Genomic DNA, 144,179 nt, shown 5'->3' on the forward strand with positions numbered 1-144,179 from the left:
TTTCTATAATTTTTAAAGACTACCAGTCTAGCATTTTGTAGAATGTTCATCATTCTGGCTTTGCGTGATGTTTCCCATGATTACATGTGTAGAGGGGAGGTGCCCTTTCCATCCCATTAGATCAGAGAGTAGATGATATCAACATTCCTTATACCAGCAACCTTCACCTTTACCACTTGGCTAAGGTTGTGTCTGGCAAGTGTTTCCTTTCCATGCTCTGTTTTGTAGAAGTAAGTCACCCAGCCCACCCTATGTGCCGGGAGCCGGTCCATCCTTGCTGTTTCAAGGGACCTGGCATATATGGGGTCTAGCACCAGCGGGTCCAGGGGTCCCCAAAGGTGTGGACGGAGTCGGCGAAGAAGGAAGGACACGGAGACAGCGTTCAGTTGATCAGCAGCCTAGCCAGGATCTCTAGCCCGGATCTCCAGCCAAGTTCTGGTCTGGATCTCCAGAGAGGTTCTGCTTAGGATCTCCAGCGAGGTTCTGTAGCCATGTTCCCTCGCTAGGTTCTCCAGCCAGGTTCTGTCCAGGCTCTCCAGTCAGGTTCAGTGTCCAGGTTCCAGTCAGGTTCTCCTGCCAATCTCTGTAGTCAGGTTCAGTCCAGGATCCCTTGCCATGTTCTCCCACTAGGCTCTGTCTCTAGGCTCCGAGGCCAGTCCCTGTCCAGGATCCTCCGGCATGCTCTCTCCAGTGAAGTTCTTCTGTCTCTAGAGAACGTTCTGTGTAGGTTCTGTGCCTAGGCTCTGTCTCTCTTGGTCCTGTCTTCCAAGCCCTGTGTTCTCAGTTCTGTGTCTGAAGTTCTGTCTTCTGAATTCTGTCTCATGAGTTCTGTCTTGTTGATTCTGTTCTAAGTTCTGAGTGTTTCTGTCTTGTTACAACTGTATTTATACCAGTTGATTCAATCCTATCAATCTCTATTACAAAGGTTAGGGCGTTTCTTATCTCCATTCCAGGGAGAAAAGATTATGTAGTTTAAGCATGATTGTTCGTAGTTAAAGGGATTAATTACCCGCCTGGCACTTAGTTGAGGGGTTTTATTCCCTCCCTAACTTCAGGGGAAAATCCCTACCTGGGGATTCAATCTTTCTCAGAGAGGTGACTTTGGTTAAAACACAGCGCCAAGAAGGTGAGCAAACATATTAAGAACCGTATGCCATATATGCCAGGTCCCTTGAAACAGCAAGGATGGACCGGCTCCCGGCAAATTCCCCCTTTTTTATTTTTTAAAAGCAAGCATTAAAAAGAAAAACCTGAAACGCTCTCTTGTATCCATTTTAAGAGTAGGATTGGCACTTTCTGCTATTACCTGAGTCCTGATCTATCACCCCAGGGAGAGCTTGCCAATCCTGCACTTTCCCGGGGTGGAAAGGCTGCAGTGGGGTTAAGGATAAGGCTCCTTGGGCCTACCTTCTCCCATGCCTCTACATTTACCTTTCCGGCACCTTTCCTTCCTCAGAAAAGCATGGACGTATTTCTTGTATAAAATGTTCTGTCTGACTGGGAGTAACCTTAATTCCTCTGCTAATAAGCATATATGTTAAAAGATCAATACGGAGTCTTTTTTCTTTAGACTCAGTATGGCACATCTTCTTAATCTAAAGATCAATACAGAGTCTTCTTTCTTTGGACTCAGTATGGCACATCTTCTCAATCTAAGAATCAATACAGAGTCTTCTTTCTTTGGACTCAGTATGGCACATCTTCTCAATCTAAGTTCTGTACTATCCACCTTCTTACCCTACTTATCCTCTATAGGGGGGTCTGTAGCACCCTGGTGGAGTCCTATCCGTCCCGAGTGTGGGGTTCTCAATGGGGGGGGCTTACCTAAGGGAATCCTGTTCCAGGGGTTCCCAAAGGTGTGGACGGAGTCGGCGAAGACTATCCACCCTCTTCCTACGGTGGAGTCTGATCCGTCCCGAGTGTGGGGGTTCTCAATGGGGGAGGGGGGCTTACCTAGGGGAATCCTGTTCCAGGGGTTCCCAAAGGTGTGGACGGAGTCGGCGAAGAAGGAATGTCACGGAGACAGCGTTCAGTTGATCAGCAGCCTAGCCAGGATCTCCAGCCCGGATCTCCAGAGAGGTTCTGCTTCGGATCTCCAGAGAGGTTCTGTAGCCATGTTCCCTCGCTAGGTTCTCCAGCCAGGTTCTGTTCAGGCTCTCCAGTCAGGTTCAGTGTCCAGGTTCCAGTCAGGTTCTCCTGCCAATCTCTGTAGTCAGGTTCAGTCCAGGATCCCTTGCCATGTTCTCCCGCTAGGCTCTGTCTCTAGGCTCCGAGGCCAGTCCCTGTCCAGGATCCTCCGGCATGCTCTCTCCAGTGAAGTTCTTCTGTCTCTAGAGAACGTTCTGTGTAGGTTCTGTGCCTAGGCTCTGTCTCTCTTGGTCCTGTCTTCCAAGCCCTGTGTTCTCAGTTCTGTGTCTGAAGTTCTGTCTTCTGAATTCTGTCTCATGAGTTCTGTCTTGTTGATTCTGTTCTAAGTTCTGAGTGTTTCTGTCTTGTTACAACTGTATTTATACCAGTTGATTCAATCCTATCAATCTCTATTACAAAGGTTAGGGCGTTTCTTATCTCCATTCCAGGGAGAAAAGATTATGTAGTTTAAGCATGATTGTTCGTAGTTAAAGGGATTAATTACCCGCCTGGCACTTAGTTGAGGGGTTTTATTCCCTCCCTAACTTCAGGGGAAAATCCCTACCTGGGGATTCAATCTTTCTCAGAGAGGTGACTTTGGTTAAAACACAGCGCCAAGAAGGTGAGCAAACATATTAAGAACCGTATGCCATATATGCCAGGTCCCTTGAAACAGCAAGGATGGACCGGCTCCCGGCACCTATGCTCGAGGGGACCTGAATTAAGCTCCAAGTCCTAGAGAGGGATTATTTATTTATTTTTGGAGAGGGGATTAAATTTTTTTTTATATATTTTGTTTCTATATGATATAAAAGAGCATACTTAGAAAAACTTAAAATAAATTTATTGTCTTTCTTAAAAAATATAAGGTGACTTGCTTTATTAATTTTCCCAAATGGCCTGTGTTGGAGTTCCTGATCATCTGGCATTCATGCACCAGTGTCTTTAAGTTAACCAAACTTGAGGTGAGGTGGGTGTCTCTCTGATTCATTTCCCTTATGACCTTGATATCAGCACTCATCCTGGGGAAAGAGGATATATCTTAGGTTTTTATCAGAGATTTAGAAGCCAACAGTTCGAGCACTAGCCGGTTTGACTCAGTGGATAGAGCCTCCGCCTGCGGACTGAAGGGTCCCGGGTTTGATTCTGGTCAAGGACACATACCTTGGTTGCAGGCTCGATCCTGGTACACATGTGGGAGGCAACCAAGATCATTGTATGCATGTGAGAGGCAACCAACCGATTGATGTTTCTCTCTGTGTGTTTCTCCCCTTCCCTTCCACTCTTTCTAAAAAACATCAATGGAAAAATATCCTCAGGTGAGGATGAGCAACAACAAAAAAAAGCCAACAGTTTGAGTTGTTTTAGCTGTCTGCTCAGGGAGAGATATTTTTCACATCCATTTTTATTCTCAACTAGAGCAGTGGTTCTCTAAGTTCACGTAGGCATCACCAGGAGACCTTCCATAAAAACAGCCCCTGTATAATCTTTATCACTTCCTCCACAATAATTCCAATTGCTGTCTTTTTTCATTCTTTCTATTCCTCAGGTTATCCTGTCCAACTGCTGCTATTGCAAATGCCTCAGGACCTCACATCCCATTCTTGATAGGAGGGTAATTCTAAGCAATCCTGTGGTCCGTTTGATGTCCTACCCTAATCCCTACAGTGACCTTTTACTGTCCTCCTCTTCCAAGTCTTACAGTAGGTCTCTCAGCACTAGCATCTCTTACTTATACCAGACTTTCCTATCTACCCAGAAACTCCTGCCCACCCTTTAAATTCATCTTTTGTAAGAACTTTGACTGTTGGCAAATGCTTTGAGGATTTTAAATATCTTCAAAAATTTAATCACTGCAACAATGTCTCAGGCAAATATGGTAAAATTATAATAATTTACAGTTTAATCTATTTTTAAAGGCAGGATATGCTCTTAAATTTACAACTTGATAGAATAATCCATTGTTTGCTTTCTTACTCTGTTGCAAAACAGTCGGATTTTGCCACTTGGTCTTTGCTCTTTAATACATGAATAGTTTCTCCCAGTCTCTAGATTCGCCAAAATATATGATCTTTCTATGAAAGACCCAGAATATCATTTTTCTTTCATCTAAAATTGTTGGAGAATTATTGGGCCTAGCACAGGATTAACACCTCTGGTGAAGGTCATGCATAAAAATTAAAATACCATTTTTCACCGAGCTGTGTTATACATTGCTTCTGAAGCTGCAGAGAAGTACTTATTATTTCTCTTCAAAAACATTGTAAATTTTGTTAATGCCAGCATCCTGCTATGCATGCCAATGCACGATTTGGTATTTTTACACTCTGAATTCTTCCCTTTCCTAGAATAAAGGGCAAATGGGTCAAGCCTTGACCTATATATTATGACGCCATCTAAGTATCCTTTCTTTAGAAATGGGTCTGTGTATATGTAAGCACTAACACGTAATATATTTCTGTTCTCACTGCTTTTGCAAAAGCTACTGATTCAGAAATGAAGCTGGGGCCATCCAAATACATTTCAATTAGACTAAATCATGGACCAGTGACAATCTGCTCTGTACCCAAGGGCACTGTCTCAGTTACTTATTTTAACCTGAATTCACAATGTTTACTCATAGTAAGAGCCTAACATTTGAGTTAAGGGAATGAGGCACACTCTGAGTTTCACATCATGGGGCAAGGGCTGGCTACAGTGACTTCTCCGCATCTCTGGCCAAAGGAAGGGAAGGGGCTCAATGAGACCACGGAAAAAGCCTGTATTGTGAGCCTTGAGCTGTATGTCAGAGGAGACTGATACTGACTCATGCATGAGAATCTAAAGGATGATCATTGTAGCTACTCAGAAAGGACGTGGGATTCGGCGTCACTTGGAGCCTTTGTCCAGGATAAGCATACATGAGTGCTCCCCCGGATACAATGTGTTCACAGGATGATGAAATGATGCTCATAGTCATTGTTCTCCAAAAAGACCACCTAGAATGAAAGGAAGAATTCAGAAGAAAGCAGCTTGGAGTAGACTATGTCTGGCCTAGTGCTCAAGGGTCAGGTATGAGAAAACAACTAGACAGATGGAGACCCCAGTGACTAGGGGAGCTTAAAGTTACAAATTCATATCAACCAAGGAGTCTCAAAGTGTTCTTTAAAGTGCCTAACTAGAACATGTTCCAGCCCCAGAGAATCCATGGCCAGACCACTTAGTGCTGGAAAATTCACAAATGTTTCACCCCCTACATCCATTTATTTTCCTCCACTGGTCCTACTCCACCCATATTCAAACCAAAGAAGCTCTTCGAATGGGAAGGAGTGGTAGACAAATGAAGCAGAAGCTCTCTGACCTTTGTACCTCAGGAGGGTAGTCTTCAGAAAGCCTACGCTAGAGAAGGAGTGAAGCCATAAATTAAAAATCTGTAGGCATTGGGGATGTCTGTAATAGTGTCAACAATAAAAATAATTAAAATAAATAAACAAACAAATAAGAATGTAAAAAATAATAAAAAGCTGTAGATATTTGATCCTTATTCTAGACTAAACATAGTAGTTACTGAACTGATACTGCCCTTTTATGGAATAATGGTCATCAAAATGGTGATTAATGCCCAGCCAGCAAGGCTCAGTGGTTGAGCACTGGTCTATGAACCAGGAGGTCATGGCTTGATTCCTCCTCAGGGCACATGCCAGGGTTGCAAGCTCCATCCCCAGTGTGGGGTGTGCAGGAGGCAGCTGATCAATGATTTCCTGTCATCATTGATATGTCTATCTCTCTGTCCCTCTCCCTTCCTCTCTGGAATCAATAAAAATATATATTTAAAAAATTTATCATTAAAAATAACGAAAAATTACCCTAGGTTTTATCTAAGGTGTTGCGACCATTTCTGCTTCTTCCACAAAAGAATAGTAATCATCATTTGAAACACCCTCTTCTGGGGTAAAGTAATTCATCAACACTAATAAAAGAGAAAAATGGTAATTGGCGTACGAGCTACCCTTTTCATTGGCTAATCAGAGCTATATGCAAATTAACTGCCAACTAAGATTGGCAGTTAACTGACAACTAAGATTGGCGGTTAATTTGCATATGTAGGCACAATGCAGGGAGGCGAAAGGGAAAGCAGGAAGTAGCCCCCTGCCACTGACAGTGATCAGAAACCTAGGGGGGAGCTAAGAGCTGGGGGGCAGGGCAAAGGCGGCCCTGGGGCCGCCTTTGCCCTGCCCCCCAGCCATGATTGGAGAATCAGGTGCCTTTTCCGCCCTGGCCAGTGATCGCAGGAAGTAGGGGTGGAGCCAGCAATAGGAGCTGGACACGGTCGAAGCTGGCAGTTCCGGGAGCTAGGGGCCCCTTGCCTGGGCCTAAAGCGGATCCCATGATCGCGGGGCCGCTGCAGCTGCGGGTCCCCGCTGCCCGGGCCGGACGCCTCAGCCAGAGGCGTCAGGCCTGGGCAAGGGGCCGATCCTGCGATTGGAGGGTGATGGGGGTCAACGCCTGAGGGCTCCCAGTATGTGAGAGGGGGCAGGCTGGGCTGAGGGACACTCCCACCCGCCCCACACCCAGTGCACGAATTTCGTGCACCGGGCCCCTAGTAAGTAAATGTTTGTCATGGTTGGGGCCTGCTCTGAACGGCCTTTCCACACTGCACTGTGGCAATGGCCTTCAAGGAACAGCTGTCACATTTAGCAAATAAAACAAAGGACTCGAGGTTAAATTTGAAATGCAGGAAAGTAAACACTTACTTTCACTCTAAGTGGATCCCAAGTACAGCATAGGATATACTTATACTAAAAAAAAAATTTTTCCATATGTTTATCTGAAACCCAAATTTAACTGGAGTCTTTTACTTTTATCTGACAACCTTAATAGGGCCTCTTGCACTGACTAAAGAAAGGCAAGAAACAGATTCCTGATGTTTTGAAAGTTGTGAGTGGTCAGGGTTCTATGAAGTGTTCAGGAAGAAAAAGAGAGACATGGAAGGAAAAAGAGGAAAGGGGGGAAATTATAAGAAACTAGAGGCCCGGTGCATGAAATTCATGCACTGGAGGAAGGGATCCCTCAGCCCAGCCTGTGCCCTCTTGCAGTCCGGGACCCCTCGGTCCTTACCACTTGACTCAGTGCTGCTTAGTGCTGCCGCAGAGGCGAAGAGGCTCCCGCCACCACCGCTGTGCTCGCCAGCCGTGAGCCCGGTTTCCGGCTGAGTGGTGCTACCCCTGTGGGAGCGCACTGACCACCAGGGGGCAGCTCCTGCATTGAGTGTCTGCCCCATGGTGGTCAGTGTGCATCATAGCAACCGGTCATTCTGGTTGTTCCACCCTAATGGTCGCTTAGGGTTTCATTATATAGATGGTTAATGCAGATAGCACATTCCCAAGATGCAGAAGGTACATGTAGCATTATATAAAACTTAACATTTCTTTAAGATAAAGAAGAGTAGTCAATGACAGTGGGGGCCTAGGACGATAAGGAAACATTGTCCTACATTTTCTAAAATATTTCATTCTGCCTACCGTCATCATGGAAACAAAGGTTTCCTCAGACCTTTGACAGATGGGCCCTGTCAGGATTTGGTTTTTCACTGTCTCCCAGTGCCATGCTTACTCTTTTCGTTTCTCAAACGGTGAATTTTGTGAGACTAAAGTTCAGCTTGTAATTTACTATAAGCTCCGTTTTATGTTTTATTTTTTTTTGCAGAATTCTATATATACCATTCTCCAAGATTACTTTAGTTAAATTTTGACTCTTATATGCATCTCTTTTAAACTTATCCTTACTGAACTTTACAAAATCATAGGCATACTGCCATTTTGTAAATTATGTTTCTATGAAATAAGTAAAGCTACTTGAAAACAAACTTGCAATCAAAATTGAAATTTAATACTTAAATCATGTGTTACTTTGATTTCCATGCAGACACATATTTCTTTACCACTGAACCTGTAAATCAACATTATGGAGACATCCATCCAAGTACAAGAATAACTGAATATGTATAAACCAAATCATGTTTGTAAATATGTAGAGTGAGGTAGTGAACACCTTTAACACCAGTTAGAAATCTGCCACTGATTACACATCAGGCAGAAAACAAGGATCATATTTTTAGTAAATAGCTTCAGAATCTTGACAATATCAGTGGTCCAAGGAGAGTATCCATTCCACACGGAGAGGCGAGATAGAGTCTTGGATTACAGATACAGAGATACGCATGCAAAATATAAATGCACACACAGTCATATTTAAAATCTGTTGCAACTTTGGAACCACTATCACTGACACTTGAAAGGCTCTAAAAAATCAGTGTTACATAATTGTACTTTGAGAATATCATCTAAGAATATTGTTCTCTTATTCTTACTTATTACAAGTAAAAAATGAATGGGGTTATCAGGTTAAATGTATTTTTAGTATACCTTTCAATGGCAAATAATAGCTTAGTATAATGTTCATTCCAGAGTAGCATTATCTTGGCACAGCTGAATCTACGTTCACAGGATTTTTTATGGCTAACGGGCTAAAGGTAGTCAAACCCAAGTATTCCCCTCCTGACTCATGCTAGGGCTCCTTTCTACCAACCAGAGTCACTTGTTCTTCTGTCAGTTCCATGATTCCTTTCACAGGGACCTGGAAACCTCTAAGTCAGTGGGATGGCTCTACCTCAGAAGACAGAATCACTCCATTTCCCAAATAAACATCAAGGAAGCTTTTTATTTCGTTTTAAACTATTTTGTTAGAAAACAAAAATCTTCTACAATGAAGAATATCATGATGAAATGAAGAATGTTCTCTTCTCAAAATCAAAGAGCACTTTATAGGTTTGCTTGCATACAGAGTATGGTATGGAGGGACATACCCCAAGGAAGCATGCAAAGAGAGGCATGGAAGAGTTTTAACTGTTTCTTAATTTATCTTTAGGTGTTGTACTTGTTACACTCAGCATATTTTAAATTTAACTAAAAATATGCGGGTAGCTCAGTTGGTTAGAGCATCTCCCTGATACGCCAAAGTTGCGGGTTTAATTCCTAGTCAGGGCACATACAAGAATCAACTAATCTATAATAATAAAAGCACAATATGCTAATTAGACTGGCCATCCTTCTGGACTACCTTCTGGACAAAGTCAGGGCTGCAAGGGAAGCCCTAGTCCCGGGCGCCTGCTGGCAGCCAGAGGGAAGCATGGGTCCCGGATGCCAGAGAGAAGCCAGTGTTGGCAGCCAGGGGAAGGAAGGCCTACTCTTGCATGAATTTCGTGCATTGGGCCTCTAGTGAATACACAAATAAGTAGAACAACAAATCTCTCTTTCTCTCTTCCTCTCTCTCTCTAAAAAGAAAATCAGGGAGAACTAAGTTAGTGGTGTAAGCAAACACCTGTACTCACTGCCTCCCACAACCACATCAAAATTACAACAAAAATACAGAGCAACCGTCATCCAGAACTGCTGGAAAGCTGGCTGAATGGAAGTCTTATAACTAGAGAAGAAGAAAGCACGCTGAGACTCACAGGAGGTCCTGAGGCATGGAGCGGGCTGGTTAGGCACTCATGTGTGCCGCTTTTTTTAATCAGGAGGGAGATCATCTCTTCAGAAGCCACCTGAAGGAGCAAGGGATCCCAGCCCCACTCTAGACCCCCAGCCCAGGGCCCAGAGCTTCGAAAAGAAGTCCCTACGGCAGTTAGAACTACGGGCTGTAAAAACCAGTGCATATTGGGTCTCAGTGACATACAGGCTGCTAGAGACCCAGCTGTTCTTCTTAAAAGCTGTTCCTCTTACCCTAACCATTTTGGCTCAGTGGATAGAGCGTCAGCCTGTGGACTCAAGGGTCCCAGGTTCGATTCTGGTCAAGGGCATGTACCTTGGTTGAGGGCACATCCCCAGTGGGAAGTGTGCAGGAGGTAGCTGGTCGATGTTTCTCTCTCATCGATGTTTCTCTCTCTTCCTCTCCCTTCCTCTCTGTAAGAAATCAATAAAATATATTTTTTTAAAAAAAAGATGTTCCTCTTAAAAGGCTGAACTTACAAGCTCCAGCACCAGAGAGAGGCTCTTGGGAAAACAGACACATACGAGGAGAAACTGGATTGTCTGGAATTGGGACAGTAACTCAAGGGCAGCTTTCTCCCAGGTGAAGGTGCTCACAGACACCATTGTTCCTATGCTGGGACCTTCCCGGTGGCAGGGCTGACTAGCAGCCATTTCTGTTTGCTCTGCCCTGGTGATTCCCTAAGTCTCTGCACTGGTGATTCCCTAAGACTCCCCCCCATCCAATTTACACCCCCGTCCCAAACTGTGTGCAGCAGCTTTGGCATATGAATGGCCTGACCTTGCTCAGACTAAAACCTGTCCACCAAGCTGCAACTGTGCTAGGGAGCCCCAAACCTATCAATAAAAGACCCAAGACCCACCACCAGCACCAGCCTGCCTTGCTTCACAGCTGGGCCTTGTCTGGGCACTTCCAAACCCAATACAAAGAGGAGGAACCTGCAGTTCTCTCTGTAGCTCTTGCTGGGTGGCCTTAGGCAGTGGCTGACTTTACACCTCCCTGGAGACCCAAGAGCCAATGTATCCAGCGGTCAGTGTCAGACAATACCAGATTACAACTCTACACATCCATAAGTGACACACTCAAGGGGCAGACTCAGGGAGTACCACAGCCCCACTGAAGCAAGTCCTGCTCCAAAAGGGTGTCTCCTGCACAGCAGCACTCTCACTGTAGTCTCAGCTGGTCCTCACAGCCAATTTGCCTGGAGGTCAATTGCTCCCAGTGACACCAACAGCCATCAAGGCTCAACTACAACAAGACTGTGCACACAGCTCACAAAGGGGGGTGCTCCTAGAGCACCCAGCTCAGGTGACTGTGGAGTCTGTGCCACTGGGCCCTATAAGACATCTACTACACAAAGCCACTCTATCAACTCAAGGAGACTTAGCAGCTCTACCCAATACATAAAAACAAACACAGGGAAGCAGACAAAATACAGGGACAAAGACACATGTCACAAATGAAAAAAAAAATTGAAGAAAGCAAACTACTGGGTATAGAATACAAAACCACAGTTATAGGGTTACTCAAAAATCTAGAAACCTCCAAGGGACTTAGTGAGACTTTCAAGAATCTTAGTGGGAATGCCAAAAAATAAAATGGTAAAGGAACAGTCAGAAATTAAGCATACACTGACTGAAATAAAGAATACTATACAGGGATTCAACAGCAGACTAGAATATCCTGAGAATCAAATCAATGATTTGAAATATGAAGAAGCAGTAAACACCCAACCAGAAGAGCAAAAAGAAAAAATAATTCAAAAAGTTTAAGATAGTATAAGGAGCCTCTGGGACAACTTCAAGTATAACAACGTCTGAATTATGGGGGTGCCAGAAGAAGAAAGAGAGCAAGATATTGAAAACCTATTTGAAGAAATAATAACAGAAAACTTCCCCTACCTGGAGAAAGAAATAGACTTACAAGTCTAGAAAGCACAGAGAACCCCAAATAAGAGGAACCAAAAGAGGACCACACCAAGACACATCATATTTAAAATGCCAAGGGCTAAAGACAGAAAGAGAATCTTAAGAGCAGCAAGAGAAAAGCAGTTAGTTACCTACAAAGGAGTGCCCATATGACTGTCTTCTGACTTCTCAACAGAAACTGCAGGCCAGAAGGGAGTGGCAAGAAATATTCAAAGTGATGAATAACAAGAACCTACAACAAAGATTACTCTACCCAGCAAAGCTTTCATTTAGAATTGAAGATCAGATAAAGAGCTTCATAGACAAGAAAAAGCTAAAGGAGTTCATTACCACCAAACCAATATTATGTGACATGTTGAAGGGTATTCCTTAAGATGAGGAAGAAAAAGAAAAGGATAAAAAATATGAACAACAAAATGGCAACAAATACATATCTATCAACAATTGAATCTAAAAATTAAACAAATAAGAAATCGAATTAACAGAATAAACTAGCAAGTAAAATAGAATCAGAGGCATAGAAATGGAACAGACTGACAATTCTCAGAGAGAAAGGGAAGTGGGAAGGTGGGAAGAGATTAAACAAAGATCTTACATATATTCATTACCTATGGACACAGACAATAGGGTGGCAAATGCCTGGGGTGGGACAGGACCTGGTGGAGGGGAACAATAGGGGAGAAAAAAGGGACATCTGTAATAATCTCAACAATAAAGATTTTTTAAAATAATAATAATAATTTTAAAAAGTAAAAAAAGAATATCAAAATCAATAAATAAAATAGAAAGAAAAAAACAATATATGGAAATAAACACATGGCAAAATAAAATAGGCAGGTAATTTTCACCAGTTTGTAAATTCTCTTTGATAAGAAAACTTGAAAAGAGTTGTGGAACCCTGGCTAATGTGGTTCAGTTGGTTGAGCATTATGCCATGCACTGAAAGGTCCCAGTTTGATTCCAAGTCAGGGCATATACCCAGGTTGCAGATTCGACCCCCAGTCAGGGTGCTAACACCAATTGATGTTTCTCTCTCTCCCTCTCCCTTCCTCTCTTCCTAAAATATTAATAAAAACATGTTTTTTAAAGAAAGAAAAGAGTTGTGAAAAATAAATTTCAACAAAATAACAGGTAGGACTTCTGGGGTGCCTTGCAAGGGTAGCAAGTTTGAGATGCATGTCTAGGTATTACGTCATTATATTGATTATATTTCTAAATCCTGAAAATGACTTATTAAATTCAAATTTACCCTTTATAAAGTAATAATTTGATAAAAGGAGAATAAAACCACATTCTCCTTAGCAAGGGAATTAGCTTAGGTTTGGTCTGTGATACAGAAACCTAGCTGAAAGAGTAGAGTACTAGGTCTGAGAACTCTATTTCTTTAGGACAGGGAATGTTCATCAGAAAGAAAATATACCAACAGAAGATGGCATAGGCAAATAAATTCAGGTCAAAGGTGATATGCTAGTGAGTGAGGGGGCTCATTCTGAGCATGACATGACACTCATTGTCACTGCCCCCATGAAGTTCCACCTGACCAGGGAGGTAAAGGGGCTAGTGTAGACAAATAAGGAAAAACTAAATGAGCTAGGACACAGAGAATGCAAGACTTCAGAAGCACATTTTCTGAAGTTTTTCCAGCAACCAGAGACAGAATTCTCTGTCCAGGCATCAAAGCAAACCACTTTCCACTGGTACAGAAGCCAGAGATGATAACTGCTCAGGAGTCCACCCAAATTATAATTGTAAAGTAGACAGCCTTCTATGCAGTGTGGTCTGAAAGATATTGAACAAATATATACTGCTACAATCCCCACCTCCAACTGAGGCATGACCAAGAAAAGTTGATAAGGCACTGCCTACAACCCAGCAATTCTGCTCAAAAGCATAATCTCTAGCACATCTCCACATCTCCTTGGAAATGTTCACTAGAAGATATTCATAAGAATGTTAATAGTTGCAATATTTGCACCAGAAAACATTGGAAACAATAATATATATATAAATACTAGAGGCCTGGTGCACGAAAATGCGTGCACTTGGTGGGGGTGCGGGGGGGCTCCCTCAGCCCAGCCTGCACCCTCTCACAGTCTGGGAACCCTCAGGGTATGTCCGACTGATGGCTTAGGCCCACTCCTAAGCCATCAGTCGGACATCCTTAGCACTGCCACAGAAGCAGGAGAGGGTCCCACCACCACCACTGTTCTCACCAGACATTAGCCCAGCTTGTGGCTGAGTGGCACTTCCCCTGTAGGAGTGCACTGAGCACCAGGGGGCCACTCCTGCGTTGAGCATCTGCTCCCTAGTGGTCATTGCGCATCATAGTGAACAGTTGTTCCACCATTCAGTCAATTTGCATATTACTCTTTTATTATATAGAATCCTATATAATAAAAAGATAATATGCAAATTGGCCCTAACTATGGAACAACCGGGAACTGACCACAGGGGGAGCTCTGCTCAGCAACAGGCCAGGCTAATGGCTGTGAACACAGCAGTGGTGGTGGGAGCCTCTCCCACCTCCTCAGCAATGCTAAGGATGTCCGACTGTGGCTTAGGTCTGCTCCCTATGGAGAGTAGGCCTAAGCCATCAGTCAGACATTCCCCCAAGAACTTCTGGGCTGCCAGAGGGATGTTTGACTGCCAACTTAGGCCCGATCCCCTGGGGAGCAGGCCCAAACCGGTAGGTGGACGTCCCCGGAGAGGTCCCGGACTGCAAGAGGGCACAGGACAGGCTGAGGGACCCCCTGAGTGCATGAATTCCGTACACCCGGCCTCTAGAATACATATATATATATAAAATTTTATAATAAAAAATTGTATAATATTAAACATGAATTGAAAATAAGACAAAATAAAGTTTCTCCTAGAATATTATTAGGAAGGACAAGCAAGGGACAGATCTAAAGGTCCAGATGAAGGCATATTTATGTGATTTTTCCCTGGGCCAAGAAGAAAACCATGGGATAGACTATGAGTGCATTGTATCCAAAACTCTCCTTGCTGTGACTTCCATAGCCTCCATTTATCCTTCTTTGACCACATCTCATAGCATCTTGCTTCTCACACTGATCTTCTTTTGGTTCCTCCAAAAATTCCCAGTTGATTACTTTAGGATATGTGCACTCTCAGTTCCTTCCTCTCACCAGAAATTCTCTTTCCTCAATTTTTCTAAAGTTTATCTTTATTAGCTTGAGTGTCACCTATTCAGAGAAGTCTTCTCTAAAAACCAAAATAAAAATAAGTAATCAGCCATCCTATTATCCTGTTTGATTTTCTTTGAGTTTGGTTTTATGTATTTATCACACACACACACACACACACACACACACACACACACACACACACACATACACACACTCTGCTGGAATTTAAGCTCTAAAGATATATGGACACCATCCCTTTCTCTGCTCCTGAATATCACCTGGCACAGAGAATGGTATGGAGAGATATATACCCCTTTATATATATACTAGAGGCCCGGTGCACAAAAATTTGTGCAATCAGAGGGTCCCTCAGCCCAGCCTGTGCCCTCTCTCAGTCTGGGACCCCTCGGGGGATTACCACCTGCTGGCTTAGGCCCACTCCCCGGGCGATTGGGCCTAAGCTGGCAGTCAGACATCCCTCTGGGAGCTCAGGAGCCCTCAGGGGATGTCCACTTGCCAGTGGGGAGCAGGCCTAAGCTGCAGTCAGACATCCTTAGTGCTGCTAAGGAGACGGGAGAGGCTCCCACCACCACTGCTGTACTGGCAGCCTTCAGCCTGGCTTGTGGCTGAGCAGAGCTCCCCCTGTGGGAGAGCACTGACCACCAGGGGACAGCTCCTGCATTGAGCATCTGCCCCCTGGTGTTCAGTGTGTGTCATAGTGACCAGTCATTCCCAGTTGTTCTGCTGTTAGGGTCAATTTGCATATTGCCCTTTTATTTTATAGGATACCCTGTTATATAGATAAAGGAAGCATGAAGAGAGAGGCATGGAAGATTTTTAACTACTTTTTAATTTATCTTTTGGTGTTTTGCTTGTTACACTCAGCATATTTTAATTTAATTAATTAAGAAAAATATACTTCTAGCTCAGTTTGGTTAGAGCATTCACAAAAATAATTTTTGAATATTTTTAAGTAAATTCACTCGAGGTGGGAATGAGGAATCTGCATTTTCAAAATTTCTCCCCAAGTGATTCTAACAATCAGGGCATTTAGAAAAGAGTGACTAAACATATTTTATGTTTTATTGCCTGACTCTCTGATTTATAGAAACGATTCTCTGTTGGAATTCACAGTGGCCCTTCAGGTAAATGAAATCCCCTTAAATTGCCAGTACTCCCTGGCATTCTTTTAATTCCGGCAACAGAGATCATTGTAGTTAGTGTAAGGAGGCAGGTCTCAAGACCACATATCATTTCTATTGTTACATGTGAAATAAATATTTATTGGGGATGGAACAAAAATAGTCATCTTTTCACTCATGTATTTACTTCCTTCTTATACTTCAATAAAGTTCTGACTTGAATTGAAATAAGGTTATTTCTATCTGCTGCATACTTTCAAGTTCATTTTAATTACCTAGACTTCTGGGAATGTATTATTTTCATTTCACCTTATATATTTGAAAAATGAAGATCTATCTGTATATAATGCAATAAAATATATCAGTGTACTATGCTCCATAATATTATATTATAATTTTCAGCATGTTTATTCTCATCAAGTTTGAAATATCACATATATCATCTATCACTACACTGCAGTCTTGTTTGCAGTCAAAGCATTTGTATGGCTTTCCTGGCTTTTGTTTACTTGTGAATGCTTCTTGTATTATCAAACTGTTTTATATATAAGTAAACAGGCAAAACACAAAATTAGAAAACTGCCACTCTCTTTGAGGCTAGAACCTTGAGAAGGTTAAAAGATTAGGATGTTTAGTTTTCTTGGTAATCTGTTAATAATATTCAGGGCAATGTAAACATCAGTAATAGATATGATTTATATAATACCTATAACTGCTATGAGATAGTCATAAAGCAATATTTGTTTAATAACTTAAGCTTAACAATTCTCTAAGATAGGTATTGCTATTTTCCCCGTTTTACAAATAAGTACACTGATATACAAATGGATTGAGTAATTTGTCCTGGGTCACAAGTCCAGGAATAAAAGAGTTGGATTCAAATCCAAGTGTTATATATCCAGAGTCTAGTCTTACAACCACTGGGCTATTTATAGCTAATTATTACCTATAACATGGGTCATTCACAAATATTTTTCAAATTGCAGTAATCAAATAAAAATATGTGGTTTTAAATAAAGATATTGTTCTTAAATATAAACAAACACTTAAAGAACAATTATCTTTATCTTTACACACATACACATTTCACATTTTCTAATTGTTTCTCTAATTATTAAGTGCAACCTATGTTTATTTATCAGAGCCTCTGTTAGATAAACATGATTGTTGTCACAGCAGGGTTTAATATTCAAAAAGGGTTACATCTTGTCCTAGTTGGTTTGGCTCAGTGAATAGAGCATTGGCCCACGGACTGAAGGGTCCCAGGTTTAATTCTGGTCAAGGGCATGTACCTCAGTTGCAGACTCAATCCCCAGCCCCAGGTTGGGGTGCATGTGGGAGGCAACCAATTGATGTGTCTTTCTCACATCTATGTTTCTCTCTCTTGTCTCTCTCCCTTCCTTCCACTCTCTCTAAAAATAAATAGAAAAATATACTTGGAAAAATATCCTTGGTTAAGGAGTAATAGAAAAAAAAAGGGGGGGCGCTACATCTTGAAAGGTACAATGCAGGGAGAGGAAGTTTAAGAACACTTAAGGGATTTGCTTTCTGCTTGTGTGATTAGAAAACTGCCATCACCTGTGACGTATGACTCATATCTGAGCACTCCAGTACTTAATCTCTTTCAAAAGTAATCTTTTTAGCAAAACTGAACTAAAGTATACAACTATTTGAAACATGGTATTTTTTTTTCCATTTCAATTCATTAGATCTCTGGCCTTGGACGTGGGGATAATGGTGGTTATTTTTAAGAAGGAGATAAGAGAATAATGTAGAAAAACAAGTGTTCTGCAAGGAAATTGTCTTCGTTTTAGTGGCAAGAAATAAAAGAGAGTGGTATAGTGCTGGGGAAGCAACCTGTTCGCAGTACTTTACCTTTGAGAACTGACCACTCTTTCCTCACTATAATCTTGCCTCTACTGCATATTACTCACATCATCTCTGCATTGCACACCATCTGTAGGTTGTAACTAGAAAAATTTTATTCTTGCAGATTATTTCTTCAATCCTCAATTCAGTAGAAATAGGAAAAATGACTAGTAAATGGAGAAACCTGTTGTTTTTACAATGACCCAACCCTTCTACTTCTGATCTTCGGCACTTGTAGCCATCCAAGAGAAGTGATTGCACAGTGACATTTGCTTCTCTTGTCTGAACCCTCCCACAGAAATGTGTTATGTGAGGTCAGGAATCATGTTTAATGCATTTTTGTTTCATTTTAAATGTCCATCAGAATGTTTTGTATCTTAGAAGTACAAAATAAGTGAATAAAGTCAGTATGAAAAGAATGAATAAAAATTGTTTTAAATTCCACTCTATAACATTGTGATTTTAAAAGCACAAAACTTTCTGATGCATTTCTCTAGCTTTCCTTTTTTTGTGTGAAAGTTTATCTTTCTGTGAGATTTCTACCTTTGGCAGAATCTTTATTCCCTATTTCAATTATCTCTTAAACTCAGAATCACCATATTTTTACTATTAACAAAATTTACTCAAAATTATCAAATATATTTATCCCTTCCTGTGTTGTAAAAAACCAATAAAGGATAAGAAATAAAAAATTAATAAAAATTTAAAAGGAAAGGCAAACAAGGCACCATAGCACTTCAAACAAAACTGCATTTAAATCCTGTACAGCAGCCCAGCCAGCGTGGCTCAGTGGCTGAGCATCGACCTATGAACCAAGAGGTCATGGTTTGATTCCTGCTCAGGGCACGTGCCTGGGTTGCAAACTTGATCCCCAGTGTGAAGCATGCAGGAGGCAGCCAATCAATGATTATCTCTTATCATTGATGTTTCTCTCTCCTTCCTTTTCTGAAATCAATAAAAAAATTTTTTAAATGTTTAAATAAATGAATAAATAAATCCTGTACAGCTACTTATAAAATGAGTGATTTGGGGCATATTAATTAATCTTTCTAACTCTCGGTTTCCAATTAAAAAAAACAAAAGAAAAAATATATTTCAGCCAGAACCGGTTTGGCTCAGTGGATAGAGCGTCGGCCTGCGGACTGAAAGGTCCCAGGTTCGATTCCGGTCAAGGGCATGTACCTGGGTTGCGGACACATCCCTGGTAGGGGATGTGCAGGAGGCAGCTGATCGATGTTTCTCTCTCATCGATGTTTCTAACTGTCTATCTCTCTCCCTTCCTCTCTGTAAAAAATCAATAAAATATAAAAAAAAATATATATATATATATATATATATATTTCATAGGATCATTTTAAAGGTTAACTAAAACATCATATATGATCAGTATGATGCTTGCTCCATTGCAAGTATTCATTTATTGGTGTTCATTACCATTATTAGTTTTTATTATTATGTTATTAACTAGAGGCCCGGTGCACAAAATTCATGCACGGGGCGGGGGGAGGTTTCCTTCAGCCTAGACTGCATCCTCTCCAATCCAGGACCCCTAGGGGGATGTCTAGCAGTTAGTCATCCCTCTCACAATCCGGGATTGCTGGCTCCTAACTGCTCACCTGCCTGCCTGCCTGCTCGCCCATAACTGCCCCCCTCCCGTTGGCCTGGTTGCTCCCAACTGCCGCCCCCTGCTAGCCTGGTCGCCCACACAGCCTGCTGTTCAGTCGTTTGGTTGTCCCTCACTAACCCCCTGCTAGCCTGATCACCCACGCAGCCTGCTGTTTAGTCATTTGGTCGTCCCTCACTAACTCCCCTGCTGGCCTGGTCACCCACACAGCCAGTTGTTTGGTCATTACTGTTACTGTGATGGCATCCTGGACAATTTGCATATTCCTCTATTATTAGTATAGATTGTAACAAAAATTATCAATACCTATTGGTAATAAAATAAATTGATCAATATATGGCATGATATTGATAACATAATTATCAATAATAATAGAATTATCAAGAGCAACATCAAATCTATAATATAACTGAGAGGCAAAGCCAAAAGTTGGGGGAACCCATCTTGAAATGTAGGTATCTGACCACCTCTGAGTGGTGGGAAAGAAGACTTTTGCTGGCTGGCCATTCAATATGAAGCAACAGGAAGTGACTGTGTTTCCTCTAAACAGATTACAATGTAAATATTATAAAAATCTGGCTTAGATAACATTTACAGAAAGAAACTGAATATATACAAAATGTAATTGTTAATTTTAAAAAATCTTGATCTTTAATGTAGAATTTTTATTTAAGAGCTTCAGTTTGGGGGAAAGACCACATAGATTGCATGCGGAGTTCATTGCTACTGTTACATGGCAACTGACAATCTAAGGAGCAGCCTGTGAGAACATGTTCTAAAGTGGGCAATGTTTCTCATAAAAGCGTTATTTTCAAAAAAACAACCTATGAGGATTATTTATTACCACCAGTTTTTCTGAAGAATAAAGCATTAAGTTGTCACCTCAGGTTTTGTTTGTTTCGGATAGCTCTGGGGATCTGAAGCAAAAATATTGTTCTGATGTAAAGACTGGGCCCCATGAAGCCTGAGGCTTTTTCGCCACTTGTGCTAATTTTTGAGTTTCCTGTGAAAATACAGTATGTGCCACAAATGTCAAAAACAAAGATTATAATTTCAACTGTGAGCCAGTGTGGTGAAAAGTAAACAAAAATTGCTGAGTCAGTGAAAACTTAGCTTGTTGCAATGTTTCTTACTTTCCTCTGCCCTGGTTCACACTTTCGCATCTGTTTCTATCCTTTTATTTATCAGTGGCTTGATGTCACAACATTACCTTGCAAGAAATAAGAGATCATTCACTTTACCAGACTCCTGTGTCCCCTCTACCTTCCCTATCCTTCAATCTTCTAAAGATCTAATCAGAATGAATTCAATTAAATGACCTCGTGAGTATTTTTTATAATTATAATAATTTTATTTTCATGGATCTGTAGTTAAAATACCACTGGGAGTACAACTTTGTGGCAATACCTTGAGATTAGATTGATATGCAAGGACTAGAGGCAAAGTGAAAGAGCTGTCTTTTTCAAATGACAGATTGCAGATGCTTCCAAAAGATGCTTATTTCCAAGAGGCAGCCTTCTATGTGCAAAATCATTATCAGCCCTGAATTCAATTTACTTCAGGTTGAAATACAAGGACAGTTTGGTATTCTCATAAGCATCTGGCTTAGAAACTGACAAACTTTTATTTGAAGAGATTTCTTTTTCTTGAAAGCAATAGAAAGTTTCTAAAGAAATACAATGATGCAGCAGGTATTTGGGGCAATATTCTATGCAAGCAGAATTATTGTTATAAATTTTAATACATTACGATAAAGTAAGTATTGAGACTCAGAAGGAAAGTAAATGACACTTTGCAAAACATAAAATGTATAAAGCAGGTTGTGGAAATTATGGTAATTGCAGAAAAAATGTCTGAATTCCCATGACTAGTTGTAGCTGGTCTCAGGCTGAGCCTCAGTGCTAAAACATGTAGATAATTGATTACTGAATTTACTGCACATAAGATCATAGCTCACCTACATGCTGCCCAGGTCTCTTATATCAGTATATATTCTATCTGCATAGAGGAATTTTCATAAATAAAGGCAATAACCACAGGCTAAGGATTTGAAGCTTGACTAAGAGATAAGATGTGTGAAGGTCAGAAGAAGTTTCAGATCAATAAAGAAAAAAACTATAAAGAGGAGAAAATTTTAAAGTTGACAATGAAAAGAGGAGTAAAATAAATGTTTCTTTCCTAAAAGTAAAAGGATTTTGCATTTAATCCCTGCTTTTCTCCGAGAAGGAAAGCTAACTCCACAGAGCTCTGGCTGTTGATAATTACAGAGTAACTTTCTGATGTCTGCAAAGTGGTAAAGAGATCAAAGTTCATCAAAAGCATTAGCAAAAGCAATTTCTTGCTGTGTCAAGATTCAGAAGCTCTCGCCTTCTTCTCTTTCTCTCAGCAAGTCTCAGCAAGGAAATGAGTTCCCAGGACCAACAAACACATGGTGGCACTTGGCAGAAAGAGGAAAAATGAGAGGAGACCACTAGCTTTCTATCAGCAATCATGTTAATATTAAACTTTTTTTTAACCAAACCTGCTAATTTAATACTTTTCCGGTAAAGTTTACAAGAAATGTTCATGAGAACAGACACTAATTTGTTTAGGGTAAAACCATTTTCTCAGCTATAAAATTCACTAAATAGCCTGGCCAGCATGGCTCACTGATTGAGTGTCAACCTATAAACCAGGAGGTCACAGTTCTATTCCTGGTCAGGACACATACCCGGGTTGCAGGCTTGATCCCCAATAGGGGATGTCCAGGAGGCAGCTGATCAATGGTTCTCTCTCATCATTGATGTTTCTCTCTCTCTCTCTCTCTCTCTCTCTCTCTCTCTCTCTCTCTCTCTCTCTCTCCCCCCCTCTCCCTTCCTCTTTGAAATCAATAAAAATATATTTTTTAAAATACACTAAAGAAATGAAGATATTTATAAAATTTTACCCAGGGTATCTTGAGTCAGCAAGAGGGACTATGAGGTAATATGTATAAATCATTTTAATTTGTCTTATAAATATTTTTATATCAAGCAAGAGAAGTTTTTTTCCAAAAGGTTTTGGAAAACTTTTTTTCAAATTAGTATACTATGGTGCTTAGTCCACAAGGTGTTCTGCCCCCAAATTGGTTCTGTGACAGAATTACTATGATTTGGATAAAAAGCAATCATTCATTGTGACGAATAGAGAGGCTGTGTTTGTGTATATATGTGTAAAATTGTGGCAAATGAAAAATCTGTTGAGAAAAGATGAGGCTACCCTGTATATCACATTAATGATGATGGAATTCATCCCATAAATAGTTAGGAGCCAGTAAAGGAGTCGAATCAGTCATTTTCATGCTCTAGATGTGTGTTAGGACAATTGTCCTGGCAACATGTTTGACGGCTACTAGCCTTATAGCAACTGAGCTCAGTTACTAACTTATGAGAACAGAAGTAAACAGATAGATTGACAGGTATTTAAAGAAGGTAAAGGGGAGATATTGCTGAACATCGTGTCTAATTCTCAGTAAAGCACAGTCAAGGTCATCTGGACTGTGAAGCAGGTCTGGGGCAGAATTCTAGCTAGCTGAGGCTTTTTCAAGAGGTTATTGAGTTTATGTTATGTTTAAGCTCTGCTCATTGATTTGAAATGATAAAAAAGACTGAAAATGAATTTTCTTTAGTTGATAATTTTTGAGAATAGAAAAATCTGCTTATATAAAAAATTATCAGGCATACTTTTCTTGAGCTCATGTTAAACTTTAGTCAGACATATTCTTAAGTTTTTCATGCCAAATCTTTTCCTCATCTTCATTGCTGTATGATAATATCTCTGTGCAATTATTGATTAGCTATATTCTTGTTTAAAAGTTCACTTGATTGAACTCAGTGAACAGTTTATATTTATTTCACCTAAAATAGTGTTTACTCAACACTTCATCTTACTTCTCTTTATAGTCTTGGTTTATTTATGCACCAAAGTGATTAGTTACCTTAATAGTAAGAAAATCAAATCTTAATTATCCACTATGAGAAGAGCAATAACAGGGTCATTGACACTCAAAAATAATCATATCATTTTGAATATACTTCCTCCAATATGAATTGTTTCCTGACTGAACTGCTGAGAAATAGACATGTGTAAATTTTACTCTCCGTGTCCCCCAATTTAATATGAACAAGTCACCTACAATGTAAGATAACTGTAGAAGCCATGTGTCTGATAATCAGTCCAAGACTAGGAAAGAATATACAATGCCTTTGAAATTGTTTGGGTTGCAACATCTTGATTCGCCCTATTTACAGTGAGAAATTATCCATTACAGTGAGAACTGCAGGAGAAGAGTAGTGAAATGATGTAAATTGATCTTCACTTAACCTATCCAAGGAGCAAGCTGCTTTGATTTGAAATATTCATTGAATGTATGTGCAATAACTATGGCTAGCTCAAATGTATTCCAGGGGATACAACTACTTATTGTGTTCATGGAGTTCTGCCAATCTACTCTGCGTGAAAGTAGGTCATAATTAAAATGTAATCACTCGGTTTCACTGGAATTTCTGCTTAAGCCGAAGAGTCAGAATTAAGCAAAATCATGTTAAGAGGTACTTCTGTAACAGCAGGAGCGATTTGTCTTCCTTTTGAACTAGGCTGTTAGTTTCCTCTTCAGTATTGCTTTCTCCATGACTGTTTTTCTTATTAACCAAAAAGAAGATACACGAAGATGAATGGACTCACAGGGTTGCATGACTTATTTTAGGCATGGGTGTTACTTATGCCCATTTTCAGGCACTTTTTATATAGGTTTTCCCTTGTAAAAGTTAATCAATATCTCTTTAACCGAATTAGCATTAATTGTGAAATTATTTATCTACTGAGAGTAGGGGAGTAATGCATTTACATTTCTTGGGAATTAGTCTGAGAAAAACCAAAACAATATTTAAAATTAAAGTTCCTTGACTAAGTCAGCTCTTGAAAACATCTAAATGACATACAAAAGACTTTAAGTTAGATTCTATAAATATAGAAGCAAAAAATACATATACAAGAGTAACTTTTTTACACCACTCTCCCAATCAAGATTAACTTGTAACCCAAGTAATAGCTGTGCAGAGCATCCTGAATCTGTGAAAAACATCGTGAAGTCTCCTATCTTAATTTCAGGAAATTTATTCACTAAGAGAATATGATTCTTTTTATTGTGTAAGCAAAGTCCTGTCTACATTACTAGTCAACAACCAAGACGGAGGGGCTGGGATTAAATTTTCCCTCCCCCCATGAATGGTTTTCAGGCAGCACAAGACTGACTCCCTGAGAGAAGAAAAACAATGTGAGCCGTAAAATGGCACCACCTTCTAGCTAGTGACGAAGGCCATGTCCAGGCCGAAGCTGGAGTGGCTGAAATGCAAGAGAGCCCAAGAGTGTATCTCCATTAAAAAGCCGGAAACTAAGAATATATGGTTCAGTGCTAAGTTAGCTTGTTTCTCCATTAATAACAGCTCCTCTGGGAGCCTTTACTAAGGCTGTCAGAATTAGTGATAAAGAGCAGTTTGCCAGCCTCTGGGCGCTCACTAGTTGCAACATAAGGCTCACAGTTACAATCCACTTTCACACACATCAGACCTTCACAAGAGGGACAGGCAGCCCTAGCTGATTTGGTTCAGTGCATAGAGCGTCGGCCTGTGAATTGAAGGGTCCCCAGTTTGATTCCAGTCAAGGGCATGTGCCCAGGTTTCAGGCTCGATCTCCAGTAGGGGACATGCAGGAGACAATCAATCAATCATTCTCTCTCATCATCGATGCTTCCATCGCTCTCTCCCTCTGCCTTCCTCTCTGAAATCAATAAACATATATTTTTTAAAAAAACAAAAAAACAAAAAACAAAAAAAACAAGAGGAACTGGGTTAAAGGAAGACTATACCCTATTCCTAGGGGCAATGAGGATTGTTCGACCCCATCTCTTGACTGAAATGAAATGAAGTGCCACCATTGAGGCAACAGAAATGTCAGTGTACTCTTTCTATGTCTGGCAGTTACTGAATTTAGTGAATCAGCTGAAGTTCTGTGGGCACACAAGAGTCAGGTAAGTGACCCTGAAATCTACACTCTCCCTTCAGTTCTCTGCTGTTTGAAATAGTAGCCAGAGGAACTACCCTCTTCAAATTCACTATTACTACTGAGCAGCATGGGTAATATAGGCTCTAAAATCCTGTCTTTCTGTCACATTTGGGGTGGGTATATCAGATTCCAATCTTGTAGTGGCCTGAGGATGGTCCTTTTGATTTGGATAAATTAATGTATTTTCTGGAGCTCGCAGGCCTCATACTAAGTAAATAAATTACTGGTATTTATGAGATGGATATAATTCTAAGATAAAAAATCAAAGTGATTTGGATAGTCAGAAGAAAGGATTGAAAAAAATAGAAGAAAAGACATGAAAATTCATTCTCTTTGCCTTTCATAGAACCCTCCTCCTCCTTTCTCCATTGTCCCTGCTCCCTCTCTCCCCCTGTATCTCTTTAATCCTCCTTGCCTCACACTGATTTTGGTGAAGGCGAGGTAATGATCTTTTAAACAGGTGATTCCTTCCATTAATGGGTTTCTCTGTAAAGAAGAATAAGAGCACAATGCCTTTAGCTGGTAATGAAATTACCTGTTCTGTGTGAGGACACAGGCTTATGTGCCCTATGGCCCTGCCCTGAGTCCACTTGACATCTTAGCCCAATTCCACCTGCAAGAGTCCCTTACCAGCCACACACCGTGTAGCCAGGGGAGCAGACATGATAGAGAGACCTGATCAGAGACCTGCCTAGATGAGCATTAGATAAAAGATTGTGTCCTCCTGTAAAGGCAACACTAATCACTTGGATAAAGCCAAACAAACCACTGTTAAGCTGATGAATGAAGAGAAACCAAAGTACCTAGTCATTTACATTTTTCTTATCTCAGTGTGAGGAAAACCAGCCCTTCCTATTTGGATCACATTTGAGAAGCTACCTAGGACTCCCGATCTTCCACACACCATTTTTGCCCAATGATATTACTCATGTAATGGCTTCTTCTCCCTGTGCTCCAGAAACTTTGCAGAGGTACCCCAAAGCATGTGTTCATGCATGGAGAGGTACACTGGGTGCTGTATGCAAGTTCTGCAAATGGCAGATTTTGCTCCTGTAAAGGAGTAAGCATGACAGGGTATAAGTCACCACATCAAGAACTATGGCAGCCAAGGTCAGCTGACTATCCCCCACCATACACAAGTAGAGAAAACCCATCTTCATTTTTTATAATATAGTAAAATGAACTAGCATGCATCAAATACTCTAGCCTTAAATTTGACACAAAAATGTTTTAACTCATTTGATTGGAAGGATGATGTAGAAAAAAATATAATTAACAAACAGAAATCTGACATTTATAGATAGAAACTGTAAAAAATAGATCTAATGTAATTTGATTAACTTTGGAATGTAAGTTTTCTGCAGGACAAGTATACCATAGATTTAGATGACTATTATAATAGTATAAACACTGATTTATGTACATGCAAAAAAATCCCCTTAGAGTAGGTTTGTCCTCAAAACTTAAAAAAAATTAGAGACACTTATTTTAAACACTGGAAGTTTATTTTTCACCTTTCAATGAATGCCTCTTAATAAAACTTTGACACTAGATGATGGACATAGGTATCTTTTATTTTATATTTGGGAAAAATTATTGGAGATGATAGAATAATTACTAGAGGGCTTAAATTATCACATTAATAGGATTGCTACTTATCTGATTGGCTGAAACATAGGAGAAATTTATTACATCTTGCAAGGAATTTTCTTAGCTAAGTATTTAGATCATCAGGCTCTAGCGTTAAGCTACTCTTTAGACTTAGATTGGGTAATACTGTATACCTCATTAGAAAATATGCAAAATATTCATATCATAACATTAATACTAATCATTAAAAATGAAAGCAATAACAACATCACAACTATTTGTAAAAATCAGACTAAAAATATGTTTGCATTGCTAATCAAAAATATGATTTAACTATTCACAATTGGTATGATATATTCAAAGATTATTCTTCCAAGGAAAATAATGTACTGACTTAAAAATTCAGTAATTCTGTTATTCTATAGTAATTCTGATAATTACTTTGCTTTGCTATAGATGTGCTGGATATTTGATAGCTTCAATTTGTACAGATAATGCTAGAATCAGCCATAGAAATTATTAGAAGACTATAATGTCACTATTTAATAATAGTACAGAGAGGAGGTTATAAATGGTAAATACAAATTAAAAAATAAGATGTTTAATTCTCCCTCTTGAAAATAATAAAGTACAATCACCATCCCTGCTCCCTCATCTTAGACTGTTAAATTTAAAATGTCTATAATTGCAAATTATTTCTCTGCATCTTTGAAATGCATTTAAAATTTTTTAGATATATTTAAGCTACTTTATTAAGGTATGATTAACATGTACAAAGCTGTACATATTTAATGCACATAATTTTATGAGTGTGGAGATACATATGCATCTGTGAATGATCACCACCATCAAGGTCATAGACATGTCCAATAACAACCAAGGTTTCCTCCTGCCCCTTTATCATCATCATTATTATTTGTGTGTGTGGGGGGGGGGGTAATATCTTCCTTTCATTTTAAAAAATTTTAAGTATACAATACAGATTGTTAGCTATGTGCACTATACTGCATAGTAGATCTTCAGAACCTATGTTGCATAACTGAAACTTTGTACTCTTTGTGCATCACCTCCCCATTCCCCCTTTTAAAACCCCTGAAAATTACCATCTTACTCTCTGGTTCTATGAGTTCAGCTTGTTTAGATTCTCACTTGTAAAGTGAGATCATTTCATTTAGCATAATGTTCTCCAGGTCCACTCATGCTGTTTCCAAATGGCAGAATTTCCTCCTTTCTTCAAGGCCAAATTATATCTCATTGTATATATGGACCATATTTTCTTTATCCATCTACCCATTAATGGGCTTTAAGGTTGTTCCCTCCACTTGGTTATTGGGAATAATGGTGCAATGAACATGGAAGTACCCAGAAGTAGGATTACGGGATCTCCATACTGTTTTCCAAAAAGCTGTACCTCTACATTCCCACTAAGTGTACCAGGGTTCCCTTTTATCCGTATCCTCACCAACGCTTACCTTAGTCTATCGGTTCAGAAAAGGCATTATAACAAAATCTAAACATTCTCTGTAGACCAGAACTTAAAATTATCTTCCTCAATCTGAAAATGGGCACCTAGAAAGACTTCAGTTAAAATCTAAATAAAAGGCAAAATAATGAACATTTGTACCCTAATATCTAGAACAAAGGAAGGTTATTTACTCTCACCAATTAAATTTAAGATTTCACTGGCCATTCTAGACATTACACAAAGGCAAGAAAAGTAATAAAAAGCACAGAGTTTAAAGGGGGAGCCCAGTGGGTGTGCTCAGTGGTTGAGCATCAATCTCTGAATCAGAAGGTCATGGTTCCATTCCCAGTCAGGGCACAAGCCCAGGTTGCAGGCTCAATCCACAATGTGGGTTGTACAGGAGACAACCAATCTATGATTCTTTCTCATCATTGTTGTTTCTCTCTCTCTCTCTCTCTCTCTCTCTCTCTCTCTCTCTCTCTCTCTGAAATCAATAAAAATACGTTTTTAAAAAAGATTAAAAGGGGAAAATAAACTGTACTCATAGAAGAAGAATGACTAAACTTTAAAGCAAATAAAGAATTAGTGAATTTTTCAATGTCACAGGATACAAAGGCAATATACAAAACAATTTGTTTCTATATAATTATATAAAACAAATTTTAAAAATGAAATGTAAAAAACTCCATTTTCAATAGCAACTACAGAAATACTTAAATGTAATATAAGTTGTGCAACATTTCTAAACTAAAATATTTAATATGGCCTAAGATAAATTAAAGAAGACCAAAATAAATTGAGAGATAGAATATGGCCATGAATTGACAGATTCAATATCATTAAGATAGCTCTATAGCCCCAGCCAGTTTGGCTCTGTGGAGAGAACATCAGCCAGCAAATTTGAAGGGCCCCAGGTTCAGTTCAGGTTTAGGGCATGTACGTGGGTTGCAGGTTTGATCCCCAGCCCTGGTCGGGGGCCTGTGCAGGAGGCAAGCAATCAATGTGTCTCCCTCACACTGATGTTTCTCTCTCTGTGTCTCTCCCCCTCCCTTCCACTTCTCAAAATAAAAATAAAAAAAGTCAATGGAAAAATATCCTCTATTTAGGATTAACAACAACAAAAAAGAAAGTACTGTATATTGTTATAAAGATTTATTGAAATTCTAATCATAATCCCAGCAGTATTTTATAGAAATTGACTAGTTGATTCTAAAATTTATATAATAATGCAAAATACCAAGAGTAGACAAAAAAATCTTGATAAAGCAAAACAAAGTTTCAGGACTTGTACTACCTGACTTCAAGAATTATTACAAAGCTGCAGTAATTAAGACAAGGCAGTATTGTCATAAAAATAAAATAGATCAATAAAACATTTTAGAAAACATATTCACTTAATTTTAACAAGGATGTCAATGCAATTCACGAGAGAAAGGAATGTCTCCATTAAATGATCCTGAAACAAGAAAATATTTATACAGAAAGAAATTGAACCTCAATGCTTACCTTACCGTACACTTGAAAATTGATTTGATATGAGTCATTGACCTAAATATAAATGCTAAAAATATAAAATGTCTAGAAGATATGGAGTAATATCTTCATGACATAGTATAGCCACAGATTATTTTGCCACATCACAAATAGGAAGAACTATGAAAGAAAGAACAGGAATTGCATGGAATTCTTCAAAATTAAAAAATTGTGCTCATCAAAAGGCATCATTAAAAATGAATAGGCAAACAAAAGACTTGAGAAAAATATTAATAAAAAATATATTTGGCAAAGGACTTGTTTCTGGAATATACAAAGAAGTCCTACAAGTCAATAATAATATGTAGTTTTAAAAAATGGTTCAGGACTGAAACACTTCACAAAGGAAGGTATATAAATGACAGATAATCACATGGAAAGGTCATCAATATCATTAGGGAAACGCATATTAAAACCACAGTGAAATACCGTTACATAAACACTAGAATTACTAAAATGAAAAAGACTGGCAACTCCAAACGTGGTGAGGATGAAAAGAAAGTGAAAATCTCACACATTGCTACTGGGAATGTGAAAAGGTGCAATCACTTTGGAAAATGGTTTAACAATTTCCTTTTAAAAATTAAGCATACATCTATCATAAGGCCCGGAAATTCTTAGATATTTATCAAAGACAAATGAAAATGTATGTCCACAAAAAAAAAAAAAAAGAGGCTTATACAAAACTGTTTTATCATCATAATAACTCTGATTTTTTAAAAGTAATTTGATTATTTGGACAAATAAGATGGGCTAGGACATTCACACTTTCATTCAGTATTACACCTTCATCTATTAAAAACAAACAAATAAAAAACAAGCAAACAGCTGTTTCCAGGGCCAAGAGTTCCCAGCCCTGAGCTAGGCAGGACAGGGCAGAAAGCACTCCGGGCTCTAATCTCAGTTTAAATCTCATTATTACAAAGATTTTCCAAATTTATGATTGTAAGTTGCTCTCCGTTTGTTTTATATTGTTCATTCTCATTTTCTGAATTTATTTTACTATTCAATCATGTACAAAAGGAGCAACTATATTCTTTTGGGAACAAAAGCATAGAAGAACCTAATCAAATAAAAGGGAAAAGGAATGGTTACTAATACTCTGTTTTAAATGTCCATTGTCTTCCCCACAAACTCGAAAAGCCTTTATTCCGTTTCTCTTTCTGCAAACAAAATGGTTACAATCGTTAGAGAGACAATTATGTTGTCCAAAAGGTTCTCTGGAGAGTGAGTGACCTGCTCTTGGTCACGGAAGTGTGGAGCTGTGGTTCATTCTCCAGGAGTGATGATGACACATCGCTGCGCCAGCGTGTGCTGGCCTGCCAGTCTCGGGGTAAGCAATTCACTGTGTGTCGTTTCCATTCCGAGGAGTGACAGTGTTTCCTCTCCCTCAGCCCAAAGCCTCCTCAGCGGGAGCCACTGCTGACCTGCCAAGGCTCGGCAGCTCCGGGCAGTCCTCAGGGCATTGTCTAATGAACTCAGTGTGACAACTGATATTTAATGGTGACAAAGTCATCGATCCAGGACCGTGTTACAAATCATATACTTGTTGGGTGGAGGTAGAGCAAACACACCTCTGTCATTCAACTCAATCTTAAGTGTGGGTGACCAACTCTTCCCGCCTGCACAAGTGACAGTTCTCATGATTAATTCCAGGGACGAGATGGATGGGCAATTTGAAGATCAAGGCAGTTAATTTTCTCAGAGGTACTAGTTATCTTTTCCCAACAGGAGGGAAGAATTAACATTTATTGAGAGCCCAGGCCCATTGCTAAATGTTTAACAGAAATGACCTCATCAATTACCCCCCTTACAAATAAAGAAACTAATACTCAAGAAATGTAAAGTTGTCCACTGTCATGCAGCTAATAGGTATTGGAGGACAGGAATTAACCCCAAGGTTATATAACGTCCAAGCATTCTAACACCAACTCATTGATCTTTTTGTTTTCTTTTACATGAAAAATTAAATCTTTATGAGTGAGCCACTTACACAGCAAAGACTGTGAAAAAAATACACACACTTGTAGAAAAAGTGTGTCAATGATTCTGTTTAAAAAAGTTTGTTTTTTTAATTCAGTTAGAAGAGCCTAATCTCTGTTGCCTACAGAAATGACAGTAAACAGAGGGCACACGTATGCAAAGGTTAAGATGCATCTCTTCAAAGGGGAAAGGCTTCAGTTAAAAAAGCATAAATGTGCAAATATCTGAAACTTAATAGCAGCAAATGTTGCACTATAAAACTAAAAGGAAGGGACAACCTCTGAAAATCGGCTAATAATGCTGTATAAGCATCAGCACGCAGACTAAATGCAGTAGGCTGGTGACAGGCTTGCATTTTAACATCCATTAAACTCATATACCACTGTGATATCAAAGAAAATGAGCAAATTGCAAGCAAAGAATAGTTTCATGAAAATCTAACAATATTAACTATTGACTTTCTGACAGACCAGCTGAAAATATAGTGGTTACTTCAAACATCTAGATGAAAATTAAGAAAAAAATCAGTTAATGAGTTTTCAGTATACAAGATGACCAATACTAGGTTTAATAATCTGATATATCAGTTACACAAAAATAAAGATAAGAAAAAGGAAGGGAAATGTATGTTTCCTCTGTGAGTATGCTTGTATAAAAGTATACTATAAAGAATTGCACAACCAAATGACAGATTTGAAGAAAGTAGGATTGTAATAAATATGAAGATACTGAGTTTTGGAATTATTTTATTTTCTAAATTTCAGTTATTTTCCCAAACGCTGAGTGGTACAGGATTTAGGGTGTATTTCCACCATTTTTTAATATGAAATTTATAATACAGAGTATTGCATATTTTAATTTCCACCAATTCTTATTGGTGAAGTTTTTACCTAAAGAGTTACTAATTGTCTTAAATAAGAATTTTTTACAGAAACTTGCGTAACCACAAAGATATCAGAGAATATTAGATATTAGACAAGGGCTCCAAAGGTCAGGCAAAGCAAAAATTGCACCCAACAGCCCTGCAAGCATAGCTCAATGGTTGAGCATTGACCTTTGAACCATGAGGCCACTGTTTGATTCCTGGTCAGAGCACATGTGTAGGGCGTGCAGGAGGTGGCCGATCAATGATTCTCTCTCATCACTGAGGTTTCTACCGCTCTCTTCTTCTCCCTTTCTCCCTGAAAGGGATAAAAATATATATTAAAAAATTGCACCAAGCTTTTAAACAGGTAAGAAAGACTTTATTCAAGGCTATGGCTCTATGGGACAGAGACCAGAACTAATGTCTGAACCCAGCTTTGCTGAAACAAACAGCAGGGAGAAGTTCCAAGCACGCTCATTACTCCACTGCTACAGAAAACTGTCTCCATGCCTCTGATGAACTGCCTTTTCAGAAATCGCTAGTTAATTTCTGATCTTGAAATGTAATGAGCTTTTCTTAGACCTTGTCTTTTTCAGCTCTTACAGCATCTGGCACAACTGATCAATCACCTCTTCCTTAGAACAACTTCTAGTAGAACAAACCTCTTCCTTATTCCAAGTGCTATCACTTGCAGCATCTAATTTCACCTTGCTTTTAAAAGCAAGATTGCAAAATCACATGACTACGGATGGTTGTGCGCGTTGATCACTGGTCCAGTGCTACTGTCATTATGCCATGCATGGTTTAGTGGATAGGAGCTGAGTTTGTAATTAGAACCAATTTTCCATTCTAATGCTCACTTTTACATTACGTTCTCAGCATTGCAGTTTCCTTATGTGTGAAATATGAATAGCTGTGTCCACAAAATAAGATTATGGCTGGAATTACAGCATAACACAAACTAAGTCCCTAACTAAATTCTGTCACGTTTGGCACATAGTAGGCATGGTTATTTACATCTCCAAACCTTTATCGACATACATAACAACTTAGCAACTAGAAACTGAGAGTCTCCTAGTTCTGAGAGATAAAATGGTGATTAAATAAAAACAGAGCTTGTAAAAATGTGCACACTGACCACTCACCACTCTTCTCTCCACTTCTGCAATACTGCTTTATCCAGATTCTCCCCTACTGGGTTGCTCACTCCATTCCTTTCTGCTTTTCTTGTGGGTAATATAAAAACAATGTACCCTTTTAAAAGCAAGACTTTCTCACCTTATAACGTATTTGTGCTGAATTTCTCTTAATTAGCTTGGCTATTGAATTTTTAAGATTGGAAGCAATAAGGTGGTGTTTTTTTTTTTCATGTATTTTTTATTTCAAAGAGGAAGAGAGAGGGAGAGAGAGTCAGAAACATCAGTGATGAGAGAGAATCACTGATCAGCTACCTCCTGCATGACCTATACTGGAACTCCAGCCCACAGCTGGAGCATGTGCCCTGACTGGGAATTGAACCCCGACCTTCTGGTTGAGGTAGACGCTCAACCATTGAGACACACAGGCTGGGCAGGAGCTATAGGTTTTAATCAGTGATCAAAAAACACGTATTTGGGATTGAGTATCCAAAGTTAAGTTATGAGGTCCTATCTAGTGAATAAATTTTATTATAAAAGAACAATAGTTTGTATTTTCAACAAATAATAAGAATCTTAGAATTTTAACCTGGAAAGAATGCAGAAATTAAGTAGCTAGATAAATAGAATTCACATTATCACACTATAGTCTGCCAGTACTCTCAGCATTTTGCAGATACTGTATCTGACATACCATTGGTACTTTTGTTATTTCGATCATGTATACCCAGTCTCTGTAACACTGATATGCAAAAACAAGTTAATACTTTGAGCATTCTTTTGTTGCTATTTGGGGGGGTTTCAGTTGTCTTTAATCTAAAGAACATGAAACATGTGACACTGTGGATTTGGGAATGAGAGGGAAAGCATATTTACTTGATGATATATAGCATATGGAAATGTGCTCTTCATTTGAAAAATTACTGAAGCTTGTATCTTACTTTTGTTGTTTATAGCCTGTCTAACCTATTGGAAAAGGGATTTAATGGCAAGCCTGAGCAGATAAAGAATACACAAAAGTTCAATATGAGTGGAGCCTAGAGTTATAATTCAATTCTAGCACACCACATGTCTTTATGACATTGGTGCTTTAAAAAAGTTATTCTCCATAGTAAACAGAACAAAATATTTTCATAAGTTTTTAAAGTGTTTTAAATGCCATGAATATGTTCATTTTTACTTTTTTTTTTAAAAAAAAATAAACCTTCTTTCTTCAAATATTGCTCCTTCAAAAGGCAACTTTAGGGATCTTTATAATGTGTTCAATCCTTATTTCAAATGGCAAGTCGGTGAAGTGTTTTTCTGACTGTTCATTTATATCAATGTAGAATTTTGTCAGTCAGATATTATTTTCTTAGTCTAGGTAATATTTTCTAAGCTAGAAGAAAGTATAGATATATATTTTAAATAAAAATTGAATTTTTTGGTATTTAAGTTTGAGGTTAACATTTAATATTGACTAGAAAATTAGAAGAAAAAATGCAGAACACAGATTTAATGAGAGTTTAGAATAATGTTTGGACTATTTCAAAATTGTTATAAAAGTTTGTTTCTTTAAACCTTCTAGCATCTTCTCTGCAATTTACAACACTGCTTATCTCTAGTTTATTTCTGTCAAATCAAGGAACCTCTGCAGTCCCTATAGTAACTTATCAAGACTTACAACTAAAAGTGTCATCCTTTGAAATACTAAAAAATTGTAATGGCACATAATATTAATAAATTCAAAGAACAGAATAAAAAGACATTTCCTTAGTGAAACCTTGTTTTTCAGAAATTCTTTATATGTACGCTGTTCTCTTTAAGTCAAGACAATTTGCCTACCCATGGTACATTTGTATCCTCAAAATGTTCAGTAGAAGTTTTAAGTAAATTTCACTAACCACTTAGCTCCATATAAGTAAACTATGAGCTCCATATAAGTAAATTATAGATACATCTTGAATTAGTGATGCTCTGAGAAATTTTAAAAATAAATTTTGGATACAATTTAATTTTATTTCTCCTTGCAAATTAAATTCACTGGTGTTTAATTTTCAAATGTTTCAACATATTCCCCTCATTATATTCAACTTGATGGCAATTATCCCTTATATCAAAACTGTATTATTGAATTGACTTATACTTAATAATTTACACAATTGAACCTACTTTATATTCACAATAGAGAATTATAAATACAGTGACATTTGTATATACTCTAGACACCCAGGTTCTTCAACCTGAAAATGTGTCAGGTTTTAGTAGCACTGTCATAGAGATAACAGATTTATAGAGACTCTGAATTGGCTGATTTTATGCAATAACGAGTGGTGCGGTGCACGAATTTGTGCACATTGAAAGGAAATTAATTAGAAGAAATATTTTAATATCACTATTCGCCCTTTCTCTATAATAGAAGTGTCAACCAAATTCACGATCGACAATGATAGATGGAAACACACGCATGCGAATGGCATCAGCAAGAGCTTTATATGTATTGCCCATGCATGAGTCAATTTAACCTTTTATAGATATAGAATAAACTTGCTTAATTAGACCTGCTTTCTGATTTAGCTAAACCTTTTCTAGCCCAGTGAAGCACCCCCACTTCTCTTTTAGGTAATTGTCAGCAACATAGCAGTAAATATCAACATGAAGCAGATTATTATTGTAGATCACTCAGAGAGAATAAAGGGTAAAATATTTAACTGCAGCAGTGTTTGACTATATTCTGCACAGTGAGAAAACCTGAAGTCATTTTCAAGGTCCACCATTTCTTCTTTTCAGTCAGGTCAAATTTCCAAGCTTTCTAAATCTTTGTTTTCCAGCTAATGAAAAGAAAATAGGATTCCACAAAGCCTCTTATCTACTTATTCCAGGACTTCTGTGAGGATCAAATGAGATGAGGCACGGGAAAATGCTTCACAGACATTTGGTTACAGTGTGAAATGTTTCCACCTGACTATAAAGCAAGTCGTGTTCCTGGGCTGAAGAAACTGCAAGGAGGCTAGTCGCTAGGGAGAGGAAGCTGGGTGTTGCTATGTGACATCATTACCCAGATGGGCACTTAACATGTTAGCCATATATCTTATTTAATAATAGAGAAACATGGTAATTAACCATAACTTCACTACCCTTCCCATTGGCTAATCAGCAAGATATGCAAATTAACTGCCAACCAAGATGGTGGCCGGCAGCCAGGCACCTGAAGTGAACAGGAGGCTTGCTTGCTCCAGTGATAGAGGAAGCCAAGGTTCCCTGCCTGCCGCTGCCGGCCTCTGAGCTTGCACTCTAAGCAACTATGTTGCAATTATAGAAGCTAAACAAACCCCAGAAACCTGCTTTCAGCCATCAGAGCTGGAGCGAGCAGGACTGCAACAGTGTTACAATTATAGACCCCAAACAAACCCAGATACCTGCTTTCAGCAGCCGAGGTCTCAGAGCTGGAGCCCAGCCTCAGAGCTAAAGCTGGCTCTCAGCTCCAGTGACAGCCATAGAAGGTAAATAAATCCCAGAATTAAAAAAAGAGAGAAAAAGGAGAGGTTGGGAGCTTCAGTCACCTGCCAGCCTGAAAACGGCACTCAGCCCCTCACCCAGACTGGCCAGGCACCCTAGTGGGGACCCCCACCCTGAAGGGGGTGTGACCAGCTGCAAACAGCCATCAGCCCCTCATCCAGGCTGGCCAGGCACCCAAGCGGGACCCCCACCCTGATCCAGGACACCCTTCAGGGAAAACCAGCTGGCCCCCACCCATGCACCAGGCCTCTATCTTATATAGTAAAAGGGTAATATGCAAACTGACCCTAACAGCAGAAAGACTGGGAATGACTGTTCACTGTGACACACACTGACCACCAGGGGGCAGACTCTCAATGCAGGAGCTGCCCTCTGGTGGTCAGGTAGCTCTCACATGGGGGAGCTCTGCTCAGCCACAAGCCAGGCTGATGGCTGCCAGTACAGCGGTGGTGGTGGGAGCCTCTCCTGCCTCCTCAGCAGCGCTAAGGATGTCCGACTGCAATTTAGGCCTGCTCCCCGCTGGCAAGTGGACATCCCCCGAGGGCTGCCGGGCTGCCAGAGGGATGTCTGACTGCCAGCTTAGGCCCAATCCCCCAGGGAGAGGGCTTAAGCCAGCAGGTGGTCATCCCCTGAGGGGTCCCAGACTGCGAGAGGGCACAGGCCGGGCTGAGGAACCCCCCTCCGCCCGAGTGCACAAATTTTTGTGCACCTGGCCTCTAGTGTATATATATATTTCAAATGATGCCCTTTACCCCACCCAGAGTATACTATTTCAAAATATCTCTGCTGAAATTTTATCTTCATAGATATTTACTTATCATTAACAAACTCTTTTTAACTGTAAATATACATGAATGAGTTAGGTACCACTTATAAATGATTCAATACTTAATGCTACTATTTAAATCATGTCCCTTTTCAGAAAAGAGTTCTGGCAAATTCAGAGGCTAGCCATCATTAGTACTATCCAGCAAGTATTAGGTAAAAAGTTAAAATGTAGTAGTCCTGAACCAAGAATACAATCCTGCCTGTTTTTAATTGGGCACAAGTGGTTAACAAACAGATTTGGAATAAGAAAAGACTTGGAAGGACAGCAAATTAAGCTTCATTCACCTAAAGGTCCTTGAAACAGGATTTAATAACATATGTATGTTTGCCTCGTGGTGTAATATTTGCCATGTGATCTTTTCAAAGATTTTGCTAAAAAGTAATATATTATGTTTATAAAAGTAATGTACTTTCTTTATTATTAGACCAGTATAGTAAATCAAATATAAGTGAACATCATTCCATACATCTGTTTAGACAGTGTGTGGCAAAAATAGGTTTACAGTTGTGAGTACACAAAACACAGTTTATTTTTGTATTATTATTTATTAACTAGTAGTCCGGTGCACGAAATTCATGCACTGGGGTAGGGGGGCGAAGGGGCCCCTCAGTCTGGCCTTCACCCTCTCTAATCAGAGACCTCTCAGGGAATGTCCAACTACCTGTTTGTGCCCACACTTTTAACAGATAACAGCTCCATTGTTGTTTCTTTCTTATGCTTAAAACCATTGGAATTAGTAGGTATTCAAAGTGTGTATACATTTTGGGGGACACCCTGTATATCTCTAGTCAGCGGTGAAAGAAACCAAAAGCAGATTTGGAACCCCCAGACAGGGAACCTCCAGACAGGGAACCTCGCTCACTCCCCACATGTCTCCCCACTTCACTTTCCACCTTCGTGGGCAGCAGGAGAATCAACGTTTTCTCTCATTAATTTGGAAAAGCACGTCCTGTCACCCGCTGCCCAGCAGGAGTGCGATAGGCCCCAAGCAAGCGAAGCTCAGTCAGGGCAGCCTTCGCTCATGGGTGCTGGCACCCAAAGTGCATATTCCTCCTCTACAGTCACCCCGACTATCCCACTGTTTCACTGAGAGAACAGAATTCCTCTCCGCCTCTGGGTTCTTGATCCTGAACACTGACCGAAGGCACCTCAGCAAGGGCCGCCCGCACCCACCAGGTGTGTCTGTCTGCACCTGCTCCTGCCTCAGCACCTGCATTAACCCCCCAGAGGGTGATCTCGTAGCTGCACTGGCCTCCGTGGGAACAGGGCATCACCACTCCACCCTCTCAATGTCATCTCACAGGCGCCCACCCTCAGCACCCAGAACACCCAGACTCTCTCCAAAGGATGTGAGCACATCAGAGGGGATGTGTGCACATCCTGTGGGGGTGTTAGGCATGCTGGGTCGATGGAACTGCGGTGGAGAGGCGGGGGTGAACTTGTGCATGCCTTGGTTTGCAACTGTTGCAGGCGCAGGAGGATGACAGTGTGCTGGGAGATATTCGCACGCCAGGGGGGGATGTGCACACCGGAGGCCTCTGGCTTTGCAGATCCGCAAACCCCCATGGTGCGGCCAGGAGGACATCAGTCTGGCCTGCCACGGTGGCTGTCCCTGCGATCCTGCACCTTCTGGGCCAGGAGGCGGATCTTGCGCAGCCACTCCTGGGCGCTGATGGCCTGCAGGCACTACTTCAACTCAGCCTGCAGGCTCCGCTTGGAGTGCTCACAGCTGTCACCACTGCCATGTGGGGATTTCAGGCCGCCCTCCTCCAGCTTGCCTCCCCTGTCCAGAGGCTCTCTGTACTGCTCACCTGCCCAGAGTGACTGGGGCTGGGTGGATGCCGGGGTCCAACCCCAGCAGGTCCAGGGGTTCCCAAAGGCATAGACGGAGTCGGCGAAGAAGAAAGGACACGGAGACAGTGTTCAGTTGATCAGCAGCCTAGCCAGGATCTCTAGCCAGGATCTCTAGCCAGGATCTCCAGCCAAGTTCTGGTTAAGATCTCCAGAGGTTCTGCTGTTTATTGTCTTGTTACATCTGTATTTATACCAGTTGATTTTAATCCTGTCAATTTCTATTACAAAGGTTAGGGCGTTTCTTATCTCCATTCCAGGGAGTAAAGATTATGTAGCTTAAGCATGATTGTTCGTAGTTAAAGTGATTAATTACCCGCCTGGCACTTAGTTGAGGGGTTTTATTCCCTCCCTAACCTCAGGGGAAAATCCCTACCTGGGGAAACAACCTTTCTCAGAGAGGAGACCTTGGTTAAAACACATAGTGCCAAGAAGGTGAGCAAACATTTTAAAAACAGTATGCTATATATTCCAGGTCCTTTGAAACAGCAAGGATGGACCGGCTCCCAGCAGGTGGAAGCCAAGCGTCCTGCCCTGCCCAACCCCGGCCAATCTGCCCCTGTGCGAGCTGCCGCCCTGCTGGGAAGGGTCACGGATCCGGGTCCCGGGACTGCGGACAGTCTCAAGTGCTGCCCCCCGCCTGGCAGGGTCACAGATCTGTGTCTTGGTCCCGTGGACAGTCTCAAGCACTGCCCCCCGCCCGGCAGGGTCACAGATCCGGGTCCCAGGACCACGGACAGCCTCACGCGCTGCCCTCTGCCCGCCAGGTCATGGATCCGGGTCCCGGACCATGGACAGCCTTTCCTGCTGCCACCTGCCTTCAGTATGCAAATTAGCTGCCATCTTGTTGCTTCAGGGTGGGGGTTCCCCACTGGGGTGCCTGGCCAGTCTGGGTGAGGGGATGATGGCTGTTTTCAGGCTGGTGGGCAACTGAGGCTCACAACCACTCCTTTTTTTCTTTGTTTTTTTTTTTATTCTGGGATTTATTTACCTTCTATAGCTGTCACTGGAGCTGAGAGTTGGTTTTAGTTCTGAGGCTCGACTCCAGCTATGAGGCCTCCGCTGCTGAAAGCTGGGATCTGGGTTTGTTTGGGTTCTATAATTGTAACACTGTTGCGATCCTGCTAGCTGAAGCCTGGCTGGCTGAAAGCAGGTTTCTGGGGAATGTTTACCTTCTATATTTGCAACAATGTTTCTTAGAGTTGTAGCTCAGAGGCCGGCAGCAGCAGGTGGGGAACCTGGCTTCCTCTGTCACTGGAGCAAGCAAGCCTCCTGTTCACTTCAGGTGCCTGGCTGCCGGCTGCCATCTTGGTTGGCAGTTAATTAGCCAATGGGAAGGGTAGCGAAGTTATGGCTAATTACCATGTTTCTCTTTTATTAGATAGGACTAGAGGCCCAGTGCACAAAAATTGTGCATGGGGGTGGGGGGAAGTCCCCTCAGCCCAGCCTGCACCCTCTCCAATCTGGGACCCGTTGGGGTATGTCCGACTGCCAGTTTACGCCCGATCCTGGTGATCAGGCCCAAACTGGCAGTCAGACATCCCTCTCACAATCCTGGACTGCTGGCTCCTAATCGCTCACCTGCCTGCCTGCCTGGTCGCTCCTAACTGTGCCCCCCTGCTGGCCTGATTGCCCCTCACTGCCTCTGTGTGCTTACCTGATTGCCCCTAACTGCCTCCCGCTGCCAGCCAGGTCACCCCCAACTGCCCCCTCCCTGCCAGCCTGGTTGCCCCCTATTTCCCCCCTCTGCCTGCCTGGTTGCCCATAACTGCTCCTTCTGCTGGCCTGGTAGCCTCCAACTGACCCACCTGCTGGCCTGGTTGCCCCCAACTGCCCCCCTTGCCAGCCTGGTCTCCCCTCACAGCCTGCTGTTCAGTTGTTTGGTTGTCCCTCACTAACCCCCCTGCCAGCCTAGTCGCCCCATGCAGCCTGCTGTTCAGTCATTTGGTCATCCCTCACTAACCCACCTGCTGGCCTGGTCGTAGGCAGCCATCTTGTGAGGGTGTTAGGGTTAATTTGCATATTACTTCTTTATTACATAGGATAGTATTATTTTCTATACAGACAACTATAAACCTATTTTTGCCCCACCTACAGAGAGAGATAGAAAATAGGTAGGCTGCAAATGCTATCATATTATATAGGCTATTAATATCACCTAAATTTCGTTAAAAAAAATTCTTAAGCAAAGCTGAGAAAACTTCTAAACTTCAGGTAATAGTTTAGATAGAATTAATAATTCTTTGTAAAAACAAAAAGTTTTTCTAAAAAATAAAAGCTTAATAAAAACACTAATAAATGGAATCTTTGTGTTTAAACACTTTATCAATTTCAGACACTCTACTTAGAAAAAGAAGTGAAGAAATGCATCTACCACCCAAATATGTTATATTATTTTTCCTATACTTAGTCTGCAAATGTTCTTCCATGTATTTTTTTAAATCTACTCCAATCACAATTGCTCTTTCTCTACTCCACTGAAATCCTTTAAAGATGTCCACATTACTAAATCCCATGGTCAATTATTTGTTTTTATTTTACATGCACCAACACAGTATTTAACACAATTGATCCTTCCATCCTGGAAACACATTCTTCATTTGGCTTTAAGGACACGAGCTTTCTTTTCTGTCTCCTGTACTTATACCTTCACTTTGAACTTGTAGCTTTGTGGAGCTCTGAGACTCATGTTTTTGGACCTCTTCTCCATTTACACTCACATCCATTTGCATACCTTTAGAAGCATTTATATATAGGAGTAGAGGCCTGGCACACAAAATGTGCTCAGGTATGGTCCCTAGGCCTGGCCTGTGATCAGGGCCATCTTCCCCAGCTGCCCGCAGCTGGCCCCATCCCCTCACCACCACCCACCCCACATTCCCTGCTTGCCATCAGGTGATTGGCGCCTGATGGCCAGGGGAACGTACCAAGAGGTGGTCAGTGCGCCTCATAGTGACTGGTCCAGCAGTCGTTCTGGTTGTTCTGCTGTTAGGGTCAATTTGCATATTACCCTTTGATTATATAGGATAGAGGCCTGGTGCATGGGTGGGGGCCAGCTGGCCTGCCCTGAAGGATCAGGGTGGGGGTGTCCCCATTGGGGGGCAGGGCCGGACTGAGTGAGGGGCCATGGGCAGTTTGCAGGCCGGCCAAGCCCCCAGCTTTGTCAAGAAGGACGTCTGGAATGACATCCGGAAGATGTCTGGTCTACCCAGTCTAATTAGCATATTACCCTTTATTAGTATAGATCCCTAGTAACTCATACTTTGTAATATTTCCTGACTTTCAAACTTGTATGTCCAATTGTTTACTGGAACTTATTTTCTTCTTTCTCATGTTTAACACTGGCAGCTTTGTCCAGAATTTCTGTTTCCCCCTATATATGAGGACGGCTTTTCCTTGACACTACTCACACTTTGCATGATAACTAGGCTGGCACCCTCTCTTTCATAAGCTACAGTTTGAGAACTGGAGTTTTGCTATGTTATGCACTTTGGGTGTTTTTAAGGTGTGGGCAGGTTAGAGGGAAAACGCTCCAGTTGTTTGAGTGCAGTCTTGTTTGAACAGCCAGGTCTCTGCTCTCTCTTTTGAGATTGTGTTAAGTGTCTTTAGCAGAATTCATTTCACTGAGCTCAGGTGTGTATTCTTCTTGTGGAAGGATTCACTTGGATTTTTCATCATTCTCCTGGAACACAGTGCCCCCTGGTGGTTCTTCCGGCCTCTGCTGAGGGCCTGAGATCCTGCTGGTGGCATAGAGAAGTCGCTGTTCTTAAGGAGCTTTTCTTTCTCCAGGCTGCCTTATTACCCTCTTAAGCTTCTATTCTAAGAATTTTTCGAATGTTCTCAATTCATCCTCTGTCCTGTCTATGGCATTTGAGGAGTGGAGAGAACGATGAGGATTAAACTGCATACCGGAATCAGTTCCTTCTCAAAATGTGTATTATAAGGTACTTTGCATATGTGGATTCTGCCAGTGAATTCATTGCTGGTCGTGTCAGAGGGTGGCAATCGTCTACCCTTATTACACCTTCTTCCTTTCTTCCCTAATAGCAAGGCATTTGTTCTTCTGTGGGGTAACGGCTGTTCATCACAGAAATCACATTTGGCAGCAGATGTGATAGCAATCATGCTACCTTTGCCATTTTTTTTTCTCTCCTCTTCAACCTGCTGCTGACCTAATACAAAGAGGTGCTAGGACTCCACCCATCAACTTAAAATCTGAAAACAAAAGTCACACTCAGATGAAGCGGTGAAAAACTGGAATAAGCCTGGGCATTGGTAGTTCCATGAACCCACCAAAATTCTCTTACATGGGAGAAAATAAACAGTACATTATTCAGTAGACTACTATGTGAGGCTTTTTATCACATGAAGTTAAACATAAGTCTAAAAATCTGTTCGTGCTGTTGCAGTGGGCAGCGAGTTAAATATTAGCTAAAGGGAAGGGAGCCAGACATCTAATTAAGCCAGATTAACTAGGAAGCTCCAGCTTCAGACACCCCAGGGGACAGCTGCATCCTTTGCCAAAGGGAAGCGAAGTCCCCAGCAGGCAGGAAAGACAGCTTTCCCATCTCCCCAGGGTATAACCACCCCTTCACCTGGATTGCCATGGGAAGGATAAACAGTAAAGGGGAAATCCCTTCGCTGGGTGCATGTGCAGTAGAGGCCAAGGTAGCGCAAGGGGAGGTCTTCCTACTAAATGTATGTGCCAGGAGAAGCCAGATGATGTAGCAGAACTCTGAGGCATGCACAGTGGGAGCCAAATGGTGCCCTGAATGGGGGGTGGGGTGGGGGGAGGGAGAGTCTAGCCTGGGAAAATCTGGGAATAAGACTGGACAGACTAAATGCACAAAACACAGGAAGATCCAGAAAAAGGGTTGGATAGGGGGAGGCACCAGAATAGCCCCAGGAAGAATTAGAAAGAGGACTGGTTAGTTTGAAAGAAAGCTTACCCCTTCCCAAACCCAAGGAGAGATCATCAAAGCCTAAGAAAGGTCTGCAGGCCTGTGTGTGGCAGTCCGATGGGCCGAAGTGCAGCACCAACAGGCCAGAGTGGAACAGAGACTAAGGTGGACTCCTGGAGCTTCCGGCGCAGATGCTGAGTCATGACACAGCATCTCTGGGTCCTGGGCCTGGTGAGGACGAGGGCAGGCCTGCATCCCCAGAGGCTGGGCTTCTGCAATAGCAAAATGGAGCGATGCCACCTGGTCGTGGATGGCAGCCCGTTGTTTCCACTCCAGCAAATCTTACCACTGTGCCGCAGACCCTCCCCTACCTGGATCCCTGAAGTGCTTTTCCTGTGATACTGTGGGAGAATCCTATTTCCAGACTGGTCTGACAGACTAGCCTAGGTCCTTGTCCAAGTCCAACAACAGTTTCACTAATTTATGGTCAATGTGTCAAATACTGAATAAGGGAAGATTCTGTGATCCAACCTTGTCCCTCCATTATCATGTCATGCATATATTTGTATGGTGATTTGTGATTTTAAAAGTGTTTTCACATATAGACATGTAGGTTTAGATTCATATGTAGTATACATATATATTTTTATTAAATTCTCAAACATTTTGTCATAAAGTTGCTCATAATATTCCCTTAATATGTTCTAATCTCCTCTATCTCTGTATTTGTCTATTTTTCATTCCTAATATTTTGTTTGTTTTTTTGTGGTGGGGGGGGGGAGGTTTGAGCAATTTCACAAAGTTTCTATTTTTAAATTTTGCAAAAACTCAACTTTTGGCTTTTTTCATGCTATTTTAGTTCTGTTTCCTATTTCATTAATTTCACTTCTTACCTTTACCTCCTTTCTTCACTTAGCATAATACCATCTAGGTCTGTCAATGTTGTCACAAATGGTAAGATTTCATTCTTTTCTATGGCTAAGTAATATTCCATTGTATATATGTACCACATCTTCTTTGTCTTATTGTCTATTGATGGACACTCAGGTTGCTTCCATATCTTGGCTATTATAAATAACTAGAGGTCCAATCACAAAATTCATGCACACTGAGGGAGGGGTGTCCCTCAGCCCAGCCTGCGCTCTCATAGTCTGGGACCCCTTGGGGGATGTCCGCCTGCCAGCTTAGGCCTGCTCCTTAGGACATCCCTCTCACAGTTCGGGACCCCTTGCTCCTTACTGCCCACCTGCTCACTGCCCCTTACCACTCGGCCGCTGCTCCTTAGTGCTGCTGCGGAGGCACTAGAGGCTCCCGCCACCACCACTGTGCTCGCCAGCCGTGAGCCGGGCTTCTGGCTGAGCGATGCTCCCCCTGTGGGAGCTCACTGACCACCAGAGGGCAGCTCCTGCATCGAGCATCTGCCCCCTGGTGGTCAGTGTGCATCATAGCAACCAGTCATTCTGGTCGTTCTGCCATAATGGTCACTTAGGCTTTTATTATATAGATGCTGCAATGAACAGAGGGATGAATATGTCTTTTCAAATCAGTGTTTTGGATTTCTTTAGATAAATACACAGAAGTGAAATTTCTGGGTCATAAGGCAATTCTAGTTTTAATTTTTTGAGGTATCTCCATACTGTTTTCTATATTTGCTTTTTCCAATTTGCATTTTCTTGATTTACACTTTTTACTTTCATACTTTTTGTTTGTTTTACATGAGGAAAGCAAGCCTGAAAAATGTATCTAAGGTCACCCAAGTAAGAGATGGAGCCAAAACTAAAAAAAAAAAAAAAAACTGTACAAACACAGGTCACCTGATTCAAAATTCCCTGTTATCTTTAATAATAATCACATTGACTGAATGCCCAGTTTGTGCCAATAATATACTAAGAGTTTTATATGTATTATCCCATTTTTTGTATTATATTCAATTATTTCAGTTCATACATGGCATTATTATGTGGTAGATGTTCTCATATACATTAAACAATAAATAGAAAAATAAGAAAACCATTTGAAGGTAGTATTTTCTTATATCAGATAAAGGGGACGCTGAAGGCAGAACAGCTTTGAAATTGAAGGGGAAGCAAATGGCTTTAAATCTAGGTTAGATGGGCACATGACTTCTTCCATTTCCAGCTGCTGCCGGTGAGCGCTTCAGGTCAGCCTGTCTGCACTTCGGCACCTCTTGGATAGAAAGCATGTGTGTGTTGCTATTTTTGAAACTGCGAAGGGTGATAGGGACAGTTCCCTGATGTGAAACTCATCAGAAATTCAACTCCTTTATTTAACCTACAATCTCAGCCATTTATGAAACTACTGGTTTGATATCAGAGCCTCAAATAATACTTCTCAGGAAGCTGCTCCAAAGGCCAGATCCCATGGAACGAGAGGGCCTCTTTTTTGTTTTTCCGTTTTTTAATTCTATGTTTAGATGATACCTGATTGCAAGACTCCAAAGTCTCCTAGATGGCCTCTTTTCAGCGGACATGCAAAATACACAGAATAAGGTCTGTTTGAGTAACAGTGACACTTCTTTACTTTTATCTTTCTTTTTTGTTTCTTTTTTATTTTTAATATTGTATTGATTTCAGAGAGGAAGGGAGAGGGAGAGAGGGATAGAAACATCAATGATGAGAGAGAATCATTTATTGGCTGCATCCTACACGCCCCACACTGGGGATCGAGCCCACAACCCAAGCATGTGCCCTTATCTGGAATCAAACCGTGACCTCCTGTTTCGACGCTCAACCACTGAGCCATGTCAGCAGGGCTTATCTGACTTTCTGTTTGAAGCCACTCTAGTCTAATTTTGATTGGATCTACTATTCAAAAAGAAAGGGAAAAGTATCTATACTGCACAAGAGAATTCCATCTTTGCTTCTCTCTGAAAAACAGCCATCACATTTACTTATTTATCTATTAATGGCACAGCTGCTGTTACTTCACAGGTCTGCTGGTGGCAAGCTCTCAGTACAAGCCAACTGTGCCCCAGACCCAAAGACCCTTTGGTCCAAGGCAAGGAGGCTAGATTTTTTTACTAGTTAACCCCTGAGGTTGTTTCATTAGGAGTCTACTTGGACCTTAACTCATTTATTTATTCAAAAGGAGTCTACTTGTACCTTAACTCATTTACTTATTCAACAGGTTTTCGTTATTTCAGCACCTTCTATGGACTGTAACTTCCCTACCTATTTTTCAAGCTCATCTCTGGCATCCCCACTATAGGATGTCACTACCAGTTACTGGATGTTCCATTTACCTTCCTGGGCATGAACCTCTGTTGCTCTTCATTCCCGCTCTTCGATGCCTTTAAGAGTAACCTCAGCTAGGCAAAATAAGTCAGTTGGAGAAAGATAAATATCACGTGACCTCACTCATTTGGGAAATATAATAAACAGCATACACTGATGAGCAAAGACATATCCAGCAACAGAGAAGCATTGATCAGACCATCAGACCTCAGAAGGAAGACAGGGAAGGGTGGGGGAAAGGGGGAGAGATCAACCAAAGGACTTGTATGCATGCATATAAGCCCAACCAATGGACACAGATGCTAGGGGGGTGATGGCATGAGCAGGGAGGTGGGGGAGCAATGGGGGGATAAGGACACATATGTAATACCTTAATCAATAAAGAGAAAGAAGAAAGAAAGAAAGAAAGAAAGAAAGAAAGAAAGAAAGAAAGAAAGAAAGAAAGAAAGAAAGAAAGAAAGAAAGAAAGAAAGAAGCAAGGGAAAAGAAAAGGAGAGAAAAGAAAAGAAAAGAAAAGAAAAGAAGAGAAAAGAAGAGAAAATAAAAGAAATAAAGTTGTTGATTTAAAAAAAAAAAGAGTAATCTCAGTTAGGGAGCATCTATGTCTGTTTTGCTTAACACAGCGTTCTCAGCAGCTAGCAGAGTGCTTCTCACATGGCTATGTGTTTAATAAATATCTATCAAGAATAAACATCAGAGGATAATCTTAACACTGGTATGAACCATTGTTAAACTTTCAAATTCCATCTCTTTCCAGCTCACACCTCCGCATCCCCATGTCACCTGCCTCCATTTAGGCTCCCTGACGGGCTCCCTCTTTTTCATTTTCTGACTCAGGGGCTCCTCTGGGATTCTCAGCTTGTCTTCTACCTGACTTTGACGTCTTTCTTAACAAGTCAAAACTGTGAAAGCACAAAGCCTGCCCTGGAAAACAGGCAGATTTTCGGGGAAGGAAATGGCCTTACTAGCGGGTATTTGGCAGGGCTGCCTTTGTAAATAATCAGTTATTTCATGTGCAAGGCTATTTAAGGAGGTGTGTGGGGGGAAGAAGAGTCAGTTGCCAGGGAGTTTTAATTAGAACAAAGGTCACGGCTGTGCTGCACATAACTTTGTAAGATACCATATCTAATTGTTAGGCAGTTAGATTGTGCTTATTTCAGACTGTCGGGTTTTTTCTTTTTGGTTCAATGAGACAGTATAGTGCATCTTCACAGATCGCTGACCATTGCTTGAAGCATTGTGATGATAACTGCATTTAACGTTATTGAGCTGGAGTTTAAATAAATTACACAGAGGTCAAAGAACACATATTTGGTGTTGTCCAAACAGCCCGAACCAGTGAATCACAGCTTCTGAGAGAGAGGAAAATGTTTTTAAAGTACTGACACCCCAGGGTTCCCTGCTGAGTTTTTCTTTGAGTGTGCCATATTTTGTAAAAACAAATAACTGTGTAAATGACCCACTCAAATTTCTTTAGGCTATATGACAAACTTTTAGATACCTTTAACTAGATTAATACTATCTAATTTGTACTAAAACTCAGCTGATCATATACTTGAACTCTAATGCTGAACAATAAGAGTATAGAATTTATGGTTAAATAGAGACAGAAAAAAGTCCGTCATTGAAACATGTCCACATATATTTTTTACTTCTGTAGGTTTTTTTAAAAGGTTTTAGTTTTTTAAAAATCATCAGTATCATTTTTAAAACCCTATTTAGATAGCTTCCTCATTTATTTATTCAGCACATTTAAAATTAGATAATGACATGTAAATACATAATATTTTTATTTTTTTTAAAAGTCTGTAAGTAGATAGCTGAGCTCCACCTATTTTCCAGACTTTGTTTTAGAGGCTTCCATATATTATCTTCTTTACTCTGTACCACAACTTCAGCATATTGATGCACATACTGAGGTTGCAGGATCGAACCCTGACCAGGGATGGAACCTGCAACCTGGGTATGTGCCCTGACCTCCAATCAAACCATGAATTTTTGGTGTACAAGACGACACTCCAACCAACTAAGCCACACCAGCCAAGGCCTTCTGCCCATTTTTTAATCAGATTGTTTTTTATGTTGGGTTGCATGAGTTTTAAAATATATTTTGGATATCAACCCCTTACTGGATATCTCATTAGCCAATATCTTCTTCCATTCAGTAGGTTGCCTTTTGTTTTATTAATGACCAGAGGCCCAGTGCACGAAATTTGTGCACAGGTGGGGTCTCTAGGCCTGGCCGGTGATCAGGGCCTATCGGGGCCGTTTTGCCCAGTCCTGATCTGGGCCGGGCTGGCCACGGCCTGCCAGCTGCCAGCTGGGGTCTGCCAGCCGGGGCCTACTGGATGGAGGGAGGAACTGTGGGAGGTTGGCTGGCCATGGGAAGTTGGCTGTGGGAGTGCACTGACCACCAGAGGGCAGCTCCTGCGTTGAGCTGCTCCCCGGTGGTCAGTGCGTGTCATAGTGACTGGTTGACTGGTCATTCTGGTTGTTCCGGTCATTTGGTTGTAATGGTCAAAAAACTTAGGCTTTTATGTATATAGATAGATAGATAGATAGATAGATAGATAGATAGATAGATAGATTTCCTTCACTGTGCAAAGCTCTTTAGTTTGATGTAGTTTCATTTGTTTATCTTTGCTTTTGTTATCTTTGCCTGAGAAGACATCTCTAAAAAATATTGCTAAAAGTGATGCCAAAGAGTTCACAGCCTATGTTTTCTTCTAAGACTTTTATAGTTTCAAGTATTAAATTTGTCCTTAACGTGTTTTGAGTGTATTTTTGTACATAGCATTAAAAATCATGTCGTTTTATTTTTTTTTTTGCAGGTAGCTTTCCAGTTTTCCCAACACCATTTATTGAAGGGACTGTTTTTTCCCCACTGCATATTCTTGCTATTTTTGTCATAGATTTAATTGATGAGTACCCCTGTACTGAAAGTTAGAACTAAAATATATGAACAAACAAGTCTTTGTTGACATTTTTTAAATATATTTTTATTGATTTCAGAGAGGAAGGGAGAGGGAGAGAGAGATAGAAACATCAGTAATGAGAGAGAATCATTTTATTAGCTGCCTCCTGCATGCCCCACACTAGGGATTAAACCCACAACCCAGGTATGAACCCTGACCAGGAATCAAACCCTGGCTGCCTGGTTCATAGGTCGACCCTCAGCCACTGAGCCATGCTGGCCAGGGCTCTGTTGACATTTTAAGCCTCTGAATAACCCCTCATTTAAGACTTCAATTACATGAATAGAAAATTTCCCTTTGTGTTTAAGACAGTTTAAGTTCTCTATTATTTACAATTGAAAGTATCCTAATTTATACCAGGCATCTAACTGCTGGTTTCAAAACATTCACCTAGCAACTGAAAGGCAAAACGAAGACTGAAACCCAGGTATTTGGATTGCCATTCCTGCAGACTTTTTGTTAAATTTTCTCAAAGGTCTAAAAGTCTCATTTTCATCTCCAATCATAATTGTAGCTCCCCTTTTAAACTTCTGTATGATAACCTCAGACCCCTGTGCAAAACAGTTTGCTTTATTATTTGTTTCTTGGGGAAAATGATGTTTTTAAAAAAACACTAAAATAGCAAACTGTATATAAATGAAGCCTTCAATGGTTCCCTCAAAGCTATTCTTCTATTATAAGACATTACTTAAGCATTTAATCTGAACCAGGTCCTGTGCAAGAAATGGGAAAAATAAACCCCTCAGAGCCCGATTGTTGAAGCAAGGAAATGAATATATAATGACAGTAGGCATGTTGGATCTTAAAGGAGAAATAACTGTAAAGTGCTGTGGAGGGCTGTAGGCTACCCTACAGAAATTTGAAAAAGCTTTCCACAAGGAATAGCATTTAAGTTTGAATGATAGAGAGGTTTTACTTAGAGGTTTGGGAAGAATTGCTAGGCCAGAAAATTAGCACAAATATGAAACTGTACATGTTTAACGAAGATGGTAGAAGATCACAAAGAAAAATGAGACTTTTTTTTACTAATTAATTAAGATCGAATGTGCACCTTGCACATTTCATCTAAACGGATACAAGCAATCCTATATAATAAAGAGGGAATATGAAAATTGACCATCACCCCCTTGCACAAGATGGCTGCCCCCATGTGGTCAAAAGATGGCCACCACAAGATGGCCAGCAGGGGAGGGCAGTTGTGGCTGACCAGGCCGGCAGGGGAGGGCAGTTGGAGGGGACCAGGCCTGCAGGGGAGGGCAGTTGGGGGCAGACCAAGCTGGCGGGAGAGGACAGTTGGGGGCGACCAGGCCGGCAGGGGAGGGCAGTTGGGGGTGACCGGGCTGGCAGGGGAGGGCAGTTGTGGGGGACCACGCCTGCAGGGGAGGCCAGTTGTGGGTGACCAGGCCTGCAGGGGAGGCCAGTTGTGGGTGACCAGGCCTGCAGGGGAGGGCAGTTGTGGGGGACCACGCCTGCAGGGGAGGCCAGTTGTGGGTGACCAGGCCTGCAGGGGAGGGCAGTTGGAGGGGACCAGGCCTGCAGGGGAAAGCAGTTGGGGGTGATTGGGCCAGCAGGGGAGCAGTTAGGCATCAATCAGGCTGGCAGGGGAATGGTTAGGGGATGATCAGGCTGGCAGGCAGAAGCGGTTAGGGGCAATCAGGCAGGCAGGCAAGCAAGCGGTTGGGAGCCAGCAGTCCCAGATTGTGAGAGGGATGTCCGACTGCCCCCGAGGGGTCCCAGATTGGAGAGGGTGCAGGTTGGGCTAAGGGACAACCCCCCCCCACCACCACCACCACCACCAGTGCATGAATTTCATGCACCAGGCCTCTAGTCTATTTATAATCTCTTTAAAATTTTTTAATTTAACCTCTAATATCTCTAGGTCCTATTATTTTAGATACTTCTACAGTATTCCAAATTTATGTAGAAAAGAGTTATGATGTCACCAACACATCACAAATAGTTTCATAATTCTGTATGAGACCAAAGATGGTTCTAGAAAGGAATGGAGTAAATGGAAGTGGTGCAGCTGTACAAAGTGTGACCTAAAGGGAACTTACAGACCCACTTGCCAAAGGCTGTCTACCTCACTCATCTGCCACTGGGCTCCTAGATGCATCTTCAAGATAAAGCTCTAGAAGGTCAAGCCTTTTCATTGGTGAAGGGTGATGACTCTATTAGAGCAAGAGGAAGCAGAGACTTTCAGAGCCTAAAGGAAAGGAACAGAGGGGATGGCCCATGCAGAGTGGACCCCACAGGGTCCATGCTGAAGTCTTGGAGTCCTGAGGTAGGGTGGCAACAAAAGGCAACAGAAGGAGAACAGACGCAATCCTAGTCACTAGTTAGAGTGTATTCCTAGTAAGAAACCATGAAAAGAAATGGTAGAAAGTGGTTGGTTTGCACAGTTTAATACAGAAAATTTTAAGGGAAGACAAAAGTTTTAGTGGGGGTATATATATATATATATATATATATATATATATATATATACCCCCTTTTCAACAGAGGGAATTTTTTTTTTAAATATATATTTTATTGATTTTTTTACAGAGAGGAAGGGAGAGAGATAGAGAGTCAGAAACATCAATGAGAGAGAAACATCGATCAGCTGCCTCCTGCACACTTCCCACTGGGGATGTGCCCGCAACCCAGGTACATGCCCTTGACCGGAATCGAACCCGGGACCCCTCAGTCCGCAGGCCGACGCTCTATCCGCTGAGCCAAACTGGTTTCGGCAACAGAGGGAATTTTTAAGGAAAAGAGCAAGAATAAGAGAATACTGAAAATAGTCATATCTCTTTTTTTTCATAACATTTCTGGTTTCATGGCACAAAAATTAAATAGGCCTCTATATTTTGAAATAAAGAAGAAAAAAAGTAAATAATACAGCTGACCCAGCAACATTACAAATGGAAACATGAGTCAAAGAGCTTGTTAAAGTTGGGGGTTGGCCAAGCTATCCTATTCTAGATTATTTACAGTCAGTAAAAGCTTATCTGCAATTCTAAAACTGCAGACTTCTGTTTTCTAATCTGAATAAGAAGCACACTTTGCCATGGGTTTTGGAAGAAAACCACTGTTTTACATTACGTTTTTCTATTTATATTCACAGACCTACAGTTGATGAAAGCTTAGTGGCTAGAAGACTCCTCTGATAAGAATGAGAATAATAGTTCCTTGAGCAATTACTCCATGCCAGACCTTGTCATAAATTAGTCGCTTGTTTTTTTGTTTTTTCTATAGTATCCTCCAACAAAATTATGAGCTGTGATTATTATTATTACAAATGTATAGATGGAATGCATTGGGCAAGTTGTCTCTTGCCCTGTGCCACACAGTGAGTGATAGAACTGGACAAGAACCAGGAATGCAGACCCAATCTGTCCTCTGTCTGTCTGTTGGGTGGATATTTCCCCTTAAATATGTTAATTTTTATATCACAGGCTCAAAGCAAAGGAAAGAAAATATGATAACAACTGTAATTGTGTTTAGAAAGTATTATTAGTATATTCGGGTAAAACTAGGAATCAAGAAACTTGGGTGTGTAACCTCATTCTGTCACAGACATGCCACTTTCTCTTTTGACATGTTCTTCATACCCATCTGTCATTAATTTTCACCTGTACTTTAGAAATGTAATATTGTTTGAAAAATGCTAATGGTATAGGATCTTAGAACTACACTAGCTAAACTTCCCTGAGTATGTTGTCTACCTTGCTGACATACTTAGAGTAATTGCAGGGCACCATATCTTTTTGGCACTAAATTGCAGCCTGTGTTAACTTTTCATTCATCTACAAAAGCATCTGGTTTGTCTCAATTTGATTTTATCTAATTTCAGGGCAAATACCATATTTTCTTTATTAGTATCTTCTGAAGTAGCATGCATCCTCAACGTAATAGATCCTTAATAAAAACACAACTCAAATATGTTACCCTTTGCAACGTTAGTAGAATCCTAAAAGATAAAGAAACAGGGTTTTCTATAAGGTTTGGAGTGTATTCCAGGTCTACTTATGTTTGGAATGTAAATGCCAGAAGAACGAGAAAATGTTGATGAATTCTTGCAGGGAAGTAGGTATACATTCCTCAGAGGAAGCCTGAAACACTCATACACTGGCCTTGAGCAGCTGAGTCATCATTGCCCCAGCAAGTAAACATATATCAATATTTAATTAGAAAGAGTACCAGTGATGATACATATATCAAATATTATATATACATATATATCAAACACTACATATACACATATATATCGAACTCATGGGACTGCTTATGAATGATTCCATTTTAAGTAGTCCAACCATCACATTATACGTGTCCCTCTTTTCAATTGGAACAGGTGTTCGCAAAGCATAGAATTTGATTATGGAAGCTGTTCTTCTTATTCATGTATGACTTTTCTTGGAGTTCAGGACATCTTTAAGCTTTTCTCACCGGGCACCTCCCACCAAAATTTTCATCAGAATTTTGATGCACTTTATTAGTAAGCCTTTTCTCAGAAATAAGGATTCCTAAGTATAATTACCCATTTTTTTCCAAATATACAGTGTGTATTCGGTAGCTGCCGGTGGTTGTGTTTCTCCACAGGTTTAGTAGTTCTTGTTTACTTTTTTCTTGTTGTTTGCTTTTAGGCATTCATCACCAAAGAGGTGTTCCAGCTGCTTCTGAGTTGCCTCACAGCCACGGCTTGGGGCTACAATGTGCCAGTTGCTGTGGGCTGCCTGTCCCCTAAGCTCTCATTCACAGCCGGTGGCAGCCCCTGTGCCTCTGACTTCCTTCTTGCGTTCATACAAATTAATAAAATGTCAGTCCCCAAAATGTGCGTGCTGAAATTTCAAAACCCAGATTTACGTTACCACAGGGGCTGCTCTTTTATCATCTTCACAGAAGTTTCCTGGCGAATGACAGCATTTCTGTGGCAACAGAAATAAAACCCTGCATAGAAACCGCATGTAAGCCCCACACGCTCCGTTATTTCCAACATCAGACACGCTTCTGAAGTGTTTAATGTCTTTTCTCCACCTACCCGAGACTCAGCCGACTTTTCATAATGATGACTAGGACCTCTCACCAAACAAATTCAGTCCTATCGATTGCTGTGCCTACTGGATCCTGAAAGCGCTCAATATCTGAGTCCTACAGCTTTACCCTGCATGTTACACATACACTATTTTGTACTTACAAAGTCTTACATTTCAGTAACTAGGAAATCTTACTAGGAGTTCTTTCCCTAATAACAACAGGGGTAGGAGAGTAAGTGCTAAACAGTGTACCTCTTCTGTGTGTGTTTTTATATCACTTTCACGAGTCTGGAAATATTGGAAAACACTCTCTAGTGTATGTGAAATTTATGTCATTGGAAAACTTCAAAGATTTTTTCACACCCAGAATCAGTGAGAGTATGGGGCTGGGAGGGGGAGAAATGCTCATAAATTTGGTGTGAATATAAGTCATTGCAACCACTCATACAGACATTTTGTTGTTGAAATGCCTTTAAAAATCTGTCAAAAATGTTAAGTATGCCTACCTGTGAATCAGGAATTCCACTTCAAGGTGGCTAGTCTATGAATATTATCACTCAAGCGAATAAAGACGATCACAGCATTTTGTAATAGCATTACTTTTATTAGCAATAAAAATGGAGTCAATCTGAACATCCATCAGAATGAGACTGGTTAAAGAGTGGTATATTCACACCACGGACTATGAGGCAAAGCTTTTAAAAATAAAGCAGAACTACACGTAATAAGAAAAAGAACGTTCACACCGTCCTGTTAAGGAAAATCAACCAAAAACCACAAGCAAACAAGCAACAAACAAACAAAAAATATACAAGGAATTACCGAATAATGTATAACAATGCATCTGGCAGCACATGTACTTGGGGAAGATGTGAGTATGCATGTAAAATGGAGAAGGGACGAGGAGTTACTTTTACTTTGACTAATATTTCAGATTGTCTTATTTAATTAACAAGTATTTGAATGACTATTGTGTTCCAGATACTGTGCTAGGTAATGATTTTATTGTCATGCTTTCACCAGCTGTACTTCTTCAGTCACTTCAAATATTTGCTTTCAAATATATGTTTTCTAACCATAAATATTATCATAGTTCATCATAGAATGTATGCCTTTAAGAGTGCTGAAATTTGTATAGACAGGTCACTTGAGGAAATGGCAAGGCTCTATTCTAAATAAGTCAGTGCTCCAGGCATGTAGAATTCACTAAGCTTATCAAGGCTGCATTATGTGTAATCCCTAAAAAATATATATCTATATCAAGGGGCATGATGCAAATTTTACATATGGATGTATACTAAGTTTTATGTATACCAAGTTACTTTTTAAAAGGTCATCTTTCTAGCTAGGCCATAAAGAAAAAAACTAATTGTCTTAAAAGCTGCCGCATACTTCTACTGAGCATTACATGGAACCATAGTACCACCAATTGGACATGATTGTAGCTATCACCTTGTCCTTAATTGTGGATGAAAGTCATATGTTGCAGTAATAAATAGCACAGCGGTTTGGAACAGACAGACCTAATGCAAAATATTTCTCAGCCACTTAGTAATGTATGAGCAGGTAGAATCTACTTCAAACCACTGCTTTGTTTTCTCCATCAGTAAATAGAGATAATGAATATAAGTTACTTCAGATGGTTAATGTATGTGAAGTATTCAACACACCCTGGCCAGGTGGTTCAGTTGGCTAGAGCATCATCCCATATATCAAAAACGTTGAGGGTTCAATTCCCACTCAGGGCACATACTCAGGTTGCAGGTTAGATCCCAGTTGGGGCCCCTATAGGAGACAACCGATTGATGTCTCCCTGCCCCCCCTCCCCCCCCCCCCCGACGTCCCTCTCTCTCTAAAATGAATAAAAACATATCCTCCAGTGAGGATTTAAAAAATAAAATAAGTAAAACACTCAACACATAGTAAGCAATATATAAGTATTTTCTGGTACTATCTTTATAATAATTGTGATGATGGAATTTTGAATATGTGATTCTTCGGGGGATACTAATTCTTTAGGGAATCTATTCATATGTTTTGTAATATTGTTCCCATCAGTTTACTAGTTTCTTATTGCTGCTGAAACAAATTGCCATATTTTAATGGCTTAATGTAATACAATTTTATTATCTTACTAGAGGCCTGGTGCATGAAATTCGTGTACAGGTAGGATCCCTAGGTCTGGCCTGCAATCAGGGCTGATCAGCTCCTTTTCCAGATTCCTGAACCCCTCTTGATGCTGGGACATGAACCCCGGCATAAATGGCGACCCGAAGTGGGACTAGAGCAACAACAATAGCTCCCAGCCTCTTTTTTCTTTTTATCCTGGGATTTATTTACCTTCTATAGCTGCCACTGGAGCTGAGAGCTGGATCCAGCTGAAAGCAGGTATCTGGGGTTTGTTTAGCTTCTATAAGTGAAACTCTGTTGCCATCATTGGCGCTCTAAGCTCTGAGCCCGCTGCCAGCTGAAAGCAGGTATCTGGGGTTTGTTTAGCTTCTATAATTGCAACATTGTTGCTTCCGGAGCTCAGAGCTAGGCCGCGGCAGGCGGGGAACCTTGGCTTCCTCCATCACTGGAGCAAGCAAGCCTCATGTTCGCTTCAGCAGCGTGGCTGCCAGCCGCCATCTTGGTTGGCAGTTAATTACCATGTTTGTCTATTATTAGATAGGATATGGTTCAGAAGTCTAAAATGGGTCTGCAGGGCTGCATTCCTTTTGAAGGCATTAAGGGATGATCCCTAATTCTTTCCCTTCCCCAATTTCTAGAGAGCACCTGCATTCCTTAGCTTGTGGCCTCATCCTCTATTTTCAAAGTCAGCAATGGCTTGACAAATCTTCCTCAAGTTACACTGATATGTTGCCACTATAGTCAAATCTCCCTCTTCCTTCTAATAAGGACCATTGTAATTACATTGAGCTGAGCTGTATGATCCAAGATAATTTCCCCCTCTAAATTTAATCACATACTTGAGGTCTTTTTTACTATGTACAGTAGCATTCACAAGTCTTGGGGATTTGGAAGTTGGCATCATCGTGGGGCCATTATTCAGCCTACTACAGCTAGTAAATAAATTCAGGCTGGTTTGAATAAATTCTCAAAAATTCTGTTTCTATCGCAATGAATCTGTAACAGGCTACACAGCCAAAAAACGTGTAGTGGCATTCATCTGCTACTATTGGGGCAGTAGGCTGGTTTTAAGAAACACAGGATGACAGAACACTTATTTCCATTGCCCTTAAGGAACCCTAGGATCAAAACAGACAAACCTATTCTTATAGTATAACATATTGTGGTGGGGAGCTAAAGAGATTTACTCAGAGAAAGCTTCAGAGAATGAATTATTCTTAGAAGAAGAAAGGACTTAAAGGAGTATAAAATCCCCAGCAGATAAAGTAGGCAGGAGAAGGAAGATTGCAGGCTAAGGGAAAGGAAGGAGCACTCACAAAGGCAGACAAGATTTAAGAGTATGGCATGTCCAGGGAAACGCAATAGTTCAATTTGGCAGGAGCAGAAAATTCAGATTAAAAAGTGGTGAGAGATGGGGCTTGAAAATCAGTCAGGAGTAAAAGAAATTTAAATTCTGTCATGAGTCCCACTATAATTATCCACTGAGATGGTCAGACTCTACCTGCCCATCCTTCAGCAATTAATCAGTACTCAGATGTAACAGAGTCAGGTGCTCCCTTGAGAGAATTTGTAATTTCCTACTTAACCATATGTCCTTTATCAGACATCCTCTAAGACTATGAAGGAATTCTGAATCTCATTAGAATGTATGAACTGAAAGCAACCTTAAAACCATCTTCTCAAGAATACCATAGAGTGTGTTCCATTAAATGATAGATCTGAGTGATATAAATAGATGGCTCTCAGAATAAATTTTATGGTCAAAGCATTTGTAAACCACTGTGTATTATATACCATATATACTTTATCTTTATTGGGGTTTTTTGTTTGTGTGCTTGTTTGTTTTTATTGTCTAAAGTTTTACATATGTCCCCTTTTTCCCCAATTGACCCCCCCCACGGCCTATCTTTATTGTTGAGAGTATTACAGATGCTCCCCATTTTCCCCCATTGCTCCCCTCCACTCAGTTCCCACCCCAGGCCTTCACTGCACTATTGTCTGTGTCCATGGATTATACATACCATATTTTGAGATTAAAAATTCATATGATTATACTAGCATAAGAGACATTATGTAAAAATAAATTGTTTTTATTCAGAATTTCATAGCTTTTGCAACCATACAAAATTTATTCTTTCCTGGTTTGGTCTTTTCCCAGAAGACCCGTGGAAGTGAGTCTATTGAACAACGCTATGGAAAATGATTCCACTCCAGTGCTTCTCAAAGGCTGCCCCTGGCCAGCACCATCAGCAAGCACCAGGCCACTGGTTAGAAATGTAAATGTGTAGGCCCCACCTCAGACCTCCTGAATCAGAAACTCTGGAGGTGGGGCTTAGCAAATTGTGTTTAGACCATCTCTCCTGGTGATTTTGATGCCTTAAAGCAGAGGTTCTCAACCTTCTGGCCCTTTAAATACAGTTCCTCATGTTGTGACCCCAACCATAAAATTATTTTCGTTGCTACTTCATAACTGTAATGTTGCTACTGTTATGAATTGTCACATAAATATCTGATATGCAGGATGGTCTTAGGCGACTCCTGTGAAAGGGTCGTTCGACCGCCAAAGGGGTCGCGACCCACAGGTTGAGAACCGCTGCCTTAACGTGAGAACCACTGTTTTATTCCCGTCTGCTTGCATCTCTGAGAATGCTCAGCTCCAGAGTGCCGGAGTGCTCCTTTTGCCCCTGGAGGTCAGAATTTTAATTTGGGTTTTGTGAAGCCTTAGCCCCTCTGCCCCTCGACTCGAGTTTCAAATTATTCTAGCACTTGATCATCCACTCATCCTGATGCTCCCGATGACACACAACTCCAGCATCGGGCCTCAGAGACACAAGCTGCGCAGCTGCTCTCCCTGTAGAGGATTTGTTTCCCTCTGCTGGATTCTGTACTCTAGAAGTATTGACAACTTGAATGGACATAGTACATCTTGATACAGCCTCTGTTCTTGTTCTAAGACAGATGGCAGATCAAATTATTGTTTCCTTATTTGAAAAAAAAAATGTTTTTTCTATCATTTATCTAAGAAATGGTTTGGAAAACCCCATGATCCTTCTCTGTAGGCTAACTTGTCTTTCTCAACTGGCCTGGAGGTAATCTTGCATCCTAAAGTATTACTAACATATGATTAGAAGAGAAAGGCTAATTAGTCAAGCAAGAAGGATGAGGGGACCAAACTTATATCTTGCCCTTTGAGAGTTAGCATTATTTCCTATGCCCCAATTTTTACCCTACATAGGACACTTGTATTTGTTTCATTGTTTACCCTATTTTTCATGTAAATGCAATATCTTGTGAACTCAATTTTCAGCTTGACAAATGCTCTGTTATAAGAAATGCAACTATGATGAACATTAAAAGTGTTCTTATTGGATTTACTAATTTTCTAATGAATGACATGTTTACTCATGGATAACAGCCCAGTGCTTAATTTTAGAGACGCCATTAGGAATATTTTGAAATGAGGAGAAAGGGCTATTTTCCCCAACTCGTTTGGTCCCATTTATTTATTTCACTTATAAAATACTCATCTCGCCCTTATTGTACACTAGGCCTGATCTCAGGACTCTATAAATGTTAACTTATTCACTTTCATAGTAACCCCATTAAGCAGATACTACTATTATACCCATTTTACAGATACTACTATTATACCCATTTTACATTTTACAGATGACTAGAGCAGTGGTTCTCAACCTTCCTAATGCCGCGACCCTTTAATACAGTTCCTCATGTTGTGGTGACCCCAACCATAAAATTATTTTCATTGCTACTTCATAACTGTAATTTTGCTACTGTTATGAATCCTAATGTAAATATCTGATATGGAGGATGTATTTTCATTGTTAAAAATTGAACATAATTAAAGCATAGTGATTAATCACAAAAACAATGTGTAATTATATATTCAATATGTGTTTTCCCATGGTCTTAGGTGACCCCTGTGAAAGGGTCGTTCGACCCCCAAAGGGGTCGCGACCCACAGGTTGAGAATTGCTGGACTAGAGGCTTTAAGTAACTTGCCCAAGACTAACACAACTAAGTGCTGGAAATTGCTAACAATTTACTTTTCCCTTTATTTTATAAATAGTTGTTATGAGCAATAATCCTCATTGATTCAGTCACATACCTATAAAATATGAATTTGTGATATGAATTATGAATACGAAAGATGAATGTAAATTTAATATTAAGCACACAGATGCTATTATTTGAATTTTATCACATAGAAGGCAGCATGTTTACTAACATGTTATGTTTGAAAAAAAGGCCCTAGAATTATTAAAATCAAAATAATTTTTAATTAATCGGATATCATATCTTGTATAGTCTCCCAACCCATGTGAAGATGGGGAGTGGCTAAAGATTTAATTCTTTTGATCATTTTACTCTTTCCAGAAAATTTCTCTAGGAGTAATTGTAATTTCATCTTGGTAGATATAGCCATACTGTCTCGGTTTTCCTGCAAATTTGTTTCTCACCAAAATTGTTAGTAAAAGAAAATGCACTATTTTAGTTGATATTATACTGAAAAATTTTTATGACATTAAAATCCTAAGTTTTTTTAAAGTACTTATTTGGGGCAATTCATAAGTTATATAAATGTATAACCATTATGCTGTACATCTGAAACTAATGTAATATTGAATGTCAACTGTAATTTCAAAAAATTAAAAGTATTTATTTTGAAAAGGTATTTTTGAAGAGTCTCAAGTGCTACACTAGAATCAATTTTTGTTTGATTAATACAATAAAAACTCAATACAACCAATAGAAATGTATGCTATAAATAAACCATGGCCACATTATCATTTTCATTATAAGTTTGATGAAATATTGTCTTACAGAGAGATACACTGACAGCAATGAAAAACAAGACATCAGAAATTCCATTTAAGTGCACATGGCGGTGTTATTTACTGCCACCATTCATGTTACCACCAGACTTCTTAACTTTACACACAGGGAATATATTCTCTCAGCTGTGACAGCTGGAGGGGAAATCACACTGGTAGAAATACATTCTTATAAATGGCTCAAAAAGACGTGCTCTTATGCTGTTCAAATTTTATATAATTGGAAAGGCAGACAATTAAATTATATTAATTTAATATAACAAATTAAATTTTAAAATTTTAAAAAGTATTCTTTTTCATGGTTTGCTTTCCAATTGAATTTTGCCTTCCTTACCATCTTTCTCTTCTTAAGGTTATAAACAACAGAACCGCGACAAAATGAACCCAAATAAAATTTTCCATTGTCACCTTTCTTCCTTATATTTTTCTAATGTTAGCTTTCTCAACTCAAATTTAAATTTAGGGTTCTTTCCATTTTTATAAAATGTGTTGAGATATTTTCTAGAGCAGTGATTTTTTTCAGACATTGTGTCTCATGGCTCTGGATTGCTGTGAACACATTGTAAATGTCCTGGCAAATTTTAACAAGCATGCAATATTTTTTTAATTTTTTTTCTTTATTGATTAAGGTATTACATATGTGTCCTTATCCCCCCATTGCCCCCACCCTCATGCCCTCACCCCCCTGGTGTCTGTGCCCATTGGTTAGGCTTATATGCATGCATGCAAGTCATTTGGTTGATGTCTCCCCCTTACCCCCACCTTCTCCTACCTTCCCTCGGAGTTTTGATGGTCTGATAGATGCTTCTCTTTCTCTGGATCTGTTTTTGTTCATCAGTTTATGTTGTTCATTATATTCCACAAATGAGTGAGATCATGTGATACTTACCTTTCTCTGACTGGCTTATTTCGCTTAGCATAATGCTCTCCAGTTCCATCCATGTTGTTGCAAATGGTAAGAATTCCTTCTTTTTTACTGCAGCATAGTATTCCATTGTGTAGATGTACCACAGTTTTATAATCCACTCATCTGCTGTTGGGAACTTAGGCTGTTTCCAAATCTTAGCTATGGTAAATTGTGCTGCTATGAACATAGGGGTGCATATATCCTTTCCGATTGGTGTTCCTAGTTTTGGGGGATATATTCTTAGAAGTGGGATCGCTAGGTCAGGTGGGAGTTCCATTTTTAGTTTTTTGAGGAAACTCCACAGTGGCTGCACCAGTCTGCATTCCCACCAGCAGTGCATGAGGGTTCCTTTTTCTCCACATCCTCGCCAGCACTTGTTATTTGCTGATTTGTTGAGGATAGCCATTCTGACAGGTGTGAGATGGTACCTCATGGTTGTTTTGATTTGCATTTCTCAGATGATTAGTGACTTTGAGCATGTTTTCATATGTGTCTTGGCCTTCCTTATGTCCTCTTTTGAAAAGTATCTATTTAGCCCTAGCCAGTTTGTCTCAGTGGATAGAGCAACGGCCTGTGGACTGAAGGGTTGCAGGTTCGATTCCGGCCAAGGGCACACGCCCAGGTTGCGGGCTCAATCCCCAGAAGAGGGCGTGCAGGAGGCAGCCGATCAATGATTTGCTCTCATCATTGATGTTTCTATCTCTCTCTCCCCCTCTCCCTTCCTCTCTGAAATCTATAAAGAAATATATTTTTTAAAAGTATCTATTTAGGTCCATTGCCCATTTTTTGATTGGGTTGTTTATCTTTCTTTTGTTAAGTTGTATAAGGTCCTTGTAAATGTTGGAGATTAAACCCTTATCGGTGATAACATTGGCAAATATTTTCTCCCATGCAGTGGGTTTTCTTGTTGTTTTGTTGATGGTTTCTTTTTCTGTGCAGAAGCTTTTTATTTTGATCTAGTCCCAGTAGTTTATTTTTTCTTTAGCTTCCATTGCCCTAGGAGCTGTATCAGTGAAGATATTCATGCAGTATTTTTTTTAACTATAACTGAAGACACAAATTGTTATGGTGATTTCCTTCAGACAACATAGTGTGTTAAAGAAAAAAACAAAGCATAAGTTTGGGTCAATACTAAAAAGAACATGTTTATGGTTATATGTAAGAGCTCTGACTACTAATCTTTTTTTTAATTTTTATTTTATTGTTTAAAGTATCACACATAGTAGTACATATATCTCCTTTTTTTTCCCCATTGACCACTAATCTTTTAAGAAAACGAACTCAGACCCAGACAGCATGGTTCAGTGGTTGAGCATCAACCTATGCACCAGGAGGTCAAAGTTAGATTCCTGGTCAGGACACATGCCTGGGTTGTGGGCTCAATCCCCAGTGTGGGGCGTGCATGAGGCAGCTGATCAATGATCATCATTGATGTTTCTCTCTCTCTCTCTTCCTCTCTGAAATCAATAAAAATATATTTTTTTAAAAAGAAAATGAACTCAGGGAAGTAGCAGTTCTACTTAAACAGGGTGTTGAAGGGTAATCAAATGAAGACAGTGATAATTATTAATCCTTTTAATCAATATGTAGTCAAAACTACACATTGGCTTCTGTTAACTGCCGGACAGACATTTTTATAGACTCTAGAATAAAACCACACAGTCCAACATTTTTAAAATTATAGTTCGTATTGAAATCATCCCAGTGTCATAATTGTTTTTAATTTTTGTGTGTCATTATTATTATAATTTACTAGTGGCCGGTGCACGGATTTGTGCACATTGAAAGGAAATTAACCTCTCTGGTTTCAGAGTACATCACCCAAGAACCGCCGTTGCCAAATCACCACATCTTGGCAGCTCCTGCATTGAGTGTCTGCACCCTGGTGGTCAGTGTGCATCATATGTACTGGCTGGTTGGACAGTTGGATGGTTGGATGGTCACTTTTTATTATACTGTACTAGTGGCCCGGTTCACGAAATTCGTTCACGGGGAGGGTTCCCTCAACCCAGCCTGCACCCTCTCCAATTGGGGACCCCTTGGGGGATGTCCTACTGATGGCTTAGGGGAGCGGGGAGTGGGCCTAAGCTGCAGTCTGGCCTCCCTCTGTGGTGATGGGTGGGCTGATCAGGATGGTGCAGGCTGTGATGGCTGGCCCGCCCCCAATTGCACCACTCCTCTGTGGAAGGCAACTCCAGCAGGCCTATCTGGTGATAGTGCTGGACAACCCTGCCCCAAATTGCCTCACTGTTGCTGTCACCCATGGCCTCCCTCTGCAGGAGGTGACAGGTGGGCGATCAGGGGATGGTGCCAACCCCTATCACCCCGCCACCACAGGTTGCCGCTACCCCCCCCCACAACCCCATCATCCTCCCCTCCCTCTGCCCGCTGGCATGCTCCTTGGCTGGCCTGGCAACACCTGCTCACCAGCCCCACACCCCACTGACCAGTTTTTCCACTGTTCAGTCGATTTGCATATTACACTTTTTATTATATAGGATTGCTTTACTTGGAGGGAGATTTATCCACCAAAATGAGATCTAGAAGGAGCATTTTTCAAGGTGTGGTCCTACATTTTAACAGGCAATGCAGATAAGTGTTATGCATTGTATTATTTTAGAGGATCTCTTTGGATGTGTGACACTTCGGTAAAGAGACATTGGCTCATTAAAATTATGCTTCTGGCAGGACCATATTCAGTATCTAATTTTTATTGTTAAAAATTAAGCACCCAATATCTCTTTATCAATCTATACAGGCTCATAATGTTTCCACATCTTGAAAGTCCCCATACTCACAGAGCATTGAACAACTTCGATAAGTATTTGTAAGGGATCATGCAGGAAAGCTAATTGAGTGATAGGAATGTGTAGTAGATAGATAATATCCTAGATTAGGAGAAAAGATGGCTCATTAGCCTTACGTGGTGGTGGCTGAAGGCAGAAAAACAAACATTGGAGCAAAGAAAGAGCACTAAGTCTGTCTTCTGTCCTAATTGTCTGGCTATTGCTGAACTAAGCAAGCTCCCTCACGCTGTTCCTATTCCTCAATACCTTCTCCCAATTATTAGAATCACCCATTCAACGAAGTTGCCCAAACTGGAAAACCTGGGCTAATCCCATTTGCTTTGTTTGCTTTCATCCCTGTGTAATCGGCCAAATAGTTACACCAGGTTTCCTCATAGATCTGTCTCTGATCCATTGCCTCTGTCTAGTCCTAGTTCCCAAGAACAGTCTCTCTTTTTCTTGGGCCCCAAAACACTGCAGCTATCTAAATTGATCCCTCCCACAGCCACCAGAATGGTTCACTTGAAATGAAAGCAAGACCAGGATGCTCCCATGCTTGACATTCTTCACTTTTCCACCTTCTGTGGAATAAAATCTAAGCTCCCTGCTATGGTATATAAGACCCCCAGTGGTCTGTCCTCTGCCTACGTCCCAGGCTGCCATGGAAGTCAGGCCTGACTGGCACCGCGTCCTGGCCTAATTTGCATATTACCTCTTATAGATATAGATATAGATATAGATATAGATATAGATATAGATATAGATATAGATAGATATAGATATAGATATAGATGATATAGATAGATATATAGATGATATATAGATGATATATAGATATATAGATATATAGATATATAGATATATAGATATATAGATATATAGATGATATATAGATATATAGAAAGATTGTGGTGAAAAGTTTCATAGATACAAATAGTCACATATTTTACTCAAATGCAGAAAGAATGTAGAGCACAGCTGGAAGGAGCCCGGTGATTTCTGGAAAATACTATCCTGAAGAGAAAGAATCCTAGTCTATGCTTGTCACAATCATCGCTGCCTTCTGTATAGCAACACATAAATTTGGTCTTTTAAGATTAAGATAGTGTCTCTCAAATTTAAATTTTACTTATGTGGTTGACCCAATAAACCCTTTAAACCCTGCTTCTCTGAAAATCCAGCTAAAGACAAAATATGTCATTCTTCCTTCTAATTAATGAGCAGATTGAACAGCAGGGGAAGGGCAGCAGGGATTTTCATCCATTAGGAGTGGTCTAAGTCACTACAAATAAACCTACTGAAAGCAGCATCGAGGTTAAGGCCAAAAATTCCAGTAAATACCTGTCAAAACCTGGAATTTTAGAAGGTCATAATGATAGATAATTTTCTATCTTCCAATATGCGATTTAGCCACAATGGCAATAAGAGCAGTTATTGATTTAGTTTGCAGTGTTTTAGTTTTGGATGAGAAAAGAATAGTAATGTCTGACTCTGTAACATAATAGATGTTATGCTTGATCAGTATTTCAATGAAGATATGGAAAATTATGAAAACCCTCAAACTTCTATGGTTATAATTAAGATATATCAATACATAAGACCTTGATTGGCACTTAATAATGTTTAAAAAAGTATTTCTAAACACTATAGGAAATGTACCTAAAAGTAATGCAATTGCTCTTCTAAGGAGAAAATAAACGCTCAAGGAAACTGAAGGAAGTGCACAGTTGAGATACGACTCTTGTGCTCATACTACCTTGTGACCAATGGAGATAGTAACCTTATTAGGGTGCTTTTATAAATAAAGATTTTAAAATGAACTTCATAGAACTGCACCAAGACTGAGGATTATCTAGACCTTATCTATATATATAAAAGCCTAAGCAGCCATTAAAACCTGTTGACCAAATAATCGGTCGACCAGTCGCTATGATGCACACTGACCAAAAAGGGGCAGATGCTCAACGCAGGAGCTGCCCCTGGTAGTCAGTGTGCTCCCACAGCCAACCTCCTGTGGCTGGCCAATCTCCCACATACCCTTTCCCAACTGGCCGGCCCCAATCAGCCCCGATCAGGACTGGGTAAGACGGCCCTGATCGGCCCTGATCGCCGGGCAGGCTGAGGGACCCCACCTGTGTACGAATTTGTGCACCTGGCCTCTAGCTAACGTATAAACCAGGAGCTGATGATGAGTCAAGGTTTTAACAATTGTATTTCAAGCTATAATGAGCTTCATTTATCAGATTTCTGAAGCAATATGAACAAGAAGCATTAATAAAAATATAAAAAGTTTAACTCCTTTTCTAGTTATTCATGTTATAGAGGTGAAAGTGTTTTGTTTTGTTTCTTAACTTAAAAAATTGAAAGCTGCCGTAACCGGTTTGGCTCAGTGGATACAGCGTTGGCCTGCGGACTGAAAGATCCCAGGTTCGATTCCGGTCAAGGGCATGTACCTTGGTTGCAGGCACATCTCCAGCAGGGAGTGTGCAGGAGGCAGCTGATTGATGTTTCTCTCTCATCGATGTTTCTAACTCTCTATCTCTCTCCCTTCCTCTCTCAAAAGAGTCAATAAAAAATATTTTAAAAAAAATTGAAAGCTTCTAGTTGCTGTCCCTTCAAACACTGATTTTTAAAACCCAAGGAAGTGCAAGCAGCGCATGGAAAGGCTTATATGGAAAAGTCTGATGGAGTCCCCAGCCCTTAGCCGCATCTGAGCATCTAGCCAACAATCACTCTCAACGTGCTCACCATATGAATGAGGCATCTAAATTGTGGATTCTCCAGTCCTCTATCGAGCCAGCCCAGATGGCAAATCCTGGGGCAGACATAATCTTTGCCTGACAAGCTCTTCCCAAATACAGATTCATGAGCAAATATATAATTGTGGTTCTTTTAAGTCACTAAAACAGTGTTCTATTTTTTAATGCAATAGATAATCAAAAATTATTTTGTATCTGTGTGTATGGGGAAGTTGGGGTGGGGGTGGGAGTTTTCCTTAATAAAAATCTACAATATGTGGCAATGAATTTGGAAGTTCGCGGTAGGTGCATAATGGAAATGTCTTAAAGAGAGTTACTAGTAAGAGCTGAAAGGCTGTGAGCAGAGTTGTAATGAACAAGTTGTCATTGTGGGCTTAGAGGGAAATAAGAACATGTTATTGAAAACTGAAAAATAGATCTTTGTTATGTAGTGGCAGAAATTTTAGCAAAACTGTCACCCGCAGTAATGTACAATATAGAAAATATACCTAATTATAAGAAATTTTCCAGAGAAAATACTACAATTACCTTCTGCATTCTTCTTGCTACCTATTAAAAAAAAGAGAGAGAGCCAGAAAGACCAACCATCTCACTTTTATTCAGTAAAGAACAGCACTAAAGCTTTTCTTAGAGTCCACTGTCATTGGATGCATGCCTGTGTTCAATCAAAAACTGGCTCAGACCCAGCTGACGTGGTTAAATGGTTGAACATCGGCCTATGAGCCAGGAGGTCATGGCCCTGGTTTCAGGCACAATCCCCAGTGTAGGGGCGTGCAGGAGGCAGCCGATCTATGATTCTCTCTCATCATTGATGTTTCTCTCTCTCTCCCTTTCCCTTCCTCTCTGAAATCAATAAAAATACATTTAAAAAAATGGCTCAGTGGTTCAGTCATTTTGTTGTGAAGTTTCTGCTCTTACATTGTATAGCATAGTGCTGGTGTTAAAATGGAGGTAGAATAAAAATTATTTATTGGAAGGTAGCAACAGAAATGTAGAAGAAGAGAGATAAACTAATGATAAGATGCTTTTTTTTAGGGATCTAGCAGAAATATATGAGATCAATAAACTTTTTTTCCTGCTTTTATTTTGAATTAAAAGGAGTTATAATTAAGAGTCTTCTCATCCGTTTCTGTGAAATACTTATATTGAGTTGAGCCTTACAAGGTGCAACACAGAAGTACCCAGCCACACACGTAACTATTCAGTTTCAACCCATTGATTATGAATTATACTCACACCGCTCTAAGCATATCCTTGTATAAATATTCTGATGGAAAGTGGAGCTAGAAGATCAGTGTTACATCATCGTTATATTCAACTCTTTGCCTGCAATTTAGAGCCAAATGTATGTTGAAGTGTTTTCCTGTCTATGTATTGCCCTCCTTCCAGCACCTGTCAAGATATGATTGAAAATAGTGATACAGTCTTTTAAGGCTCAAAGAAAATCCTGACATGTGATGTATTAAAGCACCCTATGATTTCAGACAGCTTTTGCAACTGCCTCTCTTTGATACACCAGTGCGCTGAATTGGGCATGAGTTTTTATCCTTTTCAACATGTTCAAATACATTCATGACTTACCAGTTATTTCTAGAAAACCCAAACCCTCTCTTAAGTCTCACTGAGGTCTCCAACATCAGTAAGAAATGACAATTTCTTGAGCTAAGTACTCAGTTATACAGTAATTCATGCTGTCCCCTTTTTTTAATGCTGTCCCATTGGATATTAATAATGTTCAGATTTATTTTTCATAATTTAGAGCTTGCCTTATAAAATATTAAAATGCTTATTAATGCTAGGAAAAGTGGCAAAGGCACTAATATATACAGCAAGCAGCATAGCTCTGTTCTTTAGCCTCATACTAATTAGCCACACATAAAAATATCTCCATTAAAGTTTGTCTTCATTATTCAGAATCAAAGAGAAAAGGGGACACATTTACAGACCCTTAGGACAAGCTAGTGTTTTTCTGAAACTGTAGCCATTGGCTCAAATGGGTTAAATAATACTTATGAACACATAAGTATTATTTAAGCCATTATACAATACTTTTTAAAGGTTTATTACCTTCTTACTCAGAAGTAGAAAATAGTACATTCCTATACATTACTAAAACCCAATGTAAAAATCATATACTTTCAAACTATGAATCTTCTGTGTTTCTCAGTCAGTCACTACCTGGTCTAACACTCTTTTCCCCCAATAATAATAATGAATTCAAGTCGTTTAATTTGCCTTTCTGACTGACTCCTGTAATTTGCATTTGTAAGGTAACTAAAAGGATCTAAATATTATAGATGAAACCACTGCCCATGGAACAGTATATAGTGTTTGGTTCAGCCAATCTCATTAATCAGTACATAAAATCATTTTACAAAATCATACATTATAGTGTGTGGTATTCACATTTTTATAAACAGAAAGTTACTAACTTTGACCTTCTGATTTCAGTCGCCAATATAGTGGTCAACATCAAAAAGATTAAGGAAAAGTTAAATCAATACTATGGACTAATTGATTCATTACTAATTTTAAAAACATGAAACTTGTAGAAACATGCTTTATAGGACTTTTTAAAATAAAGATGCTTTTAACCTATTTGCCACTTGCTGATCTTTGATAGAATAGAGAATAGGTAAGAGATCAACCAAAGGACTTGTATGCATGCGTATAAGCATAACCAATGGACATAAGACACTGGGGGATAGGGGAGGCTAGGGGACTGTCAAGGGTGGGAGGAAAAAAATGGACACATATGTAATACCCTTTGTAATACTTTAAGCAATAAAAAAATAAATAAATTTTAAAAAAAGAATAGAGAATAAACAGAAGAAACTAAGCACAATGCAAAATAGATACCATTACTGGAATTTTGTGCATACTGCTATTGCACGAATTTTACCAACAAGCTCAATTTAGAGAATTAGTCACAGATAAGCACTCTGTCCTGTATGTTAATACCAATGTTGTATTTCTCCTCCAGATGATCTGTTTATTTCCACAGTAAGAATGCATCTGGCCTCTCACTATTACTACTGAGTGTCAGTCTCTGAGCCTCAGTCTTCCACTCTGATAGAAATAATGAGTGAAATGGAAATAATAGTACCTACCTCAAAGGAAAGAAGTAATGAGGCAATTTACATAAATCACTAATCACAATGGAACCCCTTAAAATATATTAGCTCTCATTGCCATGTTAAACATATACACAGTAGTAAGTTCTGAAATTATTATAATTAATGTGTTCATTGACATAAAATGTATACTGAAAGCTTAGGTAGTTATGTAAATAATGAAGGAAGGAATAGGAAAGAAGGCATTGTAAATGGCAACTGGATGAATACTTTCCATGTCCTGTAGAAAAAAATGCTATCATTCTGAAGACTTTTTGTGTTTATGCTTCTTTACATTATGAAATTTATTTAAATTTCCAATGGATGTTGACTTTTGGAGTACATAGATTAAGGTCGATGTTTTTAAGAAGTATCTTGTAAAAAAATATATTATGATATTCACCTGGGTAAGGTGGACAAGCCAAATTTGCCTGATCATTTTTAATAGATTATGAATTGGACTGTGAAAGAGTAGAGTTTTATGTGAATGCACACAAGGAAACAAGGTATTGCAAACAGCTGGATAACTAAGTGCAAACTGACTGGCAGGAATATTAACAGGAAGTGATTTTCAATGGAGGGCATATACTGACTGATGCCTGTGCATTAGCATGCATTACTATTCATAGAATATCACAATATGAATTATGGAATATGATAACTCAAGAGACTATACGAAATTCTTGTTTACATTGTTGGACTAAGATTAAATTCTTGTTGGTGTGACACCTACTGAGAATAGGTACATTATGAACCTTAGGCCCAGAAGTTAAATATGCACTGCTTTGTGTTGTTTTTGTCAGTTGTTTGCTGTTTTCTCTTAATCCCTAAGGTTTTCATAGAGACCAAAGAAATAGGAAACCTTTCTCTTTTCTTCTCTCTTTCCTCTCTCTCTCTCTCTCTCTCTCTCTCTCTCTCTCTCTCTCTCTCTCTCTCTCCCCTTTGGTGATAGGATTCATAACTTAATAAAGAAGACATAAATATGTTTTGTTCATATTTATTAAGATAATTTTTTAGATACGTGACCGAACACTAAGCTTAGGATACAAAAATATCTGCTAAAGGAGTTTATTGGTTCCTGTGCAGTATGTAATGTATGTATGATGTTTCTCTTTATTTTTCATATAAAAATATATAACTTTAGAATACTGAGCCTTCTGAATTTACTTTTATTTTACTTAAGTCTCCCCCCTCCATATTATGATAAATTTTTACCACTTTTACTATATATTATGGAATCTTTTATTAATATACAGCGGTATCACAGACCATTTTTAGGAAGCTAGAGAAAGCCATTCCCAGAAAAACCTCAAATGTCTACAGAGATGCATATGGAGACATACACGCTTTCCTACCTTATCAAGGGACTCATACACATCCTGCAACCCATCCCTGGACCCATCAGGACCACAAATGAAGGCAACATCATCAAAGATTATTTTAACATGAGGCTATGTAATGTTTGTGCTTTTGAGAGTTCCCAGGGCTTTGAATCAAAATACATGACTTCCTCTCTACACTCCCCTCCTTGTTTTAGTTTAGCATGATAAATTTATAAAAACATGTGGTTTCATAGGTCCCTTTGGACCTAAAATTCTCTAGGTCTATGCAAAAATAAGTTCCTTTAAGACAAAGAAAAACTGTGTTTGAGAATTACCAAAAAAAAATTATTTACAGAATATAAAGTTTTTTGTTTTTCTATAGCTTAACATAAATGTTCAATAGAAAATGCATGTGCCATCTGAATCTTGTTAATATTCATAACTTTATAGCTTTATGTAGTCTCATATATTGGAGGAAAAAATGAATTCTTTCATAAGAGTTATATTTACATATGATGATTTGAACTATTTTGCATATGTCCTATTTTTTCAGGCCTGGTTTAATTATATTAAATAATAAATTAATTAACTGAGAAGTATATGAATGAATCAGATATTTAAACAGCAAATTCAGTTTTAAAAATGATAGCATGATTTTTCAGTAGTTGCCTCAATGTTTAGAAGGAATTGATATTCACTGACTATTTATACTAACTTAGCCCTGCACAATGACAAAGAAAAAAATGTACTGTCATCAACAAACCTGACCACCTTTGATGAGTTAGCTTAATTTTAAAATTTGAATAGTATAGAGTGAACTTATTTTACTTGGGAATGTCTTAGTACACATATCTTCCATTACTGACCTCAATACCACTTTTGAACACATGAGCTAAAATATTACATTAGAAATATAATCTAATTCTCCTTCTCTACAAGTAGGAGAAACCTATAGCAGCAAGAAAAACTAGAGAGGATGTATTCCACTTGGTTTAAAGGAAGAATTGATTCAAAACTCCCATTCTGCAAGAGAATATCTTGCTCAGAAATAGGCAGAACACACTGGCACAGAATCTTTCACTTGACACTTAAAAAAGTGCTAATCACTTAGTACCAGGGAAAAATTGTGAGACTAGAAAAAAAAACACATATATTCTAGAAACATTATAAAAATGTAAAAGTCTAAGTGAAATTGATAATTTGGGGAAAAGGGGTTATAAATAATAAGATAGATTCGAAAAGAACCAGTAGTCCACACAGAGAGGAATAGAAAATGGAAGACAAAAGTCATTATGCCAGAATTGTGAACTGGATAATTTCATTGTTCCTTAAGCTGTTCCAGAGAAGAGAAAAGAAAGAAAAATTTGCAAATTATTTTTATGAGACAAATATAATGTAGTGTTAGCACAAAAACATGACAATATCAGATAAAAAGGACATTACTGATAAATATTTCTCATGGGTATTAGGCAGAAATCTATAATATTAGCAAAGTAAATCCAATAGCACTTTAAAATGTAATATATAAAGACCATAAAAGGGATTTATTCCAGGAACACAAGTGTGAATCAATATTAAGCAAGTCATTAAGTTAATCCATCATGGTAATAGATCTAAGGAGAAAAAGCACATGAATACCTCTTCATATCTTATAAGACACTTGACAACATTCAAAATCCTTTTATGTTAAAAGCATTCAATAAAAGAAAGTGATTTAACTTCCTTAACAGACACACACAAAGCCACACAAACAAACACACAAGCCATTATTGACATTATGTGAAACAATAGCATTCCTGCTAACAAAAGAAACAAAAAGGATTCTTACTATCTCCATTATAATTAAGCATTGAACAGGAATAACTGACAAGAGAAAGCAACTATATAAAAGAATTTTAAAGAACCAGGTAAACCTATCTCTATATCCATTGATAACCTATCTCTCTATGTATCTAAAAATCATCCACCATAAGTATTAATAGAAATACTGTTATAAAAATAAGGGGAAAAGTTATTAATTTTAATAAAGTCCAACTTAACTTTTGTGCTTTTGGTGTTGTACCTAAAAACTCATTGCCAAACTCAAAGTTACTTAGAATTTTTTCCTGTTATCACTCAGGGCTTTTACAATTTTGCATTTTACATTTAGGTCTATGATAAATTTCAAGTTTATTTTTATGAAATGTGAAAGTTTGTTTCTACATTTATATATTTTTGCATATGGATAACTAATTGTTCTGGCACCATTTACTGACAAACATCATTTCTTTATTGACTTGCTTTACCATTTTCCAAAACATTATTTTACTATATTTGTATGGGTATATTTCTGGGCTTTCAATTCTGTTTCACTGACATATTTGTCTCGTATTTGGCTAATACTACACTGTGTTAGTTACTACCGTTTTATATTAAATCTTAAAGGTAACCGCAGTCTTTCATCTTCGTTGTTCTTCAGAATTGTGTTCACTATTCTGGGTCTTTTTGCCTTTCTATGTAAACTTTAGAATAAGTTTGCATATATCCACACACAAAAAAAAAATCTTGCTAGGATTTGCACTTAGATTGTGTTGAATATAGACCAAACTAGGAACTTGAACATGACATATTTCTCCATTTATATAGAGAGAGATTCATTAATCTTATTCATCAGAGCTTTGTAGTTTTCCTCATAAATCCTGAACACATTTTTATAAGATTTAGACCTAAGTTTTCCTTTCTTTCTTTTTTACTGATAATGAAAATTGTATTGTTTTCTTAATTACGAATTCCAATTTTCATTGATGATATACAGGAGAGCTATTGGCTTACATATATTAACCTTGTATCCTTCAACTTTGCTATAACTGTTTATTTCTGGAGCTATTTGCTATTGATTCTTTGAGATTTTCTACATAGTCATGTCATCTGTGAACAAAGATGGTTTTATTCTTTCCCAACTTTTTATTTCCTTTTTAAAACTGCATTATCTAGGATTCTTAGTAACGTTATATAGGAGTGGTGAGAAGGGAAATCAGTACCTTATTCATCTTAAGGGGAAGATATCTAGTTTCTCATCATATGTTAGGTGTAGATTTTTGTAGATGTTCTTAATTTGTTCAGAAGGTTTTCTTCTTTTCCTAAATTTGCTAAGTTTTATTACTTTTAAAAAATACATATATTTAATGGATTTCAGAAAGGAAGGGAGAGGGAGAGAGACATAGAAAGAACAATGATGAGAGAGTAGCATTGATTGGCTCATAGATCTACACTCAACCACTGAGCCATGTCAGCTGGGCAAAATTTGCTGTTTTTATCATAAATGGATATCGCAGTTTGTGAAATGCTTTTCTGCAATGATCAAATGATCTTTCTTCTTTACCTTATTGTTATGAATGGTAACATTAATTGATTTTTGAATGTTGAACCAGCCTCTCATATCTGAAATAAATACCATTTGGTTAGTGTAAAGTTCTTTTTATACATTGCTGGATCGGAATTGTTAATATTCTGCTGAAGATTTTTGCAACCATGTGCCTGAGAGATATTGATATGTAGTTTTCCTTTCTTGTAATGTCTATAACTATTTTTTGTATAAAGAAATGCTCACTTCATTTCTATTTCCTTGAAGATATTTTAAAGAATTGCTATCATTTCTTTCATAAGAATTGCTATCATTTCTTCATTGATTAGAATTCACCAATGAAGCCATCAGGATTTGGTTCTTTCTGTGTTAGAAGATATAATTGTTTAATTCATGTGTCAACTTGACTGGGCCATGGAATACCCAGACATTTTGTCAAACATTATTCTGGATGCATGTATAATGGTGCTTTTGGATGAGAGAACATTTGAATCAATAGACTGAGTAAATCCCATTGCCTTCTCTAATGTGGTGCAATCAGTTGAAGGCTTGCTTGACTCTCTCCTACAAGTAGGAGGGAATTCCTATGGTCTGATTGCCTTGAGTTGGAACATCTGTCTTTTCCTCCCTTCAGACTGAAACTAAAACATCCACTCTATGAAAACCCACGTCCATGTGGTTCAGGGTTTGGGATCTGGAGAAGGGGCCGCATGCAAATAAAAGAGATGAGACAAGAAATAATAATTTGGAAATATTGGGGGCCAGGCAGTCAAGAGAAGGAACTTCCACTGGTGCCCAGGCCTTGCCAATGTTTCATTCAATTTTGGATACACATCTAGCTCTTAGTCAGGTAATTGCAGTAACAGACAGACTATCTTAAAGGTCAGTAAATATTAGAAAGATTTACTCTGAGACTATTTGGTCAGGAAATAGCTTGAGCCTCCATTGTCTGGACTAATCCATTGGTGCATAGCTCTGGCCCTTGCCAGGACTCAAGGTTCACCAGCATTCCGGGATCCTTGTTTACACTTCTCTGACAGTGAAGACAATGGGTGGTTTCCCACACCGCTCTTCGTGGGTCTGAAGCCTGTTAGCTTTCACCCTGGAACTTGCTGGCTTTCCTGGTTCTCAGGGCTTTGGGCATGCACTGAAACTGTGCCATTGGCTCTCCAGCTGATGGGCTGAAGATCTTGTGGCTTCTCAGCCTCCAAAATCACATGAGTCAATTCCTTAAAATAAGGTTCAGTTTCTCTAAAGAACTCCTACTAATACAGCAAATAATAACTATTCATTCAATTCCCTGAATCAACATCAGCTTATTTTGATTATTTCTCCTTTCATAGTTTGTGTCCAAGAAATTGGTCCATTTCATCTAAATAGTCAATTTATAGACATATTATTTTTTTATTATCCTTTTTGAGTCCATCCAATGAATAGTGATGATCCCTCTTTCATTTCTACTGTTATTAATTTGTGATTTCCTCTTTTTTTCTTACTTAGCCTGGCTACAGTTTTATCAATTTTATTGATGTGTTCAAAGAACTAGCTTTTGCATTTTAGACACATTAATTTTCCCTAAGTATTTGTCAATATTTTTATAAGTAGCTTTTTAATTTTGATTGTGCTATCCTTTGTTGTTCTTCCTTTTTAAATTGCTTACAGTGTATGCAAACATGTAAACCTTTTCTGACTTCTGGGTTTCTGAATTTGCTTGAGACCCTCTCACTCTACCTCTCCTCCCCACGGCGAGCCCAGGAAATACAAAGAGAATAAAGAGATAGAGTATAACTTGGTAGTGCCATATATTCTTTTCATTTTTTTAATAATAATGAGACCACTTAGTATTTCTTATTTAAGTAAAAAAGGGATATAGTGGGTTTTTGACAGAATACTCTAAATACCTATAGTGTTGTTATTGTTGTTACTATATTTTTAATTAATGTTGAAATTTATATGGAGAATAAACAAACTTGATGACTATTAATAACTTTCTTCCAGTATAATTAGCATAATAGTCCTCTATCCTACAAATATGGTATTAAAGTCACTAATTACTCTATGAAAAGTATTTTTCCTTAGAGGTTTTATAACTCATTGGTACTGTAATGAAATTCATTGAGCCTAGCAACATAATAAAAAGAGTTGTTAATGTGGTGCAAATGTGCAGCTTTATTGATTTTTGTCTGATATTAAGATAAACATGGCTCATGTACTAAGAATTCAATACTTTGGATATGCTGGATAATAAAATAAAGAGTCCCACTCAGTTCATAACAAATTGGTCCCGGCACATACACTGACAGAGCGGCAGAAGGCAAAGTCTGGACTTCAGTAATTGGAGCGTGTGTGGAACCTCTACCAGGCTTTCATTCCACTGTGGAAGTAAAGACCAAGTCCGTCTTTCTCTCTCATCCACATCTTCCCATTCCACAGGCTCACAGCTCCTACCACAGCAAAATAGGGTCCCTCACTTCATAACTCAATGGCATGTACTGTCTGTATCACCCATTTCATACACATTTAAAACTAGGAGCCAACCTTAACAGAAAGTAGCATTGCAGAATTTGTTTTTTATGCATTGATGCCCTTTTTGCCAACGTATTTCCAGCATTTTGAGTGCAATGGGCATAGTCCTTGAGAATAAAACATATTTATAAATACACCTTTATTATTTGATATCATATTGTGCATTTGTGAGCACAAAATATTCTATAAATTTTTTGTTGAAATTAGTCTGTATTCATTTCTGTCCTCTCCATTACATAATAGGTAATGGATCACTGACAATATAGTACTGAACTACATATGACTAAACTGCATGTTATTGATTTAAGCCCCTTCAAAACTGTTCTCAATGCCTTCTTAAGCAAGTAAACAGGAACAGGCTCTTAATATTTTTGGTATTTGTATATATAATCAACATAACCAACAGAGGACATATAGCTACATAAAGAAACTCTCAAGCTCAAAGGTTGAAAAACAAACTAACTTGCCAGTTTGGCTATGTGTCTCTCTCTCTAGAGACCAATGGAAAAAATATCCTTGGGTGAGGATTTAAAACAAAACAAAAATCATATTAAAAACTTGATCAGAGATCTAGCCAATTTGGCTCAGTGGATAGAGCATCAGCCTACAGACTGAAAGGTCCCGGGTTTGATTCCAGTCAAGGGCACATGCCCGGGTTGCAGGCAGCCAATCAGTGATTCTCTCTCATCATTGACGATTCTATCTCTCCCTCTTCCTTCCTCTCTGAAATCAATAAAAATATATTTTAAATAATAAAAATAAAATACTTGTGTATTCAAAAAACAAAACTTGAACAGACCCCTCACTAAAGAGGATGTAAGGATGGTAAACAAGCACATGAAAAGATCTTCAGTATCATTAGCCAATAGGGAAATAAAAACTAAAGCAATGATAGAATATCACTACACACTGTTACAATGACTAAAATAAATAAGCACTTAATACCAAGCTCTGGCAAGGATGCAGAGAAACTGGAGCTCTCGTACCTTGCTGGTGGGATTGCAGAGTGGTACAGCCATGATTTCTTATGAAGTACACTCATACTTACCAGATGACTCAGCAATGCCACCCCTGAGTACATAAATGTTTATCGCAGCTATATTTATAATTTCCAAAACCTTGAAACAAAACAGTCTCAAAATATTACATATTTTGAAAGTCCATTTATATGCCATTCTTGAAGAGGCAAAACCCCAATGATGGAGAACAGATGAGTGGTTATCGGGGGTTTGATGGAAGCACATGACTATGAAAAAATACATGAGGAAGTTTGGGGGGCCATAGAACTGTTCCATGTTGTGACAGTGGTGGTGGCCATTACACGAATCCAAACAAGTCAATTTTATTGTATAAGTTAAAAAATTAGTTAAATTGTTGCGAAGCAAATAACGATGTTAGAATGGAAGAAAAGAAAGACACTTTGGTGATCAAATATTGATTATGCTTGCCATAATGATTTTCTATTAAACTTTTACTTCTTTGATAGTGAAACGATAAAACCATGCATGTGGTTTCCTAGGAATCCTGAATATAATATTTTTTTTGCCTGGTGGATGCCCCAACACATGATGCCTGAATGATGGCTATCGGTTCACATATTGTACACCACTTAAACACTCTGGGACAGGGAGAAATTTCTGCTTGGGGATTTTTGCCAGCTTCTACAGCTTTTGAATTATGTGGTACAAACTACCCACATGTCTTTTTCTATAAATCTGATAATAAATTTCTCTCCCATCTGAATTGTACACACAGCAACCAGAACATAAATGTAATACATTCTGACACAAGGGGTGGAGTAGGAATAGGCTGGAGAATTATGCATTTCTCATTCTTCTATATATGGGTAGGAGCATTAACTGTTCCTGGCTAAGTTCTAGCTCAGGTCATCACTTTCTCCCCCAAAGTTCTCACTAACGTTTTAATTGAACAATTTATTTTCTACTTTCTGCCTTAAATCATCTCCCTATGCCTATTTTCAATAGCTGCAGAAACACATCTACTCTGATAGGAAGTTTGAGAGGCTTTGGATATAGCCATTTTCACAGAAAAAGTAGTTCACCTTCTTTTTCATTGTCTAAAGTTTTACGTATGTCTCCTTTTCCCCAGATTAACCTCCCCCCCACCCCACCCCCACTCCCCAGCCATTCCCACCCTGGGCAAGCCCCCACCGCCCCAGTGTCTGTGTCCATTGGTTATGCTAATATGCATGCATAGAAACACTGGCCAGCCACACCTATTTGTAAATTTTCAGAAATGGTTTTGCAGAAAGCCATTTCCCCTGGGGCATCACAAGGTAAAGGCTGAAATCTAAATGTCAAGCCTAGGTGATTATAAGGTGCTTTGATGCAGGAAATGGGGCTTTATTATTATAATTAGATACAAAAGGCCTTCCTTTGAAGATGGATTAGGTCAGCAGACCCCAAACTTGCTTGATTTATTTGAGGCCCTAGCTTAACATATTTTCAGGCCGTTCTTGGAAATCAAAGGGAAAGAGAAGCTGTTGCATAAGAAAATTTGACCTGATGAACCCTCCTTTTTCCTCCCCTGTCCAAAGTCGAAAGTCAATTCCTCATCTGCCAGCCATATAAGACTCTCTCATCTCAAAATAGGCTACACAGTGGAATCGCCAGACAGGACCCTAAAATAGTGAGACCTCATCCCACCGCAAAAGACTGACTTGTTAGCTTTGAGAACAGGAGTAGATATTGGCATTTTCAAAGCCCTCCAGCTGATTCTAATGTACACCCCTGTGGGAGCATACCTGTAGATGCCGCAGAAAACTGCTGGTTCCGGGTGCGTGGCCACTGTGACCTCTGAATGTCCCTCTCAGGTATGTTGGCAGTTACTGGGAAAATGGAACCAACTATGGTCGAGGGTAGTCTGGGAAATGGGGCAAGTTTATAATAGTCTAGGAAACGGGGCGAGTTAATATTAGTAGTTGGGGCAACGGGACAAGTTGATATTAGTAGCTAGAGCAACGGGGCAAAGTTGATTAATAATACCTTGGTAATGGGGCAAAAATTGATTAATGATGTTTTATGTAATTCACTTGTTTTAGTAACCGCACTTAGCAACAATGATTGATTGTATAACTTTGAAGGAAATAAATAGGTTGGAACGGCGACCAAAAGGTGCCGTTGGCCATTCACCTGCTTCTTGTGTTGGTGTCTTATTTATTATTTCTGTCTTAGGAGTTTCCTTCCCACACACCCCAACTGAGAACCACTGAATAAGGGTGGGTCTAGTAGAATAATCTAAAAGAAGAGTAATGGTGATTCTACACTGGCTATCTGGCAACACTAGAGAAGCCAATGGCTTCTGCGGAGCTACAGTGACTAAGCAGGAAGCATATACAAGCTCTGGAATGACACAGAATCAGGGTTTGAATGCCAGATTCACCAATTTTAACGTGATTTATTACTACTTAAAAGACAACTTGCCATGCAGCCTGCAAGTTTCAGTGAACCAGGAGGTCCTGGTTCCATTCCTGATCAGGGCACATCCCTGGGTTTCAGGTTCAATCCCCAGAGGGCATGCAAGAGGCAGCCATCACTGATGTCTCTCTCTCTCTCTCTCTCTCTCTCTCTCTCTCTCTCTCCTCCCTTCCTCTCTGAAATCAATATAAAGATATGTATAATTTCAATCCTTAAACAATATATTTATTGATTCTCTACTATGTATCAAGCACTCTTTTAAGTGCTTAAAATACATTAGTAAACAAACCAGATAGTCAATAAAAACTTATTTTCATAATAGCATACATGACTAAAACAATTCTTGAACAATTCTTAATACTCTGGTGCCGGGGTCCAACCCCAGCAGGTCCAGGGGTCCCCAAAGGTGTGGACGGAGTCGGCGAAGAAGGAATGACATGAAGACTGAGTTCAGTTGATCATCATAGCCGGGTTCTCTTGTCAGGGTCTGGTCAGGATCTCTAGCGAAGTTCTGGTTAGGATCCCAGAGAGGTTCTGCTTAGGATCTCCAGGCAGGTTCTGTCCAGGCTCTCCAGCCAGGCTCAGTCACCAGGTTCTAGTCAGGCTCTCCTGCCAATCTCCGCAGTCAGGTTCAGTCCAGGATCCCCTGCCATGCTCTCTTGCCAGGCTCCGCCTCCGGGCTCTGAGGCCAGTCCCTGTCCAGGATCCTCCGGCATGCTCTCTCCAGCAAAGTTCTTCTGTCTCTAGGCTCCGTGTAGGTTCTGTCTTCTTGATTCTGTTCTAAGTTCTGTCTGTTTCTGTCTTGTTACAACTGTATTTATACCAGTTGATTCAATCCTATCAATCTCTATTACAAAGGTTAGGGTGTTTCTTATCTCCATTCCAGGGAGAAAAGATTATGTAGTTTAAGCATGATTGTTCGTAGTTAAAGGGATTAATTACCCGCCTGGCACTTAGTTGAGGGGTTTTATTCCCTCCCTAACTTCAGGGGAAAATCCCTACCTGGGGATTCAACCTTTCTCGGAGAGGTGACCTTGGTTAAAACACAGTGCCAAGAAGGTGAGCAAACATATTAAGAACCGTATGCCATATATGCCAGGTCCCTTGAAACAGCAAGGATGGACCGGCTCCCGGCACTCTGGGGAATTTTAACCATGATAAATCTGCAGCATGAGCTCAGGACTCAAGTGCCTTGCAAAATTAAGGGAAAGAGGAAAAAAAACAAAGAACTAGGAGGACCTAGAAGGCCAGCAATAAAACCAACTCTAGAAAAAGAGAACAGGAAGAAATACTGATAGAGTGTTAATTTCAACATCTCACTCACTCCTCCACACCTCAGTTACTGCAGCCCCCTCTTCTACTTGTACCACCAGCATTAACAAGAATAGCTAGCTGGCTATCTGACAGCACAAGAAAGAAAATTTGACCGTATGAACCCTCCTTTGGCCTTCTCAGTACCCCTTGCTTTATTCCCAGGGCCTCAGGTCTCACAACACCATCTACTGAGGTAATACTTAGGACCTGTTTCCCTAACCATGAATAATCTGATCATTGGATCACTAACACTGCACTGCCTCTCCAATGAATTATTCACTGACAAATATACAACCATAAATAAGACATTATTCTACCTTATGATATTTATATTCTAGAAAGGATAAATAGATTATATAGAATATGTATATATAGATAGATATATATTTTATGTGGTATACATACATTCTAAATGTATGTATATATAATACACTATATACAATGTGTTTATATATATAAAAATATGTGTGTGTGTGTAACAAATCACAGGTAGATATCAGAATCAGCTGAGTATTTTCTCAAAATACACTCATATATATTTTAACTCAGTATATCTGCTAAATAAAATTTGGAAAGTAATTCTTATAGGTATATTGGATTCCAAATCATTGTACAAAAAAAAAAGAATTAGATTAAAATTAAGTGAAAAGCTTTCTCTTCCACCATTCCATCCCATCTAGGGCAAAAATGTTTAGCCTAACATTGTTGAAGTCAATAATATGCACAATTTGGTATTTATTTTATGCTCCTTCATAACACAGACCTTAAAGAATGGTAATATTTTAAAGTACCTTTAATTGTTCATGGGAGAGCCCAATTTTTCCCAAATCATTCCTAAAGCAAGAGACTGTTCAATCAGAGAGCTATAGCTATTGTATCTCAAATCTGTAAAGGTAAGTAACAAAGTCTTCAATAGCTTCGCTGAATAGAATGTTTTTTAAGTAAGAACGAGTGTAGAGCCTGTACTATATTTTTCTTTCCATTCACATCTTCAAGAATGGTGTTTGGCTCTGTTTATCTTTCCTGAAAGGTGTAAGGCCTCTATGCCCTGCTTCATTGTTGTTACTGCTTCACTAAAAGAAGCTGACAGACAGGTCTTTCAATATTCCCTTCCATTAGCATGCACTCCAGAATGTTCAGGTTGTTTTCATTGTGATAGAAAGAACATCACATTTGACCTGAGTTGTTCTCCCTATGGATCAATGAAAAACTACAAGCCCTAGACTGCTTCTTGTTCTCCTGGGTTGTACTTAATCACCATTAGGCTTATTAACTTACTAGAGGCCCAGTGCACGAAATTCGTGCAAGAGTAGGCCTTCCTTCCCCCGCTGTTGGCACTGGCTTCCCTCGGGCACCAGGGACCCAGGCTTCTCTCGCAGCCGGTTTCATCCAGAAGAACTACTGGTCTAATTAGCTTTTATTATTATAGATTTTTAGGTCAGCAGTAAGCAACATGGCATAGCACAACCATCCCCATACCCTAAATATTTTTTGTTTTCGGGAAAATCTTGGATTTTAAAAGATATTTAGTGGATTAAAAGAGGGAAAGAATGAAATCAAGCAAGAGGGAAGGAAGGAAGGAAGGGAGGGAAGAAGGAAGGAAGGAAAAGAAGGAGGGAAGAAAGAAGGAAGGAACGGAAGAGAAAGGAGAAGAGAAAAGAGAGGAAAAGAAAGGAAGACAAAAACTCTTAAGATTTTGATTTAAAAGCAAGGTGAATTATAATTCCCTTTGATGAATTAGTTTTGTTTTTGTTTTGATCTTAAATATGTGGTAAGCAGAAGGTGACTTTAATAAATTTAGAAAAAAATCCTATCCTTGACAAGATTTTTTCTATGAATTCATTGTTTCCTTCTTTCTTAATTATACAAGAAATACATGATCTATATAAAATGTTCAATATTCACACAAGTACCAAAACATGAAACTAATCTGCTATCTCCATCCCTCCTACTGTCAACAGTCCTTTCCCCATGTTCTAATATAAATACATGACATGAATACATGGCAATGCATGAATGATTCGACATTGCAGTCAAGTAGGCTTGGGTTTAAATCCTGGCTCTTCCACCTCCCAGCTGTGTATTCTTGTGTGTATTAGAATGCATTAATGACCTTAATTTCATCATCTTTGAAAAGAGATAATAATGATACCTTCTTACAGGGTTACCAAGATAATTTAATTATCTAAGCCATTCAAATTCATGCAATAAATTAAACTAGCTGTTATTCTTTCCATTTTCTTCATTTTTTAAAATGTTCTTGATTTTTTACAATGAAATGATGCAGTTAGTTAATATTTTCTATTTTTAATTTTAATATTTATTTACTTACTTAATTTTTACTAGACTATTTTTTTGGAGCAATTTTAAGTTCACAGCAAAATTGAGAGGAAGGTCCAGAGATTTCCCATTTATCCTCACTCTTATCCATTATCAACATCGTCCACCTGAATGTTACATTTGTTATCATTGATGAACCTGCAATGACACATTATCATCACCCAAAGACCACAGTTTACATTAGGGGTCACTCTTAGTGTTGTATATTTTATGGCTTGTACAAATTTATAATGGTAAGTATACCCAATTTCATAAATAGTAGTTTCACTATTTAAAAATTTTACTGCATACTAATATTCTATAAATACATTTTAAAAAGAATATTTCTTGCTTATCTTTACATTAATGCCAGCTGCAAAATTTTGTGATATTCTGTTTTCTAGTTACCTGTGTGTTTTGCTGACATAGGCCAACCTTCCTGTATGTAAAGATATGGTCACTCTGTTATTGTGTTCAAGCACCAATATGGGCATATCAGTCACACTCTTCTCATGAAAGAAACAGGGAAGAAATTACATTGAGTTGTGACAAAGTCTAATCATGGAATCATGGGACAAAAAGAATGAGTACAAATAAATGTCAACAAAATATGCTCAATGCATATATTATACATGGGCTGTAGAGATAGACCAAGTTGTTTCTGAATCCTAGCTTGGTCATTTTCACTGTAACCTTCGGCTATCATAATTATCTGCCTCAGTTTCCTTAACTATAAAATAAGATTTTAATACCAATCATTTGGGTTACTGAAATGATAAATGATGATATGTCATAAGCTCCTATACAGTCTGTATATAGTAACTATGAATGTCTACTAGATTAATAGTTAGAGGAAATGTAGACAGAGGAGATACATATAATATTGCAGAGTGAGAAAGGTAACAGAAATACCGATGACACTAGAATAGTCTTCTCTTGAAATAGATTGCAGCAAGATAGCCTTAATCATTTACACAGTCTCTGACCTGGTGTAGGATGAAGGCAATGAGAAGCTCATGGTCAAAATCATCCCTTTGGCTGCCTGCCAAAATGCCTCCTATGTCACCATTAGAATTATTATATTCATGTTCTTACTAAAATGCAATACTCATGGAAGTGGATACATCATAAGTTATTGTCACTCTGCCTTTAAGAAAAATGATTAAACTAGTTTAGAGCATGGCGCTCTTTATAAAGAAATGGAAGGTGAGGGAACATGTGGTGTGGGAAATTATGTGAGGGTATGAGGGAGAATGGAACTAAAAAGACAGATGGGGGAAATAATTACTAAAAATTATCTAAGACTAAAGTGCAAACAGTCCAAAAGGCAAATTCCCTCTCTTTTATTTAAGAAAACGACATACAGGCCCTGCTGGCATGATTCAGTGCTTGAGCATCAACGTATGAACCAGGAGGTCATGGTTCGATTCCTGGTCAGGGCACATACCCAGGTTGCGGGCTTGATCCCCAGTGGAAGGCATGCAGTAGGCAGCTGATCAATCATTTTCTCTCATCATTGATGTTTCTATCTCTCTCTCCCTCTCCCTTCTTCTCTGAAATCAATAAAAATATATTTCAAAAAAATAAAGCGCCGAAACCGGTTTGGCTGTGGATAGAGCGTCGGCCTGCGGACTGAAGGGTCCCAGGTTCGATTCCGGTCAAGGGCATGTACCTTGGTTGTGGGCACAACCCCAGTGGGAGATGTGCAGGAGGCAGCTGATCGATGTTTCTAACTCTCTATCTCTCTCCCTTCCTCTCTGTAAAAAAAAAATAAAATATATTTAAAAAAAATAAATAAAAAAATAAAAAATAAAGCGCCAACTATACTTATTTCTAAAAAAAAAAAAAGAAAAGAAAGAAAGAAAGAAAATGACTTAAAGCCACCTTTATAAATACGCCTTCCAGAACAGAATTGTAAGAACATCCATCATCCCATCATCAATGATAACAGGGGAAAAAGTCTTGGAGACTACAGAGTGAGGTAACCTACAGTGGTCCCCTCTCATCAGTTTTGTTTTCTGTGGTTTCAGTTACCTACGGTCAACAACAGTTGGAAAACATTAAATGAAAAGTTCCAGATATTTTGAGAGTGAGAGATCACATTCATGTAACTTTTACTACAGTATGTTCTTATAATTGTTCTATTTTATTAGTTACTAGAGGCTCGATGCACAAAATTCGTGCAAGGGGCTCAGCCCTCACAGCCCCAGCTTCCTCCGGAAGGTCATCTGGACTGTCATTCTGCTGTTCAGTCTAATTAACATATTAGCTCTTTATTATATAGGATTGTTGTTAAACCCTTACTATGCCTGATTTATAAATTAAACTTCATCATAGGTATTTTTTTTATAGAAAAAAACAAAAACAGTGTGTGTATAGGGCTCAGTACTATCCATAGTTTCTAGACTGGGAGTTTTGGAACATATCCACCATGGGTAAGGAAGGACTACTTATTGCCACAGCCACAAGCTCTTTGATTTATGGCAATGTTAAGAATTGGGGCTGTCTCCATTCTGAAGCACTGCAACATGCTATAAAAGTGCACTCTGAATCATAGGACATAAAACAGCATGTTGAGGGAGAGATATTCCAAGTCAGAAATAACGGTAATAAATCAGTGAATGTGACTATGTGGTTTTATTTTGTTAACTAAGTCTTGGCTACACTTTAGTGCACTCTGTGGAAACTAAAGCCGTGACCGTTATATGCAGCTACATGGATTTCCCTTTCCAATAAGTATTTTCAAGAATAATACACTATGCGGCACTCTAATATTAGAGAAGCAAGTGAATATTTTTTAAGGGATATATACATATTTCTGTGATAAATTAACAAGAATTCACTCTTTTTTTTTAAATTACTTGTAGTTTACCCATAAATATATTAAGATATAAATAAGCCCTATTTTAATCATTAATGCTCAGTGGGTCCTGTAAGTTTGTGTGTGTCTGTTTTAATTTTGAATCCTCAAAAAGAAAAGCACAAATGTATTAAAGAAAGTTCAGGGTTCATTTAGTCATCAAATCAACTAGATATGAATGTTGCTACTTCCTGAAAGAACATCTGTAATGTCTTTTTTTTTTAATGCTCACCTGAGGATATTTTTTCTATTGATTTCCAGAGAGCATGGAAGGAAAAGGGAGGAGAGGGAGAGAGAGAGAGAAACGGACATGAGAGAGACACATCGTTGCCTCCCACACGTGCCACTGCTGGGGCTGGGGAACCTGCAACCGAGGTACGTGCCCTTGACTGAGAATCGAACCCACAACCCTTCGATCTATGGGCTGATGCTCTAACCACTTAGCAAAAACAGCCAGGGCACATTCTGTATATCTTGATTAGAACTCAATCAATCTCAAAATTAAATAAAATATCTTGTAGGGCGTGGCTATAGGGTTAAGTCTCGGACTGACCTGTTGGCAAAGCCACAAACAAGTCCTAGCTTAGAGGGCACAGCCCTCTTAGCATAATTAGGCTTGACCTTATGATGCTCCCTAGATCCTTCCTAGGTAGCTAATGCACTGTGGGAGGTGCAGCAAGTGCTGCCAAAACAAGTGAAACTCACAAGAACATTGTAACTATGGTGACCACTACCTTGTTTACCTCTGGCCGTAAAATAAAGGCTCAGCTTGCCTCTGGATCTCTCTCTGTGGCCTCGGCCAGGCACAGGAAGATCCACTAGACCCAGCTTATTCTATCTGTCATTTCTTCATCCTTCACTCAGGCTTGTAACCCTTGGCTGAGCTGGCTCTGCACAATATCTTGTATTTCAGAATAGTTCAACAGGTTCAGTCTTAAACTATAAAGTTTAAGAAATATTTTTAAATGAAGATTTTACTCTACAACTTACTATAAACAATAATTACTATAAACAATTATTTGCCTTTTCAAGATATTTTTAAACAACATTTGTTAAACAAAAATTCCTGGTTCAATGTGCTGATTAAAACAATTTTTCTCCATGTAGTTACTAAATAACTTGCTTTTCTTTCTATCCTATCTTCAAAAATTGACATTTCCCATCCTTTTAAGAAAATAAAGGAAGAAAAACAATATATATAAGCAATGGACACAGACACCATGGGGGGTGAGGGCATGAGTGGGGGGTGAGGGGGGACAATGGGGGGATAAGGACACATATGTAATACCTTAACCAATAAAGGAAAAAAACAACAACAAGATACAGATCATGCTTGCATGAACTCTCCATGATACAGGTCCATCAACATGAATCAATCAGGAATCAATAGGAGGTGATAGAGCAGCAGTGAGAGTCCTGCACTTCGCTAAGTACTAGAATATGGAGCCATTATAAGAATTAAGTCCAGAGATAAGCTAAAACTGTGTATTGTACATCCTAATCTGTATGCAGAATAACCTTTTAGTACTAAATCAAAAGGAGGCTCTGAACTGAAAGTATACCGACTAAGCTTTTGTTCTATATACTGTAAAAGAATATTAAGTAGACCTCTGCTAGTCAGATTGAAAAACAAAGATTATAAAATGAGCAACGTTTCAATGTCCTCTCTCTAATGACTCAAGGTGACATAAATTATTGCACAAGTACAAAAGCTTCTTTGATCACATTACTGTGACAGATTATTTTGAAACCATTATAAGCAAGCAATTCATTAGTTTTTCAAAGCACGCCTTAGACTTTGAAGTTATATCTTAAACAAATCCCCAATTAAAATTTGTTAGCATGGTTCTACTATTCAACATGTTATTTATTATATTTAATTTCAATCTAATATCTGATGCTAGTAATAAGACATCAGTTCAATATATGTTTTCTGGGTTGAGATGTGGTCTCACTTAAAGAGTGTTCATTAAAAAACAAAACAAAACAAAACAAAAAAGCGCAACAGAGATAGATTGAGAGTCAATGTAGAGGTACAAGAAAGATACAGAATGATTTGTTGAATCTATGTCGAGCTCCAATTCCTGATTCCAGTCTATTCCTGATATGAATTCAAGCCTTTAGAGCCCATACAATTCTTACATAATTCCTCATTTTTAGATAAGCTTACTAACAGTTTTCTAGTTGCTTATAGTGCAAAATTTCTAGCTAAATCATCTGCAGAGACAAGATTTTCAGAGGAGTTGTTTCTGTAAGCCATCTCTACTTACTCAATTCACATCACTCAAAGGACTACAGTCTACCTTCTACCTATATTATTTAAGCAACATAAACATCAAATGGAGCATCTTTTACTTTACTCCATCAATGATTCAAAATCATGTCACATTTTTAGTTTCCTTCATAAATGGACCATAATATTCTTGCATAGGCTTTTGTTTTACTTGGAGTTGCTCCTCACGCTGGGCTTTCTTCTGTTCCTTAAACTTGCCAACATTGTTTCTTTCTGAGGTTCCTCATTTACCCCCATGGACATATAAGCACACAGGCACTATTGTCTTGCTCTGGTCAATACCCGTTCACCCTAAAGTTCCCAAATTTAATGTCACTTCTTGCCGGGGTCCAGCCCCAGCAGGTCCAGGGGTCCCCAAAGGTGTGGACGGAGTCGGCGAAGAAGGAATGACACGGAGACAGCGTTCAGTTGATCAGCAGCCTAGCCAGGATCTCCAGCCAAGTTCTGGTCTTGATCTCCAGAGAGGCTCTGCTTCGGATCTCCAGCGAGGTTCTGTAGCCATGTTCCCTCGCTAGGTTCTCCAGCCAGGTTCTGTCCAGGCTCTCCAGTCAGGTTCAGTGTCCAGGTTCCAGTCAGGTTCTCCTGCCAATCTCTGTAGTCAGGTTCAGTCCAGGATCCTCCGGCATGCTCTCTCCAGCAAAGTTCTTCTGTCTCTAGGCTCCATGTAGGTTCTGTCTTCTTGATTCTGTTCTAAGTTCTGAGTGTTTCTGTCTTGTTACAACTGTATTTATACCAGTTGATTCAATCCTATCAATCTCTATTACAAAGGTTAGGGCGTTTCTTATCTCCATTCCAGGGAGTAAAGATTATGTAGCTTAAGCATGATTGTTCGTAGTTAAAGTGATTAATTACCCGCCTGGCACTTAGTTGAGGGGTTTTATTCCCTCCCTAACTTCAGGGGAAAATCCCTACCTGGGGATTCAACCTTTCTCGGAGAGGTGACCTTGGTTAAAACACAGCACCAAGAAGGTGAGCAAACATATTAAGAACCGTATGCCATATATGCCAGGTCCCTTGAAACAGCAAGGATGGACCGGCTCCCGGCAACTTCTACATTGAGACTTTCTCTTACTCCACCAACATAAATCAAGTGTCTTTATTTTACTCTCATAGCATGCGATAGTTCTTTATAGAAATGATCACAGCTTTACAGTTGTGCTATAATTGTTTAATATGTATCCAAAATCCTACCCACTTGACATCCTTTAGAAAAATGTAGATGGTATATTCATTTTATTTAACACTACCATGTATGTCCTGTGCTTTTCCCATATTTCATGCCTAATAAATGGCAATACTTCCTGTCTAATTTAAAAATAGATTGGTGTTTATTGAGCCAAGATTCTTTTAGTACTCATACTACCATTTGGTTACTGGTATAAGGCAAGTATTCTGGGGTTATTATTTCTTTCACATGTGTAATTCCCAAAGCCTGAATGGGGAACAGTTTTCTTCTTGTGTGTCAATGTTCATCAACTAATACTGGCTATCTCTAATGCTGTCTTAAGACAGACTCGGCAGCTAAGTCCAGCAGGAAAGAGTAATGCGACAGATAAATTATCTCTGCTAGGGACAAAGTTGGTAGGATATAGCTCTTGATTTTCACGTTTGACATCCTTAGCCTACAAAAATTATATCACCCAGGATATTAACTACATACCTAAGCTGAGTAATTGTCTTATTTGAATTATTGTTCAGACTGAGTTCCAAGATCATCTAATTATTTTACTAGATAGAAAGAAAAAGAGGCAAAAAATTTAACTAACAAGTTAGTCCAAACTCCTTTGTAGCCTGAATCCATTCAAAATGTCTCTTGGAGGAAATCAGTGGATGGGCCCTACTTTGAATATCATATTACTAAATCAAGGCTCAGAAGATTTTAATGTCCTCTCTGGCTCCGGCTATTAAGTATCCTAAACTCACAAGTGTAATTTGTCCATCTGGAAAATGAATATTAAACAACTTTACATAAGTAACTATTAAATGAAACTATATAATATTTTAAAAGTTATACTTACTCAGATTTTTGTGAAAAGAAATATTTATTTCTTAATAATGGTTTTAATCTTGGTGTGATGGAATGGTGAGTGGCAAAACATCAAAAGATGCTAACTTAGGTATAATTTCTAAAAATAACTACTTTGATTTAAAGCAGTAATGCATGTCAGGAGCAAAAAAGGATCCAACCTTGGATATGATTCCAGAAAAAGAATTTAGTAGTCTTATTTAGAATTAATACCACTTGACTCTTAGGAATTAGAACTCAGCAATTCAGGTTTCATTATGTAAACACCTTTGGCATTTCATTTACTTTCTGAGCACAAACAGCTGGCAAGACAACGGAAGTACAAGATTATTTGAAAATTAGTTCTTGAGTTAATTCTTGAAATGGCTCTAGGACAGAGTAAATGTTCCAATTCATTGTGTGTTACTTGAAATTAGTATTTTTCTTCCTGGTAAAAAATATAACAATTTTTAAGGTAAAATCTGTTTGGAGCCCAGCATTATAATTTGTGATACAAATAAACAACATCAAGAAAAACAAACACAAATTTTATAATTCATCTTACTCCCAGGTTATAATGCAGACATTGTCGTTAATAATATCTATGTTCCTTCCTTAATCTTACCTTCAATCAAGCTTCCCACTTTCTGTTTCTAAGACTCTTTAATACTACAATTCCAATCACTTTTTAAAATACCCTCTGTGACCTACAATAAATTGATTAGACAAGCTTCCGTCACTCCCATTGCATTCATTATCCAGATTAGATCCCATGCTTCTTCCTTAAAATCCCTTGTATAAACTTTAAAGGCTTTTATTGTACCAAGCTAAACCTCAACTCTGGTCAAGTTCAGCTCACTGTCTACTCCATGCAGCCATGTCACCCTTAAATTTATGACCACAAACCTCAGGTGAGCCCTAGTGCAGTAATGAATCTATTACTACTCCTATTTTCTCTTCTCAAACCTCTCATACCTCTTCGTTAATCCTCACTTCAGGTCATACCTTGCTTCCAATTTTACCAAAACATACAAGCAACAAGAAGGGGCTACCTAAGCATTAACCATTCCTTATTGATCCAAGAGCTGCATGTCTCTGCCCATACTCCCTTCTCGTTGCAAGAAACATTTTTGCTCCTATCCTAAAGCCAACCTACTACGCACTGGATCACATCCCTTTTGCCAGAGGAATGCCATCTCATCACTTTGGCAACTTTCCCCATTTTCCCCAACATTTCTTTTTCAACTACATTTTTTCGTATTCACAAACATTACGTTTATCATCTTAAAACGAAAACAAAACACAAGCAAAAAAAAAATGCTTGAGCCCCATATTCTTATCTAACTACAGCCCTTTATCTCTGCGCATGGTTACAGCAAAACTTCTTAAAATATTTAACCATCTTTGCTGCCTTCTTCAATTCTCTCTTGAACTTCCCCCAATCAAGCTTTCACCTTACCGCTCTACCAACAGCATTTCTCACAATGTCACCACTCATGCTGCTGAATTCAATAATCAATTTTCAGTCCTTTTATTACTTGATTTATCAGCAAAATTTGATATAACTGATGTCGGTAGCCCCACTTCAGTCTTCTCTACTGGCCCTTCTTTATCTCCCTAACATCTAAGCACTGGAATATGTATGAACTCAAGCCTATAAGTGCAGTCCCTACCTAATCTAGCATTGCATTTTTAAAATATATTTTTATTGATTTCAGAGAGGAAGGGAGAGAGAGAGAGAGAGATAGAAACATCAATGATGAGAGAATCATTCATTGGCTGCCTCCTGCATGGCCCCCACCTGGGATCGAGCCCACAACCCGGGTATGTGCCCTTGACTGGAATCAAACCTGGGACCCCTCAGTCCATAGGCTGACACTATCCACTGAGCCAAACCAGCTGGGGCTAGCATTGCATTTTTAAGTTCCATCTATAAATTAATTTTTTAAATGTATAACTTCATTAGATACCTCTACCTTGAACCCTAGACCTCTAGTTACAATTATCTGTTTGAATATCTAATAGGCATCTCAAATTTTAGATGTCCAAAACCAAATTCCCAGTATTCTCCCCAAAATTTGCTTCTCCTAACATTCTTCTACTTCTCTGTAGTAGCAACTCCAATCATCTGATTGGTCAGAACGAAAGCTCAGAATCATGTTTGAATCATTTTTTTCTTTCACAGCTCAAATCAATCTATTAACTAATCCTACTAGATTTTCATTTAAAACACCCCTTAATCTGCACACTTCTCATGACCTCCACGCCTGCCATGGTCCAGGCATTACCACCTCTGGCCTAAACTAGTAGAAAATCCATCAATATTGTTTCTCTGTCTTTTGCTACTATCCCCCTTGCTCACTGTGCTTCAGACACACTAGCTTCCTTGACAACTTTGAAACAGGACAGCCATGCTCCTGCTCAGTCTTTGCCCTTGCTGTTCCCTCTGCCCAGATTGTTCTTCCTCCAATTATCCACATGCCTCATTTCTACTTACTCCTTCAGATATTTTTTCAAATACCCCTTTTTGGTAAGGCCTTCCTTACCTAATACTATATCCCATCCCATCCCACCACATCTCTTTAGTAGAAATTGTATAATAATCACATATGTGATATGTATTTGATATATGAATCATTGTATTCTATATGGTATGTCAGAGGTAAGCATTGTTTTTCAAAGTAGGATACATTAACTATTCGAAGCATCAGTCATTAATATAGTTCATTACATTCCTTTGGCATCCTTTAATTTTCTTGTTGACCTGACAACATAAGTACATAGAAAAGTTTTTCTACTTTGTAAATATAATGAATATATTAATATATGATTAATAGAGAGATTGCATTAGCTTTAGAAGAAAAATAATAGTCCTAAAATGATTATAAAATCTGTTAATTTCCTTAAGTACTTAATCACAGTCTAATTCACATCACTCATCTTAAATGAATATAAGCTTTAAAAAGAAAACAATGATTTGCTTCTAAAATTTCTTATAACGGTGCATTATTTTGAGCAAATTAATATGAAATCTGTACCAAGTAAAAGGTCTCAGTAGCAACAACGCTATTTTTCAAAATGTCACTGATGATTTTTAAAAGCAAATAAACAAAATCATTAAATGTACAAAAAAAATGCAAGGGTTCACTTGATTGAAGCCTTGCAGGGGTCCTCAAACGTTTTAAACAGGGGGCCAGTTCACTGTCCCTCAGACCGCTGGAGGGCCGGACTACAGTTTTAAAAAAAACTATGAACAAATTCCTATGCACACTGCACATATCTTATTTTGAAGTAAAAAAAAAAAAAAAAAAAAAAAAAACAGGAACAAATACAATATTTGTATTTGCATGTGGCCCGCAGGCCGTAGTTTGAGGACCCTTGCTTTAAGGCAACATTTGCTAGCCAAATCAGTAGTCTAAACTGGTACTCCCAAATTTTATCATTTTTTACAACTACCTGAAGGGCTGGCTAAAATGTAGATCTGAATCTCATCCCCAAGCTTTTGACTTAGTAAATCTGGGATGAGGCCTGATGATTTGCATTTTTATCAATTCTCCAAGTGATGTTAATTTTGAAAACAATTGGATTAAACTGTCATGCAGATTTACTGAAAGATAAACTCTTTTCAGATAAAATTGCCAATCTTTCTCCAGGCTTCAAGAAAAGAGATGGTATTCATTTTTGTTGTTGGTTGATGTTAGAATTTCCTTTTGTCCAATGTGGGATTCAGACCACCCTTCACTCCACCAAAACAACACCACCAAAACAAAGCAATTTTCAGGGCCATATTGCTTTAGGCCATGTACCCAATAATATTGTGATGCACGAAGCTACAGCTATACTCTATGGTCTTATGCATATGACTCTCTACTATGTTATTTTGGAAAAAGTTAATTCAGAATACCAGTTGGCGACCGCTGCTCTAGAGTATCATTATGTCAAAACCAAAGCAATAGCACTTCAGAGAGCATGATTCTATGGTCTTATTCTAGACTAGAGACCCGGTGCATGAAATTTGTGCACTCAGGGTGTGTGGGGGGGGGATGGGGGGGTGCCTCAGCCCAGGCTGCACCCTCTCACAGTCCGATGCTCTCGCAGTTGGGGACCACTCACTCCTTACCGCCCACCTGCAGCAGAGGCGGGAGAGCCTCCGCCACTGCTGCTGTGCTCACCAGCCGTGAGCCTGGCTTCTGTCTGAGCGGCACTCTCCCTGTGGGAGTGCACTGACCACCAGGGGGCAGCTATGTTGAGCGTCTGCCCCCTGGTGGCCAGTGGTCGTTCTGAGGTTCGGTCCATTAGCGTATTAGGGTTTTATTATGTAGGATTTACTAAGTAGATATGCAGATGAATCTTAAAATCCAATTGCCAACATAAAGGAAAAAAACCCTTAGCTTTTCCACCATCATCTGTCATTTTCATTGACATGTTGCTATTAAAATATCTTCTGATTTAATATAGATCATTTTAAAACCATCTTTTCTCTTCAAACCTTTTTCAAGATTAAAGGGTTATGGCCCTGGCCAGTGTGGCACAGTGGTTGAGCGTCGACCTATGAACCAGGAGGTCACAGTTTGATTCCTGATCAGGGCACATGCCCAGGTTGTGGGTTTGGTCCCCGGTGGGGTCATGCAGGAAGCAGTGGGTTAATGATTCTCTCTCATCATTGATGTTCCTATCTCTCTCTCCCTCTCTCTTCCTCTCTGGTATCAATAAAAATATTTTTTAAAAAAAAGATTAAAGGGCTATGAACAGAGATTTTTTTTTTTTAATTAGACTATGATGTATACTGCTGACTGGAAAGCAGTTAATGTGTTTGATTCACTATAAACTATGGCCTGATTGAGAAAAATGAGATTCTGGCACATTCCAGGTTTATCTCTTCCTTTTATTTACTGTTCTCGATAAGCAGGTAACTGAGAAGACAACCCCCCAGATGAGCACAGTACATCACAGATAGTTATCATGACCAAGCCTACTGAAAAGGCAACATTGGTTTCCTCTATTGCCCTTAAGAATCCTAGCTTAACCGGCTTCCTTTGCAGAGCTCCCATTCCTTTCAGTCTGTTGTAGGTAATGCAACACCCGCTGGCATTTCATTCCGCTACATTTGAATTTTAAAGGGAATGAACTCTAAGGCATTTTTATTTAAAATACTGATATCACTCACCTATAAATTTCACACACTAAGGTACCTTGCACAACATGTACATATTAAGGTTTTCAAAAATATGTAATACGTACTTTTTCATTGAAAATGTTGACACCAAATAGGAATATTAAAGCCACTGCAACACAGTCCCCTGAGATATAGTGGCACAGAATTATAAAGATGAAAGCCTTCATCTGGGCTCACAACATTTTGGCAGATATGTGTCTTCTATAATGGTTTAATTTTAATGAATTTCATTCTGAATCTATTTTTTAATTAATGTCTTGGAGTGCTGTAGATTTTAGCGATTAATGTAGAACTAGAAAAAAAAATAAAAAAATAAAAGCTGGAGCCAGAATCTGTGCGGAAATAAAAGACTGCATGCAGTCTATAGGTTTTTCTGACCATATAGAATTGCTTAGCATAGGATGTGCCAGAAGAACATCTACAGTTTTAAAAACTCAAAAGCTACCATGACTTTTCGTTATAAAAGAAAGGCTAACCTACATGAAAAAATTAAAAGTATTGATTTAACAACCCTGCCAAGGTAATCATGAGTTTGGCACACTTTATGTCTCTATGGCATGACATTAGAAATAAAATCCAAGGACCTAAATGAAGCATTTCAATGTGGGAGAGGTAATGAAAATTACGATACTAAGATAGAGAATAAAACTGTATTTGATTTATATGAAAAGAAAAAAGCTCTTGATCATTCATTACTATCTAATAGTCTTCTCAGTCCCTCACTAATAAGTAAAAAATTAATTGCCCTAGGCAGTATGCTCAATGGTTAGCGCATTGGCCTGGACAAGGAAGGGTCTCAGGTTCCATTCCCAGTCAAGGGCCCATACCTGGGTTCTGGGTTCCCTCCCTGATCTCGGTAGGGGCATGTGCTGGAGGCAATCAGTCTATGTGTCTTTTTCACACCAATGTCTGTCTGTCTCTCTCTCTCTCTCTCTCTCTCTCTCTCTCTCTCTCTCTCTCTCCCCCTCCCTCCCTTCTATTCTCTGAGAAAAATATCCTCAGGTGAGGATTAACAAACAAACAAAAAAGTAAAAAAATCTATGAATCTTGTGATAAATACCAATAATAAAATATGAGATGATTTAAAATAAACAAAAGCAGACTAGGATTTTAATTGTATTTCATTTCTTTCCCTGTTAAGGAATGAAATACAATTTCAAAAAATAAAAACTTTTCTTTTTCTCACAAAAAGAAAAGTTTACTTATCAGTGATTTCCCATTAATACTAGAAACTAAAATCTCTCCATAATCTAATTGTATTTGTAGGACCTGACATTGAGATTCAGCAGCAGAACGCAATAAGGCAAATGATTACTGGGGCTTCATTTATCCCTTTTTTATATTCTACTTTATTTTTTAAATGATTGAAGATACTTTCATAATTATAGTATAACAATATAACAAATAGATGAGAAAATAAATACAATGAAAAGTAAAGATCAGAAATAACATGAAGTAGTATTAAATATGTAGGTAAGATGATGATATAGATCAGCAACTTTTAACGGTTGTACCACAAGAGGCACACTGGTATACCACAAAATTTTTTTATGGAATACCTGACTATTTCATCAGGGGCACTGACCTCTTTCCCCTTAGATTGTCAGATAAAAAATGACAACAGCCAACACAACAATAACCATCTGATGTGAATGTAGCAAAACTATACCTATTTTTTTGTCAGATTATCAAAAAAATATAATACAGTTTTTGGTGTCCTGCAAAATTTTAGTAGTTAATTTATGTGTGACATGAGATGAAAAAGGTTAAAAATGACTGCTATAGATAATGGTAGATATATAGATATAATACAGATACAAATATAGATATTGATTATATATACCATAAACTCCTATGGTTACTATAAATTTGCCTTCAGGCTTAAATTTTTTAACTCAGGAAAGTCATATTTTCTGAAATCTTTAATCTTATGAAATCAATAATGATCAAATGTAAATTAAGATGTTGAACCATAATAATTTCTCATGTGTTTTTAATATTCTTCATATTTCTCTATGGTCCTCCCCTAAAAGTTTCTAGACTTTATGTTTCGCAACTGGAAACAACTGAATTTTAACTCCTCTTATCTGCTATCAACATTGATTTGCATGGTAAAAATTACTTATATTTGACATATATAAAGAATTCTAATATATTATTTTCTGCATTTCTCTTATATCATCACCATTCATCTGCATTTCAAGTTCTCATTACTCCTGTGAGGAAATCACACAAACACACACACACACACACACACACACACACACACACACACACACACACAAACTCTCCGTTTTGCATTATTAATAAGAACCATAAGTTTAAGATTAAGCATTTACTGCTAATGGGGTCAGGAGTCATTGACTAGGAGAGTAGCACTACTGCCTTCCAGCTTTTATCTAAAGTACATGCTGGGTGCCTTTAACCAACCATTTAATCTCTTAAACTTTTAAATCTCATTTCTTCTTTTAAATCCTCTTTTCTTGTTTTGTTTGGTCGCCTAACCCTTGAAGTTCTCTTAGATAAGCTCTAAATTCAGTTGAAATAATCCCTATTGATTCTTGTGTGTCTCATAAAACTTAAGAGCAAGAAAACAAAGTCAGATCAAAAGCTGAAATAAATGTCACTGAACTAATAAAAACAATGAATGCATTTAATATTTAAGCCAACAGTAGCTATTTAAGGCAGAAAGCATACATTCAATAATAGCAAACACTTTATACGCTTTCTAAATACTCAGTTATTCCTTATATAGCCCTACATGTTGGTTGCTGTTATTATTCCTATTTTACAGATGAGGGAACTGATGAGACGCACATTAAATAGTGTGTCCAAAGTCACACAGCTAGTGAGAAATGGAGGTGCCATTCTAACCCTAGCAGTCTGCTCCAGTTCGTGCTTGAACCTCTAAATTGCATCCCCTAAAGAGAACTGATCACAGGCAAACCTTTTGCTCACACCCTTTCTGAGCAATTTAACATTACAAATAAAGCATAATCTACTTTAACTTGTCCTTCCAATGTGTAGTATATATTTAAAATATATTTCTATTTCTTATATGTGTAAAGAAAAGCCAAAAGAGAGAAATAGCAGATGAGTTATTTGACAGAGATAGCCCAACCAGCATGTGGCTCAGTGGTTGAGCATTGACCTATGAATCAGGAAGTCAGAGTTCAATTCCCAGTCAGGGTACATGCCTGGGTTGTGGGCTGGATCCCCATGGGGGACATGCAGGAGGCAGCCAATCAAAGATTCTCTCTCATCACTGATGTTTCTATCTCTCTCTCCCTTCCTCTCTGCAATCAATAAAAATATATTTAAAAACAGAGATGATTAACCTCTAAATAGATACACTCTTAAATCCCCAAGCTAGTTTGCTAATCACCTGTTTGTGTAATTTTCTAGGTTCCCAAATGTTAGTGACTTTTAGACATTTTGAAAATCAAGCTGTTAAATTTACCTTAATGTCTAATAAATATTGCCTAAATATTCTAATACACCTAAATGTCAAATCATAAATTTCAGTGCACTTGACAAGAATACTATCTATTGTTTATTGCTTCCATGGTTATGACTTAAATGATGGACAATCTGCATAATGAATATTTTCAAACTCTAATAGTGCAAAGAAACAATGGGTTAGAATAAATAAAAAGTATAAAGTTGTTTTTATTCTTTCGATTTTGCCTCTGAATAGGTGAGGATCCTGAGTTTGCATTTCTGGGTTCAGGCCAATACAATAAACCTTTATTGAGCACCTATTGTCTTTAAAGCTCGGAGCTAGATCCTGGGGAACAAGGAGCCATCTGCTTTCATGAAATTTAAAATCAACTAGAATGAATAAAATATGTACAGAATACAATGCAAACTGCTAAGAAAAGAATAAAATGCTATTAAAATTTATACACACACAAAAATTAAGCTTAAATTTTATTCAGGACTGTGTCCTGATAATTAAATAGGGGTGTTATTTTCTGTTGTTGTTTGTTTGTTTTTTTAGTTTATTTCAGAGAGGAAGGGAGAGGGAGAGACATAGAAACATCAATGATAAGAGAGAGTCATTGATGGCTGCCTCCTGCACGTCCCATACCGGGGATCGAGCTCACAACCCGGGCATGTGCCCTGACCAGGAATCGAACCATGACTTCTTGATTCATAGGTCAATGCTCAACCACTGAGCCATGCCAGCCGGGCTGATAATTAAATAGAGTTTATAGGTAGAAATGGGAGAAAGGTTACTACTAATGGAAAAAAACATTAAGAGCAAGGACAAAGTGCCATGGAAGATCAGTGCAGGCTCTGAGAATGGCAGCTGCTGAGCAGTATGCCATGGCCCAAGAAGAAGTGAAATAGTCACTTGGATTCAGATGACAGGAGCCTTGAATTTCAAGAAAGAATGGAAGTGGAAATTAAGAAGATTATGAAATCAGAGAGTAATATAATAAAATGGGATTTAAGAAACTTTCTCTTGCAGCAGTGAGCTAAACCAACTGGGAAGGCTAAAGATAGGAGACATGGGAAGGCCAATGAGGAAGTTATTACACTTGTCCAAACTGTGGGAAATGAGGGTGTGGGTGCAGTCACTGATAGTGTTTACAGAAAGGAGGAGATGGATGTAAGAGAAACTACAGAGGTAGAATAAACTTTTCTTGGCAATTTCTTAGACTCGGTTTCTGAGACAGAGAAAGGAAAATTAATTCTAAAATGCCATGTCTAGTCAAATGTAAAAAAAATATATGAGGCCCCCATTAACACAGCAAAAAATCATGGAGATGTTGTTAAGACAAGTTTGATTGTGGGCATGATCAATGTGAGGTAGTCGGATAAAATCTATGTAACATACATATCAGACTTTTATTAATTTTGAGTATGGTATTCAAGGGAGAGATATTGAGGAGATATATGTATATTTTTACAGTTGTCTGAATATAAATGATAGCTGAAATTATGGCAATAAATAACATGGAAGAGAAAAAGAAATCATAATAATAATAATATAGAAGAGGAAACCTGAGAGTAGATTCTTGGAGATTATATATTCAGAAGTAATAGGAAAGGAGAGTTAGGAAGGAAATGTCAAAAGGTTAGCACAGAACAATTACACACAAGCCAAAGAATAAATTTTCATAAAAAATGATAATACAGTAGAAAAGAGTGAGAAATGAGAAGAAGCTATTTGATTTTATAACTAGGTGACCTTTGATATGGAAACTTTAGAAGAGTGATAGGGATAAAAGCTGTGTTTCCAGGTAGTGAACCGTCAGTGAGAAAGTGCAGATACGGAATATAGATTTACAGAAGTAAAAGCACAGAGTAGGTTTATCAAGTTATTGAATGGCAAAATATACTGTTGAATTTGTTATATTATTTACTTTAATTTATTTTAATTACTTTTGGTAGCCCCGCACGGGTACCCTATCCTATGTTTGTGGATGTCCCACTGTATAAATTTTGATGTGTGACATTAAAAGCTAGAAAGGCAAGACACTCCCTTAAGCTACATCTGGCAGCTGGAGCAAGAACACAGAACTAGGGCTTATCCCTGCACACACTTTTGTCCACACCTTTGATTCTGGAGCAAGGCACAAAGACAAGTGGGGAGAATGGACAACTTCTTTTAGGATCAGCACTAGAAACACCTTATTTCTAGAAGCAGCAGAACTAAGTGCCAGCAACAGCAGCTGTTGACGGCGGTGGTGATAATGGCACTTCTCAAGCCATGTCTGAAAGATGATCTTAGCTGTAGACCTGGCTTCACAATCCACTTTGGTTTTCTTCCATGGTTGAGTTTGTTTTTCAAGGCTTCCGGACAATTTAGAGAGCTACTCAATATGCTTTAAATACATGGTTCACCTGTATAAATCAACTGGAATTAACTTCTGTTTGTTTTCTACAGCTAAGAATCCTGATTGACACAGGGTTAGGACAGAGATCAAGCTAACTAGAATTTTAGGCTACTGGCTTGATAATATTGAAATGTCTGACCATGGGAAAAAAGCAAGTGAAAAGAGTAAAGGGTTAATTTTATGGAGTAATGAAAGGTCAGTGTGGACTTGAAAACTTGATGACAATAAATAATAGGTTCATAGGAACAAAAGAGTGACAGAGGTTACAGGAGTATTTAACAGTTCAATATAGCAGAAGTCAACAGGTGATATGGCTCCATGCTTTCTAGACAACTACATGGAATCAATTTGATCTTGCTACTAACTACACACTCTTAAGGAGTGGCTGCCACACTAACAGGAAACAGAGAGTCCATATTTGGGTATTAATTGATGCCACTGCCTCTCATCTAAATCTTTAAACAGCTTCTTTAGTCTCTTCATTCCAGTACATCCTGTGGTTTTCCCTGGCTGACTTGATATCACCTTATTTACTTTAAAATCCTTTTAAATATTTATATCCAAGTTATACTTGCATACGGTAAAAATTGAAAAGGAAAATAAAAGCATATAATGAAAAACAAGAGTTTCTGGCTCTAACTCTCCCCAGCTTAGTCTTGTACCCCGGAGATAAACAGTACAAAATGACTGGGAATGGAAATCTTCAAAAATACATACAAAATAGAATTACTATAAGTTTATATGACTCTGGAGACTTCAGAAAGTGTCAAAAACAGGATTCCTGTGTTGGATGTGCTTGCTTGTGTGTGCGTGCGCATTTGCGTATTTGTCTATTCATTTTTTGCATTTATTTGGTTTGGGAGTTTGTCTCTTTGACATAGACTGAACTTCTGCTTAGAGATAGAGACTGAAGAGTGGAAATAGCTGTACTGTAAGTAATCAAGGTGAAGCACAGGTCAAAGTGTACAGTTACTCAGGTTTTATTTGCCTAAGTATCTAGGTGTTTTTAATTATAAGTGACTGGTCAATTTTTTAAAAAATAGTTATCTTCCCCCAAATTTAATTTATGAAAAATTAAATTTGGTTGCAATGTATGCAAATTAAGACTGCATCTAAATAATAATTTAGAATTTAAAACTCACAAACCATCCGGTATGGCTCAGCGGTAGAGCGTAGACCTATGAACCAGGAGGTCACAGATTGATTCCTGGTCAAGGCACATGCCTGGGTTGCAGGTTTGACCTCCAGTGTGGGGCATGCAGGAGGCAGCAGATCAATGATTCTCTCGCATCATTAATGTTTCTATCTCTCGTTCCCTCTCCCTTCCTCTCTGAAATCAGTAAAAAATATATGATTTTTAAAATTACAAACCCAGCTAACTTCAACTACCTAGATTACATAAAAAATTTTTATCAGAATATTTGAAAATTTTAATAATGCCTTTTAGGATTCGGGCTATAAAATGCGATAGAAAAATGATATCTAGTTTATCAACCTTCCCAATGGAGAAACTTCTTTGAAATATTTCTAATTCAGGTCATCTAAATATTGGAAAATTCTAGTTATTAAGAAGATCTACCTTATTTTCAGCTAATTTTCTTTTATAATGTTTTCTCTTTTGTCAAAGTTATCTTGTCTGCAACAACACAGCTTAAATAGCCTTCATTTTCCAAAATCTTAAACTATTGAATAAAACAATTATTTCTCCTAGGTACTATTCTCAGAAACTTTAATTACTTTTTACCTGAAGCCCAAAAACTGTCAGTCTCTCCTAAAATGTGGTGACCTGAATTGAGCACAATCTTCCAGGCAGTATATCATTGGTACAAACACCTCACAGGATCAGAATGTTCTGTTTCTAGCAATGCAGCCTCTGAAGGAATCAACTTTCTCTGACAAATGTAGCATCATACTGACTCTGTGGTGTCCACAGTCCTAAGTGTTTTTCCTATGCACTGCTCTCAAGCGAGGTCTCCCTTTAAATCACTCCATTTGCATACATACTCTGTATGTATGGCTTAAAGCGGGAAATGGTGTTTTCACTGAATATTCCCATTTAACAATGTTTTCAGCCATCATTCACTTGCTCATGCACAGCACAGTCCAACAAATTATTTCAAAAACCACAGAATATGTTATAGGCTTGCTTTAGGCTTGACATAATGAAGCTGCCAACAATTTTTTACTCAAGTGAAATAAATAGCTCTAAATAATAATTATGTATTTATTTAGTGTTATTATTCCTCAAGGCATTTTTCAACTATCGATTTACAACAGATCATGTAATATAGACAGAAAGCTTTTGTTATGCTAGTCCTTCCCACATGTGAAAATATACTAGCCTCACATTCATACAAAATCTTGAAAATACTTCTAGGGCAGTGGTTCTCAACCTTGGCTGCACATTAGAATCACCTGGGAATCTTTTTAAAATCCTGATTTCTGGGCCTCATCCTCCAGAACTTCTGTTTCTTTGTTATGGGGTGGGGCCACAACATTAGTAACAAAGAAACAGAGTTTCTGGAGGATGAGGCCCAGAAATTAGGATTTTAAAAAGATTCCCAGGTGATTCTAATGTGCAGCCAAGGTTGAGAACCACTGCTCTAGGGAAAGCTGCTCCCCACTTGGGAGCAGGCGCCGATGCCTTTGCTTTTGTGGTAGTTCTCCAGTCTGAGTTTTACATACTTCCTACATTAATCTTTTCATTCTAAATGCTTTATCAACAATAAAATTCTTTCTGCCAGCATCTTTCTTTGAATGGTCATCCTTTCTCCTCATGCTTTCAGGATTTCCTTTGAGGAAATAACCAGGACAGTTAAAAGAATGACCATTGGGTGTAAGAAAATTTTAGCTTTTTTGACTTAGCTTCAAAAGACAAGGGAAACAAGATTATGCTGAGTGAAATAAGCCAGTCAGAGAAAGAGAAGTATCTCATTATCTTACTCATATGTGGAATTTAATGAACCAAATAACTAATGATCAAAAATAGTTCCAGAGACACACTAGTAGAAGCATGAATAGACTGCCTTCTCAGAGGGAAGGCACCGGAGGGTGGGTGGGAAGAGATCAACCAATGAACTGGTATGCATATATGCATAGCCCATGGACAGACAATGGGGTGGTGAGGGTCTTGGGGGGGGGGCGGAGGGGTGGGGGCGCAGGAGCGGGCTGGAAGAGGTTAATGGGAGGAAAAGGAGGACCTATGTAATACTTTCAACAATAAATATTTTTTAAAAGAAAAAAGACAAGGGAAACAATTATTGAGCCTCCTCCAGGGAGCAGGACTGATATTCTACACATACTGCATTTCAGTCTTTTAAGATCTTGTAAAAGCCATATTATTTTCGCTTTATAAATTTAAAAAAAATAGCAGAAATGGAAAACAGAGGTTAAGTATTGTATTTGGCACAATATCTAAATGTAATTCAGCTAAGATTCAAAAACAGATTTTTCTAATTCTATATTCATTCTCTCTCCTCTGAAAGAGCTTCGGTTAGTGAGATTCATTATGCTTTTTAGGGAATTCAGAATTCTTTCAAGCACATAGGGAGATTCTGCAGGGCCATTAGAACTCTGGTTTCCATAAGTAGTAGAGCTAAAGAGCTTTAAATTTGAACACTGTTTTAAGGTAAAGAAACAGACTGATTATGTTATTTCCTTGTTTATAGTAAAGTTGAACAATACTCACAAATTCAGTTCCATAGCCCACTAGTGAGAGTTTACAGACAATTAAGAGACCCCAGAAGACTTCACAGAATTCAGATGCAGTGGGATAGCGGAGTTGCATAAGGCATCTGCTGCACTGCCATCACTCGCTTGTGAATGTGATATCTCAGTCCAGCTACTTCTTCCAATTTCAAGATGAACATGTTACCCATCCTACTCATCCTTTCATCTCCCAACTGTTTGAATTCCTTTGCAAAGATGCAGTCATGCGGTGACATACTTTATGTTGTCTTTTGCCTTTCCTGGGTTCAAAAACAGCTCAGTCTGTTCAAAATTTCCATATCTTGAAAGAATGCATAACAAGGCTTTTGTGCGTCAATGGTATTCTTTTTTACAGATGGCTGGCTTGCTGACCAGCTGTAGTTTGATAGTTATTGCAGTTAGTTTACCTAGAAAATGAAGACTTCCCTCTGTAGCACCAGAGTATTTTGCACGTAGCTTCCAAAATCCAATGCCCTTCTAATTGCACTGGCATACTCAGACGACCATGCCGGACCTTGCTCATAATACCTGATTCAGAAGTGCAGGCGCTAGCCTGGGTTGAAAAACCCCTTCAGAGCACATGGTAATCAACAGTCAAGTTAAGAATTCTACTTCTTCACAACTATAGTGAGAGAGGGAGAGGACCATTTCATCCTTGGAATGGAGATCAGAACACCACACCCTGATCGTTCTCAGGAAGAGAAGAATATTTAATCTACCTTGTCGCTCATGTACTTAGCTTGCATGCAAGGAGCACCAGGACCTTGGCTTCTAGTTACCAGGAACATGGTAAGAGGCAACTCAGTTGTTCTTTTACATCACATTGCTCAATTTCCTGTCAAATAGAAATTATTGTTTCTGTCATTACTATGATACAATAGAAATATGTATAGTGTGTTGTCAGGACTGCTAATGACAGTGACTGAAAAAATTATCTAAATTGAATGTCTGGAGGGATACCAAGAAAACCCCATGACTCAAAACCATTTTTCCACCCAGATGCTACACACTTAGAATGTCATTAATTTTGTGTTTCTTTCTTTGACCTGTATTTGTATTCACAGGATTAACCACATGTTTAACATGTTTAACATAAAGACTTTTCAGATTGCCTTTCTCTGAATAGGAGAAACCTAGAATTAACAATTTTATGTAATATTAACATGGGAATAAGTTTTTGTATAATTATTAAGTGAAAAAGATAAATAGAAAATTACATGTATATGCACATGTATGTATCTGTATATTATGATCACAACTATTTAAGATAAAAAACATAGAAAAATACTAGAAAGAAATACAACAAAATAGTAACAATCAGTTTTATTAGGAGTGTGGATTCTTATACTAGTATTTACTGGTTCTGTATTTTCTAAATTTATATATATATATACTAGAGGCCCTATGCATGAAATTCGTGCAAGGGGCTTGGCCCTCACAGCCACAGCTTCATCCGGAAGGTTGTTCGTCTGTCTGGTCTAATTAGCATATTATACTATATATATATATATATAGTAGTAGTAGTAATCCTCACCCAAGGATATTTTTTTGATTAATTTTCTTGAGAGAGTGGAAGGGAGGGAGGGAGAGGAGGGGGGAAAAAAGAAAGAGAGAAACATTCCTGTGAGAGAGAGAGATATCAATCAGTTGCCCTCTGCACACTCCCTGACAGCTGGGATCAAACCTAGGTTTAGGTACACACCCTTGACCAGGAATTGAACCTGCCACCCTTCAGTTCCCAGGCCAACACTCCAACCACTGAGCAACACTGGCCAGGGCTTATGTATAGTTGTAATTGATTTTTATTTTTTAAATATATTTTTATTAATTTCAGAGAGAAAGGAAGTGGGGGAGAGATAGAAACATCAATGACGAGAGAGAATCATCAACTGGCTGCCTTCAGTATGCCCCACACTGGGGATTGAGCCTGCAACCCGGTCATGTGCCCTGACTGGGAATCGAACCGTGACCTCCTGATTCATAGGTCAATACTCAACCACTGAGCCATGCCAGCGGGGTCTAACTAGATTGTTTAAATGATAGTACGCTCTGGAAAAATATGTTTAGTATGCAGGTCACCCTGTTCAGAAGGGTGCAGAGACAGACTGGCACTAAAAGCGGACTCCTAGGCGCTCTCCTTGCTCCTCCTCCTATGACTGGCCTGCCCGGCTCTCCCACAGTTGTTAGCATCTAGGACGCCCTCCCACTTCACTTACAATTGTGTCTGCGATGGGGCGCCCTGGTCGTGGTCAGTTCTCATGCTCTACCTTCAGGGTTGTTTAGGGACTTCTCTGTATCTTTCCCCGTCTGCAAGCGCTTACTTCCTACATGTCACTTTCACATCCCTCCCTATTCACTTTTTGTCATATCTCCCTTTCATTCCTTTAAGAAGTCGCCTTTCCCCAGAAAAGGTATTTGAAATATCTTTGCACAAACATCCGTGCACTCTTCTTTGAAAGATTTCTCTTCCGTGGGATTTTATGTTCCCCATCCTGGACATTGATTTGTTCCCAGGTGGGATAGATGGGCAAGCACCTTCCCGCATCACTCAGATCTTACTGGGCATGTGTCTACATTGCCTTTGTCCAGTCCCTCCCCGCAGCGATCAGCGGGAACAGACTTGGAGAATGCTAAAGGCAGCTTTCTGACAAAGCTGTATAAATGGTCTGCCTATATTAATCAGCCTTCCCTTTCCTCCTTCCCTGTTAAATAATAATCAGGTTATTACAATGGCATCAATATGATGGTGAGACTCGGGGAAGATGCAGCTGGAGGGAGAAAACTTGGTTCCTTACTGTCCTTTGGAAACATATAAAATCTTTTGGAAGCTTCTTACTTTTTAAAAAATATATATATATATAATTGATTTCAGAGAGAAAGGGAGAGGGAGAGATAGAAACATCAGTGATGAGAATCATTGATTGGCTGCCCCCTGCATGCCCCACACTGGGGATCAAGCCCACAACCTGGGCATGTGACGGGGAAACAAACTGTGACCTTCTGGTTCATAGGTCAATGCTCATCCACTGACCCATGCCAGCTGGGCAAGCTTCTTACTTTTTGGATCACAACTGTAAAATGTTTTATGTTTCTGCTGGACAGTGGGCTCGGGCTTAATTATGTTATCCAGGAATTTCAGTGAACCTGGGAGACATACATAACAGACACCACCTGCTCTTTAACATTAATGTGATTTGGAGGTAAAAAATGGAAAGAGAGATAGACTCCATGTAGACCCACACACTATTTACATGATAGCTGAATAATGAAACCAGAGGAAAACTGTGGTGGTACAAGGAGCTCAAAGCTTTTCAGCGAGCTATGCTGAATTGGGTAGGTTAAAGCAGGAAAACTTTATATAACAAAAGGGGAAATAATATAAAAATACTTCCTTTATCTCCTTTAAAATGGAAGAGAAAAAACAAATATCATACTTGTCTGTTCCTAAGAACAAGAACGATCTGTTAGGCTTCATGTATCAATAGGGAATAATACAGAATCTACATTTAAAACAGGAGCCTCTTGCAAAGTACAACATGGTCATTTTGGTCTGTAATTTACATAAAGTATTTTCGTCTTATACTAGGTATGTTTGTTCATGTTAAAGTCATACCTTCAAAATATTTCTAAACTTAAAATTTTATCTGTGAATAGAAATTATTATAAAGTGGAAATGGAAGTAGTTTACTTCTGAAAGTCAGCAAAATAGTTCCAGCCATCAGTTACAATAAGTATGACGCTTAATATTTCCTGAAATAGGTTAGTGGACAAAAGAAGACATAAGAGAATAAAATGTAATGGAGAATTATTCTGTTTTCTCTTAACTTTCCTATATTCACTTGCAAATTCATCATTCAGCTTTGAAAGGCGATAACGTGATGTGAAACCAGTGGATCGACTTTGCCCAAAAGAGTTAAAGTAGCTCTCAGCTTCCCCCGAACCAGCATCCTCAATAAAGCAGAGTGATGCATAGCATAGCCCCAGCTAACCTCACAGGCTTGCTGCATCTGAGAAGACAACACAAATCAGATGAGAAATTGAGATGCTGACCCCAAACTCCAGATGACAATGCCTGCTTTCAAATTCACAGTCTTTCTTAATACAATTCACCCTTGCTCTCCTAATTTTAATGAAATCTTAAAAGAAATATATGTTATTCTGAAAATAAGATTTCTGGTTGCATTTGGCACTTTACACCCTTAAGGTTTCTGAAAATTGCTAAATATATCAGCTGCTTTATTAGCTTTCAGGAGAGACGTGAGAAATCTTCAACCATGCCCCATATTTCTTTTGAATCATAACCATAGATTTTTCTTTCCTTTCTGTTAACTCTAACTCTAGTAGTCCCTTGACTTAAACACCTGATTTAATGCCTAACAATGACTTCTTAAGAGGGCATGGTATCTGGAAATTTTATTGGTGTTCTATCATTAATAGACTTCTTTGATTTGTACTTTAAGGTTTTTAAGAAGTTTGCCTTACTTATAATATGAGCTTACTTTAAAAATATTTATTTATATCAAAGTATAAGTGACATGCAATATTATTATATTATTTTCAAAGTGTGCAACATAATGATTTGACATTTGTATACATTGTGAAATAATCACAATAGGTTCCCTTACTATCTGTCACTACACAAAACTTGCACAATATTTTTGCCTATATTCCCCATGATTACATATCAATGAGTTATTTATTTTATAACTGGAAGTATGTATGAACTTCTTCAACCTTCTCACTACCCCTCCCCCTACACACACACAAACCCCTCCTCTCTGGCAACCGCAAATCTGTTCACTGTATCTATGAGTCTGGTTTTGTGTTGTTTTGCTTTTTGTTGTCGTCGTTAATCCTCACCAGAGGATATTTTTTATTTTTCCATTGATTTTTAGGGAGAGTGGAAGAGAGAGGGAAAGACAGAGAGAAACATTGATGTGAGAGAAACATAACCATTGGTTGCCTCCTTCACAAGCCCTGAGGAGCAGTCCCAGTCTGGGTGGGGGAGGAGCCTGCAAACAAGGTACATGCCCTTGACTAGAATCAAACCTGGGACCCTTTGGTCTGCAGGCTGATGCTCTATCCACTGAGAAAATTGGCTGGCTGTTAGTTTTGCTTTTAAGATTCCACATATAAGTGAAATCATACAATATTTTTCTTTCTATATCTGACTTATTTTACTCAGTATGATACTCTCAAGTTTCACCTATGTCATCACAAATGTCAAGATTTCATTCAGCCCTAACTGGTTTGGCTCGGTGGATAGAGCATCGGCCTGTGGACTTAAAGGTCCCAGGTTCGATTCTGGTCAAAGGCATATACCTTGGTTGCAGGCACATCCCCAGTGGGGGGTGTGCAGGAGGCAGCTGATTGATGTTTCTAACTCTCTATCCCTCTCCCTACCCTCTGTAAAAAAAAAATCAATAAAATATATTTTTAAAAAGATTTCATTCATAGCTATGTTTATATATAAACATCTTTTTAATCCATTCATCCATCAATGGACACTTGGGTTGTTTCCATATATTATCAATTGCAAATAATGCAGCAGTGAACATGGGGTGCATATATATTTTTTAATTAGTGTTTTTTATTTTCCTTGAATAAATACCCAGAAATAAAACTGCTGGATCATATGGTAGTTTTTTAATTTTTAAGTAACCTTCATACTGTTTTTCATAATGGCTGAATCAATTTACATTCCTACCAACAGTGTACAAATGCTCCCTTTTCTCCACACCCTCACAGTACTTATTTTTATCTTTTTGCTAGTAGTATTATGACAGGTGTGAGATGATATCTCATTATGGTTTTGATTTGCATTTCCCTGATGATTAGTGATGCTAAGTGTCTTTTTATGTGCCTGTTGGCCATATGTAGTTCTTCCTTGAAAAAAAAAAAAAAAGGTCGCCAAAACTGGTTTGGCTCAGTGGATGGAGCGTCGGCCTGCGGGCTGAAGGGTCCCGGGTTCGATTCCGGTCAAGGGCATGTGCCTGGGTTGCGGGCATATCCCCAGTAGGAGATGTGCAGGAGGCAGCTGATCGATGTTTCTCTCTCATCGATGTTTCTAACTCTCTATCTCTCTCCCTTCCTCTCTGTAAAAAATCAATAAAATAAAAAAAAAGGTCTATTCAGATCCTCTGCCCATTTTTTAGTTGATTTTTTGTTATGGAGTTGTATGTATTCCTTATATATTTTGGATACTAACCTCTTGACAGATTTATAATGCTCAAATATCTTCTCCCATTCCTTAGGTTGCCTGTTTATTCACTTTGCAGAAGCTATTTAGTTTGATGTAGTCCCACTTGTTTTGGTTGACTTTGCTTTTGGAGTCATAGCCCCCACAATTTTTCCAAGCTTACTGCCAATGTTTCTCCTAGCAGTCTTATGGTTTCAGGCTTTACAATCAAGTCTTTAACACATTTGAATTAATTTTTGTATATAGTGTAAAACTGTAGTCTGGTTTTATTTTTTTTTTTTTTGCATGTTTCTGTTCAGTTTTCCCAATATCAACATTATTTATTGACAAGACTCTTTACCCCATTGTGTGCTCTTTCCTTCTTTGTCAAATATTAATTGACTATATAGGCATGGGTTCATTTCTGGGACTCTTGCTCAGGGAGCTGCATTCCCCTGTGTCCATGTGGCTCGCGGCCATGTGGGTGCACAATGGACTAATGGACTTTAATTGCCTTGGATGTTGAACCACACCCGCTGCAACATGGAATAGAAGCTCTGGACAATGGCCTTGCTTTGGGCTTTGCTGGAACCCCAGCTGTACCTTTTTCAGGACTGGCTTAAGGGGCATGGGGCATCGGAACCCGAAGAACGTAACTTCCTGTAAATAAAGCCCTTTCCCACATTCTCCCATGGGGCATCTAAAAATTCTCATTTCAATGGTACCCCAAGAACCTCAACCCCATTCCCACAAGCAAGAGAGGAATTTGATTCTCTGGTAACAAGACCATAAACACCCCTAACCATGGGCAAGTAAGGGAAAAATTGAAGGAAACAATATCAGGTGGGAAGACTCACTAGGCTTGCATTCTATACTTTCCCTACATGGGAGTGAGGCAGCAACCCCAAAAAAGAAGAAGGAAGTGAACTTGCAGATTCCTTTGTTAAGTATGCAAGTGATAGGCTTCCAGGCAAGTACACTAGTGCTATTTCCTAGAAAGGCTTTATGGAGAGAATGCTTGTAGCACCATGCACCTGTTCTGTCTAGGATTGCCTATGAAAAAACAAATTAAACAACTCATGATTTAAAAAATAAATAAAACTAGAGTCTATGAATCAAGAGAAATAACATGTAAGCTATGTAATTATAATTATGTATAAAATAGAGACGTGTCATGATTGGAACAGTACCATTTGTGTATGTGATTTAGTAACACAGATCACGTTGAAAGGCCATATGTTAAATCATTACCAGAGCGTTTAACAAAAAAGGACCTGGGGAGTGACATTGGCTTTGTCAGACCTTACCAGGCTTCACTATTCCTTGAGATTGCTTGCATCCTTGCAGTTATTAGTAAAGCTGATATAAGGTAAAATCTTTGACTCTCATAAGTTTGATTCAATAATCAGATCTGTTGTGTTATCTCATCAAGGGAAATAAGTCATGGCTGTCCTTTTCTTAAATATATATTTATTGACTTCAGAGAGGAAGGGAGAGGGAGAGAGAGTTAGAAACATCAGTAAGAGAGAATCATTGATCAGCTGCCTCCTGCATGCCCCCTGCATGCCCCCTGCTGGGGATGGAGCTTGCAACCCAAGCATGTGCCCCTGATCAAAATCGAACTCAGGACCCTTCAGTCTGCAGGCCAATGCTCTATCCACTGAGCCAAACCAGCTAGGGCATGGCTGCCCTTTTTGTCCTAAGAGATCTCTGATCCTCTGTTATACATGTGAGTTGTTGATATGTTCTGATCCTCAACATTCATCCAAAAGCTCTGAGATATCTGGACTTCAGCAGACATTCAGCAACCTATTTTGAAAAATCAAAATTCCCAATATCTCAATCTTCATGAACTAAAGCCTGGAAAACATGTATCCTTGCACTTTAACATCAATCCTACATTTGTTGAGGATTCTGGTAAAGCCAAGTTATTAAATTATGTTTGTTTTAAGCAGATATTCTAATTCAATTACTATAATAAAGCAGGTAATAGACATTTAAAACTTTTCTGCCTTTGGCAGCACCCTTCCAATGAAAGGACAGTTTTGTTCCCCTACTATTTCTAACTTTATTTTAATATCAGACTTCTGTGCATTAATAACATTCTAACTGATAATTTCATATAACATTGTAATCTTAGTAAATCCACATTAGTCATTTTGAATGTTACTAGTATACGGATACATGCAAATTTAGATAATTATTCATAAGGCATTTCTTTTATTCCTAAACACGGTACTATGCTAAAACCTAGAATAAATATAAAATACAATTGTGATTCTTTCTTGAGAGAGTGTTTAATCTGCATAGAAAGTAAATCAGGTACCCAGATAATTAAAGTGAAATGTGACAAATGTTAGAGTAAGTGTTGAGTGCTATGGAAACACAGACAAAGAATTGATGAGCTGGAAGGAGGAGTCAATAGATTCCTCTGACTGCGTGACTACTGGTCTGAGTCCTGAAGACTCCGTAGGAAGTCAGGCCATTATATGCAGGAGGATGGAAAGGATATTTTGCTTAGAGGAAAGAGCAGGCATGCAAGCAATGCATGAATGATGGTTGTTCAGAAACAGATAAGAGAGTGTATGGAATGACTGGAAGGCAAAAGATATGCTGGAGTGCAATCAAACAGTCTCTGGTAAAAATACCATTTTAGAAGCTATTGCTGTCGCTCTGACTTGAGATTTTGATGGGCTCAATTAAGCAGTGGCAACGAATTTTATTAAAACATGATAAAAATAGGGGAGATTCAGTAGGTGTACTGAGTTAATATGAGTGAAAAATAAAGGAATAAAGAAGGAGGATTTTCAGGAGTAGGAGGCCTATAGGCCTTTGGGTTGAACCACTGGGGTGATGAGATTACAGGGGGAAAAGCAGGTGTTTTGAGAGGCAGGCAGAGACCATAATTTCAACCCACTGAACTACTCCCAATTATCTGAGCAAACTATAACTTATATTCCGAATATTTCACAGAGGTGTAAGCACTTTAATGTTTATTTGTCTTTATTATGTATATACCTTCCTCACATAGCATCATCATTATTCCTTAGCCTTTCTATTCCTTTAAGGTCCTCCAGGGCAGAAGCAATGCTCACTCTTTTAAACTATCACAAAATAAACATATGAGCATTACTATTTCCTGTTTTTAGTATTTTTATGCCTTTTGTAAATTAACTAGAGGCCTGGTGCACGGATCCGTGCACTGGTGGGGTCTCTTGGCCTTGCCTGCACCCTCTTGCAATCCGGAACCCCTCTAGGGATTTTGGACTGCCGTTTTTGGCCTGATCCCTGCAGGCCAGGCTGAGGGACCCCACTGGTGCATGAATTCGTGCACTGGGCCTCTATTATGCATATAAGATCTTTGGTTAATCTCTTCCCGCCCTCCCCTGCCCTCCTTTCCTCTGAGATTCATCAGTCTGTTCCATGTTTCCATGCCTGTGTGTTGAGCGTCTGCCCCCTAGTGGTCAGTGCACATCATAACTACCAGTCGAATGGTTGCTTAGGCTTTTATATATATATAGATAATAGTACCAAATTTGATTATTGTCAAATTGAGTATCAATAGAAAAACCTGAATACATCTAAAGAATCAGATATAGGCATGGCTATTCACCATTGCCTGTAGACATTGTCAAATGTTTTCTTGTGTGTAAGCATACAGTTTAGTATACATATATGTATACTGACTAGCCAGGATGAGAAATAATAGCAGTAGTAGTAATCCTTTAATAGTTCTTGGAGCACTCAAAACATTTGAAAAGACAGTTATCATTGTTGTTGGCAAATGATGTCTGATTTTTTATAATTCTCATCAGACAGTGAGTCAAGAATCAATGAATTTTGCCGGGAGCTGGTCCATGCTTGCTGTTTCAAGGGACCTGGCATATATGGCATACTGTTCTTAATATGTTTGCTCACCTTTTTGGCGCTGTGTTTTAACCAAGGTCACCTCTCCGAGAAAGGTTGAATCCCCAGGTAGGGATTTTCCCCTGAAGTTAGGGAGGGAATAAAACCCCTCAACTAAGTGCCAGGCGGGTAATTAATCCCTTTAACTACGAACAATCATGCTTAAACTACATAATCTTTTCTCCCTGGAATGGAGATAAGAAACGCCCTAACCTTTGTAATAGAGATTGATAGGATTGAATCAACTGGTATAAATACAGTTGTAACAAGACAGAAACAGACAGAACTCAGAACTCATGACACAGAACTCAGAACACAGAACTAAGGACACAGGGCTTGGAAGACAGGACCAAGAGAGACAGAGCCTAGGCACAGAACCTACACAGAACGTTCTCTAGAGACAGAAGAACTTCGCTGGCGAGAGCATGCCGGAGGATCCTGGACAGGGACTGGCCTCGGAGCCTGGAGGCGGAGCCTGGCGAGAGAGCATGGCCGGGATCCTGGACTGAACCTGACTGCGGAGATTGGCAGGAGAGCCTGACTAGAACCTGGTGACTGAACCTGACTGGAGAACCTGAGCAGAACCTCTCTGGAGATCCAGACCAGAACTTGGCTGGAGATCCTGGCTAGAGATCCTGGCTAGGCTGCTGATCAACTGAACGCTGTCTCCGTGTCATTCCTTCTTCGCCGACTCCGTCCACACCTTTGGGGACCCCTGGACCCGCTGGGGTCGGACCCCGGCAGAATTTGTAACTTTCTGTCTTCTAGTTTGGTTGCTTTTTTGCTTTATTATTCCACCAATGTAAAAATGTGTGTCCTTTTAGTTGGTTACCGTTCTTAGTTATCTCTGTAGGAGCATGCCCTTTTTCTTTACTAGGCAGTTTCTTTCAACTACTTTCCAAATTTCCCAATGAAGTATAAAAACCCCATAGTGTGAGAAAACTTTGTAATCTCCACTGGGTTCATTTCAATTAACTCAAATTTTAAGATCAGTACGAAGGCTCACATGATGCATCTTTTAGAACAAACTAATAAGTCTAACACAAATATCAACAGCTCACACATCACAACTCTGGAGAATTATGAAAGGAGCACTTTTCCTGAAATACTTATCCTTTGAATATGAGCTCTAATAACCATGTTTGATTAATTTCCAACAGAAATGTCTACTGAAGCTGGAGTATTTTCCTACTACTATTTTCTCAGAAAGATTTGTGTTTTGAAACAATATAACCATTAACATTCATAGCTGCTGCTTCTTGTTGCTTTATTTTTCTCGAAAAGAACTACTTTTGGTGTTTGTTATTTAGACATTTTGTCAAAAGGATTATTCGGAAATTAAGTCAATGGATTCTGTATGGCGTTGCTCCCAACTATCATCATAGCTAACAGGGAGTCTGAGCAGGCTTCACTCACTCTCAAGCGCCGTTATTACTGGGTACATTAAACTATATCACCCTTTAAGTTCATTTTATGTCCAAAAAACAAACAAACCCTGGATTTTAATGTGTGGCATACACTTAATACCAGAGAATTTTCTTTTTAAAAAAATTCACTCAAAACGTCAAAATTATAAATTGCTACAAGTTGCTTTAGCCATGCTGTTTTGAAGCAACCAAGGATTCCAGGGCATACAAACGCTGGAAATTTCCATTATGAAGTCTGGTGTGGTTCAAGCAGTTCCCCAGTGAAGTTGGGTACTTAGAGGATTTTAATATGATGTGATTTCCTGAGGAATTTCCAGATAATTAGAATTAACCCCAAGCCAAATGCAAATTTCCCAAGGCAGTTCTGTCTCATGGTGGGTCTCCCAGATTTGGACCTATCCAATCAGGGTACCAGTCTGGATGTTTGAAGGCCAGTGCCCATCAAGGATATCACTGTGATAAAATCAGGCTTCCCTCATTAATGGGTGACTCAAGGATGCTCTGAGAATGGAAAATCATGTTCTTGAAAAGCCTCTGCTTTTCCTCCTACAATGCCAGTCAGTGAGCATTAACTTACGGTTAGATAAGAAACCAGTAAATGGACAGATGATTTTCCTTATCTAGGATTAAGAAGGAAAATAACATTTAAGAGCCTATAATATACTGGAAACCATGTAAAGCACTTTATTCAATGTTTCCAAGAATCCTAAAAGAAAGTTATCATTATTTCTATTCTTCATATGAGGATTCCTAATCATAAAAGACAATATCCTAAATATAATAGCTGCTTTATTTATATATTTTTTAGTTTTGTGTTCATTTTTAAAATGCTCTAAATAAAGAGAAATTCTTCAAAGGATTTGTTCATGTCACTCACCTATTTATGATATTTCACTGGTTTTCATAAAAGGATGAAGACCACATCTTTAATATAATCCCGAGGCTCTCCGTACCATCTCTCCAGTCTCTCAATGGGCCACATTTCTTTTTCCCTCTAACGTTCCAGATAAACATCTTCTCTCTAATGTTCCTTTTGCTTCCAGTTTTCCCAATGTGATGACCCCTTCCTACCCTAGGGAGCATATGCTGTCCTATCCATTCAAGAAGATTTCTCCAATCCTCTCCACTCTCAATTCATCAAGCTAACTTCTATTAGTTCTTCAATAAATAGCATTTCCTTGGGGTAGTTATATTCCCGTAAGACTATTGAAATATATATTTTGGTACTATGAGGGTACATATTAAATCTTGTCATATTTTATACAACAAGGTGCCCTCTTTATATTCCTTCAAAAGTATCCTCTATTTAATCTCCAGAGTATGTATTACCATTTCAATTAATTAACTATTATTAAACATATACTTTTAATATCACCTATAAATGCAAGACCTAAAAGGCTATGAGCATATCTGCTTCTTTTACTGCTACACCCCCTTGACCTAGAACCGTACTTAACACATAGTAGGTGCTCAGTGAACTATTTGCTGAACGAATGAGGGAACCACTGTTCTGCACAATTAGCTTCCTTATTTCACTTCAAAAAATCTTAGGTGAGTTTACTCTGAGTTAACATTTTCAAGAATTATTTTTTTCAGTTTTGTTCTTGCTCTTAAAAGCACATAGCTACCTTTCTATGAAATATGTGAATTCACAGGTTGTAACATGTTAAAACATAAAATAAGATGAAAGACTGTTGTTTCCAATCCTGAAGCCACAGATTACATTTGCATCTGGATAGTTTATTATTATGTGATTTAACCTACACCCAACAAAACAGCATTTTGCTTCTTGACACTCTCATTTAAAGTACTTCTGTTGGTTCTGATGAATGTGTACTTTGGAGAGCTTTAAAGCAAATTTGTAATTGAGGAAAAAGAAATCCATCTACTGAAAACATAGCCTGACATTCATTATACTACTAGCACTTTATTGAATGTAAATATGAATGAAATAACAAGTAGTTGGGTATCTGTATAGAAGAAGAATAGCACACGCTTAGTTTTGCAACTTCTATCTTGTGTGACCCCTTTGCAGCATGAAACACTGTTGACTGGTCCTTTCTTGAATTGCTCCTCTGGGTTTCTATGACACCAAGATTTTCCTTCTAATTGTCCTCCTTTCTCTCTTATTGTCCACCCCCACTCCCTTTCTAGTTTCTCTTGAACTATGTGCTCCCTAAATAAGTACCTATGGAAAGGTCACTATGCTCTGCTGCTGACCTGCAATGATGCTGGAAACACAATGATAAGGAACACAAACACAGACTTTATCCTCAAGAGGAACAAACTTCCCGTTATAAGATAAACAAGTCATACAGCATAAGTAATATCAACACTAATAAAAGAGAAAAATGGTAATTGGCGTACGAGCTACCCTTTTCATTGGCTAATCAGGGCTATATGCAAATTAACTGCTAACTGAGATGGCAGTTAACTGCCAACAAGATGGCGGTTAATTTGCATATGTAGGCACAATGCAGGGAGGCAAAAGGGAAAGCAGGAAGAAGCCCCCTGCCACTGACAGTGATCAGAAACCCAGGGGGGAGCTAAGAGCTGGGGGGCAGGGCAAAGGCGGCCCTGGGGCCGCCTTTGCCCTGCCCCCCAGCCATGATCAGAGAATCAGGTGCCTTTTCCGCCCTGGCCAGTGATAGCAGGAAGTAGGGGTGGAGCCAGCGATGGGAGCTGGGCACGGTCGAAGCTGGCAGTCCCAGGAGCTAGGGGTCCCTTGCCTGGGCCTAAAGCGAAGCCCACGATCGTGGGGCCGCTGCAGCTGCGGGTCCCCGCTGCCCGGGCCGAACGCCTAGGCCAGAGGCATCAGGCCTGGGCAAGGGGCTGATCCTGCGATTGGAGGGTGATGGGGGTCAACGCCTGAGGGCTCCCAGTATGTGAGAGGGGGCAGGCTGGGCTGAGGGACACTCCCCCCCCCCCCACACACACACACCCAGTGCACGAATTTCGTGCACCGGGCCCTTAGTAGACAATAATATTGTATCAACTTTGTATAGAAGTAAATGATAACTAGATTTACTGTGGTGATCATTTTGAAATGTATATAAATGTCAAATCACTATGTGTTAGCCTGAAAAATAACATAATATTTGTCAATTCTACCACAATAAAAAAGAAACCGCTTCATTATATAAATCCATACTAAGTCTACCTTACTATAACACAGGGTGGGGCAAAAGTAAGCTTATAGTTATTCATGTGGAAAATAATAGAATAATTAATAAATGATAATACAAGAATAAACTCATGTGCTCACAACTGTAAACCTCCTTTTGCCCCACCCTGTATCAAATCAAATCATTCTAATATGAATTCAGTTTTAAAAAAAGTTATCAAAGAAAGTTACTATGCATTTAGGGAGGATCCAAGTTTTGTATAAATCTGATGACTTTTTACAACTTTCAATTGCCTGAGTTTATTAGGAAAACACTTGAAATCTTCTCTGTAACTCTGCTCTCATTTCTCCAGATCCCCTAAGAGCTGTCAGGTGCATCCTTGGAAACCGCATTGCTTTTGTTTTCATCAGTTCACATATTCTTGACATTTCCCTATTGCTTGTCAAAATAATTAATATCTGGCATGGAAGAAGTAGGTAGGCTGCATTTTAATAGACACTGTTTGAGAGAAACGTGGTTAAAGGAGTAGTCCATGAAAAGTGAGCTTTCTGTCTTTGACCTTCATTGCATTGCAAAACCTTTCTGATCTGCTTTACAAATGATGGTCACGGCTGTCATCTCATTTTCAAGAGAATATCTCGCCAAAGTTTTGAAAAAGTTTGGATATTAATCAATTTAGGGTCCACTTCACAGTCATTGAAAATAAATATAACACATACATTCTTTGGGATAAGACTGAAAGCTTAAGAGAACTTGAAGAGCCTACCACTTTGAGTATATAATTTTTGCCTGTATATCAATAAACATATGTTAGCCAAATGTATATTCTTGCCAGCTATAAATAAGCTATTGACCACATTTCTGTGTGACCCTGGAGTGAAAAGCCGTGGTAAGTTAGCAGATAGAATGCTTTTCACAGTCTACTCTAAAACATGCTGATTCACTTTCCCAGGGTCTGACAACTACCTGGCATCTTGCACCCTCCCCTACGGATGCGGAGCACGTTTAGCATTACATCATTCTCCACATAACACCGCTGGCATTTTCAGGGCCTACTGCCTTTGCTTTTAGTCCACGGCAGCGATCTGCAATCTTTGTCATTTCGTGGTACACGTAAACTAATGACTAAAATTCCATGGCACACACACAAAAATTTTTTTTTCTGATCTGAAAATAGGTATAATTTTGATTCATTCACACCCAACGGCTATTGTTGTGTTGGCTGTTATAATTTTTTTATCTGACAATCTCAGGGAAAAGAGGTCAGTGTCCCTGACTAAAGAGTCAGGTATTGCATGTTTTAAAAATTCTGTGACATACCAATTGATAATCACTGGTCATATGGCTACAAGCTTTTGTTTCTTTTGTGTAAAGTCGCTCTCTGGAGCAGCGGTCGCCAACCGGTGGTCCGCAGACCACTGGTGGTCTGTGAGGTCCAAAAGGTTGACGACTGCTTCTCTGGAGTTACTTAAATCAACACGAAGTACACAGTCCCTTAAAGTGGGCAAATGTAATATATTATTCCAAGAACCAGACTTCAAAAGTACTAATGAAATCACAAATATTTTGAAAAAAGAAAATATAGCTTTCCTCTCAATATGCTATTTGTCTTAAATTCAATGTTTTACAAACTGAAAGTAATTAATTAAAAGGGTTGCAAAAAATCACACATGTTCTTAAAGCATTTCATAACAAATACTTTTCTCTATTGGAAGACTCAATGACATAAGGATATAAATGGCTTTAAAAGGCTCCAAAATGTATGCAGTCTATAAGACTTTCGCTTCAGAATTTCTGATAACCATAAAAAAATGTATTTTAAAAAACCTTGGTTTCCAAAATTTTTAAAAATATATTTTTTAAAAAGAATTAGGCAGTGCCCTCGGCAGCCCCGGATCTGCCTCTTGCTTCAACAGTGTTTGGACAGAACAGGCCCAGGGACGCCCCTTCTCCCAGCCTCCGGCCACTCTCCTGCGTCTTACCCAGTCACCACCTTCAGAACCACCTCCGGGACCAACCAACACACTGGTTTCTTTTCTACCTCCAAATTCTGAGCTCCAAATTTGTCAGAATTATTCCACTGAGGGGGAGTCTGCAGTCAACCGCCTGGCCAGCCTGCATCTGCAGGCCTCCCACACCTACCTCTCTCTGGGCTTCTATTTTGACCTTGACAATGTAGCACTGGAGGGCGTGGGCCACTGATTCCATGAGTTGACAAAGAGGTGGGAGGGCGTTGGACATCTTAAAGATGCAAAACCAGCGCAGTGGCCGCATTCTCTTCCAGGACGAGCTAAAGCCTCCCCAAGGTGAGTGGGCAAAACTCAGGGCGCCATGGAAGCCACCCTGGCCTTGGAGAGGACCCTGAACCAGGTCCTTGTGGAGCTGCCGGCCCTGGGTTCCACCCACACAGACCCTCAGCTCTGGGACTTCCTGCAGAACCACTTCCGGGGAGAGGAGGTGAAACTCATCAAGAAGATGGGCGACACCTGACTCACCTCCGCAGGCTGCCAGCCCCCAGGCTGGGCTGGGCGAGTATCTCTTGGAAAGGCTCACCCTCAAGCATGACTGGGAGCCTTTGGAGCCCAGAGGCCTTTGAGGGGCCCCTCTGCATCCTGTGGTGTCTGGCTTTTACCTGAGCCTCTTCCCAAAACTACTAGCCTTTCTTTTAACCACTCTGAAACCCTCACCCATGCATTGGACCAAATAAAACAATAAGACTTTTTGCAGCAAGAAAGAAAAAAAAGAAGAAAGGAAGGAAGGAAAGGAAGGGAAGGAAAGGAAAGGGAAAGGGAAAGGGAAAGGGAAAGGGGAAGGGGAAGGGGAAGGGGAAGGGGAAGGGGAAGGGGAAGGGGAAGGGGAAGGGAAAGAAAAGGAAAGGAAAGGAAAGGAAAGGAAAGGAAAGGAAAGGAAAGGAAAGGAAAGGAAAGGAAAGGAAAGGAAAGGAAAGGAAAGGAAAGGAAAGGAAAGGAAAGGAAAGGAAAGGAAAGGAAAGGAAAGGAAAGGAAAGGAAAAAGAAGAAATTATTAGAGTTATAAAATAAGTTTTGTGTAAGTGTCTAGGAGTGTATCTGGCACAGAGCAGACTCAGGAAAATCAACATTCTCTTTCCTCATCCTTCTCTTACCAAAAGAATGTGGATAAAATTTTGTAATACACAAGCATAGAGACTTTTCAGAGATGCTAAAATAGCCTCTTCTAACAGCAGTTTTCGTATCCTGGATCTTTGTTTGATTTTATTTTTACTTATTACTGTTCTTTAAAATCCTTAATTGATATTATAAAAGGCAATTGCATCAAAGCAGATAGTTTTATATGCTTTTATGAAAGTTTAAGGTAAACCAAAGTAGAACTGAAATTACTTTTCTTTTGGAACTATTTGATTTCAAAATGCTACACAATATCCCAAATAATAAACTTCCTCCCTGTCGATGCCTAAAAATCCTTTAACAGAAGGCAACTCTTTTATCCCACAATTATAGATTAGGCTTAACTATGCAAATGTAATTTGAAAAAAGTATTAACTTTAACTCACCTCAAAATTAAAGAGGCTGATTTGTGAGCCCCTTTGCAAATCAGTTTTTGATGAAAGAAGAGAAGACTAAAGAGTCTAGTAATCCCACTTCTGAGAATATATCCTAAGAATCCTAAAACACTAATTTGAAAGACTATATGCACCCCTATGTTCACTGCAGCGTTATTTACAATAGCCAAGATCTGAAAGCAGCCAAGTGTCCATCAGTAGATGAGTGGATAAAAACAACTGGGCTACATTTACACAATGGAATACTATCCGGCATAAAATGTTACCTTTTGCTACAGCATGGCTGGACCTGGAGATGATTGTGCTAAGTGAAATAAGCAGGCAGAGGAAAACAAAAACCATATGATCTCACTTATGTGTGGAATCTAATGAACAAAATAAACTGAGGAACAAAATGGAAGCAGAGGCATGGCTTCATGGAACAGACTGACAGCTGGTGTGGGGGGAGGGGAGACCGGATGAAAGAAGATGAAGGAATTCGCCAAAAAACTATGTACATAGTACCTAGACACAGCCAAGTATGGAGATAGCCAGAGAAAAAGGAGGTGGGGTTGAGGGGGAGGTGGGCAAATGGTGGGGGCGCAGGTGGAATAGAGAGAGAAAGAGACTTTGTTGCCATGGGTACATGAGGCAGCGTGCAGATGGTGTTTTTTTGAGTCATATGCTACAGACCGGTATGGTTTTGTAAACCAACGTCACCCCAATTAATTCCATTAAAATATAAATAAATAATGATATAAATAAAACTAAAAACAAAGAGTGCTATGGGGTGAGGTGAGAACGAAGGCGAGGAGCTGAAGGGGAAATGAGTTATCAAGGGCAAACTTTGCCTCTTACCCACAGGCTCCTCTGCTACCTTTCCGTTTTCCTGTTTCTTTCCTTCCCTCAGTCTGATGTCAAACACTCCTTTCCTTGGGAGGGTGACAGCTGTGTGCGTATTTCCAGGATTGTGAAGGCCAAGAGGAACCAAGCTAGACATGCCTCCATGCAACCTTTTTGGGTGTTCTAGATTAGAAAACTGATCTAGTGGTGGGATTTAAAAGGTTAAAAGAAAAGGATCCATCGTCATTTCCATTGTGCTGTTTTTCCTAGCGCTAAAATGATAGAAAATGATTCCTCCCGTGCTTTTTTAAAAGAAGCCTTGCTACTATGGTAACGTGTTAACATCTAGTCTTAGCCCTGACCAGTTTGGCTCAGTGGATAAAGCTTCGGCCTGCGAACTGAAGGGTCCCAGGTTCAATTCCGGTCAAGGGCATGTACCTTGGTTGTGGGCACATCCCCAGTAGTGGGTGTGCAGGAGGCAGCTGATGGATGTTTCTCTCTCATCAATATTTCTAACTCTCTATCCCTCTCCCTTCCTCTCTGTAAAAAAATTAATAAAATATATTTTAAAAACAAACAAACAAACAAACATCTAGCCTTAATATATACAAGTCATGAAAAACTGAATTTATGGACATTTTCCAGGGCTATAGTATACATTTTTTTCAAACTTAAAAGTCAATTGCTTTATGTAATCCTCATTCACTCCCTTCCCCTATTAAAAGAAGACCAAAAAAAAAACATTAAATCTATTTCTGTGATTTACAAGGCACACTAGTAGTTACTACTTTATTTCCTCTTTGAATTCTCTTGCCCTTCTAACCTTCGTGAGGTTGGCTGAAGGTCAAGCTATGTGGATATTTGCTTCCATTGATTAGAGTCGAATAACCAGTGGGTGGTAAACCTGAGTGAAGTTCAGAAAATTGCAGGGCCAACACACAAGTCAGAGATGCAAGGTACACGGATTTGTGGAACAGCATGGGCCTGTGTAATTTAACATGACCTTTTTGGTTTTCTATGAGGGAGTGTACTATTCATTGACAATTAGGGGAATTTAATATGAACTGTGTGCGGTTTATTGAGTCTGAAATTTTATATTGAATGTCTTGGCCTGATTTCCTAGCAGCTACAAAGTTTGCTATCAAGAGATACTTGGATTTTTGTTTCTAAGAAAATTATCTAGAACCTAATCTCCTTCTCCTTTATTTTTTCTGCTCTCTCCCCCACTGCTAACACTTCTACCATGGGAAGAGCCCACTTAAGAAATAATTTCCTGAAGATTAAAACTCCTTCAAAGGCGTCTTAGTATTTAACATTTATAATGAAAGAGTTCTTCCTTTTGGTGCAAGAAAGATCACAGCTAAAAATAACTAAATATCAAAGACTGTTTTAAAAAAAAGAGCAATGCATACACATTTAGATTTTTTTTTCTTTTCTAAGAAGGTGGATCATATATCTTGTTAATTTATGCCTATAGGATAAAATTATTTATTATGAATCAAAATTTACCTTAACCATAATTAAAAGATTATTACCTTTTAGGGTTCTCTCTCTGTGAATGGCTTTTATTTATTTATTTTTTTCTCAGTATGGCACATCTTCTCAATCTAAGTTGAATGGCTATTTTTTATTTGGCTAATGTCAACAGTCTTACTGTAGTTATTTTTCCTGTGTATATTCTCAAGCTCTTTGGTACTATAACTCTTGACTTCAGGGAAAAATATTTTACCATTTGAACTTTGTGTATGCTCAAGCATTAATTACAATCATTTCCTATACTTTTATTTTGAAAATAAATCAGGATTCCCTAAAGACTACTTATTCCTTTCCAAAAAGTGTAAGATTAGGTACACAGAGTAACTCAGAGAAGTCATTTGGCCACATTTATCACAAATGTCTCTCTTTTCTATTGTGCAGTCGGAAAAAGTATGAAGCCATGGTGTTGAACCATTCAAAGAAATACTGTGTTTGATGTATTAAGAAGCTTAGAAAAGTGGGAAATCATTTTTCCTTTTATTGATGCTTTTGGAATTAAAACCAAGAGAACTACAGTTGTGATATAAATCATGTTGGAAATGAAATTCCGTAAAATAAATTAATCTTTAAAGGTGTTCAAATAATGTTATAATTTATTGACAGTATTAAGTTAGCATATGCTAAAGAATTAGATAGATTCTCCAGCAATAAATTAAATGAGACTTTGAATTATAGGTCAGGATTTTGTTAATGTTATCTGACCTTTATTATATTTTTATTTCTAATATTAAACAAAAGGATAGCAAAACACTTGGAATTCCAGTGTTTTATTTTAGTTTAACCTTGCCATTAAGAAATTAGGAACTAGCCAGAAGTTTGGATCTAGAAAAGTATAAAATTTTTTTCCCAGCATAAACAAAAGTGTTCTTTTTCAAGGTCAAATTATTAGTATAGTCATTTCAATTGGTCACTCTAGTTACATTTTACATGTTAAAATTTAAACGAAAAATATAATCTTGAGTTAGAAAACTCCAGTAATAATTTTACAGACTGTATCTAAGTTTATACCTTTTTAAAAACAATTTAAGTAAATCAAATGGAATTTTAAGTAACACAATGGAATACTACTCAGTTGTAAAAAAAAAAATAAGGAAATCTTACCATTTGTAACACCATGGATGGATATGGAGAGTGTTAAGTGAAATAAGCAGAGAAAGACAAATACCATATGATTTCACTCATATGTGGAAAAATAAACTAACAAACAAAATAGAAACAGATTCACAGATACAGAGAACAGGCTGACAGCTGTCGGAGAGGGGAGGGGAGCGGTAGGGGGCTGGGTAAAATAGGTTAAGGGATTAAACAAAAAAATAAAACAAACAAAAAACAGCCTCATATGGTGATTACCAAAGGGGAAGGGGGATGGAGGTAGGTCGGAGAGAGTAAAAGGAGGTAAATGGTGAAGAAGGAGACTTGACTTGGGGTGATGAGACTAATCAGCGTGACTGGGCACTTGCCTCCCACTGCATTCAGCTCCCGGAGGATAGAGGTATTTATAGGATAGTACAGATATATGTAGACCACCTAGCTAATCCCAATAGTTAGAGGCAGTGCATTTTAGCTTATAAAACACTCAATCTGAGTCTAGAGAAATAAGTAGAGATAAGAAAAAGCAATGTTTTCAAAGGGAGGGTGGAAACAGACAAGGAGACACTGAAGATACACAAAGGCAGAAAGATGAGGAATGAGTATTTAAGAAAGTGCAGTAGCTTGGTTTTGCTGAAATTTAAACAGTAAAGTATTGAGTGCTAGCAAAGGGAGGCAGATCATGGGAAGCCTTTTAACAACGTTTGGTTTTACCTTGTAGACAATGAAAGGCTAATACATGGTTTTAAGCAAGGGAGTTGAAAAAGTTTAGTTGTATAGTTTGGATAAAATAAAATAAAACATATGTGAAGGTTTGAGGAAGACATATGCAGAGTCAAGAAACCACAAAATGAATCCTTTGACGCAGTCTAGGCAAGAAAAAATGAGGGTCTGAACCACAGCAATGAAAAGAGGCAAGAAATGAGAGATCAATTAAGCACATGCTTAGGAAGTAGAATTAGCAGAATTTAGCATGACAATCTAGTGGCTGTGGGAAATAAATATTATAACTTCATTTTTTATCTTATAACATAATAGGCTTTTCTTACATTTAATATGTGGATTGATAGTACATGTAAATAAAACCTAAATTACCCTTTTTGCCTCCACTTTCTCATCCCCAACTCATTCATTAATCCTCTATAGTCTACCTTATTCTCTCATCACTCTAATAAAATTACCATCAATAATGTCCTTTTCTCTGTGAATCTCATCCTGCTCAACTTCTCTGTGGTATTTGATTCTTCTCTCATTATAGACTCTCCTCTTGACTCATGATATGATTTTATTTGGCTTTCCTCTTACTAAGTTGTCTCAGTCCTATTTATTGCTTTATCTTTTTGCTAAAATGTTGACCTCCCTGCCCTTCTCTCCCATTAATCCCTCCCCTACATACACCTCAATACAAACACTTTAAAGAGTTGATCACTGTCCTGAAGAATCGTATTAACCAGTTCACTGAACAATACTATACATAATGCTGCAAACACATTTATAGAACTTGAAGTGACCAGATATAAATTACTATACAAAGCATTATAGTACATCAAGAGTTTAAGAAAACACATGATAGAAGATTCAGTTGTTAAGGTAATTCATTAAGGTAGAGCTATCAGAGGAGCTGTGTTGAAGAAGCTCTCTGATCTATTAACTTGGAAAAGATGATCATTTTCTCTCATTCTGAGTGCTAACGAAAACAATTCAGCAAGCTGCCTCAGTAATCAATCCTGTGCGTTTAATGATCCTTTAGCTATTTTAATTCAGTCATCCATGAAATAATGAAAAATATACCTGGTTAAGTTCAAAGTCATAGGTTTTACCATCACTTTGTACATGATCCACATCATGACCAATTAAATAAAATTTGCTTAGCTTTTATCAAATGCTGGAATAGATAGATTTGAAGATGGCTGAATATTCTTTCTGTAAATGACTTCTTAATGTGCTCAAAACTACCCTATGAGTGGTTTTGTTTCTTGGTCTTCTCCAGGCTCCACAGTCTTAGTGTCATAACCATCAAGAGTTGGTGTCACACAGAGTTGGTTCACATCCCTACGTGACCTTTTGTTAGCAGTGCAGCCTTCTGTTTATTACTTGATCCAGACTTCATTTCCTCCTAAGTATGTTACAAGCAATTACATATACATACAATAATTAGAATATTGTTGTGAGACTCCATGAGATGATGTGTGTGAAAGAGCCTGACCTAAAGAGGGTATTCACTAAATGTGAAACCTTCCCTTTCTCTCATTTCCATTACAAATTGAGACCATTTTTTTGGTCTGTTTTACCTTTCATTTATACAGCAAATAAAAGCATTACTTAAAAAAACAAAGTTAAAATCAGGTTGTGGATGTTTTTTTATGTTCCCTGCTTTGCCCTACTCCACCCAACCCTGGCCCTACCCTAGGCCTCCCATAGTATTGTCTGTGTCCATGGGTTATGCATATATGCATATAAATTTTTTGGTTAATCTCTTCTGTCACTCTCACCCCCCTTCCTTCTGAGATCTGTCATTCTGTTCCATGCATCCATGCCTCTGGACCTATTTTGTTTGTCAGTTTATTTTGTTCATTAGATTCCACATATAAGTGAGATCACATGATATTTGTCTTTCTCTAACTGGCTTCTTTCACTTAGCATAATAATCTCCAGATCCATCCATGTTGTTGGAAAAGATAAGAGCTCCTACTTTTTTACAGCCAATAATATTCCACTGTGTAAATATAGTACCACTTTTTTGTTTGCTTTTTTAAGAAAATATGGTCTTATTGATTTCAGAAAGAGGAAGGGCAAGGGAGGGAAGGATAGAAACATCAATGATGAGAGAAAATCTTTGATCAACTGCCTCTTGCACGGCCGCCAGTGGGGATCCAGCTCACAACCCAGGCTTGTGCCCTGACTGGAAATCGAATCATGACCTCTTGGGTCATGGCTTGACTCTCAATCATTGAGCCACTGGCCAGCCTAACAGGGCTGTTTTATCCACTCATCTACTGATGGGTACTTGAGCTGTTTCCAGATCTTAGCTATGGTAAATAATGCTGCTATAAACATAGGGGTGCATATAATCTTTCTGATTGGTATTTCAAGATTCTTAGGATATAGTCCCACAAGTGGAATCACTGGGTCAAATGGCAGTTTTATTTTTCATTTTTTGAAGAAACTCCATATTGCTTTCCATAATGGTTGCACCAGTCTGCAGTCCCAACAGAAGTGTTCTAGGGTTCCCTTTTCTCCACATCCTCACCAGCACTTGTTGTTTGTTGATCTACCGATGCTAGCCATTCTGGCAGGTGTGAGGTGATATCTCATTAATTTGCATCTCTCTGATAACTAGTGACATTAAGCAGTTTTTCATAAGTCTATTGGCCATCTGTATGTCTTCTTTGGAGAAGTATCTATACAGGCCCTTTGCCCATTTTTTTCATTGGATTTTCTTTCTGGTGTTGAGTTGTATGAGTTCTTTGTACATTTTGCAAATTAACCCTCATCAGATGTGTCACTGGTGAACATGTTCTCCCATACAGTGAATTCCCTTTTCATTTTGTTGGTCGTTTCTTTTGCTAAGCAGAAGCTCTTTAGTTTGATGTAGTCCAATTTGTTTATTTTTCTCCTTTGTTTCACTTGCCCCAGGAGATATATTGGTGAAAATACTGCTACGTGAGATGTCTGAGATTTTACTGCCTATGTTTTCTTCTAGGATTGTTATGGTTTCACAACTTACATTTAAGTCTTTTATCAATTTTGAGTTTATTCTTGTGTATGGTGTAAGTTGGTGGTCTCGTTTCATTTTTTTTTTTTTTGCATGTACCTGTCCAATTTTCCCAATACCAATTACTGAAGAGACTATCTTTACTCCATTGTATGCTCTTGACTCCTTTGCCAAATATTAATTTATTATACTGGCATGGGTAGATTTCTGGGGTCTCTGTTTTGTTCCATTGGCCTATATGTTTGTTCTTATGCCAGTGTCAGGCTGTTTTGATTATAATGACTTTGTATTATAGTTTGATATTTGGTATTGTGATCCCTCCAACTTTGTTCTTCTTTCTCAAGATTGCTGAGGGTATTCAAGTGGTTCCATATACATTTTTGGAATATTTGTTCTAGATCTGTGAAATATTATAATTGGTATTTTAATAGGTCGTGTTGAATTTGTAGATTGCTTTTGTTAGTATGGACATTTTAGTGATGTTAATACTTCCAATCCATGAACACAGTATATGCTTCCACTTGTTTGTATCTTCCTCTATTTCCTTTTTCAATGTTCTATAGTTTTCTAAAAAAAAAAAACAAAAAAAAAACGGTATTTTACTTCCTTGGTCAATGTTATTCCCTGTTTGTTTGGTTATTTTGTTTTTGTTTTTTCAATGATAAATGGGATTTTTTTTAGTTTCTCTTTCTGAGAGTTCATTAATGGTGTATAAAAATGCCATCAATTTCTGGATCTTCATTTTGTATCCTACTTTGCCAAATTTATTTATTAAATCTAGCAGTTTTTGGTGGAGTTTTTAGGGTTTCTATGTATAATAGCATGTCATCTGCAAATAGTGTCAGCTTTAATTTCTCCTTTCCAATTTGGAGGCCTTTTATTTCTTCTTGTCTGATTGCTGTGGCTAGGACTACCAGTGCAATGTTGAATAAGAGTGGTGTGGCTCAGTTGGTTTCCTACTGCTTATTCCCATGCACCAAAAGGTCGTTGGTTTGATTCCTGTTCAGGACACATGCCTGGGTTGCAGGCTCAATCCCCAGTACAGTGTGTGTAGGAGGCAACCACTCAATGTCTCTCTCTCTCTCTCTCTCTCTCTCTCTCTCTCTCTCTGTCTCTTTCTTTCTATCTCTTCCTCTCTCTCTCTAAAATCAATAAAAACATATATTTTTTAAAAAGAGTGGTGAAAGTGGACATCCCTGTCTCGTTCCTGATCTTTAGGAAAACACTATTAGTTATTCTCATTGAGTATGATGTTGGCTGTAGGTTTGTCATGTATGGCCTTTATTATGTTGAGTTATGATCCCTCCATTCCCACTTTGCTTAGAGTTTTTATCATAAATGGGTGCTGTATTTTGTCAAATACCTTTTCTGTGTCTATTGATATGATCATGTTATTTCTATCCTTTGTTTTGTTTATGTGATGTATCACATTTATTTATTTGAAAATATTGTGCCAGCCTTGCATCCCTGGAATAAATCCCATTTGGTGTATGATCTTTTTAAAGTATTGCTGGATCCAGTTTGCTAATATTTTGTGGACTAGTGGCCCGTTGCACAAAGATTTGCACAATAGGCCTTCCTTCCCCTGGCTGCCGGCACCGGTTTTCCTCCAGCACCTGAGACCCAGGCCTTTGATCCAGCTGCAGCAGCGAGGCTTGCTTCTCCACTCTGGCTCCTCCCAGACCTTCCTTTTTTTTTTCCAGTTCCTTGAGCGGAGCCCAGGCCCCCAGCCACTCCTTGAGCAGAGTCCAGGGCCAGCGGGAAGCTTGGCTTTCTCTGTAGCCAGAAGCAACCCAAGCCTCCTGCTCAATCCAGCTCTGTGGCTGCCGCCATCTTTAGTCATCTTCAGTATTCACTCCAAGCCTGTGTATGCAAATTAACCTCCATCTTTGTTAGGCTAATTTGCATAGTCACTCTGATTGGCTGGTGGGTATAGTGGAGTGGTGGAGTGATGGTTAATTTGCATGTTTCTCTTTTATTAGTGTAGATGATTCTAGCATATGTATTCATGAGGAATACTGGCCTGTAATTTTCTTTCTTTGTAGTGTCTTTATCTGGTTTTGAAATTGTTTCCAAATTGTTGGCTTTATGAATGTACAGCAATATGCCTTACACCTCGCTTTAGCATACTGTGTTTGAAATTTCCAAGAAAACTTAAGAACATATATCTTCTGTTGAACACATTGTATGCTATCACTTTAAGACTTATGATAGAAATAATTATAAAGATATTGCCAATCTATCAATATGATGGCTCTGCACGCTTTTCTGCTACTTATTCTCTCCTATTTTATTTTTAAAGAATATTATATGGTTCTTTTTACTATAGAGAAGGTAATGAAAATTGGAAATCCAGGTAGGAAAATGTGCAAGAAAAATTATACAAATGGGAATTGGGTGGACATTAAAATTTGGGGGAGGGAGGAATGTTATGCCAGTCCACATAAAATAGTTATGTTACCAGATAAAATAGTTAAGTTACCAGAATATCTCTAACACCTATTAAGAATAAGATGTTATAGAGAAGGCTTAAAAATCAGTAGCCACTGAGGAGTTCTAAGGTAGGTCAAGGTTAATTCAATGATAAAATGTAGTGCTTCTTGGGGAAAAAATTAATGTACTTTTTTGTCCACTAAAAAATGGCTATTTAGAATTCACTACAGAAATGGAGATGTCCATTTTCCCTAGGAGGAGAGAAATAAATGGATTTATAGGAGATCAATATTGCTTGAAGAGCAGAAGAAACATTAACTTATAAAACCTAGTTCACTTGGGATTCATTCTAAAGGTAAAGAAAGTGTCGAAGTTAGGGGAAATCTCTATCGGCTATATTTCACATCCCCCTGTAAATTAGGATGGGACCTAATCTACAAAAAATTAATGTGACCATATTTAAAAAGAACTTTAAAAATCATAATGAAGATAGTGTTACTTTTATTTTCAGAGTCTCCCAGAAATGTGCTAGAATTTTTTTTTTCTCTGACTCATTTTTATCTCACAGTTTTCAGTTGTATGTCTCCTTCAGCAATTTCTAAATTTTTAACGTTAAGATTGCTTTCCATTTAAGATGCTTTGGCAAGGATTGTAATGAGAATTTTAAATCCATGCAAAATCTCTTGAAGTTTTAAATGAGGCCATCAAAGAGAACATACACCAGATGGAACCAGTGATTGATCCAAAGCCTGGAGTCTTGCTTTTAATTTTTTGTTTCCCAGCGAGGAGAAATTTTGCAAAATATCCTCTCTTCCTATAGTTAAAATAGAGGCACTATAGGTATGCTACAGAATGGAAAGGAAAAATCTTATGCCACATCCTTATCAAGAAACAGGCCACTCTAAAGAGAATGGGGAGGTGTCCAGTTGGGGTTCCTGTTTTGTCACTAGTGCTTGTTTCATTTTTCACTACTGTGGTTCAGCTCTACTCGCTGATTGACTAAAACCACATAAAAACACTTTTACAGATTGAATTGTGTGCCCCCAAAGTCATATGTTGAAACCCTGATCTCCACAGTGATTATATTTGGAGACCAGTCTTTTAAGAAAGTCATTCAGGTTAAATGGGTTCATAATGTGGGGCCCTCATCCAATAGGACTTGCCTCCTGGTAAGAAGAGAAAGAGACACCAGAAGAGACACAGAGATCACTCTCTCTTCACATGCACCCAGAGGAAAGGCCAGGTGAGGACACAGTGAGAAGTCAGCTGTCTGCAAGCCAGGAAGAGGAGCATCACAACAAACAACCTGCTGGCACCATGACCTTGCTACGGCGGTCTGAGCATACTAATACAGAGACTCTCAGCCAACACCATGCAGCCATGCCTTCCCCAAATTCTTGGTCCATAAGGATTGTGACCCTTGTTTGAGGTAAATAAATTTGGTGTGATTTGTTACACAACAATAGATCATTAGGAACTGGCCTTGAGGCACTGTATCAGGGTGTATGCATAACTATACAAGTGCTATACTGGTTATGTATCAAATTCTATGAGCTAGGACAGTGATGGCGAATCTATGACACGCATGTCAGAGGTGACACGCGAACTCATTTTTTTGGTTGATTTTTCTTTGTTAAATGGCATTTAAATATATAAAATAAATATCAAAAATATAAGTCTTTGTTTTACTATGGTTGCAAATATCAAAAAATTTCTATATGTGACACGGCACCAGAGTTAAGTTAGGGTTTTTCAAAATGCTGACACGCCGAGCTCAAAAGGTTCGCCATCACTGAGCTAGGAAGTCAGCAAAAGGAGGGCTGGAGGTTTTTGAACTGGAAATTTAAAAATATTAAATAGCCCTAGCTGGTTTGGCTCAGTGGATAGAGTGTTGGCGCACGGACTGAAGGGTCCTGGGTTCAATTCTGGGCAAGGGCACATACCTTGTTTGCAGGCTCAATCACCGACCTTGGTCAGGGAGCTTTCAGGAGGCAACCAATTGATGTGTCTCTCTCACATCAATGTTTCTCTCTCTGTCTCTCCTCCTCCCTTCCTCTCTAAAAATCAATGAAAAAAGTATCCACGGAAGCATTAACCACAGCAAAAATAATTTTCAATAATTGACAAATAGAGACCTAGGCTGACAAAAGCCTAGATGGGTTCAAAGTAGGAGAAATTTGTCCTCCAAATTTCACAGGTTTAAGCCCTGATCTCCATGTGACTTTACTAGGGGCAGAGCCATTCAAAATGCGAGTACGGTTAAATGGGGTCATAAAGGTGGAGCCCTGATCCATTTGGACTGAGGCCATTATAAGAAGTGGAAGAGAAACCAGAGCACTGTTCTGCCCAGCGAGGAGATGCTGAGAAGGCATCTGTCTGCTGGCCAGGAAGAGGACCCTCAATTGAATCTGACCAAGCCGGCACCCTGATCTCAAACTTACAGCTTCCAGAACTGTGAGAAAATACATTTCTTTCCTTGGCATTTTGTTATTGCAAACTGAGCTTACTAATACAGGTGACTTCACACTTTTTCAGGACTTAATTAGAATGGTACATATGGAGAAAAATACACATATGTGCATTTGTCTGGGCCACACATTAGTATATGAGCAACCTCGAGGCAGGAGTTCTGTTCACTGAAGATCCCCAGCACATAGATCATGGCCTTTTCCTAGGGCCTAGGCCAGTGATGGCGAACCTATGACACGCGTGTCAGAGGTGACACACGAACTCATTTTTTTGGTTGATTTTTCTTTGTTAAATGGCATTTAAATATATAAAATAAATATCAAAAATATAAGTCTTTGTTTTACTATGGTTGCAAATATCAAAAAATTTCTATATGTGACATGGCACCAGAGTTAAGTTAGGGTTTTTCAAAATGCTGACACACCGAGCTCAAAAGGTTCACCATCACTGGCCAGGCCATACTAATTACTAAAGGAAGAGTGAAAGGAAGGAAAGAGGGGTTAAAAAACTGAAAATTTTCAATGATATGAAAACTCATACCCTCTAGTGAGGATCTTTAAGAGAGCCCAGAGATAGGAACCTTCCAGAGAGAAACGGTAGAACAGATCAAGTAATAAAATGAGATCAAGTAATAAAATATTGCCAAAATGGAGAAAGCCTCTGTGAATTATTGAGTTAACTAAGTGTCAGCAGTATGCAAAAGGCTGGTTTGATTGTTTTCATGTGCTTTAGGCCACTCATTCTCAAACCTTTGTTCCTACTCAGTATTCCTTCATAATTATTCAGCGCTGGTATTGCTTTCCAGTCTCCAGCAGCTCTTTCTCTGCTGACTTCAGTGTTACTCCATAGGCTTCCCTGCAGTCACTGTTCAATTCCTAAATGTTAATCCACGTCTAGTCTTGGAAATTTTAAATGCAAAGAGTGTAAATAAATGCACCTCATGGAAGTCATTTTAAGGGTTTAAAACTTTTTAAAGGCCAAACACATCCGAAATAATCATTAATAAGAAAAAAGCCATTAATTGTACATCAAAGTATTCAAAAGGCAACACAAAGCAGGAAGTGAAAGATAAGCAGAAAAAGTTCAAATCCGACATCTTCAGTACATTTTCCTTTGCCTTGGTAATTGTAAGCATTCATTTGTAATAAATGGATTCTTTGGTGAACTTACTATACACCCAGTTTTCACCTGGCCTTTTTACTGTGATCAAATACCAAGGTGGGGAGATGGGTCAGGCCAACTCTGATGCCCACAGCTCTGCTCCTCTAATTCTATAATTCTAGGGCAGATCTGGACTTGTCAGTTTGAGTCTTTAGGGTTTTATCGGGGGCGGGGGGGGGGGGGGGATTGAACTGGAACTTCAATTTCCTTACAACTGAATATTATTCTGTAGTGATTTGCTATTTTAATCTTATGCATAACTTGAGCAGTCATATTCCACAGTTTCCCCCAAAGGGAATTCATTTTTTATTGAGATGGGACTATATTTCCAAATCTATTTTTTATAAATTTCCTACTGGATCTGTTATTAGATCTCTGCAGCAGTGGAACCTCTTGGAATGTGGATTATGTGTGAGGGATGCATACTTACTTGCAACTATGACCCAATTTCAAACATGTGGTAGGAGTTGAGTTGAGCTCTGCTTGCAGAATAAACTGGCATATTGCAGTGTCTTAACCAGAAGCCACATAATAATGCTGTGGTAGAAACAAACCCTAAGAGAAACTAGAATTGAATCATGGGTGATGAGAGGTGAAGACATTATTTTCTAGCTAGAAGGCAAAATGCCTGTGTTAAGCGAAGTGACATCTATCTTATTACCCTCCCTAACTACTTGTAGAGATAGGAGGACAGACCATCTGACAACTCATGCTCAAAAGCAACATCAAATACAACTGAACAGCGCAGCCTATAAATATTGACTGATTGGAATGAATGAAAGAGGTGTGTAATTGGATCAAGTGAAAAATTCTTTTCTTGCACAACTGGAATAGATATAACTATCACATGATTTTCCACAAATCACCCACTGAAATCAATACATTGCTTAGCAAGTTGTATGCTGTATCAACTGATTCAGATGTAGCATTTAGGATTTTCTAATACAGAGTATGAAATATAATATAACCTGATAGATGGAATGTTGATCAATTCAACGTTTAGTCTCTGACAAATATTTCACATGGAACCTACTCATGTTCTTGGGGATTTTGAAAATAGAGTTGTCTTGACATCTCTAATGCATCCATGTTTTAGTTTCTGGAAGGAAATAGCTTCTGATGACTCCACATTGATTTAGTTTGTCTCTACAGTACTGACACGCTAATTTGACAGTGAGTGATTCCTTTGGGAGTTTACGGCCCCAGACTTTGGTTAGTCTGGCTTCAACTGGACTTCTTACATTGCATTCAGTGTGTAGGTATTCCCGTATTTCTCTGCACCTGACAGATCAATGCTGCTCACTCACACTGCATCTTCACTCCTCATCCCCTATTCCCTGACAACCTGTGAATAATGAGTGAGTCTTCACTGGGTGATTGCTTTGTAAAGAGAAATGAATAATTTATTTTATAATCATGGTCATCTATCAGACTATGCATTTTTCCCTAATAAGTGATTTTGCTATGTTTGCCTAAATCTTTATGCTGAATTTTTCATGAGTTGGATGAGTGCTTTCCAGCATCTGTTTATAAAGTCAACTAACTTTTTTTTTTCCTGATGAAATGAAACCTTGGGAGAGTAGTGCAGGATAACTGGGTTTTTAGAAAGATATGTTACCTTTCAGAATGGGGACTCTCTGCCTGACTGATTTCACTGTTTTCAAATGTTTCCTTTAAATGATCACATGCTGTTCAGTGTGTTGTGCATCATTTGCACACTTCTTGAAAAACCAATTTGTACTTAGTGCTTGGAAAGATGGGAATGTTGGGAGCTGAGTACTTATATTCAAGATGGTACTCATTAAAAATATTCAAGTATTTTCAATGAGTAACATCTGAAGGTCTGAACACTAAAATCCCCTATTTAAAAGTCAAGCTTCAAACCTTAAGAAACAAGCTAATATGTCTGAGAATATTAAAGGCATAAAAGTATATTTTATTCTCTGTGTGATTACTACTGAGGAAATGAAAGATTAAATAGGAGAAAATACAGCACAGAGACTGAAATTTTAAATAATTATTTATAAAATAAGACACAACTTATACATATCTAAGGAGGTGTTAATATTGTAAAAAATCATCTGCACAGTAATTTGCAGTTTCAAAAGTACCTTTACATGATTATAATGTTTAATATATTTTTAAATAATTGGAAGTTTATACTTTTAACCTATTTAAAAAACATATTCAACCTAAAGTACATTTAACTTTTAGAAACTTAATAGAAACAAAAAAAAGATAAATGCATTTAGTTCTTCGGTTCATATGCAAATGAGAATTATATTTGGTAAATGTGTTTTGCTTTTGATGTATAATAATCATTTTGACTTCTTTCATTTAAAAAAAATATAGGATCTTTGGTACTCAAATAATTGTATTACAATTGAGTTTTTGACTAAAATGTGAAGATGTAAAGAGAAGAGATCATATCTGATTTAAGTTTATATCACCAGTGCCCAGCAAAGTGTTTGGCACATATTAGGCATGGAACTAACTTTGCATGCATGTTTGTCAATGGCAAATAAATAGAAATATATTTTCCCACTACCAATAGAATAGTGAAAATGCTAACTTAAGAACTAGGTTGTGGCAAGGCTTAGTCCAAAATGGATTGGATTTAAGGAAAATATGGGTCAAACTTAATGCAAATATTAATGGTCAGAACTTAAAATTAGACCTTGCTCTTAGTAAAAACATTAGATCTTAGCTTAGAAAATGATAACACATGAAATTTGTATAGTGTTGTATAATTTAGTAAACAAGTTCATATTATCTTATTTGCTCCTCGTTCCTGGGATTTAGATCTTAATATTTAATTTTATTTACTCTATTTAATTGAAGGATAGCAGAGATACAGGAAAGTGCATAAAGAACTCTTGTCTTAAGTGTACAGCATAATTTTTTTACATATATATGGGCCTGAATAAATCACACCACATAAGGTAAAGATATAAAACATTTCCAGAATCCCAAAAGCTTTCCACTATTCTTCATCTATTGTCATATGTCAGTTCTGCCCGTTATTGTACTTGATACAGCTAGAATCATAAAATAAATATGTCTTTGTGTGTGACTACTATGGGTCAGTATAACATCTATAAATTTCATTCATGTTATAACATGTACCAGAGTTGGCAATTTTGCAATGTGGCACAGATTCCATTGTATAAACATACCAATGGAATATTTATCCTTTCTCCTGTTGATGTTGTTTGCAGTTTTGCGTTATTTTTAATAAAAGTTTGAAAATTTTGTACATATCTATTTGTTGACATATGTACTCATTTGTCTTTTACTGTAACTGGGAGTAACATTACTTAGCCATACGTTACACATATGCATAGAAGATGCAAAACATTTTTTAAGTGGTTATTCAATTTATACTCCTACCAGCAACAACATATGTTTCATATCCTCCAGATTCTTGCCACTGTTCATATTGTCCTTTTAAATTGTAACCATCAGGTGGATATATAGTAATATTTTATTGTAGATTATTCTCATTTTTAAAATGAGAAAACTAAATTTAGAGGAATTACATGGCTTTCCAATAATTTCTTACATAGTAGAAGTTATGACCCCTATCTTGGTTTCATGGGTCTATATTTATTTGCTTTTTCTATTACATAATGCTAATGTTTTTCCTTTCTTCTCCCCTTTCCTTCTGTCTTTTAATTTTGATTACAAACATGCAGAAAAGTAGAGAGGCATATAAGAAATATCCGTATACCCA

The sequence above is a fragment of the Myotis daubentonii genome, chromosome 6 (assembly GCF_963259705.1).
Source record: "Myotis daubentonii chromosome 6, mMyoDau2.1, whole genome shotgun sequence".
In the NCBI taxonomy this organism is placed as follows: domain Eukaryota; kingdom Metazoa; phylum Chordata; class Mammalia; order Chiroptera; family Vespertilionidae; genus Myotis; species Myotis daubentonii.